Source organism: Quercus robur, chromosome 8 (assembly GCF_932294415.1).
Source record: "Quercus robur chromosome 8, dhQueRobu3.1, whole genome shotgun sequence".
Classification (NCBI taxonomy): Eukaryota; Viridiplantae; Streptophyta; class Magnoliopsida; order Fagales; family Fagaceae; genus Quercus; species Quercus robur.
Window position 1 is genome coordinate 51,272,791 of NC_065541.1, and position 144,179 is coordinate 51,416,969.

A 144,179-nucleotide genomic window follows, 5' to 3' on the forward strand; every position below is an offset into this window, starting at 1 on the left:
AATTACTTTAAGAATGTTTCTATAAATTTGGGAATGTATTGTATTTGACAAATTTACCCCCTTTCCGCGACAAATAGAAAGGTATTCTTCTAGGATCTCATTCATAATTTGTTTTTCTTTATTCCGGTGGTCCCTTACGATCCTTTCATCGAGTAAGTTTAGTGGGCAGTCTCCAGACTATCCACCCACTGCAAAATAAGAAAAGCTTAAATGAATTCCATTTTGAAATACTGAAAAAACATGCAAGAAAAAGCTAAATCTTAGAGAAAAAAATTGCAATTCTCCGGTTCTCCATAATCTAACAAAGCAATTTTGAGTCAACTAATGTTGTAAACTGATTGTTTAGCCATAAAATCCCAATCAAAATTTATATACGTTAGATTAACAAATTTTCCAAATTTACTAGCTAGTTATTACTTTATTATCCGAATTTAATTCTCCACAAGCCAATTATTATCCAAAGTTTCTTTTCAATTCGTTTCACCACTCTAGTAGGAATCATTTCTTGTTCCAAGAATAATTAAAAATCCCTGGTAAATGTTATCAAGAAGTAATTCATTAATATGAAGTTTTTGTCATTTAGAATTCCACAAATAAAGTCAACCAAGTACACTTCTAAACTAAAGCGAGTCATTCAGCTTCTAGCTAGATAGCACAGAATCAATTACAATAGATAAATCTTTACCAACATCAAAAACTAAATCCCCATCAAAACGTCCAAGTTTTATATACAAATAATTAATATTTATACATGGATCAAACACACTTCTGGGTGTGATTCGTTGTGTAAGTGTTTGTATGTGCATGTGTTTACACTTCACAAGCAAACCCCATATACACATACATACAATTATATATGTATATATATACTATATAGTATGTATAGACGCGCGCACATAAATATTCTGAGACTTACATCTAAAGGGTATCCACTTTGCAGGTCGATGCACATGAATAATGCAAATCCTCTTTCCACCACAGTTGTGTAAAGCCCATAATAGGATTGATAAGCACTCTTTCACATCTATTCCCACTACAACGTATATCACCATTTCTTCCTGTACATTTTTAGACCCCTTAAAACACAAGTTGATTAACTTAGTTATTTAGCCAAGTGATTACTTAGGTAAATTAATCAAATTTAGGTTAACACAAGTAAATTATATCATGTAAACAATGCGGAAAACAAAGAATACAACGATATGATAACCTAAGAAAATCAAACCGGTAAAAAATCTGGAGAGGATTTAACTTAGCTATCCTCAAGATAAAATAGATCTACTATGAAAAAATTGAAATTTTACAATAGTGACTTAGACTACTAATATCCTATTGCTACCTCGAGTAGAAATAGCGACTTAGACTACTAACATCCTATTGCTACCTCGAGTAGAAAACTTACTACTACGACCACATGACAGCTCCGAGTCCAATCCACGGACTACTTCTTTCTTAGATTTACATCAACCATAAGTACTCCCACTTGTGTTTTTCTTTTAGCTCTTTATGCAGCAACTGAAGCGATTACCAAGCTCTCGACATCAATCTTGATCTTGATAACCCTAAGTATGTATAAAGGCAAACACCTCTAGATCTCACAAGAGATTTATACACACAGCATATCAACAACTTTTGAAAGCTTTTGGGTACAAAACCCTAGATCTATAAAAGAGGCACAAGATGCACTCTAATCTATCTCTTAAAGGCCTTTAAAAAACGTGCTTAGGGTTTCTTTTATATACTAGAAGAAGTGGATTTGAAACCCTAATCCTTAATGGGCTTGAACTGCTATTTGGACTTAATTAAAATTCTGTAGATATGAATCTCGATCGATCGAGTCTGTCTCTCGATCAGTCGAACCAGAAAAATTTTGAATTCTTCTTTTTGCAGCTTGCTTGTTCTTGAATCTTGACTTGTATCACCTTGAGCATTGTCTAATAATACATATAGACTCTAAGATTTATACCTAGACAAGTTTGTGTTTACAATTTGCCAATTATTCTAAACTTTTAAAACCTAACACTTCCTCTAAATTCTCATGCCCACTTGCCGGAATTGCCTCAATGTTTCTATAGCTAGTAAGCTATTATATAAATCAACTGGTCACCAACAAGATCTAGAACTAGAAGCACTCCGAAAATTTAAACCATCAAAAACCTCATATATTTTCCCTTCCATTCAATTGGAAACTTATTCATCAGAATCTCAAGCTACCTGTTTCATCAGCTTTCTCTATATATAAAGTATAAACCTCATGCTACTATACTATACCAATCACCACCTTTCACTTTCTGAAGATAACGCAAGAATCAAAATTTTCAACCAAAAAAAAATAATAATAATAAAGGAGAAAATTATCTAGAAAGAATTGAAAAAGAGTCTTTGTTGGTTCTGTGAAGTTTCCTAAGGTCTGTATAATTACAAATATGATTAGGGGAACATGCGAAAGAGTCCGGACAAGCAATCCCTTAGGAAACATAGATAGACCAAGTCCTAACTAAGTAAGCCACATTTTCATTCATTTTCAACTATACTCATAAACATGCGAAAGAGTCCGGACAAATAATCCCTTAGGAAACATAGCTAGACCAAGTCCTCACTAAGTAAGCCACATTTTCATTCATTTTCAACTATACAAGTTTTATTTACTTATTTCTTCTCTCCCTCTCTTTTTAGTTTTTTCTTTCTTTCAACATTCCTTACGTCCCAAGTATTAATTAATCCTGTAGAAACTTGGGCCCATTTTTCATTGAACGAACTAGCGAAGGGCCACCTATTAAGACTTGTGGACAAACAAGTTGGGTCCGGTTCAGATAATTAAAATCATTCTATTATTCTAAAGAGTAACGTTAGTAATGTTAAAAATGTTTTATTTGTTTAATTAAAAAAATCATTTATTAAATTGTTGATGTAATAGTAATATCAATCACACTAATTGAGCATAGACAATGGAGATAATATTATACACCACAATAAAATATTATACCATGTAAAGTTTATATTATATATGAATCATAAAAATGATTTCTTACTAGTTATGTTAAAATGAATCTATTTAACAAACTAGTGCAGAGGATTTAAGCTAATTATATAAATACTAAAGGATTGTCTACACAGAGAAGATAATATATTTATATTACATGACCTTTATTATATAGCATGTGGAGTTTGTCTAACTATTCAGTAATAAGTTAAAGATCCTTTGTTGACCTTAAAATTATTTTAGTTTTTTTTTTGTCTCTTACTCTCTTAAAGCTAGCCATGTCTGTTTCAAAAAAGATGTTTCCTATTTCACGTACGGCATCCCAAAATAAGAAATTGCAATTTGTAATTGTGTGTTAGTCACGCAATGATGAAAGCAATTTGTTCTATAGCCATTCTGGTTGCTACTGCCTCATTTTTCAGGTCGTATTTGTTGGAAGAAATTATCCTTTCTAGTCAAAAGATAAATACCAGTCACAGAACCATAAAATGCAGACATGGTAGTTGAGATGCCAACTAATCATATTTTCTCTTTGGAGGGGCATTAATCAATTGTTTATGTTTGTTTGTTTAGACCCATTTATATTTAGATTGTTTAATCTAATTAATCAATCAAGTTGATACTTGGGTTTATTATGAGATCTAGGTTTAATTCAAACAAACATATCATAAAGTGCGGAAAAAATAAAGAAGAAAAGCGATATGATTACCCAGGAAAACCAATGAAACCAACAGTTTGAAGGTAAAAAATCTAGGGAGAATTTAACCTAATCTTTTCTCAATGCAACAAATTCACTATGATAGAATGAAATTTTTACAATAAATTTTCTTCCTAAAATCTAATGCTACCTCTTGTAGTATTTGAAAGTTCAAATAGTATATAAAACACCCTTAAACGTTTAGACCCCCAATTACAAAATAACTAATTCAAGTTTTATGAAAAACAACTAGTGTGCGAAAAATGAACAAAAGCTATAAACAAAATTGGTAAACAATCTAAGCCAATTAAAATCACAATCACAGCAGATAATAAAAGGCAAAGATAAAAGGGAAGGAAGATGCAAACATAGGGACAACACTCGATGTGTTATTGAAGAGGAAACCTAAGCCCTCGGCATAAAACCTCTCCGTCGCCCTCCAAGCAGTAAGTAATCCACTAGAAAATGTAGTTGGGATACATAAATAGTAATAGACCCTCCAATCCTAATTTACCCAGTGTACCTAAGCCCTCCAAGCTTCTTGCTCCAACGAGGTTGCGCCGAACCTATTTCTTTTCTAGCTTCCTGGATTCTGCTACTTGACCATAGCATCAACCAATGTAGATTGGTTCCTTCCTAACTGCTTCCCAGAACACCAAACAACCCTCTCACAGTAATGGATATGGTGAAAAAAAGTTTTGGTAAAAAGACCTCTCAAGGGTTTAACAATGGAGAGGAAGAGAGTTGAGGAATTTGAAGAGTCTCTTATGTGAAGATTGTGGATGAATCAATCTTGTATAACACTAAGGTTTCTCTCTCAAAATTCTCTCAAGAAGCTCTCATTCTTTTGTGGGTATAAGGGGTATTTATACTGGGGTGAGAATGGAATGTGAAGAGTCAGGTTTTTCAAAACAGGGGTGGCTCGCAGCTTGGCCTCACAGCTTGACTGAGTTGTGAGATCCAATCGCACAATAACAGAATGGCCAGTTGTCCTATTTTGTCCTGTAGTGCTCCAGTTAGCATGACGCTTCAACTTCTAGCATGCTTAGCACGTGTGTTGCTTCTGGCGACTTGAAGCCGCGAGTCACCCGCGAGATCCAGTCGCGAGTCTCTATTTTCTTGCACACTCTTGAGCATTTCAACACTCTATCTCACTCACTACCCTTACAACAATCCCACCTAAATACAGAGTTACTAAATGCTGAAATACAAGCAAATTTGGCACAGAATAAAGCCAACAAGATGGTTAATTAAATTCAACCTCACAATCTCCCCCTTTGGCTATTCTGTGACAAAACCCTAACACAGACTTTAGACTTAACATGTGAGTTGGGAACAGTTGAGCAAAACTCGCTCACACCTAACTCTAGAAACTATGAAACTCTTAAATCATATGAGCATGAAACTCCTGAAACACAACAATACACCAAGATCATTGTATGCAGAAAAACATGAAATGCATATGAAGCAAGCAATATGTGATTAAGCAAAGATGAAGTTAAAAAACAAACCATGGCTTGATCAACCAAGCAATCACTACAAGGTAGTGATCACAATGCTCATTCACACTTGAAATGAACACTTGAACAAACAAGCTAACAAGCTCAATGCAAGTCACTTGCATGCCCAACACTCAACCAATCCACAATACACTAATTATATGCATCTAGGAACAATCCTACAAGGGCACAAGAGTGACAGTACTTAATAAGAAAATGCATGACATTTAGTTAAAAGTACTGATTTAACAAAGTATAAAAGGCTGCATAAAGCATGGTACAGATCATAAAGCCTACAGATAAAGAACATAAACCCTAAAAGCTTACAAAAGCAACATCGGTACAAAGCACATTAAAAAAAAAATTGAAAAACAACTTAAAGTAAAGTATTGAAACTGCTTGCAGAAACACTCCCCCTTAGGTAATTTTCTCCCTCTCTGATCAAGCTATCACTCCCCCTTTCATTGCATTCCCCTTATGACATCATCTCCCCCTTTTTGTCATGGAATAGCTACATATCCTCTTCTAACTTTCTCTGAATCTAATCCAATTGAGTTTGAAGTGAGGTAAACTTTATATCCCATCGAGTGCTGTGATGGTGTAGAGTAGATGTGAGTCCGGACATCTTGGCACTTAACTCGTGGACAGATGATACAATGTGGTCAAGTTTTTCGTCAAGGGAGAGAGTGCTAAAATGCGAACCACTGTGAGATGTGGAAGTTTTCAGTTTGGCTCTCTTCCGACTATGACCAATGCTTGCATTGAATGTACGCATGTTGATTGGACTCAGTTTTGAGCAAAGAGATTCATCTGCTGTTGGATAAATTCCTTTGAGCTTCAAGATCCTTAAAATGAGACAACAAAAAGGAACACATATTCGAGACTCGGTTCGTAGAACCGTTTTGCGCAGAACATGAAAGATATGATTATAGATGTCAATCTCTACATCAGAGATTAGGTCATGAAGAAACAAGGCACGTCCAAGGTTCATATACCCAGTGCTAGATAAGGGGTACAAATTGTGAAACATCACAATTGTAAGCACTCTCAGTTTCGGAGGAAGAGAGGAAACGCTAACTGAGTTTCCATTGGATGAGAATTCCAAGTCTTGTCCAAGACCTTCCTTAAGGAGTTCCTTATCAGGACAAAGATCATCATAAACCGGTGAGTGTCTAAGCATTGGTTGGTTGATGTGAAGGATATCTGCCAAATATGCAGGAGAGACTGAAAAGCTCTTTCTCCTAACCCAGCACTTGAGTTCTTCTCCTTCCACAATCGCATTGGCATAAAATTCCTTTACCAAATTCTCATAAGCTTCATCCAAATCAGAGAGAAGGTAATTCCAATCCTTGTGAGCAAACCATTTTGGAATGTCAGTGTCATGAAGTGACGATTGGTCAACAGGTCTTTCCAGTAATGGTGTAGCATTTCAGAAATAATTCTCATGAGTCTGAAAGGCAGCATAGGATCTGAACTTGTTGGGATCGAACACTCTTGATGAAGAACGAGTCCCTTTTGTTTGAGGTGAGTAGTAATCGACATCAATGACAGGCTCCTTTCCTTTGGAATTACCTCCTTTCACAGCTGATTTCTTGAATGGAGACATTTCCAATCTGTATCATGTAATAGAGGAAAAGAAAGAACACAATCCAACAGACATTATTAGCAGTGGGTTAGTTTCAAACTATGGATAATGAAGAAAACCTAAGAGCTAGATGGAAATGACTAGAAATTAAAAATGAGGGACAATAATGACCCAATGTTGCCACAATATAGAGTGGATCAGATGATAACCACAAAAAATGAAAACACCAGACACTCAAAAAAAAAAAAACATGGTTAAGAGATATACAAATACCAAATAGAGCACAAAATCCATGAGGAAAAGACAATAACATTGAAAAATAAAGAGTAGAGGACAAAACCCATACCTTTCTTTGAAGATTGAGAGAATGGTAACAAAATGGTGGAAGATTTTGGAGATTACCACAGTGATGTTGAAATATTGAAAGTAAGACCAGAAAGTGAACAGACACAAAAAGCAAGACAAGCAAATTAAGACCCTTTTTGAGAATAGTGTTGAAAAAGAGCTCATTTTGCAAAACACGTGATTTTCGCAAATGAGGTAAGTCGCCAGATAGTCACCAGATCCACCCGCCAAAACACTTTAAGCCAAAAGTTTTGAAAAATTTCTAAGTGTTTTTCGCGACTGGAAGTCTCACTCGCGAGGGAGTCGCAAGCTGAGCCGCAAAAATCTCTGTGTACCCCTCGTGACTAGACCTTCCACTCGTGAACAAGTCGCCAAAACTGACCCGCGAGCACGTGACTGTGACATGCAACTTGACTTACCCGCAACTGAGTCGCCAAAACAGGGCAACACTGTTTTTGAATTTTTCAGTGATTGAAGAACAAAATACTTTCCAAAAACACCTAAAACACTCAAAAATATTTTTGTGCTTGAATCAACAAAGATTGAGCATGTGAAAACACATTTTATCAAGTACAATCACACAAATGAATATGACATTCATTGAACATAAACTTGTGTGTTGTGTGAGAGTATCAACAATGAGATAGTCCTTTGTCTAATGTGAAGCTTCAATGATCAATTCAACCAAGGTGTACACAATTAGCACCAGATCATGTGACCCATCTCAATTACAGAAGTATGCATATATGACCTCTCACAAGACTTGATTACATAATTTGGAGCTTTACATTTGACTCCACTTTCAATCATAACATTTGATCTTTTTGATCCTTTTGAGACAATCACCTCTCATTGTGAGAATGATATTTGATATTTCACCTTGATGAGATAGCCTTTGGCTTTTTGAATAATCATTCACTTTAATTTTTGGTCGCTTTCCCTTTTTCTTAGTCGAATACTAGTATGTGCGACAGGTTTTGGCAGCTCAATATCTCTTTTCATTTGGAGATTTACATTTGGTGAGCTATTTTTAGCAAAAACAAAAATAAAGAGTGAGAAGATATATAGGCACAAGTCTATGCATGTCTCAAGATCAACATAACCATTCACTAATCATTCATGACAAGTTTGAAGATCTATTTACAACAATCACATAGATTTCAAGATTTCTTCCACAATGATAAGAGTGCAAAGAAACAAACTACGCTCGTAAATGCACAAAGCCATTAGTACAAAGGTACAAGGCAAAAAAAGTTTTGAGACAAAATTCAACAATGTCGATCAAACTTTTTGATTTTCTACTTTTTATCTGATTTTTGGATTTTTGACACATAAGAAAGCAACAATATAAAAACAACAAAAATAAACAAACCAATTAACATCCAACAGAATCATGCTATACAAAAAGCCAACAAAGTAGTGTGTGCCCCAACAAACAAAATAACACATTGTAAATATGCAAAGCACACATCACATAAGAGATTCAAGGAATTGTACCAACACCAATGGTCTTACGGAGGGATTCAAACCGTGGACCATCGAGAGGCTTGGTGAAGATGTCCGCCTTTTGATTGTCGGTGTGTATATTCAAGACACACAACTCTTTCCTCTACCAAATCTCGAATGAAATGGTAACGTATCTCTATGTGTTTAGATTTTGAATGCTGGACAGGGTTCTTAGAAAGATTGATGGCACTAGTGTTGTCACAGAAGACACACATCGTCTCTTGAGGAATTCCATAGTCATGGAGTAATTTCTTCATCTAAAGAAGCTGGGTGCAGCAACTTCCAACGGCTATGTACTCTGCTTCAGCAGTAGAGAGAGACACGTAATTTTGTTTCTTGCTCATCCACGAGATAAGATTGTTACCAAGGTAGAAGCAGCCTCCTGAAGTACTCTTCCGATCATCCACACTACCAGCCCAGTCAGCATCTGAATACTTGACAAGACTAGCATTTGAGTCTTTTGAATACCACAGACCATAGTCTAAAGTTCCATTGAAATATCGAATAATTCGCTTAACCGCAATCAGGTGTGATTCCTTTGGAGCAACTTGATATCTGGCACAAACACCAACGCTGAATGCAATGTCCGGTCTACTAGCTGTAAGACAGAGTAAACTCCCAATGATACTCCTATATAAGGTAGGACTCACTTCCACTCCGGAAGAATCAACATTCAATTTAGTAGACGAGCTCATAGGAGTGGAGGCATGTTTTTTGGAGTCTAGTCCAAACTTCTTAACAATGTTTCTAGCATACTTTTCTTGAGAAACGAATATACCTTCCTTCTGTTGTTTAACTTGAAGGCCTAAGAAAAATGTGAGTTCCCCCATTATACTCATCTCAAATTCTTTCTTCATCTCCTCAGAGAATTCAATAGCTTGATCTTCAATGGTAGCCCCAAACACTATGTCATCAACATATACTTGTGCCACAAGGAGATAATTTTCATCATTTTTGACAAACAAAGTCCGGTCGGCATATCCCCTTTTGAATCCTCTATCTAGGAGGGAATGTGTAAGCTGATACCAAGCTTTAGGTGCTTGTTTTAAGCCATAAAGGGCTTTTTTCAATCTCAACACATGATCAGGAAAGTGAGGATCCTCAAAGCCTTTTGGTTGCTCAACAAACACTTCTTCATTCATGTATCCATTTAGAAATGCACATTTTACATTCATTTGATAGAGTTTGAAGTTCATAGTGTATGCAATGGACATGAGAATTCGAATAGACTCAAGTTTTGCCACAGGAGCGAAAGATTCATCAAAGTCTACTCCTTCTACTTGAGTGTATCCTTAAGCTACTAACTGAGGTTTATTCCGTATTACCTCTCCATCTTCATCGATTTTGTTTTTGAATATCCATTTTGTGCCTATGACATGAACATTTTCTGGCCTTGGAGCAAGTTCCCACACATCATTCCTCACAAACTGATTCAGCTCTTCATGCATTGACTCAACCCAATTCTCATCTTAAAGAGCTTCTTCTACCCTTTTTGGCTCAAATTGAGCAAGATAGCAATGATATGTTACATGATTGGCCAAAAGGATGTTTCCTTTTCTGAGGTGAAGACCTTCATCTAGAGACCCTATAATGTTGCTTCCGAATGGTTCTTAATCACTCTTGATGATGACTTCTTTGATGTGGAGACTTCATCACTCCGTGAGATAGGAGGATGGACTTCTGGAGGAGTGAGAGGACTTGATGTTCTAAACATCGATCTTGTTTCCATTCTTGGGTTCATGGGAGTTGATTCTTCTTCCAGTGTAGATCCTTCAACTTCTATATCAAGAGTTTCGACCTCAACATCGGGTTCTTTGGTGCTCGGCCCTTCTCCATCATCAATCATCTCTACCTTTGTTAAGGTATCATCAATCTTGACATTGATGGACTCCATCACTGTCTTAGTTCTCTTGTTAAAAACTCTATACGCCCGACTAGTAGTAGAGTACCCAAGGAAAATACCTTCATCACTTTTTGCATCGAATTTCCCAAGATTCTCCCGATCATTTAGGATATAACACTTACTTCCAAACACTCGGAAATACTTTACTCTAGGCTTCTTTCCATTCCAAATCTCATAAGCGGTCTTCTTTGTTCCTACTTGGAAGAATATTCTATTGCCAATGTGACATGAGGTGTTCACGGCTTCTCCCTAAAACTTTTGAGGTATTTGCTTGTTAAGTAACATGACTCTTGCCATTTCTTGAATCATCCGATTCTTTCTCTCTACCACTCCATTTTGTTGAGGAGTTTTGGGGGCTGAAAATTCCTTTTTGATTCCATTCTTTTCACAGAAAGACTCAAATCTTGCATTCTCAAATTCCTTCCCATGATCACTTCTTATCTTGGCAATAGGAACCCCTTTCTCGTTTTGTAGTTTCTTACAAAGAATTTCTAACCTTTCACATGCTTCTGATTTTTCTCTAAGAAATTCAACCTAAGTGTATCTTGAGTAATCATCCACAATGACCATGATGTACCTCTTTTCTCCTAGACTTTCAATTCTTGTAGGTCCTATTAGATCAACATGAATTAACTCTAAACACTTTATAGTAGCAATCACATTCACCTTGTGATGACTTGTCTTTGTTTGCTTTCCCATTTGGCATGCACCACAAATAGTCTTCTTCACCTTTCCAAACTTAGGAAGTGCTTGCTCACTCCCAAGTGCAGGAGATCGTAGCAATATAATTCTCGGAGTACCGAGGTCAAACCACAAGGAGCAGGGTAAATTCAAAGACAATATAATTAAATAACAATTTGGGTGAATAAGAAAAATACTTTTGCTTGGTGATTGTTAACAAGAATAATAATAATAATAACTTATTTAAATCAATAATGTAAATACTAGGGCATCGAGGTATTTCCCTATATTGATATGAAATTCTTTGTGATCTAAGAAAATATCTATTTCATAATTGATTATTCTTATACAATTAAAAACTTATGATTCGGTTGAATTAAGACAATTCAAGAACGCATGATAACCTCGATTAATAATGCGGTTAGAAAAGTTTTCAGAAAAAGCCATTCACTTTAAATCCTGATTTCTATTTGAAACTATTAGAAATTCATCTAAACAATAAGAAAAACATGATTTAACTTATTGAAAGCATGGAAGAACTAATACATCAAAAGAAATCTAATTAAACAATCAAATATGTCGTAGATAAGATCCTAAAAAGAATCACATTGAATATTCATACCATATAGAAGAAACATAACCCCTAGCCCTAGCAAAGAGTTTAGGCTGCCATGAGAGAAAGAAAAATACAAGATTTTCTCTCCAAAATTCGTTCTACCAACCTCCCTTCAAAACCCTAATGTCTAAGTGTCAAAAGAAAATAAAACATTTACTATTTTAATTTCCGTCCAGGTTTACAGCGGTAACTTGTGAGTTAATTTCAGCCATCAAAAATTGAGAATTTCGAAAAACTCAAAACTGGAAAGTTGTAGATATTTAAATCACGGTTCCAACCCATCTGGCCTTGTGTCAATTGGATTTTTGAGGAGAGAGATACGCCCAAAATACTAATCAGTGCTCAAATCAGATTTTTCCTTTTCAGATTCTGCTTCTTTGATTTCTTTCCTTATTTGAAGCTTCCAATCATGGTAGACGATTCAAACACTCCAGCTGCACCTCCTTAGACATTTAAGCATGGTCCTTTAGCTCCACTTTAATTTTAGTTTGGCCCCCATTCTCTCACAAATTCCTGTAAACTCATCTTTCTCACATAATTTCTTGAAAGTAGAAAATTACACACAATGAATAGCATTTTATTCAAGAAATTATGAAAAGATAAATAATGGGGACTAATGCAAATCATGGCTTAATTATACAAATTAAGCATAATAATAAGGAGATAACGCCTATATAAATATATAACAAGTATACATTTTGAGGCGTTATCAGGAAGTCTCTCAACTGCTTCAAGTTTAGACACTTTAGCTACTTGTTTGAAATTTGCATGCCCAAATCTGTGATGCCAAAGTTCCAACATGTCAACACGAGCACTTCTACACGAAATGGGTACCGTAGGAACTACTCCATAGCAGTTGTCTATAGTCTGATTTCCCTCCAAGACTTGAATCCCTTCTTCATTGATGATTAAGCATCTCTTCTTAGAGAATTGGACAAGGAAATCCTCATCACATATTTGAGTGATGCTCAAAAGATTTGCCTTCAACCCTTTGATGTATAAAACATCTTTCAATAGAGGTAATCCAGATATCTCGATAGTCCCTTTACCGAGAACTTGAGCATGACTTCCATCACCAAAAGTCACATAGTCACCAACCCTCTCTTTGAGTGTCTTAAACAGTGATTTATCCCCTGTCATGTGACGAGAACACCCGCTGTCAAGATACCACAAGCATGAATTAAATACCTTCAATGAGGTATGCACAAATAAGCTCACATGAGACAAACATTCTTGACCTTCAAACATAATTTTATCTTCAGTTTTCATGCTTTTGTTAGATTGACATTTCATTTTCAGATTATCAATCATCTCACACAACATTCTATTTTTTCTTTTGTACTTCTTAATCAAAGATTTAGATTCAGATACGCTATTGTGTAAGATGTGATTCTTATTTTCAAAATATTTCAGCATGTGAACAAATATCCTAGCATGTTTCTTTGTTTTTAACAACTCTAAGAGTTCATTGTTAGGACACCCTTCAAATATACTCATAGAGTCATTTTCACAAACACTTAAACTACAATTCAGCATGGCCTTTTCCATAGTAGCATCCATAACAAAGGGGTCTAGGATCGCACTTAGGTAATTAAACCACAACAAGTGCACCCGCTCTAATACCAATTGAAAGTTCAAATAGTGTATAAAACACCCTTGAATGTTTAGACCCCCAATTACAAAATAACCAATTCAAGTTTTATGACAAACAACTAGTGTGCGAAAAATGAACAAAAGCTATAAACAGAATTGGTAAACAATCTAAACCAATTAAAATCACAATCACAGCAGATAATAAAAGGCAAAGATAAAAGGGAAGGAAGATGCAAACACAAGGACAACACTCGATGTGTTATTGAAGAGGAAACCGAAACCCTTGGCGTAAAACCTCTCCGCCACCCTCCAAGCGGTAAGTAACCCACTAGAAAATGTAATTGGGATACATGAACAGTAATAGACCCTCCAAGCCTAATCTACCCAATGTACCTAAGCCCTCCAAGCTTCTTGCTCCAACGAGATTGCGCCGAACCTATTTCTTTTCTAACTTCCTGGATTCCGCTACTTGACCATAGCATCAACCAATGTAGATTGGTTCCTTCCTAACTGCTTCCCAGAACACCAAACAGCCCTCTCACAGTAATGGATATGGTGAGAAAAGGTTTTGGTAAAAAGACCTTTCCAGGGTTTAACAATGGAGAAGAAGAGAGTTGAGGAATTTGAAAAGTCTCTTATGTGAAGATTGTAGATGAATCAATCTTGTATAACACTAGGGTTTCTCTCTCAAAATTCTCTCAAGAAGCTCTCATTCTTTTGTGGGTATAAGGGGTATTTATACTGAGGTGAGAATGGAACATGAAGAGTCTGGTTTTTCAAAACAAGGGTGGCTTGCGGCTTGGCCTCACGGCTTGACTAAGTTGCGAGATCCAGCCGCGCGATAACAGAACAGCCAGTTGTCCTATTTTGTCCTGTAGTGCTCTAGCTAGCATGATGCTTCAACTTCTGGCATGCTTGGCACCTGTGCTGCTTTTGGCAGCTTGAAGCCGCGAGTCACCCGTGAGATCCAATTGCGAATCTCTGTTTTCTTGCACACTGTTGAGCATTTCAACACTCTATCTCACTCACTACCCTTACAACAATCCCACCTAAATACAGGGTTACTAAATGTTGAAATACAAGCAAATTTGGCATAGAATAAAGCCAACAAGATGGTTGATTAAATTCAACCTTACAGTATTTACTTACACAACCATGTGTAGTTCTGAATCCATGGACTCTTCTATTTGAATTTACTAAACGCAAACACTCACATTTGTGACTTTGAGATCTCACTCAAAAGTTGTAGATCACCGTCAGAAGTTGATCTTTATGTAGTAACTTGTCTCCACCAATTCTTGATTGTAGATCTAGCTTCCGATAGATGCTTATTAAGTTAGAAGGCTACAGAAACCTCACAAATCTCACAGGAGTAGCTTTTGAAACGTATTTAGGGTTTTCCTTTTATACTAAGTAGTGTTGGACTGAAACCCTAAACGTTTTCGCGAGTTTTGGGCCTGATTTAAAATCCATAGAATACGACTTTCAATCAGTCGAGCCTTTCTTTTGAACGGTCGAGCTTCACAGAATTTGAACTTTTCTTTCTACAACTTGAGTGTTCTTGAATCTTGACTTGAACAAACTTGAGCAATGTCTAACACCTAATCTAGACATGTCTTTGTTCTCGGTTTGTCAACATACATAAATTTAGAATCTAAACATTTTATCCTAAATATTTAGAACCTAGCAGTTTCCTCTTAGAGAGAAACCCAATCCTGATCTCGCAATTTCTTAATTAGTAGTAGGCCAATAGGAAACTCCCCACACACCTGGCCCCCAAAGAAAAAAATGTCCACTCTCACAAGGTTTTCAAGGCCCCGGAATATCTTGGGAATATTTCACTTTGCTAAAAAATGTAATATTTTTGAAAATTATATTTTATTAAAATTAAGAATAAAACATAACTTCTTTTTTTTTTTTTTGAGAATAAAACATAACCTAGTAAAGAAAATAAGTAAATATTTAATATGAATTGCAGCTCAATCTATTTAATGTTAGTATACAGTACTAGAAATAATATTTTTACATGAGAGTTGCACCTCAACTTGGTGAGTACGTAATTTTATCAATATTTTCATGTGCAATACAAAATTTTAATAAATTTTAAGTATACAATGAAAGGGATTCAATAAAAGAATTAAAATTTTATAACTATGACCAATATTTCATAAAAGAAATAAATTATCTTCAAATCCATTTAACCAACTTTGGGTGCACAACAAAGCTTCCACATTTTTAGACAAAAGGCAAGATCGGTTTTGAGTTAAAATTTTACTTACAATACTTAAAATTGATTCAAAAGTAATCGCTGTCATAAGAATGCTCAAGAGACAGTGTGCCATTAAAAAGAGTTATAAAAAAACGATTGTAATCCTCTTTCCATTAAGAGAAAACATTCAACCTTCAATATTATCTTCAAATAAAAATAAATTAAAAAGGTTTTTTTTTTTTGGGAAAGTACCTTCTTAAAAACCAAGAGGGAAGGCAGGTTGACCCGCTTTTCCTTTGGTTCAAATTTGAGTCAAGTTGGGTTAACAAGTCAAGTCTATTTTTAGTGCCCAACAAATTTTAATGCTCATTTCTTTAATTAGCTCATTTAATCTCTTTTGGTGTCAAAAGTTAACACAAGATTATGGGATACATTTGCATATAAACAAAATTAATACAGACTCAAGTACTAAATGTGAGCCTATGAAACATGGAAACAGCCTCACTTGCATCTATATACTAGAGACACTGACTCAAAAACTTTAACCTGTCTTTTATGAAATCACGAACAAATTCATTAAAAGCATCAGATACAGACAATTTAAAATTACACATTACTCATATTTTTAATAGATGTGAGTTACAAAATTCTAACTAAGTTAATCTTAGGTGGTCAAATTTCAAACCACAAGTAGGTAATTTAAATTTCGGCTAAACCAAAGATGGGTAAGTTGTAATTTAGCTTAAAAATAAAAAGAAAATAATCAAGTAATCAAACAATAGTATCATTTAAAACCACGGAACTAAACCATACAGCTAGCAGTGATCATTTGAATACAATGATCAATCAATCATGGGATTGATGGTCAGAACTTGTTAATCAGATTCTTAACCTTTTCAACTTCTTCTTTCTCTTTCACTAGCTCTTCCCCAATTTCTATTCTTTGTATCAACTCTTCATGGGCCTGTTGATTGGATTATTTGAAATTTGTGTAAGATTTGGACCTTTTAACGATTATATAGGTATATAATCCATAGTTGTCTGTTTCCACAACAAGATGACAAGTATTATTTCGTTGCATGCTTCAAGTAATCAAGTCTTCAACATACATGTACAACAAAGACACAAAGTTTGAAAGAAAGAATAAAAAATAGAAAAGAACTGACGATGTATTTTTTCTGCTTTCATTTTCCTCTCGGATAGATTAGCACAAACAAACCGAAATTAAAAGAACGTAATGACAAAGGTTCCGATGCTATTGCAACCATTTCAGAATGACAGAACGAAGAGAAGAATGGTTAGGAAAGAATGCTATTGCAGCCATTTCTGCGTAGTGTGTCACACTTACAGTCCAGCCATCTCCTCAAAGCCCCTGCTTGATGAGAAAAACCTGCTTGTACTACCATCTGTAGATATTTCCTCTTGCAGCCTGGATGAGAATGAGGATGAGGCCACACAGGAAGCCTTCATTGATTCAAGTTCCCTGCTGACGTATGATGCAAGGTCTGGCCGGTTCTTCCGGTTCCTGTCACAACACATCAAGGCCAAGTGAGCCAAGTTTTGAGCAATCTCAATTGGCCAGTCTCCAGCCAAAGGATCCAAGAGGGATGACAAAGTTCCAGCATCTAAGGCAACTTGCACGTCATTTTCCATCTTGAAAGGTGGTTTCCGGCCAGTCAACAATTGTAGTAATATGATTCCAAATGAGTAAACATCTGATTTCCTAGTAAGCTTTCCTGTTAAAATGAACTCGGGATCTATGAAATGCCAAGTGCCCTTTGGGTCAGTATTATGACAAGCTGTTGTATTGTTGCTTGAACTTATTTCATGGCATAACATACGGCAGATTCCAAAGTCACTAAGTTTACTCACAAAGTTGACATCAAGAAGGATATTAGAGGGTTTCAAATCACCATGTACTATGCTGTGAGGTTTTCTAGAATGAAGATAAACGAGGACAGAGCACAATTCTGTGGCGATGCGTATTCGAGCTTCCCATGATAATGGAGGACTGTTGTCCTTGCACTTGAGCCGATCTTCAAGGCTTCCATTGGGGAGATACTCATAGATGAGCATAAACTGTTCCGAGCAACATCCAATAAGTTTGATAAGATTGGGATGCCTCAACTTTCCCAACACTTGAACCTGAGAAGAAGAAGCCAAACTTTTGATCCAACTTATTCATTTTAGATAGTTAAAAAATTTTCCCCGAGCCTCGGGAATATATATAATCAAATTTTTTGATAGACATGCAATAAGTTTTTCCCTTACAAGTTTTATTAGAAAAGAGTTACAAACTACTACGTTATCACGCTATGCCTATTATACAAAGTTAATTACAAACACAAGCCGCATGAATTTGGGTGTGCAAAGTGCATGCATGACCAACAAGTACCGCAGTACTACAACTACTTAAGCTTGTAATTGGATGATATGAAATTTTGTAATACCTAAGCACCACGCTTCAATATTGTCTCATTCTATAGGCTACAATTCACAGATAATTCTATACTGTCACTGTAAGTATATATAGCAACATTTAATGATATTGCATGACAAAATCTAGTTACAGATAAATGCTCAAGTCCATTGTACTAAAAAAAAAAAAAAAAAAAAAAAACTATTGTTCCAAGTATTTATGCACTATGCAAAGATAAATCACATGCAAGCATGCCAGATACAATTAATAGTTAAATTTATCAAGATAAGTGAATGATTATAGGCACTCTCCAAACAAAAAAGAATCTACATAACTCCAAATGATTTAAGCAATGGATCAATATCTCAACATCATATACAGAAGTTGGATGCACCAAAAATGTGTGTTAATTAGACTGGAGCAAAAAGTGCAACAATTCAACAAACGCACCAAACTGGAAAACTACATCAATCTCGTCCTAATATTGACATTATAGCCAAAATCCAATTAAGTAATTAACTAAATAAATTATTTAAATTGATTTTCAAATGAACATACAAACCTCCATTAGGAATTCTGAGGGACCTTGCGAGCCATTAGACTGTAGCCTCTTTATAGCAACTTCGGTTTGAGGCAAGAGACCTTTATAAACGCTCCCATATCCTCCTTGTCCAATTCTGAGGGATTCATGAAAGCCTCGAGTAGCTTTATTAATCTCGGAGAACAAGAACTCAGGCATGTGTCTACAGTCTTGTACTTCTTGTCTTCTCAGCTCTTCAGCTTCTTTCAGTGCATTGTCAAGCTCAATCTGTAACTCATCTCTCTTTTTCTTTAACTCTTCATTTTGGCTCTTTAATAATGTTTTCTCTTCTTTGGAAATGCGGATTTCTTCTATCATTTGGTCTCTCTGATTCTTCACCTGTTCTAATTCTTCTCTCTCTCTCACTAGCGCTTCCTCAATTTTTATCCTTTGTTTCCCCTCTTCTTGGGCCTGTGATTGGATTATCGGAACCTTGAGTAAGATTTTGGACCTTTTAACATTTACATTGGTATCCTTTTCAAGCAGAGTTCATAATAGTATATACAAGGTGTGTGGGGCGTACTCTCTGTTGAACATTCTACTCTGTAGCAAGTAGAAATTCTTCTTTCACCAGTTGATATTTATCTAGCGTGATGCAGGGTGTATTTAACATATTTCGTAAGAAATTATGTTATGTCACATACATAATACTTATTATGTATTCAATAATATTTATTAGCTTAAATTATATTACATGTCATTATAAAGAAAGGATAATTAAGAATATGAACAACTTACTTAAGAAAGAATAATAAAAAATATGAACAACTTACTTGAGTAAATGGATAAATATTTAATTTTTCCTTAATTTAAACATATAAATATCTATTTTATTCCTCATTAAAAAAATATCTTCTACATTTCTTCATTCTGTATAATTAAATTTATTTTATGTTTTTGTTGCTATACTTAGATTCAGCTGTTGTAAAACTATTTAATTGAGAAATAATGTCTTTTTCCAAACCAATTGATTTTTATATAAAAATAGAGAAGTGTTATTTCTATAATATTTTCACAATAAATCATAAGTGGTAAGTTATTATTGGTTATAATTTAAACCTACTACTAAAATTATTTTTTGGCCCACTTATAACAACTTACCACTTTTAATTTGTTATATAAGTGCTATGAAAATATTATAAACATAACATTTCTCATAAAGATATCACAAAAATTCGGTTTACATATAATAATTAATGCACTACCTATAAATTATCAATACATGAGATTAAATGTATTTGCCCTATTAATACTATGTTTATATTATGCAACTTTAGTGTGTGTCTATATAAATATATCATGTGATGTCATGAGAAGGATTTAAAATGATGAATTATTAAGATTATTATAATTTAAAAACATGAACATTTTACTTTAAATAATTCACAAATATTTAATTATTTCAATAATTTTAGCATATATATACATATTTATATATATATATATATATATATATATATATATATATACATATTGTATGTTTATTTTTTTCCCCCCTTTGATGGTTCCTGTTTGAATTGTTACCAAAACAACTAAATATGGCAATGTCATATTCCAACTAAATTTTTTTTTTTTTTTCTCTTTGATAATAAGCATTCTTATATAATGATTTTTAGATATGAAACCCATTAGAAAGAATATACAAGAAATAAAAATCATAGACATAATAGGGGCCTTGAACGCCCTAAAAAAGCCATGAGGCTTAATTTGAAAAAATAAGTATTTAAATAATCAGTATATCATTTATGGATAATTAATACATAAATGTGACAATTAATTAAAAGTGATGATAGGGATAGTGCAAAATTCATTACATAACCATTAAAAACTTATGTGTTCCCCCTTACAATAAAGTAATTCTAACATTAATTTATTGCCACATTAGTTTGTTTGTTTTTTTTTTTTTTTTTTTTTTTTTGAGGAAGTGCCATATTAGTTTGTAAAAGTGATATAGTAATAAAATTTGTATTAATTAATACATTACATATTTAGATGTAAACATCTTCTAAAAAAAAGACATAGATGCAAACTTTCGATTTTGATTAAGTGGAGTCCTAAATAAAGAGTAGGTCACGGATGAAAATATTATAAAGAAAGCAAAATCCATTTCTATTTTTTGGAAATGTCTAAATTAATATTTAATAGTGTGAAAGAAAATCTCCGCAAATGGACTAGGTTCAAGAAGTTCTAAAAACTTTACCATATTCAGAGCCTCAAAATAATCTTTCTCTGCTTTCAGACGCAAGTGTGTCTCTTTTTCAGCGTTTGGCTTAGCTTTCTGAACTTCTCCAAAAAGAGTATTATCCAAACCCCTGTCCTGCTAAAATCCGTTAAACGTTTAAATTTCATTCGAAGCCTTTTCATAAGTTTCGACTCACAAATTAAAATGTCCACATGCTCCTTAACACACACACACACACATATACACAAGTGAAGCTTTTGCGCATACCACAACACTGCGTGATCCATTAGAAGAGCATTTTGGTATGGTACTCGCACTTGGATTAATCAATGTCGATGAAGATGCCAAAGAACTTTTTGGATAGAATACGTTTAATTCATTCCTATTCGCATTCTCACCAGTCCATGCATTTAGAGTTACATCTGACAATTCTCTAGAAGGGCTTATTGAGTAACTCGAGCCTGGAAGACTCCTTCTGGATGACCCATATGAACATGATTCATCACTCCTACTTCCTTCTACAACCAACCCGCACTTTGGGGACAAAAGCTCTTCTCTACCTTCTCTAAAAGGAATATCCATGATCCTCCCTCCATCGTTGATGTTATTGTGCCGCAAATTATCAACAGATAATGATCTCTGCAAGTTTAATGGTCCAGCTTCAATGTTTTTCCTGTTTGGACTTGAACTTACAGACCGTGTTCTCAAGGGTTTACCTTCTTCCCTAATTTGATATGGTCATTGCATCAGAAACAATAGGATTAATGCATAGTTGAGTTTATATGTTTTAGTGGTAACCATCATTAGCCACAGCTACTTAAACAACAAAAGACCATCAAGTGGCCATTGAAGAACATCGGCAATTTTAAATGTACAATGTTCCTGATTAGAAATTAATCAAGCACTTCGTAACCTTCAGTATCAATCACACGGTTTTAAAAGTCTCATAAAGCATACTAGGATTCCATGTGTGTGTATGTATATATATATATATATATATATATATCTATTTATTTATTTTCACTTTTATATATATAAGGTTGGGTTCATGTAATTCTAAACTATGTTACAACATTTAATATTTTTGTATTTGATGCAAATTTTAATAAATTTATTGTTGGATAAGATTTTATTCATTCTTACACTTCACATGCTTGCAAATTTTTAATATGATATGAGATTAATAGCTATATCATCAATTAACTTATTAAATTTTTACTTTATTTATTTATTTAAAATTGTGCATAAAAGATGAATTTATAGATTAAATAGTTAATAGCATCCAATTGATATAAAATTTGGTATACATTTTAAGAATATAAAAAATAAAATGTAATGTAATGGTAGAATTTTTGAAATATTAATCTAATAAAATATTATAAGATAACCTGGTATGGATGAGGAGGCTCTTGCAGATAAATTGTATGCGACAGGAAAGAGGTGCTTGAATGCACACATATGTAGCTTTCCTAGACCTGGGGTCCCTCATATTTCTGCATCATGGAGTTATCTTAAATTAATAATTGTGACGGTATTCTGAGCTTTCCAAGATCACATAGAAATTGTTGATGAAAAAACACAAAAACTTAGATCATCAGCTACATAACAAATTGTTGCTGACAAAGATAACAATCTGAAGCCGTAATTTAAACAAATCTGGAAGCAGATTGCAAAACACACCATTTGACAGTTGACACTATCAACAATAAAGCCATCTTTTGAAGGAGTTCAATTAACTAACTGAACCTATATATCAATCAGTACAGTCCCATTCGGCCTTGTTGAAAGAGAGACATATCAAAATTGCGTGGTAAGGTGTACCTATTCCTGATTTCATTCTTTATTTATTTATTAGTTTATATATTTTTCAGTCTAACTTATGATATAGCTGTGCTGCCAAGGTATATTTTTTCTTCAGTTCCTCCACTGCCCTCGTGGTCTAAAAATTGGCCTTCTCCTCATAATCTAGACATCATATTATAGTTAGGACCTATTAACCATGTATGCATTCTAAGGCAACCTTTTTTATTATTATTATTAAAAAGAACGATCGTACATAAAAAAAAGAAGTGAACACCAAAAGATGGAAAGATTCTTATGTGGTTTGTACTCTCTATAACGGTTGTCTGCCGCTGCTCCCATTACAAGATTCCTGATCCCATGTTGAGAAATGAGAGCTACAATTCCCTTCTTAATATTGTCTGTTTCAGTATGAACGCTATGTGCTTGTACCTAGATTTAAAAAACAGCAATGTCAATAAAAATCAGAAAACTCAGTAACTCAGCAGTCTGAAAAGAAACTTACACTGGACCCTTAAATTTATCGATACCAATCTTGGAAGTTATGAAAATCTGGTAACCTATGTTTTTATACGTGTACACAGAATAATCTGTTTTCAATCCTATGAGTTCTAAAAGCTCTAATACCACTAGAAAAATCAATTGATGCAATCCAAATTTGTTATGTCTTGGCGCTAGGATTTGCCAACACATCTATGAACTCTAACAATGTCCCCCTTAAGCAACTCGGTGACAAAACATCACAATACAACAGCTCAATTAAACATAAAGTAACCCTATAAACCATAGACAAAAACTAGGACTACTTATGAGACTTGAAACATAAACAAACACATTTTCATTATCAAAAAATACATATAAAAATGTAGCTTACATTAAAATTGAAGTCTATAACAGATTGCTATAAAAAAAATAAAAGCTTTAGTTACAATTCCAATTTAGCATCATGTAGCAAAAACACGCAAAAATCTATTTTACGCTCTTTTTTTCATTTCTTCTTGTCATGAAATGACAAAGAAACGAAGTCTTTGAACTTTAAAGAAAACAAATTTATGACTCACCTCGATATCGACCCTTTATAATTTTTCCCATATGAGAAATACATTTTTATTTCAAAAAACACATTTGGAAAAACATTTTTGGGGAAAAACTCACTGAAAGTTAATTAAAGCAATGGAATTTCATATATAATATTAATACTCTTACTTTCATTATATGCATTTTTGACACTGTAATCCTTGTGCGTATGTGTTTACATATATTGAAAGCTCAATTAGTGTGAAAACACTAATACTTGTTTAGACCCCCAATTTTAAATTACGGCTTATTTGCTTTTACTTTAAGTTAACTAAGTACGGAACAAAAGTAAAGCATGCGTTATAAACTGGTACCACTACTCTAAGCCATAAGCAACCACAATGAGTAATAAAAGTAAAGCTTAAAGAGTAGGGAAGATAGATGCAAACACAAGATAACACCAAGACATGTTATCGAAGAGGAAACCGAAGTACTTGGTGAAAAACCTGTCCGCGACCCTCCAAGTCGAAATCGATCTACTAGTGAATAAGTTGGAGTACACAAATATCAAAAAGACCCTCCAAACCTAATTTACCCAATGTACTTAAGCCCTCCAAGCTTCTTCTACCAACGGACTTCTCGGAGTCTTATCTTTACTAGCTTTCTAGATCCCACAATTCCGCCTAATTGCATCCGCCACTCAATGGCTTCTTCCAATACTTCCCAAATGCACCAAAACTTCACTCAACACTCAGAGAGTGATATAAGTGTTTGAGCTAAGAACCTCTCAAGGATGCATAGATGGAAAGGTAGGAGTAGAGGAAAACCAAGAGAATTTTTGTAGATGATTATGGGTATGACAATCTCTAACAATCAAAACCCACATAAATATAGGGAAATGATTGACTGAATTACAACCAAATTTGGCACGGAATTAAATCCAACAAAGGCTAGTTGGAAATTACAACTTTACAATATATATATATATATATATATTCAGGTGACCAAATAAAGTTATTTTGAATATACTTTAAAAACAAAAAACAAAAAAATTTGCGGCTCAAGTTTTTCTCTAAGAAACCTTAGACTAGTGAAACTACCTCGCATATCATCTAATAGGCCAGTTTTTTCCCTTTGGGTGAAATCTTGTTTTTTCCTAAACCAATACTCAACCTCTTCTATGGAGGACATCATAGGCAGATGGGTGAGGCTCTTTCTCAACACGAAAGAAAGCCAAACAATGGAGTTAGAGCCTGATAAAATCAATAATTACAGAACTCTAGTTGTAAGGTTTTTTATTAAGTGGCAGCCAAACATGGAAGCCATTACTCGAACATTACATAGCATGTGGAGAACTGGTGGCGCTTTTAAGATCAGGCGCATAGGGGACAATAAAGTGCCGATTTTATTTGACGATGAGGCAGATGTCAGCCATATACTCATGCAGTGGCCATGGCCTTTCAACAAATATCTTATTGGTTTATACAAACTTGGAGCAAAGGCAACTGTAGATGATGCTAAATTTGATCAGGCGTCGTTCTGGGTTCAAATTCATGGTTTGCAGTTGAGTAGAATAAAGAAGGAGAACGCTGAAGCAATTGTTAGCACACTAGGCTAGGTGGAGTGTGTGGAGGAATCCAAGATGGGGGATTGTCATGGGCGGTGTATGCGAGTACGAGTCAATCTAGATACCAGCCAACCTTTATGCCAAGGGCGGATGGTGAACAGTGGGGTTGCTAATCCTCAATGGGTGTCTTTCCAATATTACGCTTATCAATTTTCTGCTACTGGTGTGGTAGATTAAACCATAACGAAAAGGATTGTAAATTGTGGCTAAATAGCAAAGGAACTTTGCATAAGGAGGACTAGCAGTATGGTGCTTGGTTACAGGCTACTATAGTCAGGTTTTACAGGTCACCACCAATCCAACAGCATGGGGAACACCGAGGTAGCGAACAAAACGCTTCACCACTGGACAAACGAGGTTGACAATTACATTAATGGCCAAAATTGAGAACCACGGGGATGGAATTCCCTCCACTACCCACACAGATAAGAATATTTTACAAAACCCAGATTTGTTTAATGCTCATATCTAGGAAATTGACAATGATTTAGCTGAACTAACCTCTAAGTTACAGGTGGATGGCAGGATTAATATTGTTGATGTGAGTACGAAGCAAGTAGCCACGGTACCCACATTTTTTGAGCCAATAAAGAACTCAGGGAGTGGACAAAGTCTAGGGATCGATGGAGCCAAGTGGGAACATTGAATTTGTTTAAAGACCAACAAGGACCATCAGTAAAGAGTGGGAAAATTCTGACTCAAGAGATATTTCAAAAACCAACAACGACTGACAAAGGAAACCTTTTTTGATAAGCAAAAAGATGTTTGGTGGACATAGACAAGGTGCATGCCCATGCAAACAAACCTATAGAGAATACTCTTACAATTGGGGGTGCTAAGCAAGGATCTTGGAAAAGGAATCCACCACATCAAGGAATTACGGACATGGTAGAGATAACTGCAGACCCTTTGGGAACAAAAAAAAAAAGGTAAGGTGGCTTGTGAAGAGTTGACCTCCGTTAAGGAAAAAAGGCAAAAGTTAGAACATGACATAGTTGTGCTTGGAAAGGTGTTGGCAATGAATTTTGGATCGGTGATAACTGCTACGCAGAACTGTCGGGACCAATGAGTATTTTTAATTGAAACTGTCGGGGGCTTAAGAACTAACAAACACTTCAAGCTCTAAAGAAAGTCATAGGGGTCGAAGATTTCAAGTTTGTCTTCCTAATGGAAACGAAACTTCATAAAGATATTATGAATTGAGTTAAGCATGAGCTGGGGTATACATAGTGTATGACAATTTCTAGTGAAGGAAATAGAGGGGGCCTTGTGTTACAATGGAAACCTGGTACAAGGGTAGAGGTGCGCAAATACTCTCGTTGATGTATGGAGGTTAACAGGTTTCTACGGCCATTCGGACACAAGTAAAAGGGAGGAAACATGGGAGTTGTTGGAATCACTTAGCTTAATTAGTGATTTACTATGGCTATGCATAGGAGATTTTAATGAGATTACTAAAGCATCTAAAAAAGAGGGTGGAAACTTGAGGCCAATGTAGCAAATGTCTTGGTTTCAAGGTGTCAACAAATGTGGTTTTTCAAATTTAGGCTTCTATGGTCCACCGTTTATGTGGTTCAAGAATCATTTTGAGGAGGGTCACCTTAAGATACAATTGGACAGAGCTTTGGCTACTACTACATGGAGGCAAAAGTTCAGTGAAGCAGTAGTTCAATATCTCTCAACTTTTGCATCAAACCATTCCATGTTGTCTCTTTGTATAAATGGTAAGGCTCCACTAAAGTTCAAGCAAAAGATTTTTCTCTTTGAAATTTTGTGGGTTAAGGATCCAAGATGTGATGAGGTCATAAATGAGTCTTGGCAAGAGGGACTAAACAAGCTTGGAGGGTCTCAGTTTAAGAATTGCATTGATACTTGCAAAGAGCGGCTAAAAGTTTGGAACAAGGTGGAGTTAGGGCATGTAAGAAGGAGGATTGCCAATCTCCAAAATCGGTTACAAATGCTAGAATCATGCCAGACCAGCAGTAGCACCGAAGAGGAAATACAAGAGGTTAGGAGGAATCTTAACATTTGCCTTAATGTGGAGAATACGATGTGGGAGCAACGATCACGCAATACATGGCTAGTATGTGGGGACGGTAACACCGATTTTTTCCATGCAAAGGCCTCTATCCGATTTTAGAGAAATAGCATTCATGGGCTTTGTGGTTAAATAGGTGTATGGCAGGAGGATGATAAGGTCTTGGAGCAAATTATGGTGGCAAGGGGTTTGCGGCAAGGGAACCCCCTCTCTCCGTATCTGTTTTTAATTTGTGCAGAGTGTCTATCTACATCGATTAGAGAATCGGTTGAACAAGGTGCACTTAAAGGAATTGCAGCTTATGCTCGGGGACCTGCGATTTCTCACCTATTCTTTGTTGATGATAATCTCATTTTTTGTCGAGCAACAAAGGAAAATTGCTCTACTTTACTTACCATCCTAGAGAAATATGAGATAGCTTCTAGCTAACAATTAAATCATGAAAAAACATTCATTTACTTCAGTTGAAACACTAATCAAGAGATCCATGACGACGTTAAGCATGGATTGGAACTCAGATTATCCAACAAAATGAAAAATACATTGGTCTCCCTTCTTTGGTGGGGAAAAATAGGTGCAACACTTTTCACCAATTGATTGATAGGCTGAATAACAAATTATCTATGTGGAAAGAAAATTTGTTATCTATTGCAAGGAAGGAGATCCTTATCTAGACAGTGGCACAAGAGGTTCCAACCTATACCATGAGTGTCTTTAAGCTTCCTAATGCATTATGTGATGAGATGACAAGCTTAGTATGCAAGTTTTGGTGGGGGCAAGCAAATGAGAAAAACAAAATAACTTGGTTAAGTTGGGACAAGATGTGTAAGCTAAAGGAAGAAGGGGCTTTCAGCTTTACTCTTTTAGCCAAACAAGAGTGGCGCCTATTGACGGGTACAAACTCGTTGGTTCATAGGGTGTTTAAAGCTTGCTACTTTACCAATGGGGACTTTCTATCGGCTGAGCTAGGAAATCACCCCTCATTTGTATGGCGAAGTATTATGGTCGCACAATCTATCATTCGTGAAAGGCATAGGTGGCAGGTAGGTAACGGCTTGAGCCTATACATCTTAAAGGATAAGTGGTTGCCTTTACCATCCACGTTTTGACTCACTTCCAGACCAAATGAGGTACTATTTGATGCTAAAGTTTCGTTGTTGATTGACCCAAATACGAAGGCCTGAAGAATGGACATGATAAGACAATATTTCTCACCAGATGATGCATCAGCCATTTTAAGCATCCCTTTAAGCTCCTGCGGACCATCTGATGTGGGCTTACAACCCTAAGGGGCTGTCCACAGTAAAGAGTGCGTACAAAGGCTCTTGCTACAACTCTTGTTGGGGGATTCTGGGGAAGCGTCAAGCAACCAAAATAACAAACTCTTTTGGAGAACAATCTTGAGGCTTAATGTTCCAAAAAAGTTAAGTCCTTTCTGTGGAGAGCAAGTAAGAACATATTACTGACAAAAGTCAATTTGTGTAGTAGAATGTCATTAATGATCCAATCTGCGAAGCATGTAGGGAGGAAGCTAAAAGTAGTGGGAATATATTCTAGGATTGTGATAAGCCTCGTGAGGTTTGGCAACTTACTAGTATTTCTTTTGCTACACACGGTATGGTTTTTCCGGGTTTTGCCGACTTCCTATGGCGCTTGAAGTCTGGCCTATGTTTTGGTGATGAGTTGTTGGAACTAGTGGCTATGGTGGCGTGGAGTATGTGGTTTAGTCGAAATGAGGCAAGATAGGGTAAGGTACGACAACAAGCTTCAACAATTGTGCAAAAAGCTACACTACTACTAGAAGAATTTCACATGGCCAATCTTAAGATACCTCAAACCGAAGCCAAGAATGAAGTCCACTGGGCTCCACCTGAAGCACCTTGGTACAAGCTTAACGCGAACGAAGCTAATTTTGCTAACATTCAAGCTGCTGGTGTTGGGGTGTTGATTTGTGACAGTGCTTGTAGGGTAGAGGTGACCTTGAGCAAGAAGCTTTCAACCCCACTAGGTCCCCTAGAGACTGAGGCCAAGGCTTTGGAGGAGGATGTTCATTTTTCTTTGGATGTCGACATCCATGAAGTTATTTTGGAATGTGATTCCAAGATTGTTTCAAAGGCTGTGAACGGTTCAAGTGTTCCTCCGGTGTCAATCGGCAACATCATTGAATCGATTCGTCTAAGACTGAGGGAGTTTAGAAAGGTACAAGTGTCTCATGTTGAACGGAACGACAATCGCCTTGCCCATCTCTTATTGGCTCACCGTGCTAAGGGAATTGATGGATATGCAGTTTGGATAAAGGAAAATCATATTATGATTGAGTCAGTTTTGACCTAAGATGTAATGTTTTTATTGTTTTTATTTTCTTCTTACTAAAATTATGAGGTTTTTCATCATAATAATAAAATAAAAAAAATACATTATATATATATATATATATATTCAGGTAGACACTTTCAGGTACAATTACTTACGACTATGCGCTAGAGATAGCAATGATATAACATGTCATGCATGCAATTATACAATTATTTAATTCAACTTCAAGGGTAGAGAAAAATTATGAAATCAAATATTATTTAAATTATTGTTAACATTTTGAAATCAATCAAAACTCTTTAAACTTGAATGCATTTTATTTAAATAGATATCATTTTTCCATGCAAAATTATTTAAGACTATGCACTAGAGATAACAAGCATATAAAATTTCTTGTATGCAAAGTATTTTCTTGTGTTAAAAGTGTTCTATTAACTCAAATCAGCGTCAAAGGTAAAGAAAAGTTACGAAATCAAACATTATAGATTCTAATGTTTTCAAATCAATCAAAACTCTTTAAACTTGACGACATTTGCTTTTCACATTTTCTCTTTGCATAGATATCTTTTTTCCTTTTCTTATTCTTTTGCAAATGATTTTTCTTTGCTTTTGCCACCATACCTATCCATATTCACACATGCTACATAGAGTAGTGGCTTTCACACTATTAAAATAGGCAATTCATCCCTCTCTTTGTTTCAACATCATACAATTTTGCACTAATTTAGTAATAGTCCTCTCCACTATCTTTTCAAGCAAAATTTGTGTGAAAAATAAATAATATCATCAAAATTTAAAGCAACGCTTGACTTAAATGAATATTTATTTTGAAAATTAACTACAAGTAAGTTTAATTAGAAGTAAACAAGTGTGGACACGGCGTGATGAACATACAATACGTACATGACTTTTATACATTGACCCCATAAATTTGCATTTATCCTACAGTAGTTATATACTTAACTAATTATGTTGTATACATATTTTCCATGTTTTTGGACAATGCCGAGCATGTTTTAAGTATAAAAAGTAAAAATAAAGATATTTTTATTCATATAATATGCCTCTAAGACTTTCCAAATCAAAACATAAATAAAATACACAAAACAAAATATCTTTTTTATCTTTCTAAGAGTCCGTTTGGATAAGCTATTTGTAAAAGTGCGTTTTTGAAAAACTAGTAGTTTTAAAACGTGTGTTTTAAAAATGTAATTTTAGAGTGTTTGGCAAAATTTGTAAAAGTGTGATTTTCAATTGTTGTTTTAACTACAAATTACCATAAAGACCTATATACACCAACATTTTTAAATTCAATCTTATAAAATTAAAGTATTCCATTTATTAAATTCAATCTTATATATAAAACTAAAGTATTCAGTTCTCAAAAACAAAAATAAATAAATAAAGTATTCCATTTATTATAAAATAAAATTAAAAAAAAATAAAACTACACGTGGAGGGTGAAGACACCACTCCACATGAAGTACTTCACCTAACAAAGATTCCCTATCAACTGCACACCTTTCACTTTACCAATTTCATTTTACTCTTACTGTCCTACTTCTGCACTTATCCCTCCAGTAACACTAGCTGCTATCCTCACTGATCAAATACCCATCCTTTTGTTGTCCATGATACTTTCCATTTGAGTCTTGAAGAAAAGAAAGAAGATGAATATGAGTGCTCTAGCTTATTGAGGATTTAGTAGGCTATGGTGAGAGTGAGAGAAGGGCGAAACAAAATGGAAGGTGAAGCAAGGGTGAAGGTATGATGGAGGAAAAAATGAGAAATATTTATCTGGATTCTTTGTTCAAGTTTGATGGGGGTATTTGTGGTAAATTGTATTTTAAAAATGCGTTTTACAGCCCTTCAGAATGGTGTTTTCGAATTTGCTGGAAATAGTTTCATTTTGAAATCGCACGTTTTAAAATCACAAACGTTAGAACATGCATAGCCAAATAGGCTACAACTGGCGTTTTGAGTCCAAAACACCCATTTTTATTTTTAAAATGCAGGGCCAAACAGACCCTAACACACTTTCAATGTTTATGGACAATAAAAAAGAGTAAAAATAAAATTCACCCAAAAAAAAAAAAAAAAAAAAAACATAATAGTAAACAACAAAAATAAAGCTCAAACAATTAAAAGATTTGAGACATGGACAATATAAAATAATACTCATTTAGAATATATTTTTACATACATGAATCATTAATTGGCTTTGTAGGTGAAGAGTCAAGAGAAGTGAAAGTGTCTAACACTCCTCATGTGTGGGCCCAAACTTTCTTTTAATAGGTGAAACCTGGCCCAACACGTGGGATTTTAAATATATTTCTCTTCTAACAATTTACACACTTGGATTTTGAGGCTTGAATTTCGGCTATGGTTCTTTTGCCCTTTTGCCCTTGTCTACATAAACTTGGTCTATCCTCCTACCCACATTGTGACTTTTGAAAGGTGGAGGAATGAAGATTGTTTGTGATTTAGTATAGCAGGAAATTGTTAGGCAGCTAATGGGATAGAAGATCTTATTCCAATCCAATGTATCATAAGCCACTTTAGTCATAACTAGACTTTTAAAAACTGAGCTTTTGATCTAGTTTTTCACTTGAGAACCTCTTTAAATGAGATCTAGACTTATCAAGTTCACTTTATCAAGTTTAACCTGTAAAGTCTCCTTTTCATATTGAACCCCATTTAGTTTTTTTAGTAATTTGTTAGAAATTTTATTAAATTTAATACATTCAATGAAGAGCTTATTATAGTTTGTTGAAGTCTATCATCACAATCACTGACTACAACATTCTTGAGATGAGCTGCCCAAGTCTCGTGTATCCTCCATATTGGACTAATCCATTCCTAACTGAGGTTGTAAAGTCAAATACTTTCTATTAAGGTAAGGGGAACACCAAGGGACCGGGATTTATCTATAATAACAAGGGATCACACTCAGGAAAATATCACCAATTGTGTATTTAGATTCCAATACCAATCGAAAATCTGTTTGAGCCTTAAATCCTATTAGAATTAAGGTTAAGTGATTAAATTCACAATTTTCTAAAAATTTAAGCTTTTGGAAGAACTTGTAGTTTAACATGGTATCAAAGTAAGAGATCCCGAGTTTGATATCTGTCTTCACTCTATTTCCAATTTAAAATATTAAATTCTCACATGTTAGGCCTCTACTTATTAATGAAAAGTTTAGGCCCACACGTGAGGGGGAAAGTTGGAATTATGGTTAAATGATTAAATTTAAAATTTCCTAAAAACTTAAACTTTTGAGAGAATCAGTAATTTAACAATTCTATGTATTTAAAAAGCTCTGAAAAACTTTAAAACTTTTATAATTCAACCTTAATATATTTTGGCGTTAGGATTTGACAATACATCTATAAATCTACTGTATTATGTATAACAATTATAATGACTACTTTGTTATGTATAACCATTAAAAATTAAAAGTGGATGTTATTGATGCAGGTAGAAGGATGTTTGTTTTATACCCCATTTTCATGACATGTAGTAAGGTATTCTTCTAGGATCTTATTCATCCTTTGTCTTTCAGTGTCCCGATGACCCTTTAGACTCTTTTCATTCAATAGTTTTGCTGACCATTTTGCACCCACTGCAAAGCAAGAAAAAGATTAAATAAGTTTCACTTTAAAATATTGAGAAAACCTGAGAGGGGAAAAAATTATTGAAAGCAATGCAAAAAGAGTTTAAAGTGCAATTCTCCATAATAAACAATTTTTTTAAGTTGGCATTGCAAATCAATTGGGTGGTTCAATATAAGTCAATTTCACTCAGTAAATATTTGATGTGAGAATCAACACATTTTTTTCTCAACTCTATTTTAATCCACAATATAATATACGCATATAAAAATGGGAAGTTTTGAAAGGAATTCAGTTTTTAATGTAAAACTTTCTCTAATATCAGGGATATAATTTAATTTATTACCAGTTTACTTTATATATATACACACATATATGTGTGTGGGGGGTGGGGGGTGGGGGGGTGGTAAAAAAGACAGGTTCAAGAAGGAAAAAAATGGCCAGAATTTTTTTCGTGCAAAAATTTTATTTCAGCTGAAATTACCCAAAATTGATCAAAATGTCCATTATTGGCCGAAACAGGCCAGAATCTGATCAGAGGTCAAATAGAGGGTATTGAGGGTATTCTCGTTCCAGTTTGCATACCAATACAAGAAATTCCATTTAGTCCAACTAAAACGGAACAAAATTCATAACATTAATTTTAATCAATTTTTTTCCACTTAAAACTTAGGCATTGTTTTTGGGATGGAAGAGTTTGTTAGTTTGGGAGTTTACATCTTTCACAAGATATGCCACATGGCCTAATGGGAGGAAATTGAGGATTAGGCTTCTGTTTTTATATATAGTAATAGATGTATGAATATTCCTCCTGGATATAAATTTTTTTGAGAAACTCTTGGATATAAAACTTGATTCTTCTTCATGTTTATTTTTAAATAAATGTTAGGTCTAATGCTATACGCAGTTAATAGATTCGTAATGATTTACCTAAGCTTTCTATGCATACACACTACAAAACGCGGGGGTCTTGGGCCGCGTTTTTTAAGCTGTGGCTATAAAAAACGTGGCCCAAGATGGACTGAAGCCGCGTTTCATAAAAACGGGGCCATAGACGGGTTCTTAGGCCGCGTTTTTTAACCGTGGCCATAGACGGGATCTTAGGCCGCGTTTTTTTGAGCTAAAAACGCGGCCTAAGGACCTCCGTACTTTATTTTTTGGCAAAATTTTTTTTTCTTTTCCTTAACTGTGGCCGCATTTTAAAAATGGGGCCATAGACAGGTTCTTAGGCCGCGTTTTTTAAGCGTGGCCATAGACGGGCTCTTAGGCCGCGTTTATTTGAGCTAAAAACGCGGCCTAAGGACCTCCGTGTTTTATTTTTTGGCAAATTTTTTTTTCTTTTCCTTAACTGTGGCCGCATTTTAAAAATGGGGCCATAGACAGGTTCTTAGGCCGCGTTTTTTAAGCGTGGCCATAGACGGGCTCTTAGGCCGCGTTTATTTGAGCTAAAAACGCGGCCTAAGGACCTCCGTGTTTTATTTTTTGGCAAATTTTTTTTTCTTTTCCTTAACTGTGGCCGCATTTCAGAAGCGTGGCCATAGACGGGGTCTTAGGCCGCGTTTTTTTGAGCTAAAAACGCGACCTAAGGACCTCCGTACTTTATTTTTTGACAAACTTTTTTTTTTCTTTTCCTTAACTGGGGCCATTCAATAGTAATAGCACACCAAAAAGAAACCCAAAGCCACAAAACATTTCAACCCAGAGCCATTTTGGTCAAAAAAAAAAAAAAAAAAAACACAAACCACAAACACCGTCGCCGTTGAGCTCAGCCGTCGCCGATGAAGCTCAACGGCGACGCCGAGACTCCAACCCACGCCAACGCTCGGCCATAGAACCTACGGCGACGCTCAAGCGTCGCGATCAGCGTCGATCGCGACGCTTGAGCGCCGCCGTTGGCGATCGCCACGCTTGAGCGCCGCCGTTGGCCTACTGAGTTTCTAGAACCTTTTCTTCATTTGTTACTGTTGATTTTGCTCTGTTTGGCTGCTGGGTCAATGCAGGAATCAGTGAAGGAAAATGGGTTTCTTCTTTTTTAGCTAAAGTTTTGGTTTTGTTGAGTTTCTTGTGTTCTGTTTGTTTACTGGGGAAATAGAATGAATAGAAAGAAAATGATTTCTGGGGTTTATTTGGTTTTCAAAAGAATGAATTTCTTTGGTGCTGATCTATTTCTCTGGTTAGTATCTCTTGCCCTATCTTTTTCCTTTCCGCCACTTCAATAGAATTAGACAAGTTTTTTTTTTTGGGTCAGGAATTCTTAGTAAAATTATCTCTCTTTGCTTTATTTTTCTTTGACCCATGGCCGAAAATTATTTTCTTTTGTTTGATTGTGTTTTGATTAATTTTTTGTTTGAGCATATGGACTCTTTTTGGTTGTGTTTTTGTTATGGGGATTTTTGTATTTTTGAGCTTGTGCTTTTGTTTTCCTTGAATAGTTTGTTTTAAGTTTGGGTTGATTTCGTTGAAGGAGATGTTTTGTTTGTGTTCTTGTACTGTTTTCTTGTATTTTAGAACATGTTGTGGTTGATTAATTTTGAAATTTTCTGGGTTTTTGTTTGAATTTGAATTTGCTGGGTTTGTATTTTTGTTTTGAATTTCTTTATTTATTTAAAATTGAAATTTTAAAGTTTGAAAGTATTAATTTTAAAAATTTTAATTTTAATTTAAAAAAAAAACTTTTGATTACCGAAAATTAATTTTTGGTAATCAAAGTTTTTTTTTTTTTTTAAATTTAAGGGTATATAGCCGCGTTTTAAACGTGGCCTAAGGTTAAACCTTGGGCCGCGTTTAAAACGCAGCCCAAGTCCACAACCTTAGGCCGCGTTTAAAATGTGGCCCAAGACCACAACCTTAGGCCGCGTTTTAAACGCGGCTATAGGACCTGGTCTTGGGCCGCGGTTAAAAAGTGTGGCCATAGGACCGTGAGTCCTATAGTCACAGGTTTTAGGCCACACTAGAAAGCGTGGCCTAAAAAACGCGGCTATAGGCTATAGCCACGTTTTTTTGACATATAGCCACGTTTTAAAAACGCGGCCATAGAACCTTTTTTTTGTAGTGACACTTTTTCACCCCTTCCCACTTTTGTAATCTTCTATATATATATATATATATATATAAGTAACGATAATCGTAGTGAACCAAAAAAACAATCACAATCGAGGTGTACACAAGAAACGGTATAATCAACTTTTATAATCTTCTAACAAATATATGGTGACTGCATAGCACTTATAAATATATATATATATATATATATATATATATATATATATTTTATGTATATACATGTATTATACTTTTATGTATATGCATGGGTTTGTAAGTTGTAACTAGTGATTTTAATTATTTTGGAAAAAGAAAGGATTCGAACTAGGGTCATTAAACGAACTGAAAATATAACATATGAAAATAATTGGAATAGTTCAGGGTAATTTAGGAAAAACTGGTCAATCTAACTAATACGTAAACTTTGGCTGCGATTCTAGACTTGAGTGTAAACTATTTAATCCCTTTCGAGTAGTAAAACATACATATGCATGAGCATGATGCACTAAAACGAGTAACGGATTAGATTTTACCAAGTCACTCATTTTTTTTTTTATAAAATGACAAAGTATGGCTAAAAATTTGGTTGTAACCTAATTCTACAATTTCACTCAATATTTTTTTTATTGAATATAAATTTTGACAAATCCGCCATTAAATTACATTTTCTTCATATATCCTACATATTTGAAAATTTTTCAGAAAATCAAAGATCAATAGTTATGTCATCAATCAAATGTTTAAATTGCAAATTTTTATAGTCTAAAATTATACATAAAAAATAAGTTTATAAATCAAATAATAGATAGCATATGATTGATACAAAATTTGACATGTGTGTTAAGACTCAAGACTTAAAAACGTAAAGAACATGCAATTCAATGGTTAGATTTTTAAATTATGTAGCAATGTTAAATTTTTTTTTTTTAAAAAAAAAGAAGTTGTTGTCTTAGCTACGTTACAACCAAATTTGAAACCAAACTTTTTCATTAATAAAACTCAATCTACTCGTTTTAAAATCACTCTACAATTTTTTTAAATTATTTTAAAATGAATTAATAAGAAATATTTTAAGAACTAATGCAATAAAGTTATCTTAAAGGTCCATTTGGTTGGAGAGATGAAAAAGTGTAAGGATAGAAAATGAGAAGATGATAGAAAAATAGGATGATAGAAGAAATTTAAGTTTTCTCTCATGGTACTGTTTGGTTGGAAAAATGAAAAAGTGAAAAGATAAAATGTATATTTTGTATAAATTTATTCTTATGTCCCTATTATATAACATAAGAAATAATATTTTTAATCATTAAATAAAAATAATAATTTTCCATTATATTACTTAGATATTTTTGTTTTAAAAGTGAAAACCACCCTTTAATTAAAAAACACACAGTTAGTTAAGAAAAAAAAAATGTTAACAGGAAGAAAAGGAAGAAAAGAAGGGTGAGAGACATATCTGGTTGTGCCTAACTGCATACAAATTGCAAAAGAGAGAAAAAAGGAGAGGTCGGTGAGAGGTATTAATTGAGAATAACTTAGTAACGTCAATTGCTTCAAGCTTGGAAAAATCAATTTTTGGCAGGATAGGGGAGAAAATGTTTGAACCTACCAAAAATTCTTCTCACTTTTCTCTCCCTACCAAACAGCTCAAAATCTTATGTTCTTACCTATTTTATCTCCTTTGTTTTCTGTCATTCATATTTCACCTCCAACCATATTCAGAATCCAGAGAACACTGCATATATGCGTGGCGTGGGTGGGTGTTTGTGTGTACACTACATGATACAATATGGGGACTTACATAAGGGCAGCCGTTTAGCCGGCTGATGCACGTGAAGGATGCAAATCTTGTCTCCTCCACTGTGTTGTATAGCCCATAACAGTATTGATCTGCACTTCTTCACATCTTTTCCCACTGCAACGTATAATGTATCTCCAGTCACGCGTGCCATCGAATCCTCTGCTAAAGTATCATTCCTACATGCCATACTTCCCGGAACCCCAGTATTGTAGATTCCAGGCACAAGAGGACTCACAACTCACCGCAATACTAAATACTACTATTGACCCGAGAGTTGCGCGGGAGTTGATAAGTTTTTAAATACAGTACCATCTAGGCGACATTGTTGGATCTACCACTTCATTTTCATTTATTTACTTATTTATTGTTTTATAAATTTTTCTCTCTCTTATTTATTTATTTATTTATTTTAAATTCATTTCCATCATTCAGGTAGAATCTGGCCCGTATTTTTCATTGAGCGAAAGGTAGTCCCCTTCCCCGGAATGTCCAATGAAATTGTCACACAAGCTACTTCAATCACAAATCGCCAAAAAACTATAAATTTAAATATAAGATTAAGAGCAATCAACGTTAATTGAAACAAACAATATGTTTATATTATTAATCTTATGATATATATATAGCACCTTTCACTCACATGAGATTCCACTATTCTCTACCAAAGTACAGTCTGGCTCAAAAGTAAGATAGCTAGTCCGTTTCAGTAGAAAGGACAGCCAAACGAACCCGCTACTGGTCAATCTCAGAGATTCAACAGTTCAGCAAGACAGACCACCACGTTCCCAACCTCACCACCTCAGTCTAATCTTTTTAGAGCCTGTTTAGTTGTGGGATGGAAAAGTGAGAGAACAAGAGAATGGAAAAGATTTTAATTGTTTATTATTTGTGTTTGCTGAGATAGATGGAAAAGTGGAATGATAAAATACAAATATATATGTATATATATATTTTATTGGAAAGAAAAAATAGGAGAGAAAAATTATAATTTGTTTTAATCAATTCATTTTAATTTGTTATCGTTTTCCACAGCAACTAAAGGTTTATTATAAAAAGAAATGATATGTTCACAACATTTTTACAACAAATCCTAAGTAGCAGATTGTTAATAGTTGTTATTATTGAGGCAAAAAAGTAATCTTAATGTTAGGTTCTTGAACCAATAACAACCAACTAATTATGATTTGTTATGAAAATGTTATGAAAATTTTATAAAAATGTTGTGGACAACACCTCTCTAAATGGGCTAAAAATATTTTAGAAATGTAAAAATGTAGCAGAGCCTTTTTACATTTTTATCTAATAAATTTTTGCATCTTACCGATTCACCATTAGCACCGTATAACAATAGCTTCCCAATGCTCTGATCCTCTTCTGATATGTGCATTTGTATAATCTCGGCATCCAAAAATAAAAACCAAAGAGTTTGGCAAGGCAAAGAACGAGAAATAGGCAAAAGAGTCATTTCAGTTTCTTCTCCCTTTTGGGGATGCATTTTGATGGGTCCAGATAAAAAATACTGGATCACGTGATTTGTCTCTAATATTTTCATAATAATTTTACAATAAATTTTAAATAGTAAGTTATACTGGTTATTATTGGTATGCAAAATTGTAATTTCAATGATTAGCCTAAAATAAAAATCAATCATAGTCTATTACTTAGAATTTATTGAGAAAATATTATGGATATGGATCTTTTTTTTTTTCTGTATTTTCAAATCAAACGGTTAGAGAAAAATAACATTTTCTCTTCGGTTTTCTCCTCTATCTTTTCTATTCTCCCTACTTTTGCTAGAACCAAAAATGCTAGTGTTAATGATGGCAAAAAAACTTAATCCATGATTTGCTACAATTAAAACGAGAAAAATTCTAAGCATTTAACTATGACATGTTGGCCTAATGAGTAATAATGTTCAACGTGAAGTTTGATCTGGATAGAACTAATTCATAATACCTTGAACAGTAATTAAAATATTGATGGGATGAACTCGTCAAGTTTTGTGATAATGTGGAGTTTGGGTCTGAAAGATTAGGTTTGAAAATATTACAACTCTTAAAAAACTAGCTTGCTTGTTTTTGTCAAGTTTGATGTTTCTTATTTCACAACATCACAAAAACTAGACGTGGCAAACTGGCAGGTTAGGTCGAGTCGGGTCATTCAAGTTGCAGGTTGAAAATGGGTCATTTTAAGCAGAATTTTTTTCATGAATTTTCTTTTTTTTAAAGAAAAGAAAATGTATCTGTCATTTGAAAAGTCATGCAGCAAATTACTTGATGTAAAATGTATTATTTTGAATTCCTCACTCACATCAAGAATGAGCTCAGCAAAACAAATTGTTCAATAATTTTAAAATTATACAAATTTCAACATTACGAACCAAAACAAAGTACCACGAAAGATAATTAAAACAGACACACAAATTTCATTTATACACAATATCAACATCCCAAAACATAAAAAACAAAATTACAAATACCTTATTGGATAACTAATTTAACAAAGAATAAAAACATATAAGAAATTTACAATCTAGCTTGAAAACTAATTTTGTAATCTAATATTAATTGCGATTGGCACTCTATTTTAATTTGAGAATATACATTAAAGTTTGATTACATACTTATTTATACATGATCTCTTTTATGAATATCATATCATTGTTAAGCAACACATACCCTAGGAAATATCATATTTTATTTTGAAAAGTCGTTTATTTAACTTGGATATAAATTGTTAAAAAAATAGGCCTAAGCATCCATCATTTATGCTAATTTCATTGATATACTTTGACTTCACTTTTTTCACGCTTATGAAAGTTTTTCATACATGTCTATAATTTTAAATATACGTTTTTAGCTCTACTTTGTGTTATTTGATATTTAAAATTTTTTACTCATTACTGAATGCCTCAACCAATCATCTTTCAATTCATTTGCATGCAATTATGTAAAATTCTCAAATGTTTCCTTAAAGCCATTGTATCTAAATGATGTTATATAAATATATATATATATATATATATATATATATTTGAAATGTCATTATCCAAAAAATATTAAAATTTTGATTTTTTCTAAATTAATAATAATAATAATAATTTCCATTATATATTGTCCATTGAATTCGATTTGTGCACTGTAAAGCTCACAAAATACAATTAAACCAATGATGTCTTAATTTTATTTATTTATTTATTTTTACAAAAAAAAAATGTTCTTAAAACAAGTTGAGTCGAATTGACCCGCAAAAAATGGGTCAAGTCATGAGTTGACCATTTTTGCTTCAAAGAAAAAAAAAAAATTCAAGGTCAAATTGGATATTTTCAAGTTAGGTCAGCAAATTTTGGCTTGTTTTCCATGCCTAACAAAGATGCTAACAAACTTCACTTACTTAAAATATCTTCAAACCTATCACAATTAGACATGCACATACATTATAGGAGCACGTGATTAGCACATGTCCCATTTATAAAATACAAATGATAACAAAAACGACCTATAGTTCATCTAAGCAGGGATGGAGCCAAAACTTATAGTTAGGGAGGGCAGCTTTACTGCTGGTTGTGTGCAGTAACTTCAGCATTCGACTTTGTTGCTGCTTAGCTATTGAGGGTCTTTTTTTTTTCTTTTTCTTTTTTGTCTTTGATGTGTGCACTGTTGGGTAAGGAAAAAAAAATTATATTGTTTACAATTTTTTTAAAAGGCCGAGTTGTTTGTTTTGGGCAAAATTGTTTGATTATACTTAATCTGTTTTAGTTTTACTATTGGTAATTTTTGTTATTGGACTAATTTTTTTGGGGCTTGTGTATTTTGTTTTAGATTTTAGATCGATAAAATTTTTTTATGGTCTTTAAAATGAGAAAAATGCTAGAGCGACAAACTTTTTTACAAAGATGTGATGGTGTTATTAGTAAGCAAAAAAAAATGTAGTTGGTGGGTCCAAATGTGAACTAATAAGAATTTGTTATCTTAACAGTTTGTAAAAATTGTTGGGTTAAGATAACTTGACCCCGGTTAATTAATTCAATTACCCAAGTTAATTAATTAGGTTCAATTGCATGCAAATCGTGGAGGCACCAACAAATCACCAAAAATACTAAATGCAACGAAAAATAAATTTGACATGGTAATTTGTTGACAAATAGAGAAAACCTTGTAAGGCAAAAATCTCATTGGGTGATTTTAACGTCACCACTCCCAAGAGTCCACTAATAAATAATTAAACGATTACAAGTATAAGAAATCTTACCAACTGCCCTAACCTATCCTGAAATACCAACCTACAGTTGAACCTTCGCTCCAATACCCAATTGAATTTGATCTTGTAGTAGCCTTCTTTCTCTTGATGCACAAACCTCTAATTTGTGACTAACTCCTTTGCATTGATCCCAGTACGTGACTCACTCTAGCAACTTGAATGGTTGTTGTTGGCTGCAAAATTCTTCATTTCATCAACAATAAAGATCAAGAAGCACTTAGTTACAAAACCCAATGACATACAAATGTAGTAGCTTCTTACAGAGAAATTAAGCACTTGGTCACTATATCTGTATATGAAAGCTTTTAAAATAAACCTTATATATGTCTAGGGTAGTATGAAAAGAAACCCTACACATGCACATAAGCTTAGGACAAATTTCAAATCTGGAAATTCTAAAATTGTAATTCTCGATAGATCGAGCTTATGTCAAGCTTCGAATTAAGTCTCAATAGCAACTATCTGTCGAGAATTAATGAGCAATTTTTCTTCACTTGTTTCTTAGATCAATCTTCATGTCTTTAATATTTGACTTGAACAAAATGTTTCTTGAAGTACTAAACTCATCTTAAATCTACCCAATTACAAGTAAAGTGATTTTGTCAAATGATTAGTCAATTACAAAAAATATAACCCTAACAATCTCCCCCTTTAGTAATTCGTGACAAAACCACAAACAAAAATTATGAGAGAAGTCTAACACAACTATCCTATAACTTACAAAAGTGCATAAGTCTAACCCTACTACGAACACTTGAAATCTTTGCAAGAAGAAAGATCATGGCATGGTAGACTTGCAACCTATCTTAACTAAAACACTTAAACAAGATTCATCAAGGCATCAAGTGTGAAACATAGACAAGTTGTATAAAAGAAGAAACATGTGTATAAAGAGGGAAAAGAAACAACACATGTGAGTTAAGGAGAAAAACATACATCATCATATATATAGAAAGAAGAATACAATGTATATAAAAATGGTCACAAGACCACGATACATGAAGTGAGAAAAGATACATCAAAACCTCACTACATCCCTCAAAGCACTCTCCCCCTATCCATTATATCCTATGCTAGCTCTCCTCCTAACATAATGATTATTCTCATATACAACACTACTTCCCCTTTTGTCACGAGTGACAAAGAGTGCATCACTGAGAGGTCGTTATCTCATCATCATTAGAAGAACTAGAACCATCAACATCATCATCATCATCTCCACCACAAGAGGACTCTTCAGCAGGCTCAGATAAAGGTGAGGGCGCGAAACCACCAAGGCGAGACTAGAGGCGAGCGATGCGACCAATTCTGGTGTTCATCTGACACATTTCATCAAACAGATGGTTAAGACAACTACCAAAATCAGCACTCATGTGCTAAAGCTGATCCATGATGTTAGCGAGAGAGACATTAGCCCTAGAGGAGGAAAAAAGGGTAGATAAATAAGAGGGTTGAGGGGTGGGGCTACATCCGTCGTCTTCGCATAAGGTCGCTTCACAGCTAGTTGCGCTGCGCTCCTCCAGATAGACTTTTTGCTAATGACACCCATGACATAGAAGAGAGGAGAGGGAGGAATATAAGAAGACGAAAAAGCAGAACGACGATGTGAGATCGGGTTCCAAGAAAGGACTGACTTTTTAGGTGCTATAGACAAAAAACTAAATGAGAAGAGGGAAGAAAAAGAAAACATGAACATAGCAGAACATTCTGGAAAGAAGGAAAGAAAGAACTATGCATGGTAATGCATGAGCATATGACGTGCAAAAGTACATTGCATTATGGGCAAAAACCCAATCCAATCTAATAGTATTCACAAGATATAATTAGTTACACAATCCTAGAATGCATGAAACAATTTTGTAATGCTCATATAATGCAATGCATGAACATGTGCTAACAATTAAACAAGACCCATCCCAAAAATTTTAGCAAAAACACAAAATCCCCAATTTTTTCCCAAAACTAGAAAACTTAGGTCTAAACGCATGAAATGCATGAAGAATGTGAAAAAGAGAGGATTAAGAACACTTACCAAGAAATTGAAGCTTGGGTAAGGCCGAAATTTTGAAGGGAAGAGAGATATTGGTGAAAAATGAGTGTTTAGGTGGAGAGAGAAGAGAGAGGTATCGAGATGTTTGAGAGTGAGCAAAACCGAGTTGAACCTCAATTATATATAATAATAATAAAAAAACATAGCTCGATAGATCAAAGAGGTATCGAGAATTAATTCTCGATAGATTGAGAGGTATCGAGGAGGTGTTGACGGCAAAAAGGTCTTGATAGATTGAAAAGTTGTCGAGAAGCTATAGAGCTGACAGAAGGAAATTAGCTTGATAGATCGAGTTATCTGTCGAAAGGTGTTGAGAACAAACTCGGAAATCTCGATAGAAGAGGCATGTGTCAAGCTGTTGTCAAGATGCTGTCAAGAAGGTATTGAGTAGCTATCAAGAGGCCAAACCCAAGGTTTTTCAAGGAGGAAAAACAACACAAGATGTATGCAACAAGATAAACACTATAACAAACATCCAAGCAACATGCTAAGCACTTAAACACGCCATCAACTCTAGATTCATAGCATTCCTAGATCAAAACACTCCAAACAAGTCTAACCAATTTTATTTTCAAAAACAAGTTTAGACAATTTAGTAAGCATATATTACTACATGTATTCCTTGTGATGGCCAAATCACATTTGTGCGAGCCCAATGGCTACTTGATGGGCCGGGATTAGAATTGGACTCACAATTTACTTGCATTAGTGGGCTTAGTATTTCCTACTGAGGGTAGTTCCTGACCAAATGACCTAACGGCACCCTTAAACCTTAACAAATTCTCTCTTTCTTCTCTCAGTGTGGGTGGGGTCCAATGTGATCATTCCTGAGATGGAATATATCTCATTGGAAACGGTGGTAATGGCATTGGAACTAATTTCCATCTCCAAAAGATTGCTCAATAGCGATACTCCCTAAGGAAATACCAAGCCACTGGGGAGGTATGTTGTTCTGGGCATACGCACTCCTGAACAAATCATAAATGGCCAGACATGGGCTTGTCTATCACACACTCAAAAACGATATGGACCTACTATGGGGTTTGGACCCAGTTTTGGTTCTTGAGAATATTCGGGCCAATGCCATACTCCATACAACATTGTACCTACAAAGATATCAAGAGTAGCAAAGATTACATGTGTTATGTGTGAAAATTTTGCAAGAAAGTATAAGTGATTCATATTTTGAAGAGTAATGATATGAGAAGATCAATTACACCCACACACAATCATAACTGTTTGATAGGGACCACCACCTTCGAGGTACATCATATAACTCTCACATCTCCTAGAAACACGCTTGCAACCATATTAAAAGCATTTTGAATCTTTTTGCTTTTCATGTTCTTTGCATATTTTTCTTTTAAGCATATCATGCATGGGCATATAGGAGAGAGAAAAGAAAATACCCAATTACGTAAGTTAAACGTCTTGATTTTGCTGTGCAAATGCTATACCTTACCAAGCACGGCTTTTATAAATTGCACACAAATTTATGATTGATAAATTTTAGTGGTGAGATGTTTATTTATGTCTTTCTCTTAGAATTTTTAAATCCTTCCCATCAAAAAGAGTGATATGAATATGAATGATAAAAGATCAACCAACCATACCCATCACAAAAATGAGCCACAATGCTCACATTATTTAGTTGTGCATTGAGATGCTTATCTAAGTTACAAGTGATACAAAGTTAAGAAACTTTATTTCAAAGGCAATCTTAGGTACACAAATACCAATGTACACAAACACACAATGTTTTTTTTTTAATTAAAAAAAAAAAAAAAAAGCAAGCATATAAAAAGAAAGCATAAAAAACTAGACTAACTCAAAATATAAAATATAAAACAACAAACACACAAGCAACAGGGGAGAAAAGTGATAGAATCACTTGGAGTCATTTTCCTTCCAGATGGGAGACCTGGACGAGGAACCTTTCTTTTGCATGAACCTTTGTTCGGGTGGATAAGAAGGAGAATTGAATCCATTGAAGTTCGAAAGAAGCATGACAAGCTTAAGAAGTTCTCCAAGAGGAGCCAAAGAGATTTGGAGTTGATTTTGGCTACCAAAAGATGAACACACTATTGCTCTGTTGAGTGGCTAGCCACTTATAGCAATTTGGACATGTGTGCCCGAATGCTCCACAATGATGACAGAAGTATGGCTTCTTTGGTTGAGACATTTTGTTGGTAGAGCGATGGCTACTTTGCTTGGTTTCTTTCTTAACAATCTTGGGGGGGGAGGGGGGGTGTGGTGCTCCTAGAATAGATTTTCTCTTATCATTTTTAGGTTCATTATCCTCAGAGTTATCATTATTAGTAGGAGGGATAAAAATGACTTTATTATGAGCACGAGTAGAAGTATTATGAGAAGAGATAGAATGATCATACCCCAACCGGTTTTGTCAGAAGCTACTTTTTGGAAGTTAAGCATTTCATTCTGCTTGGCACTTGAAGCCCTTTCCAATTGAGCTTTGACTTGGAACAATTCTGCATCCAATTTCTTGGTCCTTTCAGCTAGAAAATTGTTCTCAAACCACAACACTCTAATGGTCTGATTAGCTTCATCAACCTTGGTGAAGAGTTCTTCTCATTCTAATTCCACCTCATTGAGCTTCTTTGTAGCAAGTCTATAAAGTTTTTCATGTTTCTTGGAAACTTTGTACAACTTTGAGTAGGCTGTATGGATGTCATCTAGTTCATCTATCTTCTCAAATTTGGGTTCCATCAACTCTTCTTCTTCATCAACAGACTCAACTGCTTCCTCAAGGGAATCAATAGTAGCAGTGAATGCACTTATTATCCCTTCTTGATTACTATCATCAGACTCAGCTTCTGGTTCCATATCACTCAAGGTGGCAGCTAGGGCTTTGCTCTTTCCAATGGATTTGAGAAAAGTAGGACATTCTTGTTTCATGTGTCTATACCCTTGACATCCATAGCATTTAAGCCCAGAAGGAACATTACTGTTTTGGCCACCATCTTTGGCTTCTCTCTTAGTTTTGTCTTGGGACTTGAATTGAGAGAATACAGATTGTTTGCGATCCTTGTCACTGCCCTTGGCATTCGCATTCTTGATGAACTTCTTAAATTGTCTAGTGATGCATGATTTTAACTTAGCATCCTCATCTTCAGATGATTCATCTTTTTCATCACTTTTGGCCTTCAATGCAATGATTTTGCTCTTGCTCACTTTGCCAACCCTTACTAAACCTAATTCATAGGTTTGCAGATTCCCAATCAGCTCTATCAAAGGAATAGTATCAATATCCTTTGATTCTTCAATGACAGTGATCTTAGCATGAAATCTCTCTAGAAGAGATTTGAGAATCTTTCTAACAATCTTGGGCTCTAGAATCTTATCTCCAAGATTGAATGCTGAATTCACTATGCCCTTGAGCTTGGCATAGAATTCATCAAATGACTCATCATCATCCACCATGATTTCCTCAAAATTGGTAGTGAGCCTCTGAAGTTTGGAGTTTCTAATTGCTTTTGTGCCCTTGTAGTTAGTCTAAAGAATAGTCTATACTTCCTTGGCAATTTCAGTTGAGGAGATCTTTTTGAATTCCTCATTAGTCATAGCACTAAACAAGGCATTCAATGCTCTACTATTAAAGTTTGCAGCCTTGATCTTGGTTTCATCCCACGTTGCAGGTGCATTTGTAGATTTAGTCCATCCTACTTTGACTGCCAGCCAAACTTTCTCATCTAGAAACTACAAAAAAGCTCTCATGCATACTTTCTAGTATGCATAGTTAGTCTCATCAAATAAAAGAGGAATAATCAAGGTTTTCCCACAATCCATAACAACAGGGGTTAATGGATCACACAGTAAAGATTAAAACCTAATCAGAGTGTGTCAGCTCTAATACCACTTGTTGGGTTAAGATAGCTTGACCCTAGTTAATTAATTAGGTTCAATGTAATTGCATGCAAATCGTGGAGGCACCAACAAATCATCAAAAATACTAAATGAAGCGGAAAATAAATTTGACACGATGATTTCTTGGCAAATGGGGAAAACCTCACAAGGCAAAAACTCTCATTAAGTGATTTTAAGGTCATCACTACTAAGAATCCATTAATCAACAATCAAGTGGTTACAAGTATAAGGAATCTTACCAACTACCCTGGCCTATCCTGAAATACCAACCTACAATTGAACCTTCGCTCCAATATCCAATTGGACTTGATCTTGTAGTAGTCTTCTTTCCCTTGATGCATAAACTTTCAATTTATGACTAACTACTTTGCTCGGATCCCAGTACGTGACTCACTCTAGCAACTTGAATGGTTGTTGTTGGCTGCAAAATTCTTCACTTCATCAACAATGAAGATCAAGAAGCACTTGTGTCGAGCCATCTATCGAGTTTCGAATTAAGTCTCGATAGAAGCTATCTGTCAAGCTATCTGTCAAGAATTGATGAACAGCTTTTCTTCACTTGTTTTCTTGGATCAATTTTCATGTCTTTAATACTTGACTTGAATATCATGTTTCTTGAAGTATTAAACCCATTTTAGATCTACCTAATTACAAGTAAAGTGCATTTTGTTAAAGAATTAGCCAATTACATAAAATATAACCCTAACAAAAATATTGTAATAAATTTATGACTATAACAATACTCTTAAAAGAATTAATGCTTATTGTTAAGGGTGAAAAGTATAATTTTATAAAAACAAAATTACTAAAATTAGTACCCATATATATAATTGATGAAGCAGAATTTCACCTTGTCAGTATGTTCCTTGTCAGTACGATGGATGACCTAGAGCTCGTCAATATGTATCTCATTAGTATGATGGACGACTTGGAGATCCTGTACCAAAGAGAGCACTAAGAAGTTAATGACACCGATTTAGGGCCTACCAAGGACCCTCCGATTCTTAAGTTAGCTTAAACTCTTTTAGAAATCTATAATTTGTAGAGTAATTTGTGTATGTGTTCAATATGCCTCACTTACTTGTCTCTGTTGGCTTTATATAGCTTTTGTGTGAGTAAATGCTCAGTCTATTGTCCTCTCTAACGTTGTACCACAACTGGAGGATTTATGGCCTAATAATGACCATTTATCCTCAGTACTTTAACGTTTGCAACAGCCATTAAATGCACATAATTGGACAGCAGTAACGACTCCATGCTCATTTATCATCTGGACATTAAATGTTGTCTAGAACTAATGTGCTTACACTCGTCCATACTTTTACTCATCATTAACATGGACGGTTTGCAATATGGAGGAGCATTTTATCGCTATCCATCAGTTATGGTTGAGCTAGAGGGTTAAATGGCTCATTTAATAGCCATTTAACTTCCCCATTCAATGTCCTGTAAAGACTGTGTAATGGTCAGCTTAAGATAATTGTAACAGTTGTGAGCTAGTGGCTAGAAATGTTGTACGTCTGTTACACTTGTGCCATTTAAGTAAAGAATTTATATCTAAATATTAATTTGTGCTTATAATCACCTGTAGTAATGACAATCATCCTTGGTAATGACGATCGTCTTTAGTAATGATGGTCGTCCTTAGTAATGATGGTCACTTTATAGACGACCATTTTACACTACTCGTCAATAATAATATTTTTTAAAAAAAAATTGGGTAGATGACTCCATCCATGCGTCTAAGGACAGAAGATATGCCACTGTCGTAATATCAAAACCCAGTGCAGAATCAACTCTTGCTCTCTTGCATTTCTTTGCTGTCATTTTGACAGTTTTTTAATGACTAGTGATACATTAGTTTATAAGCAATATATGAAAGTTCAAATAATGTATAAAACACCCTTAAACGATTAGACCCCCAATAACAAAATTACCAATTCAAGCTTTATGGCAAACAATAAGTGTACGGAAAATGAACACATGCTATAAACAGAATTAGTAAACAATCTAAGCCAATTAAAATCACATCCATAGCAGAAAATAAAAGGCAAAGATTAAGGGAAGAGAGATGCAAATACAAGGACAACACAACGATGTGTTATTGAAGAGGAAACCGAAACTCTCGGCGTAAAACCTCTCCGCCGCCCTGCAAGTGGTAAGTAATCCACTAGAAAATGTAGTTAAGATACATGAACAGCAATAGACCCTCCAAGCCTAATCTACCCAGTGTACCTAAGCCCTCCAAGCTTCTTGCTCCAACAAGGTTGCGCCAAACCTATTTCTTTTCTAACTTCCCGGATTCTGCTACTTGACCATAGCATCAACCAATGTGAAATTGGTTCCTTCCTAACTGCTTCCCAAAACACCAAACAGCCCTCTCACATAAATGGATATGGTGAGAAAAGGTTTTGGTAAAAAGCCTCTCAAGAATTTAACAATGGAGAGGAAGAGAGTTGAGGAATTTGAAGAGTCTCTTATGTGAAGATTGTGGATGAATCAATCTTGTTTTTCTCTAGGGTTTCTCTCTCAAAATTCTCTTTGCAAGCTCTCTTTATTTCGTGCGTATAAGGGGTATTTATACTAGGATGAGAATGGAATATGAAGAGTCAAGTTTTTTTTTTTAAAAAAAAACAGGACTGGCTCGCGGCTTGGCCTCGCGGCTTGACTAAGTCGCGAGTTCCAGCCGTGAGATAACCAAACGGCCAGTTGTCCTATTTTGTCCTGTAGTGCTCCAGTTAGCATGACGCTTCAACTTCTGGCATGCCTGGCACGTGTACAGCTTCTGGCGGGTTGCAGCCGCGAGTCACCCGCGAGATCCAGTCATGAGTCCCTGTTTTTCTTGCACACTCTTGAGCATTTCTTCACACTATCTCACTCACTACCCTTACAAGAATCCCACCTAAATACAGGGTTACTAATTGCTAAAATACAAGCAAATTTGACACGGATAAAGACAACAAGATGGTTGATTAAATTCAACCTTACAATCTCCCCCTTTGGCTATTCCGTGACAAAACTCTAAAATAAACTCTAAACTTAACATGTAAGTTGGGAACAGTTGAACATAACTCACTCACGCCTAACTCTAGAAACTGTGAAGCTCTTGAATCATATGAACATGAATCTCCTGAAACACGACAATACACCATGATCATTGTATGCAGAAAAGCATGAAATGCATATGAAGCAGGTATGATGTGATCAAGCAAAGATGGAGTTAAGAAACAAACCATGGCTTAATCAAACAAGCAATCACTACAAGGTAGTGACCACAATGCTCATTCACACTTAGAATGAACACTTGGACATACAAGCTAATAAGATCAATGCAAATTACTTGCATGCCCAACACTCAACCAATGCATAATACACTAAGTATATACATCTAGGAACAATCCTACAAGGGCACAAGAGTGACAGTACTTAAAAGGAAAATGCATGACATTTAGTTAGAAGTACTGAGTTAACAAAACATAAAGGCTGCATAAAGCATAGTACAAACCATAAAGCCTACAAACTAAGAAAACAAACCCTAAAAACTTACAAAAGCAACATGGATACAAAACACATTGTATACTGAAAAACATCATCAATATATCAAAAAGTATCAAAGTTTCAAAACCATCCATGAGTTATGAGTTTAAACCAAACACTAACCATAACCACAGTGTATCAAACCCATAATAACAACAATTATCCAAAATATAAACAAAGTAAACAAGATAAACACTGTTTTTTATTGCTTTTGACTGCTCCCCGTCAAATGTACTCCCCCTTAAGAGCTGCATGAATCTCAAAAAAAAAAAAAAAAAAAAAAAATCTCCCTCTTTTTGACCGAAATGGCCAAAGGGTCACTGCTCATAATATGTGGTGATACTGTCAAATTTTGCTGTGAGAACATTAAGCTGGTCTTGCATGGCTGCTATCCTCTCAGACTGCTCGGTCTGGACCTCTCTGAGTCCCTCAAGTCTTTCCAGGATGACCTAAAATGCATCTGGAGGTATATATGAAGAAGTTGATGCTCTAGTTCTCTTGCCTCTCCTTCTGAGTGTTGAAGTTGATGCCTAACCTGCTGCCTCTGCCTCAGTCTCCATTAGGACACCCACTTCTTCATCACCTTCATCTTCTTCCCCTGGAAGACGTACACTTATCCTCTTGAAAGTTTGCTTGTTAATTGCTGAAGGTGTAGACATGGGACTGATATCTCGAGGGATTGCAACACCCTTCTTGCTGAAAATCCTCATAAGTAGACTAGGGAAGATCAGCTTAGGCCTAGAAGTGGTTCTAATCTCATCCACAATAGTATCAAATATGTGGGAGCTGATATCAATGAATGTCTTTTCCTTGAACTCCATCAGAAAAATTGTTCTAGCATTGTTAATTGTAGTCAACTTCTTTATAGGATACAGGTTAAATATCATGATAATAGTGACACACCTCATGTCCACTGGAAAGGCTATGGTATTTAGGTATTTCCCCTCTCTTTGTCCACCAATCATCTGCTGTATAGTTTCTATAGAAAGCATCTTATCCTTATAGTTGATGAAATCATAATCTTCTAACCCCTCAAGACCTAGTACATCATCAATGTCATGTGCATCTAAGGTGAATACTGTTCCTCTAACCCAACAGCTCAACTCATCTTCCCTTATCATAGCATTGAAGTAAAACTCCCTAATCAAGGGTTCACACACAGCTGGTAAATCACTTAACAGCTTTTCTCATCCTCTCCCCTCAAAACAATTTGGGATAAAGGTGTCTCTCAAATCTTCCAAATCCACATACCTTTCTTGTATGATGCCTGCCCTTAAGAAAAAATTATTGTATCTCTCAAAATGTGAAACAGACCTAAACAGCTTTCTTAACAGGTGTTTTCTTCTTTGGGGATGAAGGAGCCATCTGTAGACAAACAGAAAAGGCCACAACAACAAAGCATAGTATATGTATACAAAAAAAATCAGTACTTTGTTAGTGTCATAAATAAATAAGTGTAGAGCAATAAGACCAAAGATGGCTTAGAGTTAGGTAAAGAGGAAATGGCTCAAATCAAAAACCAACAACTCAAAAGAGTGTACCCATTGGTAGAAACTCAAGAACAGACAACATTTTGCAGGAAAAGTTCTAATGTTGCAGAGTATAACATCACCCAAAGGGTAAACATATGTCAATGAGACATATCTTGATGAGTATGAAATGACTCAAAATACTCAAGACAGAAGCACACACAAGATATACTAACACAGAATCAAATCAATATAACCCAACAAACAAAACTCAATCATTTTGAATCAACTAAACAAAGTGAGTACAAATAAAAATGGGTAAAAGTCAGTCAACAAACCCTAAGCATATAGTAAGACAACTGATAATGAACAAATCTAGCAACCTAAACAAGTTCACATAAACCAAGAGCCTCAACAAGCCATACATGGACAAAACCCAACACCGAATCACCAACCCATCGCAAATTAGAATATCAACACATAGAATCAAGAGGGAAATGCTCAAAACAAGAAATATTGAGTGAGAAAGTGAGAACCAATACCTTTTTCTTGAGGATTTTGAGTTGAGATGATGCAAAAATGGAGTTTGTAGAGAGTGACATGGAGTGTTTGGGTTAGTTTCAGTTGAGAGAGAAAGTGAATAGTCATAAAAAGTTCAAGGGAAAACTGAAAAAGGTTTTAAAAACTGCCCTTATTGTGCAAAACACGCGTTTTTTACGACTGAAGTAAGTCGCCAGAAAGTCGCCAATTTCACCCGCCAAACACTACAAGCCAAAAGTTTTGAAAAAATTTGCTAAGTGTTTTTCGCGACTGGAAGTCTCACTCACAAGGGAGTCGCAAGCTGAGCCGCGAAAATCTCTGTGTACCCCTCGTGACTGGACCTTTCCACTCGCGAACAAGTCGCCAAAACTAACCCACAAGCTCATGATTGTGGCATGCAACTTGTCTATCCCGCGACTAAGTCACCAAAACAGGGCAACACTGTTTTTTGAAATTTTTAGTTTTTTGAAAAAACAAAATACTTTCCAAAAACAGCTAAAACACTCAAAAATCTTTTTTTGTTTGAATCAACAAAAATTGAGCACGTGAAAACACATTTTATCAAGTACAATCACACAAATGAATATGGCATTCATTGAACATAAATTTGTGTGTTGTGTGTGGATATCAACAATGAGATAGTCCTTATTCTAATATGAAGCTTCAATGATCAATTCAACCAAGGCATACACAATTAGCACTAGATCATGTGATCCATTTCAATTATAGAAGTATGCATATATGACCTTCCACAAGACTTGATTGCATAACTTGAAGCTTTACATTTGACTCCATTTTCAGTCATAACATTTGATCTTTTTGAAACAATCACATCTCATTATGAGAATGATGTCTGATATTTCACATTGATGGGATAGCCTTTGGCTTTTTGAAAAATCATACACTTTATTTTTGGTCACTTTCCCTTTTTTCTAGTCAAATACTAGTATGTGTGACAGGTTTTTGCAGCTCAATATCTCTTTACATTTGGTGAGCTCTTTTTAGCAAAAAAAATAAAGAGCGAGAAGATATATAAGCACAAGTCTATGCATGTCTTAAGATCAACATAACCATTCACTAATCATTCATGACAAGTTTAAAGATCTATTTACAACAGTCACATAGATTTCAAGATTTCTTCCACAATGATAAGAGTGCGAAGGAACAAGCTACGCTCGTAAATGCACAAAACCATTAGCACAAAGGTACAAGGCAAAACAAGTTTTGAGACAAAACTCAACAATGTCGATCAAATTTTTTGATTTACTACTTTTTATGTGATTTTTGGATTTTTGACACGTAAGAAGGAAAAGATTGATCAAAAGCAACATTAAAAAAAAAAAAATATATATATCGAATGAAACAATGCAAAAACAAACAAACAAACAAAGTCACAAAGCATAGGAAGTATTGATGCATGGACATGTTGTAATGCTTATGCATGAGTACCCTTTTTCACCCACACATCACTTGCGTTTGGGGTGATTTCCTTATAGGATTGGGTACGAGAGTTAGGGCTTTCAAACTTTCGTGTGAAGCTTTTCAAGCAGTTGATGAAAGCACCAATCATTTCATCACGTCCATCATTCCGGGATCACTACTTTGATCTCTTGATGGTTCACCAGCCCAATTTCTCCTGTCATTTCTAGGTCCTCGTGACCTTGGAGCAGTTGCACTATTCATTGCTCTCAGTTTTTGACAATTTGGTCGAGTATGCCCTTGAAGTCCGCAGTGATGACACACATAGTTCGATCTAGAACCTCTTTGTGGTCGTGGACGAGACTTGGCTCGGGATTTAGACCTGCCCACAGATTGATTACGGGGGTTGTTCAACATCTGTTGGTTCTCCACATTCCTCTTCTCCTCCATCTTGGGCTTCTCAACAGTAGGGCCAACTTCAAATAACTCTTTGGCCTTTATAAACTTCACTTCTTTGGTGATATTGCCAGATGAGCTACTCCCTCCGATATATCCCAACTCAGATTTTTCTGAAAAATGCTTTTAAGATGAAATAACATCATCTAACTTCTTGGTGGAGACCCTCTCTATCTGGGCATTTACTTGCACAGCCTCTTGCCCAAGAAATCTCACTTTTATGTAGGCTTCTGACAGCTCACCATTCAGTGTCTCTATCTCACATTTGGCCTCCTTATAGCGAATTAGGAGACTTTTATAGTCCTCCTCTACCTTCTTCATCTTTCTCACAACTACCTTAGCCATCCTTGTGTACTCACCCGACTTCTCCAGGAGTAAGTTATAATTCTCTTGAAGATTGGTTGTGCTTTCATCTTCTTCTGCATCTGATTCTTCAACAACTCCCAATGATTCTTCATCACTATGTTCTCCAAGCTCTTGTACAAGCAAATTCAACTCATCTGAAGACTCAACATGGGCAATAGTCATAAAAGTAGAGTAATTCCCTTCTTCGTCACAGCTTTCCTCAGAATCAGAGTTGGATGAATCCGAGTCACTCAGTGTCGTGGCATACACCTTGTCTTTCGATTTCAAATAATTCGGACATTCTTTCTTAAAGTGTCCATGCCCGTTGCATTCAAAACAAGTGACACCTTGTGTAGATTGGAATTCTTTTCCATCTTTCTTTTTGAATTCCCTTTTCTCCCTTCCTGAATTTTGGAATTTCCCTTTATCACCAAATTTGCCATTATTCTTAAATTTCAAGAATTTTTGGAAATTTTTCACAAGGTATGCAACATCTTTGTCAACCACATCCTCATCTGATGAGTCATGGACTTCCGACCTTTCATTAATGGTCTTAAGAGCAAGAGATTTGCTCTTCCGTTGAGTGGGCAGTGACATTTCATATGTCTGAAGGAAACCAATCAGCTCTTGGACTTTGATGTCATCAAGGTCCTTGCTCTCTTCAATCACTGTCACTTTGGCACGAAAGCTTTCTGGAAATGACCGAATGATCTTCCTTACTATTTTAAAATCCTCCGTTTTCTTCCCCAAATTAAACTTGTTGACAACCATCTCATTCAGCTTGCTATAGAAAGAGTCAAAGAACTCATCCTCACTCATTTTTAGCTCCTCAAATCGAGTGGTCAGCATCTATAGCTTGGTGTCTTTCACTTTCTTCGTGCCTTTGTAGGTGGTCTCCAATATCTCCCATGCTTTTTTGGCAACGGTAATGTGAGAAATCCTGTGAAACTCATCTGGAGACACACCACAGAAAATCGCGTTAAGTGCTTTACTGTTAGCATTAGATGCGGCGAGTGCTGCCTTATCCCATGTGGATTTGGCTGCCTCAGGCCTGGTTCAACCTATATTAACAGCATCTCAAACTGATTCATCAATGGAACATAAAAAAACTCTCATGCGAACCTTCCAAAATGCATAATTACTATTATCAAAATATGGAGGTGCATTTAGGGATTGAGACCGGTCCATCTCAAAATGGGGTCAATAATCACACTATGGTAATGAAACCAATGAAAGTGTACCCGCTCTGATACTAATTGAAAATTCAAATAGTGTATAAAACACCCTTGAACGATTAGACCCCCAATAACAAAATTACCAATTCAAGCTTTATGACAAACAATAAGTGTGCGGAAAATGAACACAAGCTATAAATAGAATTAGTAAATAATCTAAGCCAATTAAAATCACATCCACAGCAGAAAATAAAAGGCAAAGATTAAGGGAAGAGAGATGCAAACATAAGAACAACACAATGATGTGTTATCGAAGAGGAAACCGAAGCCTTCGGCGTAAAACCTCTCCGCCGCCCTCCAAGCGATAAGTAATCCACTAGAAAAAGTAGTTGGGATACATGAACAGCAATAGACCCTCCAAGCCTAATCTACCCAGTGTACCTAAGCCCTCCAAGCTTCTTGCTTCAACGAGGTTGCACCGAACCTATTTCTTTTCTAGTTTCCCGAATTTCGCTACTTAACCATAGCATCAACCAATGTAAAATTGGTTCCTTCCTAACTGCTTCCCAAAACACCAAACAGCCCTCTCACAGAAATGGATATGGTGAGAAAATGTTTTGGTAAAAAGCCTCTCAAGGATTTAACAATAGAGAGGAAGAGAGTTGAAGAATTTGAAGAGTCTCTTATATAAAGATTGTGGATGAATCAATCTTGTTTTTCTCTAGGGTTTCTCTCTCAAAATTCTCTCTGAAATCTCTCTTTCTTTCGTGGGTATAAGGGGTATTTATACTAGGGTGAGAATGGAATGTGAAGAGTCAGGTTTTTTTTTTTCAAAACAGGGCTGGCTCGTGGCTTGACTGAGTCGCGAGTTCCAACCGCGAGATAACCAAACGGCCAATTGTCCTATTTTGTCCTATAGTACTCCAGCTAGAATGACGCTTCAACTTCTGCCATGCCTGGCACGTGTGCAGTTTCTGGCAGGTTGTAGCCGCGAGTCACCCACGAGATTCAGTCACGAGTCCCTGTTTTTCTTGCACACTCTTGAGCATTTCTTCACACTATCTCACTCACTATCCTTACAAGAATCCCACCTAAATACAGGGTTACTAATGGCTAAAATACAAGCAAATTTGGCACGGAATTAAGCCAACAAGATGGTTGATTAAATTCAACCTTACAATATATATTTTTATACCCTTAGCATCGGTACTAAAAAGAAATTCTATTTGTGTGTTGTGCTCATGGTTCACTTTCCCCTACAAACATAACCAAAAAAAAAAAACTCTCTCTCAAGCAAAACTTATACTTTGATAAACCCTAAAGTGGTATTACTTGGAAACCGGTAGTAGTAGTACTGTAGTATAGGTTTTATCAAAAACCAAAAAGAATAGCTATAGGTGGTCTATCATACTCTCCTTTCTCTTTAAATAAAAATTTACCTTCTGAATTTACTTGTTGCTTTATATACACACACCAATTGTTAACAAAAAGTTGAGATTTGTGGAAGAAAAAAAAAAAGAACATCAAAGAAATGTATAACTAAGTATTATTAACTAAATTTATAATTAAAATATATTTAATTTCATTAAAATTTTCAATCATATTTTTCTAGTATTTGGTTGCTTCAACCAAGAGATAGTATTCCATTTAATTGTATTGTGTTCTTTTATTCAATGCATTGAGTAATCTAATAAATCTATCTTTATTTACGTAGGTTGAGACTACTAAATAATTTTAAGGTTAAGTAAAGTTGCATGGTACATTTTATAAATTAGTTGCTATTACTATACACATGAAGTATTATAATTCTATAGATAGAATTTCTTTTAATTAGTAATTTTGCATCTAACAAAACAAGACTAATAGATTTTAAGTAAACAAAATATTTTTTAATTGATATTTAACTATATAAAATGTCTCAATTTAATTATTTCCTTAGGCCCTTAGTTCCCAAAATACATTAAGTCGGCCCTAGATTTGGGCCGCAACTACCTCACTTTTCAAGTCATATTTGTTGGAAGAAAATAAGAAAGGCAAAAGCTAAAATAAGAAATAGTCATTGTTAGTTATAGGATAAAGTGCCAAGAGTCACATGCTCATAAAAAATGAACATGATTGCCATGTTTCCTATTCATACACAGGGCTGGACCTAGGATTTCAAGCTAAGAGGAGTCGAAGTATAAGAAAAAAAAATCTAAATAAGTATCCACATAGTACTAACAAACTATCAACCATATATTAAGATGCAATCATTTACCAATAAAGATAAAATAATACAAAATAATATTGTTTTTTAAGAGCATCAACTGTTGCTAAAAAAAATTTGTGGGAGCTAGTTAATCAGGAGGTACTATTAAGGCTGTACTAATTGGGCCTATGGCCCAATCCGAGGACATTATCTAATCCGAGGATGGCCAGATGAGGTTATAAGGGGAACGGTATGAAGAGAAAAGTAAAGATAGTATGAGATAAGTCTAACAAATGTCCAAGGAGAAAAGACTTCTCGAAAACAAGGGTCCGAGGTCAGTAAAAGTGTCATATCATCATGGACTTTCTTCAAAGTTACATCACAACTAAGAGTTGGACGTTGGACAAGGAGTAGGAAAAGGGGAGGGCAACAAATATCTTCAAAAAGTTGTTACCTCCACATTAAATGCCTCCCAACTAACTATCTGGCCGCATTAATGTGGAGGTGATACCTGAACAGTGGTCAAGCAACCTTACAGCTACTAGTTGATGGTTCTGACAGCTACTAGTTGATGGTTCTGGAAGGTGTTGGATGGAACAAAAAGGAGTTCCCAGAATCTAACCTACACGTGTATAGTAGGGATGATACCAAAATTGTAGTATATAGCATGAGAAGATGGCCTAAAGGGGGGGATCAGAAAAAATCAAGAAATTTTTGTAATAATACTGTGAACTCTTGTAGCTTTGTTCATCAACAAGACATTATAATATAAACTCCTCAGGCCACTCTGAGGACAGACTTTCTTATCTTACTTGTGTCTAATAGCCTTAAATTAGCAAATTTTATCGTTTTTCTTCTGGAGTAGATCTAGTTCTTTTATCCACGCTCTACAAATTTATTGTTTGAACTTTTTGGACTAAAACCCAATCCTATATTGGGTCCAATCCAAATTCAGTCCTAACAAAATTATTTTCACAAACCAAAACTTACTTTCACTACTTTAATATAGCATTTGAAATATCTCGTATAGTAGTGTTTTTGGTATTTGACGTTCTAAATACTAAATATTTATCATTTAGAACACTTAATACTAGTACTCTAATACTGGGTTAATTGAGATTTTTTATTTTTTATTTTAAAATTTTGTTTTTATTAAATTTTTGAGTTTGGTAGTTGCTAATTGGACTACGATAATTAAAAGGGGGGAGTCTAAGTTTTTGGAAGAGTCAAGCACAACTTCGGAAATAAAAAAATATATATATAATCATTAAAAAAAATTTTTTTTTTTTTCTTTGGGCTAAGGGGGCCCAATTTTTTTTTTTCCTTTATTTTCTTTGCTCTATCCCTGTTCATATATGAGTTAAACTTGTTGCATACAAACTTTATTATACATTTTTAAATAAAAATCCTAACTTCACCATTTCAATGCTTTTGGGTATGTGTAAAATAATTTGTGTAATAAACTACTGTTCATATTTTTTAATCTTTTAAGAGGCCAAAGTCGAGAATGCGTGATGATACAAATTGAGTTGACTTCATGGGGTCAGAAAAACCAGATGAGAAAAATAAATGTAAAAAAAAACGTTCTGTTGTTAATATTTAATACGGGCGGCATTTAAGCTGCCCACACTATCCTACAGTACTGTCAATATAGCCGCCCAGCCTCTCTCTCTCTCTCTATATATATATATAGTTGGAACATTTGTTTTGTTTTGTTGTTGTTTTTTATTTTTTTTTATTTTTTTTTTCAGAACCATATATCTTCTCAGAATACAAATGGGGGGACGAATGGATGACCACTTAAGAGAAATTTATGTACTTCTGTTCTATAGCTTTATTTGTTATTGCTATCTCGTTATTTGACAACAACATTTACCGCAAAGATGCTAAAAAATATAGTTTTTACTAACTCAAAATACTACTTTTTTTTATTTTAACACTTAGTTTTATAATATATCCAACATCAAATATTTTATTTTAGTATTCAATACATTAAAATAATATAAACAACATAATAAAATAATATTCCCAACACAATAAATAACCCCAATAAAATAAAGATGAGCGAGAATGAAATATTATACTTTTTTTTTTATAGCTTTGGAGCTACAGTAGAGTGTCAAAGATGACACTTTACTGTAGCTTGGTTTTAAATTTAGCTACCTTGATGTAGCTTTATCTTTTGTGTTTTTGTTGCTAAAATAAGTTTTAAGTCATTTTAACATCTTTAGTGTGAGTGCTTAAGTTGTGAGAATTCAAATGCTTGAAAGCTATTGTTAAGAAACATTAGTTGCAGTGTTAATTATTATACACCGTGTATTACACACATTTCAGTTCAAAAAATTCAAAAAATAACTTGTGTATGGTTTGTTCATCAACAATTATCCATATAAATATAAGCTTTATTAGTGACTCACAGTGCAAGCAACAGTATGATCGACAAACTGATCAAACGACAAACAGAGTGGTCATATCGACACTTTTAGCCAAGTTTGCACTATCCAGAAGAGGAACAACGTATAAGCGAGGACGAGCAGGGTACAAGTGAAGTTGGAAGGAATCTCGCTCTATGCTCACCCAATATCCACTCGAGCAAGACAATTACAAAATGCCAACTTTTGCATAATGTTGCAAAATAAAAACAAACAAACAAAAAGGCCAACAACAAGGAAATGGGAGATTTCTTGTCCCTAAGGATTAGTAACAAGTAACAACATGAATTTCAAAGCTTGTACCGACTACCGACCAATGTGATTTTCCAAAAACTTTTCAAATGCAACACTCCATATATTGTCTATATATATAGAGTTCATATTAAAAATTTTTACAATTTAAAACATTAGAGAAATCCACAGCATTCTCCAAGTTTGATATCTTGGAGGCAAATTTGTTTGTACCCTTTAGCAAACTAGCTCTTTGAGTGGAAGCAAATATCCTCTAAAAAAAAAAAACCGAATTCATTTATGCCTCTACACAATTGAAGTTTCTAGCGTTCTTTCATTGTTATCAGAAAGCTGAAAATAACAAGCATAAGAGGAATCATGATTCTGATCCAGGGCATAAGAAAGGAAGCAAGTCCAGCAAGTGTTAGTTTAGATTAGCCTCTTGTAATACGACATATAGTTTTTCCTTGTATGGTCTAAAACTACAGGTAGTTTAGTATAATGAGTTAGTTACATTATAATTTATAAGCCACGTGTATCTATCTCAGTGGCTGATTAGTTAGTTATTTAGGGGCACTAATTCAGCATAGTTTGGAGCTCATTAAGGGAATTAGTTAGAGGATTAATCTTTGCTAGATGTATATATATACTTGTAAGATCAGATTAATGCAATTACACGAGATATTTTCATCAAATCCTTTATAATTGGTAACCCCATAATCTTCAGCGCACTTGTGCAAGTAACACTATCAGTACATTCATCTATCGCTCCTTTTTGAAAGTTACACAACAAAAGAAAACCATCCGGACCAAGTACACTTTTATTTTGGATTGCAACTTGCAAGGAGTAGCTGACCATACAATAGAGGGTAATTCATGAATAAGTGTATAGTGATTAGTGAATAGTGACTAGTGAAGCCAATTAATGTGATGACATTTTGGAAAATAGGGGAAGGGTACAACAGGAGAACCCTGAATACAAATCCTTTGTACCACATTTTATGTTCCACTTTATATTCCACCAATCACAACTTGTCATGTGTTTTTTTTTTTTTTTTCCGTCTTAAACTTTGGTTATTTTATAAGGTAAACTAAACAAATACATGATAAGTTATGATTAGTAGAAGATAAAAAATAGTATGGGGGAATTGTATTCGATAGCACTAGTGTTTACGAAAATTTTCTTGCTTTTGTCTATCAGTCATAAATGAAATCTAACGCCATTTACGATGGTGTAGTGCATACATTTCTCTCTAAGTTATGCAGTCATAAATAAAATCTAACACCATGCCATTCTCCCGTGACTTCTGAGCTTCCTTGTATATAGTTGCAAAGGAAAAAGCCTTATAATGTTGCATTAAATGTAAATATTGTAAGTGAGTCACAATTAATATTTGATGCGAAGGGAGATATCTATACTTGGAGATATCTATGTCGACTAAACGACCAGGCTCAAAGTTCTGATCTATCAAGTAGTCTTTACTCTTAGGTCATTCTCGTTGAGTTGAGCTCTCGAGGCTAGGGAAGGTGTTAGGCATTCAAGACCACCCGGTTTGTGGGCTGGCCTCCATTATGTTTACTAAGCCATATTTAAATAAAGAAGTTATAAAAAGAGCCCTAATTTTTAACCTAAACATACATCATGTACTTAAATGAAATAACACACACATGTCAAAGATCACATCACAATATTGATAGGCCAAGAATGTATTGACCCCTTGTGATAAATTAACCACTTAATTAGTCAAGTGAATTAATTAAGTTAATTAGCATACAATACGCGTAGTAGCACAAACAAATCATCAACTAAGTTAATATGCAGATGAAAATAAAGTTGACATGGTAATCTATTTTTGAATGGGGAAAACCTACATGGCAAAAATTCCACCGGGTAATTTTAAGGTCACCACTCCCAAAAATCCACTATTATCATAACAAGCGGTTACAAGTAAAAAATCGCAGTATCTTATACCAACCTATAGTTGAACATTTACCCCAATACCCAATTGCACTTGTTTTGTAGTGACAATCTCTACTTTTTAATGCACGACTCTCAGTACGTGACTAACCAATCGATGCACGGATCCCAGTACGCAGCTTACACACCAACTTAAGAAAGATGTTGGCTACAAAGTTCTTTAGTTCATCACATGATAAAGATCACGAAACTCCTAGGTTACAAAACCCTACAGTGTACAAACACAGTAACCTCTTGAAGAAAAAGATGAACTAGGGCATATGTCTCTAGTTCACAACATGCTTGTGAAAAACCTTTGCATCAAGTTGCACTCACTTGCATCATCTGTGACGGCTCTTAAAATAATTCTTATATATGTTTAGGGTTGTGAGAAAAGAAAGTCTAAACATGTATACACGGATTGGTGTGAAATCAGAATTGAAAATCTGACTTTTTTAAATCTCGATAGATACCCTATCTATTGAGCAGCTGTCAAGCATCGGGCTTAAACAGCCTTATAAACCTCGATAGATACTAGCTGTCGAGTTTTAAAATCCAGCACTTCTTCACTTGATTCTTGGACAGACTAGCATGGCTTTAACACTTGAATTTGAAACCTTGTTCCTTGAAGTATTAAATACATCCTAGATCTATCTAATTACAAGTAAAGTGTGTTTTGTTAAAGGATTAGCCAATTATATTAATAACATATATTCCTAACATGATTCACATATGTCCTAACAATCTCCCCCTTTGGCAATATATGACAAAACCACAATAAGCAAATAAACATATGAGAGAAGTCATAAATCACTCAACTCATATTCACTTGTTGAATACAATAAAATCTATCCTAACACAAACTCTTGAAAAACTTTGCAAAAAGAGAGTTTATGACAAGAAGACTTTGACAACTTGTATTTTTGAAACATTTTAAACAAAATTCATCAAGGCATCTTAGTGTGAAACATAAATAAAAGATTTCATACAATAAATAAGAAGTATGTGCATTAAGAGAGAAAAGAAACAACAAAAGTAAAGATAGGTGAAAGAATTGTAATAGCAACCTTATCATATATATAGCATCATAAGTACAAGGTTTGCTATCACAAAGTAAGAACAATGTATTTATAAAGTAAGAAAAAAAAATACATTAGTCCTCACTACATCCCTCAAAAAGAAAAACACTCCCCCTAACAAAAATCTCCTATACTAACTCTCCCCCTATGTATATGACTACTCTCATACCCAAAACTACTCCCCCTTTTTTTCACGAACGACAAAGGGAAAGTAACTCAAGCAGTCATCTCATCATCACTGGAAGAGCTAGCACCATTGTCCTCATCAACATCATTACTACCAGAGCCATTATCATTCTCATCCTCTGAAGCCAGTGGAGATGGAGAAGAAGAAGCAGTAAAACCACCCATGACAGCCTGTCGTCGTGTGATACGACCAACACGGGTGCTAACCTGACACAACTCATCACTTAGAGTGTCAAGGCGAGCATCCATGCACATAAGTTGTGCCATGATGGCCTCGAAAGTCACTCCACTCACAAAAGAAGGAACAGAGGTGGATGGAGCGGAAGAAGCTAAAGGAGTCACCGTCTCAATCCATGGCCGCCTCAGTTAAAGCTAGGTCTCACTCCGTCTAACAGTAGCAGCGTCTATAACACACATAACCGTAAAATAAGGAGACTCGGGATAGGAGACAGAAAAATGGTGAAGAAGCCTCGTGATAGCTGAAGGAAAAATGAGCTTATCACAAGTCGTCGTATCCTTATAGACATCTATAAGGGAAAGGATGAAGTGAGAGGGAAAATCTATGGTAAGCCTCTCAAGAAAGGACAACAAAAATTGAGCACGAGGCTCTGTGATAGAGTTATAGTGAGACAAAGGATGAAGAACAAATGTCATCACCATGTTAAGAAACCTCGGACCTTTTGCAAAGTCCGAGCAAAGGGTGTTTTGACGGTCACCCCAAGAAGAAGGTGTCTCATAGAAAAAAAAAGAGCCGAGAGTTCGTCTTTGGACACAGTCCTCATACGATCGCAGCCAAGGTAGTTAGGATGCGCTACCCTAGGAACATGTAGCACCTCGGATAAAACATTCGGAGTGACTACGATGCGCATACCTTGAATGCGAGTGATAAAATAAGGTACTGGATAGTCGAATCTGTGCATGTTGGAGTAGAACTCCTGTATGATCACGAAAGGACAAGTGATCAGGATGCCACACAGTGATTCCTAACCCTTACTGTAGATGACAGTGGGAAAGTTAGTATCGAAAAAGTCCGATAGAATGACTTGGCGTTCCGAATGAATGTCGCATCGTGAAAAGTTCTCCGAGAAGTCCGACTTGGCCTTCTCATCATGGAATCTAACATGGGAGGGGGTAGAATCAGAGGAAGATTCCCCAGAACGAAGAGAGTTCTGGGACAAAGCAGATTTACGCTTAGGTGCCATGGAGCAAGCTAACACATAGAAAGAGAGAGAGACAAATAAAAAAGCACCAACACAGATCAATATAAGAATATAAAGAAATGAAGGTTCGTATGCATGAAAAATGCATGAGCATGTGATATTCAATAGTAAAAACATTATGGGCTCAGCCCAATCCAATCCTACCAGCACACATGAATTCAACATATATAGTACACATCTATAATGCATGAAAATAAAGTTAAAATGCAAATGTAATGCAATGCATGAACATTTAGGATCATTTGAACAAAACCCATCCCAAAAATTTTGCAAAAACTTCTTTAATTTTGAAAAACCCCAAAAGTTAGGTCACAAAAGATGAAATGCATGATAAATAAATGAATAAGAGACATATTAGAGGAAGAAAATGCTATTGAGACCAAAGAACACTTAGGGAAGAGGTTTGGAGTGAGAGAGAAGAGTTTGGGAAGGTGAGAAGACAGAAAGGATCAAAAGAGATCGAGAAAAATGAAGTAGAAATTGCGCTGACTCTTTATATAGAAATCCATAATTCTCGATAGATCGAGAGGTATCGAAAGGTGTCAAGATATAAAGTTCGACAAATACATCTATCGAGAAGCTATCCAAATGTGTCCACAACAAAAGGGGCTCGATGGATCGAGAAGCTATCGAGCATACAGAAACTTCCTCGATGGATCGAGAAGCTATCGAGACAAATTCTCAAAAAGCTCGATGGATCGAAAATACGATAGCAGCTATCGAGAAAAGAAGCTGAAGAACTCGGTAGATAGCCTAGCTATCGAGAGGTGTCCAACAACTGTCGAGATTGTTTAAAATAGTTTTTCAAATAAGAGAAAAACACAGAAATGAATGCAATCAAGCATGCAACATAACCAAAGATCCAAACAACATTTTAAGCTCTCAAAAACATCTCTCATCAAGAAAAATGTCAAGCATTTAGATCCAAAACACACACATACACATTAAACGAGTTTAACTAATTTTATATTTCAAAAACAAGTCTAGAAAGTTTAGTGAGTATACATTAACACATGTATTCCTTATGATAGCCAAATCACATTGTACCTGCACATGTATCAAGAGCAACAAAGAATATTGTGTGTTATATGTGAAAAACACCACAAGATTGCATGAGTGTCTACATGTTATGACGATTTGAGATATGAGAAAATCATTTTAACTCACACACAATCATGACTACTTGATGGGGACTATCATCTGCAAGGTACATCTTATAACTCTCACATCTCCTAGAAAACACGCTTACAATCATTTTGATTCTTTTTGCTTTTAACACAATCATAACTGCTTGATGGGGACTATCACCTACGAGGTACATCTTATAACTCCCACATCTCCTAGAAAACATGTTTGCAATCATTTCTTAGCCAAGAAGTTGTTCTCAAATCGTAGTGCTTCAATGGTCTGATTGGCTTCATCAAACTTTATGGAAAGCTCTTCTCGATCAAGTTCCACATCACTCAGCTTCTTGGGCCAGCCTATATAATTTCTCATGCTTCTCAGAAACTTTATACAACTTTTCATAGGTTGTATGGATAACATCTTGATCATCCATTTTCTCAAACTTAGAGTCCACCAAGTCCACTTCATCATCCACATCTTCAACAATTCCCTCAATAGGATTTACAGTGGCAGTGAAGGCATTTAGGATTCCATCATTTTTATTGTCTAAATCATCCTCAAGCTCGATGTCGCTCAAAGTAGCAGCAAGTATCTTACTTTTCCTAATGGTCTTGAGATATGTAGGGCACTCTTGTTTCATGTGACCGAAACCTTGACACCCAAAACACTTTGGTCCTAAGGGAACAATGTACTGATTGCCATCCCTAGCATCTGTCTTTCCTTTGTCTTAGTTCTTGAACTGAGACGAAACAAATTGCTTGCGGTCTTTGTCAAATCCTTTGGCATTAACATTCTTCATAAATTTTTTGAATTGCCTAATGATATAGGATTTCATCTTAGACTCTTCATCGTCTGAAGACTCATCAATGTCACTACTCTTAGCTTTCAAAGTCATGCTCTTACCCTTACTAGATTTCCTAATCCTTGTCAAACCCAACTCATAGGTCTGCAGATTGTTAACCAACTCTATCAAAGGAATTTTGTCAATATCCTTTGATTCCTCAATCGCAGTGATATTGGCATAAAATCTCTCGAGTAGAGATCTGAGCACTTTTCTAACAATCTTAGGTTCAGGAATGGTTTCTTCAAGATTAATGGTTAAGTTCACTATGTCCTTAAGCTTGGCATAGAACTCATCAAATGACTCATCCTCCTCCATCTCAATCTCTTCGAAACTTGTAGTAAGCCTCTGAAATTTCGAATCCTTAACAACCTTAGTTCCTTCATAGGTTGTCTGGAGGATGGTCTATGCTTCCTTAGTAGTTTCAGTAGAGGATATCTTTTTGAACTCCTCTTTTGTGACCGCATTGAATAACGCATTCAATGCCCTGCTGTTGAAGTTAGCTACCTTGATCTTAGCATCATCCCAATCAGCCGGCACTTCCTTAGGCTTGATCCAGCCTATCTCTACAACTTGCCACACTTTCTTATCTAATGACTACAAGAAAGCTCTCATGCATACTTTCCAGTATACATAGTTAGTGCCATCAAATAAAGGAGGTATAATAAGAGACTGTCCTCTATCCATGACAAATAGGGGTCAATGAATCACACAGCAAAGATTAAAACCTAATCAGAATGTGCCTACTCTGATACCACTTGATAGGCCAAGATTGTATTGACCCCTTGTGATAAATTAACCAATTAATTAGCCAAGTGAATTAATTAACATGCAATACGCGTGGTAGCACAAGCAAATCACCAACTAAGTTAATATACAGTGGAAAATAAAGTTGACATGGTGATTTGTTTTCAAATGGAGAAAACCTATACGGCAAAAACCCAACCGGGTGATTTTAAGATCACCATTCCCGAGAATCTACTATTATAACAACAAGCGGTTACAAGTAAAGGAATCACAGTACCTTATAGCAACCTACAGTTGAACTTGTTCTATAATGACAATCTCTCCTTTTTAACGCATAGTTCCTAGTAATGACTAACCAATCGATGCACAGATCTCAGTACGTGGCTTACATACCAACTTGAGAAAGATGTTGGCTACGAAGTTCTTCAGTTCATCACACCGATGAAGATCACGAAGTTCCTTGGTTACAAAACCCTACGGTGTACAAACACAGCAGCTTCTTGAAGAAAAAGATGAACTAGGGCATATGTCTCTGGATCACAATATGCTTGTAAAAAACATTTGCATCAAGTTGCACTCACTTGCATCATCTATGACGTCCCTTAAAATAATCCTTATATATGTTTAGGGTTGTGAGAAAAAAAATCATGAACATGTATACATAGATTGGTGTGAAATCAGAACTAAAAATTTGACTTTTTAAAATCTCGATAGATACCCTATATATCGAGCAGCTGTCAAGTATCAGGGTTAAACAGTCTTTTAAACCTCAATAGATACTAGCTGTTGAGCTTTAAAATCTAGCACTTCTTCACTTAATTCTTGAACAAACTTGCATGGCTTTAACACTTGAACTTGGAATCTTGTTCCTTGAAGTATTAAACACATCCTAGATCTACCCAATTACAAGTAAAGTGCATTTTATCAAAGGATTAGTCAATTCTATAATGACATATGTTCCTAACATGATTCACATATGTCCTAATAAATATAAAAGGAAACACAATCAAACAAATATATTAAAAAATGAAAGGATAACAAATAAACAAACACAAAATGAAAAATATCACAAACAACCCAAACATGGCAAAAAGACTCAAACAAACATGGAAAATAATTAAACACAATTGACTAACCTAAACAAAGTCAAACAAAATCAAAGAACATATGAAAAATGATTAAAACAATAAAAATAATATTTTTGTCAAATTTAAGTTCGAAGTGCGTATGCATACTCAACTATGCATACGCATGATCGAAACAATGCGCACGCATACTCAATGATACATACGCATCCTTTAGCACAGAAACGATAAATCACATTGTTATAGATTTAATAAAACAAAGATATAGCATGTGAAATCAAATAAGTGTGTTAGAAACCCTAAACACTAAACTAACATGAAGTAAATAAAACAAACACCAATAGAAGCAAATAAACATGAAACAAAATCAAATAAGTATACTAAACTAACATAAAATTAATAAACATGTTAAACTTTACATAAAACCAAAATAATAAAACAAAAACAACAAAAACAGATTATAATCAGCCCAAAATCATATTAACACATATCAAAAGAATTAAGATCAACAAACAAATCAAATAAAACAAATATAAAACTATGTTAAGAAACTCATGTAAATCCTATTAAACAAAGAAAGAATTCATGGGAAGAACACTCACCTTGCTTAAGATTATGAGTTTGCGATTATTTAACCAGCTCCTAAGTGCCTACAACACACAAATTAGATTGAGGGAATAAGAATAATTGAAAAACGCAACAATAGTTAGTAATTACAACTCAAGAACATAAGGTTTTAAGAAATCCAATTAGGAACAAGTTTCTGCCTTAGTTTTGTGTTAGAAAAAGGTTTTGAATTTCTATTGTGAACTCTTTAATTACCCTTGATTGACATATGTCAAGATCATCATTGGGGCCGGGGACCAAAATTTAATAACATGTACAAAATGAGGTGTCTACATTACACAAAATTAATTCCCTTACTTGTCATCATTCCATTTAGAAATATGCTAGAGATTCAAACTATTATAAACTTTTCTGTTCTACACAACAAGATGATAATGTCATTGCATCCCTCAACATACAACAAAGAAACAAAGTTTGAAATAATGAAGAAAAAACAAACTGACAATGTCTTCTTCTTTTTTTCTTGTTATTTTTTTATTTTTTATTTTTTTTGAAAAGATTGACACAAACAATTAGATTTGTAAAACCGAACTTAAAAGAAAGAAACGATAAAGATTCCAATGCTATTGCAGCCATTTTTGAATGATAGGACGAATAGAATGGTTGGGGAAGAATATTTACAGTGTGCAAACTTAGAATCATTCTGCGTGAAGTGTCATGCCTACTAGTCCAGCCGTCTCTTCAAAGCCTTGTACTACCAACATTGGTTCAAGTAAACTCTTGACATGATCTGACCCAAGGACTGGCCGATTCTTTCGGTACTTGTCACAACACTTCAAGGCCAATTGAGCAATGTTTTGAGCAATCTCAATTGGCCAGTCTCCAGCCAAAGGATCCAAGCGGGATGACAAATTTTCAGTATCTATGACAACTTGCATTTCCATTGCTATCGTGAGGTCTGGTCTCTGCCCAGTCAACAATTGTAGTAATATGAGTCCAAACGAGTAAACATCTGACTTCCTAGTAAGCTTTCCTGAAACAAGGAACTCAGGATCCATGTAAGGAACAGTGCCCATTGGTTGAGTAAGATGACATAGTGTTGTGTCGTTGCCTGAACTTCTTTCATGGCATAATATACGGCATATTCCAAAGTCACTAAGTTTACTCACAAAGTTTGCATCGAGAAGGATATTAGAGGGTTTCAAATCACCATGTACTATGCTGTGAGGTTTTCTAGAATGAAGATAAACGAGGACAGAGCACAACTCTATTGCGATGCGTATTCGAGTCTGCCATGGTAATGGAGGACTTTTGTTCTTGCAGTTGAGCCAATCTTCAAGGCTTCCATTGGGGAGATACTCGTAGATAAGCGTAAAAGTTTCCAAACAACATCCAATAAGTCTGACTAGATTGGGATGCCTCAGCTGACTCAACGCACGAACCTGATATACAACCAACTAATCAGAAAGAAAGCCAAAGTAGTCACCTTATGCGTATTATACAAGCACAAGCCATGAATTTAGACGTGCAAATTAAAGTGCACGATCCAACAAGTACCGTGGTACTATCATACAATAAATAACCACGTAAGGTTGTAATTGGATGATAAGAGATTTTGTAATATCCGAGCACCACTATTCAACTTTGTCACATTCTATAGGCTACAATCTACAGATAATTTTGTAACGTAATTATATATACCAACATAGTATAATACAGCATGACAGAATCTAGTTACAGATAAAATGCTTCAGTGAATTGTACTTAAAATAAAAAATAAAAATAAAAAGTATATATATATAAACCCTAATGATCTAGTATATATGCAGAGAAAAATTACATGCAAGCATGCCAGATACAGTAGTTAAAGCCTTAAAAGGGGGATAAGTCTACACTCTCAATAATTTAAAGGGCAACTATTATACAGGTAATAGTTTAAGGGAGTAAATATGTATTTTCATAGTTTAGAAGGGTAAATATAAAAAATTATAATTTAGAGAGTAAAGTGTAATTTTCCCACAAAATTGACATATTCTTTCATTTAAGATATCAATTAAGATCATAATATAGTAAACAGCTTCACAAAAGCACCAAACTAGAAAACCATACCAATCTTGCCCTAATATTGACATCATATATAGCCAAAAGCCAAATAAATCTTTAACTACATAAATTATTCGACTGATTCTCAAATGAACACACAAATTAACCTCCATTTCGAATTGTAAGGGGCCTTGGTTGCCATTAGATTGTAGCGTCTTTATAGCAACTTGGGCTTGACCCAGGAGACCTTTATAAACGTTCCCATATCCTCCTCGTCCAATTATAAGGGATTCATCAAAGCCTTGAGTAGCTTCTTCAATCTCGGAGAGAAAGAACTTAGGCACTTGTCTAGAGGCCTCTACTTGTTTTCTTCTAAGCCCTTCAGCTTCTTGCAATGCATTGTCACGCTCAATCTGCAACTCATCTCTCTTTTTTTCTAACTCTTCATTTTGGCTCTTTAATAATATATTTTCTTTATTGGCAATCCGAAGTTCTTCCATCATTTGGTCTTTCAGATTCTTCAACTTTTCAAGTTCTTCTCTCTCTTTCACTAGTGCTTCCTCAACTTCTTTCCTTTGTTTCACCTCTTCTTGGAACTGTTGATTGGGTTATCAAAACTTTGAGTAAGAATTTGAACCTTTTATCGTTTACAGTGGTATAATTTTCAAGCATATAGTTCATATGATAGTATAAGGTGTGCTACGTGTTGAGTATTCTACTCAGTACCAAGAAGAAATTTGTGATGCATCGTTTTAAAAATATTTAATAATAACTTATTTTATGTACCATGTATCCTACTTATTATGCACAATAATATTTATCAACTTCAAATATATTATATGTCATTAGAGAAAGAGAATAATCAACAATATGAACCACTGGATTGAGTGAATAACAAATATTTATTTATTTTTTTAATTTAAGTGCACTATTATCTTTTAAATTCCTCTTTAAAAGAATATATTTTAATTGCATGTAATCAAAATTGATTTCATCTTTTGTTGTATTTAGTTTGTCAAAACAACTAAATTTGAGCAAGAATATCATATTCCAAATTAATTATTTCTTATATAAATCTTATAAAAATATTTTAAATAATGTAATAAAATTTTTAAGATTTATATAATTAAAATTGTGAACCTTAGATTACTAAGAATAAAGTTCCTTCTTTTATGGATATAGATATTAGTTGTAATCCATGTACTGCACGGGAATTAAAGTTTAACATAATTAATATGATTTTTTTTTCTTTTTTTAATGTGGTATTTGTTAATTATAGTAGTTATTAATAGACATTTTTCATGTTCCTTTTGTATTGCCAACCCTTCCTCAAATTCTTTTTTTTTTCCCTCTCTTCTTAGGTCTGTTGATTGGATTATTAGAAATTGAGTCCGAATTTAGTATGTATGGGATATAAAACTCATGTTTTATACCATCCAAAAATTGTCATATCAGTTTTTTACTTAAAACTCAAAACATTCTATCATACATAATAACATTTCAATAAACTCTCAGCTAAGTAAGATTTTCAATGGGTATTAGAATTAATTGAGTGTGATTATGTTTATTCTTTAATATGTAATATGATAATATAACATGCTGAAATTGGAAAGATAAAACTTAGATTTTACACCGCATCCTTATTAAATTTAATCTCTTAAAAATTTGAGTAAAATTTTGGACATTTTTAATTTTACATTGCATACTTTTCAAGAATAGTACATAGTCAACTATTGTATCTATTTGACTTTGTTGTATATCTATTTAAACCTCTTTTTTTCTATTCACAAAAGTACTTAACCAACTGTCAGTTTTTTTAAAACCTTCTCCTCTCTCTCAAGTGTGTGTGTTAAAAATATTTAATATTCTCAAAAGAAAAAACAGTGAGTTAATCCCACATTGAAAAATGAGTATGAGTTAAAGAAGTTTAAAGTCAGTGTTTTGTATCAAAGAGTTAGGCCCTTTTAGATATACACCACTGTCAATTTCTTTAAGACCTTCTATTTTCTCTCCCCGTATATGTGTGTCAAAAATACTTAGTATTTTCAAAAAAAAAAAAAAAAATTAACAAATAAACAAATAAGCAATGAACAAAAAGTGCGATCAGCAAAATTTGGCATCTAAATGCACTTTAAAATCTTTACCATGCGTGTGGTCTCAAGCAATTCTCTTTGGGCTTGTCGACGCATCTGTGCCTCAGTTCCAGCCTCTTCTATCACTTGTAGTAGAAGTTTCTCATAAAGAGATACATCCTGTTAGGATTTATGGTGATTGATCACGTGAATAACTTTGAAGTGACTTCAGGAAAGGATAATATCTATTACATACAAAACACAACACTGCGAATGAATGCTTTGCACATACCACTGCACTGCGAGATCCAATAGATGAGTATATTGATGTTGTACTTGCACTTGAAGTCAATGTCGGACTTGGTTGCAATAATGAAGATGCAGAAGGGCTTGCTGAATTAGTTGAAGCTGAAGAAATTGGGCTTAAGTCTAACCCATTCGCATTCCACAAAGCCAGTGTTAAATCATCCACTTTTTGGGGAGGGAATGACGGGCAAGCAGAACCTGGACTAATGATTGATCCATCCCATTCATCAAAATTCCCAATCCCTTCTACCACTACATCCAACTTGTTCTTTGGAGATGAACACTCTTCTATACTTTCGTTGATAAGAAAATCCATCATTCTCTTTCCACCATTTTCCCTTTCATTACCCAGCGTAACAGAATTTGATCTCAAGCAATTTGATGGTACAGCTTTAGTGATGTCCCCATTATGTCCCAAATTTACAGAATTTGATATCGAGTGGTTTGATGCTTCAGATTCAGTGTTGTCACTATCATGCTCCCAAGTAATAGATCGTGGTATCAAGTGCTTTGCTTGTCCATTTTTAGTGTCCGAACTTGCTTTTTCCTCCCTATTTTGATACTTGCATTAGTGATAAGATTAAGCTATTATTAAGTACGATAAATGTCAAAGTTTGAAATATTGTAGAATGAAACATAAAGAATACGTAAGAAAGAAAGAACGGAAGCGATCAATGCCGTTCGGTCATATAGAACTCTACGTCCACACCACCAAAAGCCAAATGGCTAAATCTTGAATTCACTTAATTGATGACACATTACAGAAGTGCCCATATTTATAATGACATTTATAGAATTTAAAAATAAGTCAGCTATCAATTTATTATATGGATATTCTGATTTTTAATTTCATATTAGATTATCCAATCTTCTAATTTACTCAAAGCAATCAATTCCTTGATTTTTATCTTCAACTTGTGCAAAGTAAATCATAATTATAAGCCCAACAATCTCCCTCAAGTTGTGTATGAATTTTTTATGAAATGCACAACTTGTAGAAACTGAATCCAAAATGTCTTCCTAATTTTTTGTTTCTCTATTTCTTTTTTGGAGTAGAATAAAATTAACAGACAAAATTGAAACTTGGTATGAACCAATGTAGGTGCTCAACAGAACATAAAGATAACAACACTATTAAAATGGCAACTCTCAATCAATAACTGCAAAAATATTTCTTATGAAAATGTCACTATAATGTTGATGTGATGAAATCTATTGCTATGAAGCAATGTATTAAGTTTAGTTTATAAGCCTTACTAGTCATGATCATCAACTGACAGTTACTTTACCAAATATAATTAACAACCCCGTTAAGCAAACCTGGTATAAATAAGGCGACTGTTGCAGATAAATAGTATGCGACAGGAAAGGGGTGCTCGTTTGCACACATATTTAGCTTTCTTAGACCTGAGGCTCATCTTCCTGCATTATGAAGTGATGTTAATACTTTTAACGATATGCTGAGCTCTCCAATATCATATAGCAATCATTGATGTTAAATCATATAGAGGCATAGAATACTTAGATCATCAGGAACATGATAACTTAATTAAAACCAAAATCTCAACAAACAAGGAAGCAGATTGGGAAACACCCCATTCGACACCTAAAATGATAAAGCCATCTATGGAGGGAGTTCTATTAACTAACTGTACCTATCAATAAATGCAGAATTATAAAAAATAAAATAAAATAAAAAAGCATATCAAAATTTTATGGTATATTTATTCATGATTTGTTTCAATCTTTTTTTATCAAGGAAAAGATTTATGGACAAAATTTAGCTACAAAATTAGTTGTAGTCTAAAACTACAATCTTACTCAAACTACATATTTTGAAAATCTAACTATTAAATTACATGTTATTTACACTCTTAATACATGTATCAAATTTTGAGTCAATTGGATATTATTTACTATATGATCTATAACTTTATATTTTATGCATGATTTCAAACTACAAAAACTTACAACTTAAACAATTTATTGATGATATAGCTATTGTTTTTTACTTTTCTAGAAATGTTGCAAGTATGGAAAATATAAGAAGAATATATAATTCAATGGTGGATTTGTCAAAATTCACCTCCAATAAAAAGATATTGAGTAAGGTTGTAATCTTAGGCTACAACCAATTTGTAGCTAAACTTTGTCCAAGATTTATTTCATTCCTTAATTATTAGTTTAATTATTTTTTAGTTTAAGGCATTCTTTTCATTAGTTCCCCTTTTCACTTATGGTCTGAACATTGGGCTTCTTTGCATAATCCAAAACGCATGTTCTACGGTTAGGACCTATAAACATATATTCTAATTCCTATAGCAATACAAATTGCCAGTAGATACCCATAGTCTATTATACATAGAACAAGAATTGAACATGAAAAATTAATAGAAAGCGTTTTATGTGGTTTGTACTCTTTATAATGCTTGTCTAATGATCCTCCCATTACAAGCTCCTTAATCCCATCACGAGAAATGAATTCTATAATTCCCTTCCCGATATCGTCCATTTCAATCCAGACTCTTTGTGCTTGTACCTAAATTTAAAAAACAATTAATGTCATTCAGCAGCCAAAAAAAAAAAAAAAAGTCAACAAATTTGAAAACTCAGATATGAGGCACTAGGATTTGAACTACAGCTATGAGGCACTACAAAAATGTGGTTACCATTGATGTAGTAAAACTACCACTTGAACCCAAATATTGAAAGTTTGAACCACTAATACCCTAAATTTTGAATTTTCAATGCTTGTAACTTATATATGGATTAGCCAATAAAAGATGATTGTTATTGATGCATCTTTTGGGGGATTGATTTTATTAACTTCAAATCCATTTTGGTAGAAAGAAATGTTGCAAACAATGGAAAATTATTATGTATTCTTAAAATACAGTGATTTGGTGATGTCTCCTCATGCACTTTAGACTAATCATTTGGCAAATACTAACATAAAGTCCAAATCTTTGTCAACGGTCAGTTCATATGATATACCTTCCATAGTTTTTTTTTTTTTTTTTTTTAACTAAATCAAAAATCCTAATCTACCCTACATATAATGCTCTCTTTGGAGCTTGAACTTGTGATCCCCCACTAGGCTTAATAGGATGATGTGGTGCTCTCTTCTCATACACTCAACTAATCGTTTGTCTTTGGTTTCATTCCTGAAAACAGTAGGCCCCACTAGGTGAAAATGTGTTGGGGTGAAGTTTTTGTTTTCAGCTTTATAAAAAAATAAATAAAAAAAATCCAAATTTTGGTTATGAGAATAGACTAGGGCCCACACTAGTCTTGTTGTCTATATTAAAGTCAGATCTCTCTCTCGTACTCCTCACTCCTCACTATATGTTTGATCCTCTCACTCTCTCTTTCTCAATCCTCACTCTTTTATCTGTCCGTCCCTCCCTGTTTGAAAAGGTTTTTTTTTTAAACTCATTTGGAAAAAAAACCTTTTAAACTTTTTTTATATTTTTTTATTTGATATGAATTTTGAAAATCTAATCATTAGATTATATATTTTTATTATATCCTCCATGTCTATAAACTTTTAAAAAGATCAAAAATCAATAATTATATATGTCATCAATCTCAATAAATAAAAAATAAAAAATAAAACTATATCATAAATCAAATGTTTAAATTTCAAGTTTTTGTAGTCTAAAATTATGCTTAAAAAATATGTTTATTGATCGAATAGTAAATAACATATAATTTAAACAAAATTTGACTTGTGTGTTAAAGACAAAAAAAAAAAAAATACAACCAACAATTATATTTTTAAAATTCACATCCAATAGAAAGATATGTGAGGACTTTGAAAAGTTTCTCTCCAAATTCGTTTGGAGAGAAATCTTGACCCTCTCTTTTAGCCTCTCCGACTCCTCATTTTCACAATTTTGGGTGGTCAATCTAGGGATTTATGGGTTTATATTGTGGTGTGGACGTGTGGTACGTAGGATGTGTTCACAACAGTGGTGGGCTCTTGTCTTGTTCTATTCTCAACACCAATTTCACGATCGTTGGGTTTTGATTTTTCTACTTTTGTTTTTGATTCAAAGGTTCTCTTTAGTTTATGATTTTGAGTTTTGATCGTTGCCGGGAACTCACTTTTGTGACTTTGGAGTGTGGTGGAGAAGGAAAATTGTATTCGATAGGTTGAATTGGGATTTGGATTTTGGGTTGATCTGGGACAAGCAGAGAATTTTTGTGGATTGTTCTGATGGTTTGTTACATATATTCCAGTGGTGGTGATTTTGTGTTGAGGTGGTTGTGATATTTTTATGTTAAGAAATCGAGGGAGGAAATGAAAGGGTGCAAAGAGGAACAAAAAACAGCTGTATGTGAAAACGAGCTCAAACAAAAAAGGGTCCGGCTTGTGTCCAGTTTCACTGGACACGTTGGATTGTGGACACGTGTCCACATCTCAAAACTAGTTTCAGATTAAGCTTTCAAAATATCTTTTTCTAGATTTGTAAACAAATAACAAAACTTGGTGTCCCAACAAATGTGGCAAGTACTCTATGATCATTTTCTATATGTTTGGGAGTATATAAATTTTGAGATGAGTAATGTTACATGGTCACAAACACAATAATCAATAATTTTCGCAATACGTTTCACAAACAATTGAGTTGACAAGTTTTTATAATAACTATCTAAGTTCACCGCTTAACATTATATTTTTAACCACCATTGAAATCTTACCGCCTCAATAAGTATGAAATATTTAATGAAATTCCTTGTGTCTCTCAAGTATTATTTTGAAATATGCTATGTTTGTATATAAAAAAAAATTCTTAATTGTAAGGTAAATTTGTTAAGGAGATTTGACAGATTTACCCCCTCTCGGTGACAAATAGAAAGGTATTCTTCTAGGATCTCATTCATAATTTTCCCTTCTGCTTTCCGGTAATCCCGTACAATCCTTTCGTCCAATGAGCTTACTGGATGGTTTCCACCCACTGCAAAATAAGAAAAATAAATTGCACTTTGAAATAATTAAAACCATGCAAGATAAAACTAAATCTTAAAGACAAAAGTGAAATTCTCCAGATCTCCATAGTCATATTTCTTCATATTACCAGATCATGAGTTTAAAATTCCACTCAAAATTTGTACGGTAAATGTTAGATTGACCAATTTTTCCAAAGTTACTAAATTCTCCAAATTTATTTCGATCTCCACAACTGTGACCAATTTTTTTCCAAAGTTTCTTTTCAATTTGTTTCACGATTCTAGCAGGGATCCTTTACTGATCCAAGAATAATTTTTAAAAACCCTCGTAAATTTTAGAACTATAATAAATTAATTATCAAGAAGTAGATCATTAATATCAAGTTTTTCATTTGGATTTTCTCCAAAAAACAAAAAAAAAAAAAAAAATTGTCATTTGGAGTTCCACAAATATAGTAAACCAAATGGACTTCTAGACTTAAATACTAGAAAGTAATAAGGCTCTAAGCTAGCTTAGCACAAATGATCAATTTTTACCACATCAAAAACCGAATTCCCATCAAAACTTCCAAGCTTTATATAAACATAATATACATGATCAGTTTTCCAAAAAAATAATATACATGATCAGACACAGTTCTGTATGTGGATCTTTGTGCATAAATGTAAGAGCCCAAATAGCCACACACACATAATTTTTTCAAACTTACAACCGTTGGGGATCCACCGTGCAGGTCGATGAACATGAACGATACAAATCCTCTTTCCTCCAAAATTGCGTAAAGCCCATAACAAGATTGATTTGCAGTCTTTCACATCTGTTCCCACTGCAACGTATATCATTTCTTCGTTCACACTTGTAACCGGATCCTCTGAATTCTCATGCCCACTTGCCATAGTTGCCGATGTTCTAGAAAGCTAATATAATCAACCACTCACCAACCAAAACTTATTCATAAGAATACTTGCTTTCTCTAAATAGAACTCGTGCTAATATTCACCACTTCCTTTCACTTTTTGAAGAGAACTTCAAATTTTTCAACCAAAAAAAAAAAAAAAAAAAGGAGGAGGAATTATAAAGAAGAATTGAAAAAAGTCTTTTGATGGTTCTGTGAAGTTTCTGAGCTCTGTATAATTACACGTACGATATTCATATAATAATTAGAGTAGCGTAAGGCTCATTGCTTCTCCGGACTCTTTGTGTACGAAGCATGGGCCCAAGAGTTACGATAGCCACATATTCAAACTATACATGTTTTTTATAAATATATATATATATATATTAATTTCCTTCCCTCATTCCCTATCTCTTAACTTCTAAGTATTGATCCTCTAGAGGTCTAGAGACTTGGACCCTTTTCTCATTACTTCCATAATATTTTAATTTATAACAAATTTTAAGTAATAAGTTATTATTGGATCAAATTTGGATCTAATATTAAAATAATCTTTTTCCTTACTAGTAACAATTAGTAATATTTTATTATTTAGAATTTGTTATAAAAATATTGTAAACCTAGCATTACTCTTGAGCAAACTAACAAAACGTCACCTATGATAGCTTATGGATGCACAACATGAGTCCGTCTCAAATAAAATAATCATATTACTTTAAAGAGTAAAGAGTAATGTTAAGAACGTTATAAATTTTTTATTCATTTAATTAAAAAATCATTGATTTTTTTTTTTCTATAAATTGATTGATTTTGTTGTTGAGGTAATAGTGAAAACCAATCACATTAATAATTTTTTTTTTTTTTTGAGAAACCAATCACATTAATTGTACCCATACAGTAAGATAAATACTATATACCACAAAAAAGAATATATTATTCATGAGTCAAAAAAATTGTTACAAAATATATTAAATGAAAATATAAGAAACTCTATGCACGGGATTTTAATTAGCTAGTTATCTTCTTTTTTCTTTTTTTTCTTTTTTGAGGAGATTTTAGCTGGTTATCTTAATAGTAAAATATTTTCATAGAAAATATCTATTTACAGTATACTAGACTCATCACACGCACTTTGCGTGTGCAATAAGGTTCTTTTTTTTTTTTTTTTGGATTTAGTGAAATAACATTTAAAAGTGAGATAAAGACAATGTCCTAATTTTTAAGATCTTGATAAAAGTTTGAAATTACTGATCAATAAATATATGGATTAAAATATCTATAAAAAAAGGGGGGGGCAATTCATTAAGCCTAAAATTTAGGAAATTTTTAAAAAATAATAAATTACTCTTTTAACCAATTTGTGTTTTTAAATTTAAAATTATTCAACTAAAAGATATAGATATTTTAGAAAGTTTAAGAATTTATGTGAGAATATTTTAGTACGCAAAATGTTGAAACTCAACCAGGGAACCCTGTTATTAACAGTGTAGATAACTTCTATTACAAAGTATTTGGATTTTAAGCCATTACACATTCTTGGAATTTTTGGACTTTTATTCTGTTACTTATTCACATGTTTCTTTTTCTTTAAAAGCTAGCTAGGTTATGATATCTTCTCAACCTAAAAATTTTATTTTTAAAAAAAAAGATAGACTATGTGAAAATAGATATTTCCTTTTCACATCAAATCAATAGTCCATTTGGATTGAAGGGAAGGGAGAGAGAATAGAGTAGATTTGATCCAAAATTAGTTTATTTTCAGCCAACTGTACTCCACTCCCCTCCACTCTATCAAAGAATTGATGAAATGATGAATTTCAGTATTGAATTAATTAGGAAAAAGTGATTACAAGAGTTTATATACACTAAATGTACCAAGCTAACCGTCTAATTGCAAAACAGAAAAAAAATAAAATAAAATAACCACCTATACACGTGTCTACCTACAGTAATAACTAATCTTCACGCATGCTTCAACTTAAAGCTTTAAACTATCTGCTAAACTACAAGTCCTATATACAAGAAACACACTACAAGCTACTGTCGTTTGTGCTCTGTCTCTGTTCTAGCAATAGAGCTATGCTACTCTTATTGCTCACTGTTACCTTCAATCTGATACACTCCCCTTTCTTCTCCCTCTCATTCCAAACAAACCATAACAAGAAAACTTATAATTATAGCATTTTTGGCTGCTAGAGCATTCTCATCAGGTTTTCTATAAATATGTCATTTTGACACACCAAAAAGCCTACTTTATTATTTTAGCACATCATTTTACAATATACCCTACATCACATGTTTTATTCTTCAATTCCATACATTAAAATAATATATACAATACATTAAAATAATATATTAACTCAAAACTCAGCCAATATACAAAACACAAACAGTGGCAATGGCAATGGCAACGACCAACAACCACTGCCACAACCAGTGGCCACCAACCAACAACCACCTCATCCTCTATAGCCTAAAACACAACTCAAAACAAACGAAATAAATTCCAGCCAAATACCCACAACAAACCCACAGCCATAACCGCCATAAATTAGATTTAAAAATAAAAACAAACAGGTAAGAAAGGTAGAGAGATTTGGCAATGGTGACTTTCTTTGTTGGCAATGGTGGTTTTAGATTGGCGGTAGTGGCTTAGATCGGCTTTGCACCGTGGCTGAGATGAGCATCAAACAAGCGGTGACTGCAACTTCAAGCCATGGTTGAGATGGGTTCAAACCGAGGCAGCATGGCAACTTCAAACCAAGGTGGCAATGGCGGCTTCAGACCGATGGTGATGGAGTCTTCAAACCAGAGGCGACGGCGACGGCGATGGCAATGGCGATGGCGACGGCGACAGCGACGGCGATGGCGATGGCTTGATCGGTGAGGGAGGCAGAAAGGAGAGGAGGGAAGATCCACAATCCACAACGCCGCCATAACCAGCTGACCCATGATCCAAAAACCCTTAACACCAATCCATAGCTCTGCCGCTCAATAAAGAGAGAAGAAAGAAGTTTATTTGGGTTTGATTTGAGGTGCAAAGAGAGAGTGATGGGGCAAAAATGTATTGACCCCTTACAAATTAATTAATTATCCAAGTTAATTAATTAGATTCAATTACATGCAATGGTGTGGTAGCACAAACAAATCACCTACTAAACTAAATGCAGTGGAAATTAAATTTGGCATGGTGATTTGTTTATGAATGGGGAAAACCACCAAAACAAAAACCCCACCGGGTGATTTTAAGGTCACTACTCCCAAAAATCTACTATTATCAATCACAAGTGGTTACAAGTATAAAGAAACTTACCAAACCGTTTGGCCTATCCCAACATAATAACCTACAGTTAAACTCTTACCCCAATACCCAATTAGACTTGTATTATAACTGTAATCTTTCCGTTCAATGCACGAATCCCAATACGTGATTAACTAATGATGCACGGATTTCAGTACGTGACTAACTCCAGCAATTTGAAGAGGTTGTTGGCTGCAAAGTTTTTCAGTTCATCAACAATGAAGATTAGAAAACCCCTTGGTCACAAAACCCTTGGTGTAAAGGTACTGTAACTTCATCAGAGAGGACAAGGCACTAGGTCACTTTTTGCATGCTCGACGGCCTTTAAAATAACTCTTATATATGTCTAAGATTGTGAAAAAAGAAACCCTATACAAAATTTCAACATGGGCCGAAAATTAGATCTGGAAGTTCTGATCTCGTAAGTCTGATAGAAACAGCTTGTGTCAAGCTTTTGTTGAGTTTCGACTTTAAATTTCGATAGAAGTCTTTCTGTTGAGATTGCTGTCAAGTTTTAATTTAATGAACAGCTTTTTTTCACTTGTTTCTTTGTCAAATTTTCATGGCTTTAATACTTGACTTGAACAACATGTTTCTTGAACTCTTAAACCCATCTTAGATCTACCCAATTACAAGTAAAGTATATTTTGTCAAAGGATTAACCAATTACATAAAATATGTCCCTAATAGAGAGAAAAACGTTTGAGGTTGAGGGTGAGGGAGGGGCTGGGAATTTGATTTGAAGAAGAAAGAGGGAGAGAGAGAACACAAGTTGGGAGAGAGAGGCAAATTTGTGAGAAGAGAGAGAAAGAATCAAATAAAGAATTGAGAGGAAAGAGAAAAAGTCGAATAAAAAAAATTTGTTTGACATTTATGTCCATACCATTTCAAATTTAAAACAATACTGTTCACTTGTGCTAAGTGTTTTGGCATTTAAAATACCTGATGTGAAGTGTTTTCCGATGCTTGGTATGTCAGATGCCAATAGGCACGCCTAGTGAAAATGCTCTTATTACCTCATTTTTCTACAGGCATTTTGGCTGCTACTGGCCCTATTTTCCGGTCGTATTTGTTGAAAAATAAATACCTGTCACAGAAATTCAGCAAATTAAAATAAATAAATACCTGTCACAGAAGTCAGAATCATTAAATGCAGAAAATGTCGTATTTGCTTATGGGAAACCCCACACACATGCCCCCAACAACACAAAAAACGACAAAATGACAACAGGAACAAGAGAATAATTATTGAGCCTTGTGGATCTTTAGTCTTGCAGGAAATTGTTGAAAGATAAGTCTTAAGCGAAACCAAATACAATCGATTAATCGTGCTATTTTGAAATTCTGTTAGTCGCCTTGAACTTACTGCTAGTTTAAAGTTTAAACCTCTAATAGCTGAAACTTATTTTTTTTAGAGTGCAATAATCTTATGCATAGGGAATAAATTTTTCATTGTGAAGAGTATGGCTGTATATAAGAATGGCCACTATTTGTACATGGCTTTCTGTAATTTCCAAATGGTGTGTTATGTTAGAGCATCCACAGCAGTGGAGTTAAAAATTTAGCTTTTTAGCTCCACCAAAAGTTACTTTATCTATTTTACCTACATACATGCTGCAGCAGTGGATCTATTTTAGCTTTTAACACAATAAAATAATATAAACATCACAATAAAATAATATATCCATTACAATAAAATAATATATCCATTACAATAAAATAATATATCTTATACAATAAACAACAACCACAACCACCTTCAACCGCCACCGCCACCGCCGCCACCACCATCGCCGCCGCCGCCGCCGCCGCCGCCGACTTTTTTTCCACTGCCGTCGTCGCCGCCGCCGCCGCCACCGCCACCGACGACTCTTTTTCCACCGCCGCCGCCGCGTGATAGTAAATAATCGTCTAGTATTATATTTTTTTTTAACCCCAAATTATACTCATACATTTTTTTTTTAGTAAAACAATTTTTCAATTATCATGATAACGTATTATCGTCTCAATTATCCGGAAGCAACCTTGAAATAATGTGAACTATGAAATGAAGGAACTTTATAATGTAGTCCATAGATTTATAAGAAAACATAGAAAATAAAATACATATTATAGCAAGAACAATGTAGTCCATAGATTTGCTTACATACATAATTCAAACCAAATTACAATAAAACTCACACACTCGCACAAGTTCTTATGACTCATACTAAACCCACATACAAAAAAGAAAGTTCCTACGACTCGCCTTGCAATTGCCATAAATGTTTAATAAGGTCCGACTGGAGTTGAAAATTGATTTCTCGGTCTCTAATGCGTCCATGCCTCTCAATGTATGACAAAAATTCATCACTTTGTTCACGTAACATTTGCAGAGGAGGATTATCCACTCCATCATTTTGTTCATAATCCAAATCTACCACTTCATTATCATCCCGCTCATCTTCTCGCTCATCTTCAACAATCATATTATGGAGAATTATGCACGCTTTCATGATCTTTTTGAGTGTTTCAAGATGAAAAAATCGTGCAGGTCCACGGACAATTGCGAAACGTGCTTGAAGCACTCCAAATGCACGCTCAACATCCTTCCTATACCCCTCTTGGGCTGCTGCAAATAATTTATACTTATGTCCTTGTGGAGCTGGGATTGTTTTCACAAATGTTGCCCACTTTGGATATATACCATCAGCAAGGCAATATCCCATAGTGTAGTCATGACCATTAATTGAGTATTGTATTGTAGGAGCACGTCCTTCAGCCAATTCATTAAATACATGAGATCGCTCTAACACATTAATATCATTATTTGACCTAGGTAATCCAAAAAATGCATGCCATATCCAAAGATCATATGATGCTACTGCCTTCAAAATAATAGTAGGCTCACGAATATGACCACAATATTGACCTTTCCATGCAGATGGACAATTTTTCCACTTCCAATGCATGCAATCAATTGAACCTAACATACCTGGAAAACCTCGACGTTCGCCGTGAGCTAACAGTCTAGCAATGTCTTCATTGTTTGGCTTTCTCAAGTATTCTTCAGAGAAAACATCAATTACTGCAGTAACAAATTTTTTCAAACTTTCTAATGCAGTAGTTTCTCCAATCCGCACATATTCATCTATCAAATCACCCGATACTCCATACGCAAGCATTCTAAGTGCAGCAGTTATCTTTTGCAATGAAGATAAACCAAGTTTGTTAGCACTATTTCTTTTTTGGACAAAATAAGAGTCATGAGCTTCAACTTGAGATTGAATACGAAGAAAAAGAGAACGCTTCATTCGAAATCTCCTACGAAATAAAGTAGGTGGATATACTGGTGTGGGAGCAAAATAATCAAGAAAAAGCCTCTCATGGCCTACCAAATGATTACGTTTGATAGAACGACGACGACGCTTAGGTTGTGATGCTTCCATAACAAGTTCTTCGATTATCTCATCTTCATCTGAGTCATCAAGAAGGAACTTGTGAATCACAAAGTGATTCATGGATGCAACCTTCAAGACAATTGAAAATCAATTATTACTATAGATGCAAGATTAAAATTAAGTGACAAACCACATTAAAATAAATATAACTAATTCACGCACAAATCACAACACAAACACATACATCTAAAAATAAAAAACTTGAAAATACTATGGATGCTCATTGTTCATAGATTTATTCTAAGACCTGTCATCTCAAAACCAAGCATATGATACTAGGCACTCCATAGTGGCTGTAATACTCATAGTTGATCAAATAATAATTTCATTGAATTAAAGAATCATATCAATGCCTATCACAAGATCAAATAGAACTTAACAAAAGATAAAAAAGATTGCACTTCAAAGTCTTTGCTAGATTGCACTTCAAGTCATAACACAAATACATACATATAGTTTAAGATAATTCATCAAGTGACATAAGCCACTACAAAATACATAAACCACTACAAAATACATAAAAGTCTAAACTACATCCAAAATACAATTAAACTCATTAACTACATGATCTTCGTTTTGCCATGATTTCCTCTTGGAGTTGTTCATAAAAAGCTTTTTGTGCTCCGGTTAAGCCACTTGTATCTATCATCATGATTCTCTCTTCCTCTAACCTTTCTTCTCGCTCACATTTTTTCTTCTCAATAATCATTCTTTCCCTCTCAATCTTAAGTTTTTCTTCCCTACTTGCCTTTTCAATTGCAAGTTTTTCCCTCTCAAAAGACATTTTTTCCTCTTCCAACCGAGTTACATCCTCAATCAATTTCAATTTTTTGTTCAAATATTCCCCTACATCTTTTCCGGCGGCTTTGTTCTTTCGGATGGCCTTTTCGGCCTTCCTACCAATAGGTCTCTCCAAGTTAGAAGTGTCACCAAGTCCGGACCCACAATCCCCTTCACTAATAGATATTGGCTCTGAAGTTGGAGGCACATATGATCTCGATCTAGCATTATTAGGATCGGCAAACTTTGGTTGGTCCTTTAACATGAGCCAACAATGATCAAGAAGAAAGGGTTTCTTGTACTTCTCTAAATACAAAGCCTTCGCATTGATAATCTAAAAAAAAAATTAAAACAAATATAACATAATTAATATTATCAAACTATTGGTGAATGAACATTTTAACACTATTGTAATATAATTTATACCTTATCTTCTTCGGTTATACCACTTTGATGAAGTGCGTTAATTTGAGCCATACACCCAGCAAACTTATTTGTCTTTTCACTAATCGTACCCCAACGACTTAGTAAGGAGATAACAGTGCGTGTGGTACCGGATGTATTGTACTGCATAAAATATTCCCAAACTTTTTGACGAAAGGTATTTTGTGTTTGTTCATTACTGCTTATGGCATCAACACTAGTATTGAGCCATGCTGCCACTAAAAGTTTATCTTCCTCTACAGTAAAATTAGAGCCCCGTTTTCCTTTTGTAGAAGAGGTATTTTCAACTTGTGGTGGTGGTGGAGGTGGAGAATCAGAAACTGACGTAGGAGTATTTTGAGACGTTCCCAAAAATTGAGAGTCAATTTCTATATCCCCGTTCATGATACCCGTGATAAATGTTAGGTCTCTATGTAACTCTGTGTCCCTACGTGACTCCATAAAATTAGAAAATATATATATAAACTTCCCTGCACACAGAAAATTTCCAAACTAACATTTATATCGACACAACAAATTACATAGATAAATTACACAATAAACTTACATTTATATTACAGAGACATTTTTTTTTTTTGATAGGTTATATTACAGAGACATTTATATGAGCCATGAGTCAATTTTGGTTTTATGCAACACAGGAACGTGGTTTTGTGCACACAATTTACACTAACAACAAAACATAGCTTTCCCGCACAAATTCACACAACCAATTCCAAGGGCACAGAGACCACAAATTCACACTAAGAGACCACATAATCCACACAACCAATTCCTGCAAATAGAAAATTCCCAATACAGAGTGCACAGAATCCACTCAACAAAATAACACAAAATTTCCAAACACAAAATTTCCAATACAGAGACACATAATCCACACAACCAATTCCTGCATAATCCACACATAATCCACACATAATCCACACAAAATTTCCAACCACAAAATCACACTAAACCCAGAACAGAAAAAACAGAAAAAATTCATGTGCACAGAGACCAAATAACAGAAAAAATTCACTACAATAGAAAAGAGAGAGCACTGACCTGAAGTGGATCGGCTGGGACGGCGACGGCGACGGCGACGGCGTGGGCTGGGCTGGGACGGCGACGGCGTGGAGAGCTTGATGAGTGAGATGAGAGCTTGCGACGGCGACGGACGGCGACGGTGACGAGTGAGGGAGATGAGCTGGAGTGCGATGAGCGAGGGAGATGAGTGAGGGAGATGCGGCGACGGCGTGGGCTGGGTTGGGCTGGGACGGCGAGGGACGGCGTGGGCTGGGCTGGTCTGTGGCGGCGACGGTGATGAGTGAGGGAGATGAGTGAGGGAGATGCGGCTGGGACGGCGTGGCTGGGCTGGGCTGGGACGGCGAGGGACGGAGTCGGGCTGGGTGGTCTGTGGCGGCGACGGTGATGAGTGATCTGGGAGTTGAGAGTGAGGGAGAAGGAGTTGAGAGTGAGGGAGAAGGAGACGGTGAGATATAAAATAAAAGAATGAAAAAAAGTGAGTGGGAGTGATTATTTTAATCGGCTGATGATTAAAAATTTTTTTTTTTTTTTTAGATGAGTGCTACAGTGCACATCTATCTTTAGATGTGCACTGTAGCAAATCAGCCAAATTTTATGGCTTTAGCTCCACTGCTGTGGGCTTATTTTGCTATATTGGTGGAGCTAAAATAGCATTATAGCTTTTTAGCTCCACTGCTGCAAATGCTCTTAACATGGTGGAACCTATCATGATTCATATTTATCTACGATCATTGCAGAGGTCACCATTCACCAACTTATGGATTTATATAAACTGTGAGCTCTAGATGTTCACTTCCCACATAGTTTTGTATATATTTACATGTCTGTCTTGATTGCATATAAATACAAAGAGATGTGGTGTTCTCATTGTTGAATGATATCTGGATAGTTTGGAATGGAGACACGAGCTTGATTGAGTTTTTAGCTCTCTAGAACAGTTTTTTGGTTCTTTTCCATGGTATGATCTCTTTGTAAAATTCCTTTTTGCCAAACCTAATACATAAAATGGTTTTCTCATGTAATGATTTTGAGAGGCAAAGGCTTAAATTGTGCTTGCGTAAACAGAAATTTTGAGTCTCCTATTCTGTTTCCTCTTTTGTGGCTTGAAAATGAACTCTATGAACTAGTATGTATACTCGTCTTAGTTTAGTTTTTCAGTCCTTGCAGAGATTTGGTTCTCAAGAACCAGAAAACTCTGTAAAGAAGATTTCTTGCTTGCCTCAACCTAGTTGTACACAAGAAGAGAGTCAAATGCAAATCTCAAGATCTTCATCCAATCTAATGCGGAAATGGAATTCTGCTTCTGTTACAGATCATAGAAGTAAGTTCAAAATTTACTTTGTTTTCTTGAAATTGTTTAAGTATCTTTGTATGTGCTGTAAAAATATTACTAGAAAATGTGGTTTCCTTTCTTTACGGTTATGCAAAAGTAGGCATGTCAATTAAGATTTTGTTCTTGATTGCTTTCACGGATATTGAACTCTTTATTTGCCTGAGCAGGTCAGATTAGTGAAGAACTTGAACATCGAATTGGATTGATGGAAACTTCATTAAACAGGTTTGGAATGATCCTGGATTCTGTTCAGAGCGATGGCATGCAACTAAACAAAGGAATGAAAGAAGTTTCACTGGAGAGTGAGTAATCTAGTCCAACAATCAATACATTACAAAGTAGGATCTGAAGAGAAACTATATAACTCAATCTTTAGAAGTAATACTGTCATTTTCTATATAAGAGACTTGTGACATAAAAACCAGGAAATATTTACTACTTTCATGAAATTTCAGATGAATTAAGTTTACTTATTTGATGTTGATGTGTGGCTTTACTTATGGTTTGGTTGCATTTGATGATGAATTTGCTTGATTTGAATTATGTAAAGATCTTCATCTATTAGGTAGGACTTAGTTAGATTTGATGAACAGTGAACACAATAAATTGTTCAGTGCGAACAACTGTGCTTCCAAATCTATATTGTATGCAATCTAAATAATTGGGGAACATAATTAACAAAATAATTTTCTTATGTTTTCTCAAATTTGATTCAGTGGACAGCATACGGCGGAAACTGATTGTTCGAGATAACTTTCTGCAGTCAGTGGTAAAGCCTTCTGATGTGATGTTTGAGATATGGTTTCTTCTAACACGATTGAGATATGGTAAACCAGAACAAGGGACATGAAGATTTGAAAGCTAGCGTTGCTGGGGGATTTAAGTTGATATCTGATCGGCTTAGCAAAGATATATATCAAGAGTTCAAGACAAGTTACAGGAGATTTTCAAGGTGGTCTCAACCTTACCACAGCAGGTGGAAGCATCTATATTGAGATTACAAGATAAGCTCGGCAACACCCTCTTCAAAGAAGTGCAAGTATGTACGATGTCGTAATGGAAACTGCTGATATATGTGTGATTCAAGGCTTTAAGATAATTCATTTTGTGGTCCTTGTTTGACTGTAGTAAATGTTTTATTGAATTTTATTTCTTTGCCTGACACAAACAATGCTCAAATCTTCCCTAATCTCTTTCTTTTCAATTTTCTCAACTCAATATTTCTATTATAAATATTAAATAATGTAATGCCTCTCAGCTTATTGAATGCCTTTTTTCTTCATCAATTATTCTCAGGCAATGGCTTGCAGCCTGAAGACTCCTAACCAATAATCTATAGCAGCCTCTGTCCTCCTCCGAGAGGTGCTTTATTCTTATTGGATAATGACCCATGAGCTTCTTTAAGTAATCTGTGTAGTGAATGTGTGATCTCAAAAAACCTCTTACATTTATCAATCTGCAGGGTACTGACCAACGTGATACTTCACAGAGATATGCAAAGCCTCCTAGGGAGTATGTAAAACTCAGTTTTTTTTCTGTTGGATATAGTCCTGCTTAATTGGACAAGTTACATCCCCTATCCGATCCTCAGAAATAATGTGATCTCCCTAAATGTTTCAAGTATCAACTGAAACTTAAAGTCTAGCTTCTAGGATATATTCTTTACTTCTCTTTACCTGCCCCTGCCCTGGAGAGGGCTAGAAAGGATTTCTTTTTTATTCGTAAGTTACATGCACACACTCAATGTTGAACCCATGATCTCATCCTTCATCTTTCTTATAAAATAAGGAGTGTCATTTAAGCTAGAGCTCATTGGAAGAAATCTAGAAAGGATAGACTAACAATAGATTCATTTGAAATCATCCGTTGACTGAAATGGAGGGTCAAGAAATCTCTTGATCATTTCCAAAAGGGAAGAAAGAAAGATTTTATAAGCACATGCATGAAGATGGTGTTCAAATCAATAACTCCTGTTATTGTTTTTGTAGAGCTTTAAATTGTCTGGTGCTTGGTTGTAGTGTTCCTAGTTTAAAACTAGAGTCTTCTTCCGTCATTGTGATCAGGAATTTAGAATATTTACAGTGTGCAAGCTTAGAAATTAGGATCATCCTGCCTGACGTGTTATGCCTACTGTCCAGCCGTCTCCTCAAAGCCTCTGCTTGATGTAAAAAACCTTGTACTCGAGTCTGCCGCTAGAACTTGAAGATATTTCCTCTTATGGCCAGGGGATGAGGATGAGGCCACACATGAAGCTCTCAACGGTTCAAGTACCTTCCTGACCTCTGAGCTAAGGTCTGGTCGGTTCCTTTGGTACCTGTCACAACACCTCAAGGCCAAGTGAGCCAACTCTTCAGCAGTCTTAATTGGCCAGTCTCCAGCCAAAGGATCCAAGAGGGATGGCAACTTTCCAGCATCTAAGGCAACTTGCACGTCGTTTTCCATTTCGAAGTGTGGTCTCTGGCCCGTCAACAATTGTAGTAATATGACTCCAAATGAGTAAACGTCTGACTTCCTAGTAAGCTTTCTTGTTTCACAAAACTCGGGATCTATGTAATGGAAAGTGCCCTTTGGGTCTGTAAAATGACACAGTGTTGTATCGTTGCTTGATCTTCTTTCATGGCATAATATACGGCAGAGTCCAAAGTCACTAAGTTTACTCTTAAAGTTGGCATCAAGAAGGATATTAGAGGGTTTCAAATCACCATGTACTATGCTGTGAGGTTTTCTAGAATGAAGATAAACGAGGACGGAGCACAACTCTGTGACAATGTGTATTCGAGTTTGCCATGATAATGGAGTACTTTCGTTCTTGCAGTTGAGCCGATCTTCAAGGTTTCCATTGGGATGATACTCATAGACGAGGACAGAAGCTTCAGAACAATATCCAATAAGTCTGACTAGATTGGGATGCGTCAGCTGACTCAATGCACGAACCTGATATACAACCAACTAATCAGAAAGAAAGACAAACTTTTGATCCAACTTATTCTTTCTAGGTAGTGGAAAAAAATTTCGAGATAGAGAAGTGCGTTAGATATTACTAGCTTGTTTTGATTACAGAAAAGAGTTACAAACTACTAATTAAGTTGTCACCTTATGCATATTATACTAGCATAAAGTCATAAACCATGATTTTACGAGTGCAAAGCGCATGAAAAGCAAGTACCGCAGCACGTAGTATTAACTATAACTACGTAAGGTTGTAATTGGACTATAGGAAATTTTGTACTACCTGAGCATATTGTCTCATTCTATAGGCTACAGTCAACCGATAATTTTGTAACGTAATTATATACACCTACATAACATAATACTGTATGACAGAATGTAGTTACAGATAAAATGCTTAAGTGAATTGTACTTAAAAATGAAATATATATATCAGATCAGGAAAAATGAAATATATATATATATATATCTCCTAATGCTTTGGTATGCAAAGAGAAATTTACAGTAGTTAAATTTATCAACATAAATGAATGATTACAGATACTCTCCAAATAAACAGGCATCTACATAATTCCAAATTATTTAAGCAACTGATCATCTCATCATCATATATAGAAGATCGAGTTGGATGCACCAAAATTTTTTATCAATTTTTCAACAAATTTGACATATTCTTTTGGTTGAGATATCAATTAAGATCAGAATATAGTAAACAGCTTAACAACAAACAATAAAACTATACTAATCTCACCCTAATATTGAAATCATAGCCAAAGGTCAAATAAATCTTTACCTAAATAAATTATTAAACTGATTTTCAAATGAATACACAAACCTCCATTCCGAATTCTGAGGGGCCTTGCGAGCCATTAGATTTTAGACTCTTTATAGCAACTTGGTTTTGACGCAGGAGACCTTTATAAACGTTCCCATATCCTCCTCGTCCAATTATAAGGGAATCATCAAAGCCTTGAGTAGCTTCTTCAATCTCAGAGGGCAAGAACTCAAACATTTGAATAGAGGCCTCCGCTTGTTTACTTCTCAACCCTTCAGCTTCTTGCAGTGCATTGTCACGCTCAATCTGCAACTCATCTCTCTCTTTTTGTAACACTTCATTTTGGCTCTTTAATAATGCTTTTTCTTCTTTGGCAATCCGAAGTTCTTCCATCATTTGGTCTTTCAGATTCTTCAACTTTTCAAGTTCTTCTCTCTCTTTCACTAGTGCTTCCTCAACTTCTTTCCTTTGTTTCACCTCTTCTTGGAACTGTTGATTGGGTTATCAAAACTTTGAGTAAGATTTTGAACCTTTTAACATTTATAGTGGTATAATTTTCAATTATATAGTTCATATAATAGTATAAGGTGTGCAGTGTGTGCTGCGTGTTGAGTATTCTACTCAGGAACAAGAAATATTCTTAAGGCACTGTTTTTAAAATATTTTATAAGAAATTATTTTATGTATCATGTATCCTACTTATCATGCACAATAATATTTATCAACTTCAAATATATTATTTTCTCAAAAAAAAAAAAAAAACTTCAAATATATTATATGTCATTAGCTAGAAAGAATAATCAACCATATGAACCACTTACTTGAGTATATTGACAAATATTTAATTATTACATTAATTTAAATGCACTATTATCTTTTAAATTCCTATTTCAAAAATATATCTTAGATTCCTAATTGCATGTAATCAAAATTGCTTTTATCTTTTGTTGTACTTAGTTTTTATTATTGTGAAAACGATTAAGTTTGAGTAAGAATATCTTATTCCAAATTAATTGTTTCTTATAAATCTTATATAAAATAATATTTTAAATAATAATGTAATTAAATTGTTAAAGAACTATATAATTGAAATTATGAACTTAGATTATCAAGAATAAAGTTTCTGCTTTTATGTATATAGATATTAGTCGTAACTCATGTATTACACTAGAAAGTTTAACATAAGTTGTTCATACCCAATGGGCTTTTGATTATCCTACAATGGGCTTTTGAGTATCCTACAATGGGCAGCTCCTAAGTAGATTAACCCTAAATTGACTAAAGTGATTAACTTCTTTAATCGAACACCCAACTATTAATGCTCAGTTACTTTCCTAGTTCTCCCTCTCTGGTGTCTAACCCCTTTCTCTCAAGTGGTTTCCCTATTTATAGCCTTGCCTCAATGGGTTAGTAATGAATCTAATGATTTCCTCATTTCTCCACTCATGTGGGAGGGGCCCGATTAAATTATTACTAACGAAAAGGGGTCCCACATTGGAAATAGGAGCCTTGGAACTAGTAATAGACACCAGTGACTGTTTGGCAGCGATATTACCCAAGGCACTACCAAGGTTGTTAGGACCGAGCCCAAGTTGCACTGGGCTCATGGGCGGTATAACCACTGGACTGATCTGCTAAGCAAGGTAGTCCCCCCATTGTTTGGTACAAATTGTTTGGGCTTTTGACCTTGGACCAAGGGTCACAGGTCCATGACCGTACAATAGCCCCCCTTTGATTCTTTTCCCATTCTCAGGGATAAAATCAAAGATCCTTAATAAAGATTTCCATTTTACTTCTCGGGAATACCAACCGCTAGTTTCATTAATTACAGACAAGACAGTCCACATGTTTTGGGAAAATGGGTATGACAGGCTCTCCCATCCAACGGTTATGATTATCTGATGCTTCATGTACCGAGGCAATGCGTGTGACAGTTTCAAAAAGAGGTTGTAATTATTTCTCCCACTTGATTACACATTCAATGCTTGTTAACTTCTTTTGGCCTATAAAAATCATCTTCCATCTCTTTGTTTCACTTTCTACTTCTTCCATTTTTGAGTGCCCTAAGTTACCGAGCACAAACTCCTTCCCGAGCAAATCCCTCTTAACATTTCTACTGTAAGTCATTTGCTTTTTCCTCTTCTCTTAAGTTTTCCTTCTAATTGTTTGATACATTAGAATAGGCGTTTCTCATCTTCTTAAGACCGAGGTTACCTTAGCCAATTTTAGGGCTAGATTTAACATCCCTTTAGACGTAGATGTAGCTTACTGTCATGAGGGTAATATAGCACTAGAACGACGTCCCTATGTAGTATTCTTCCCATTAATGTCTATACTAGAGGGTGGGGTGAGGTTTCCCGTAGACTTGTTAATACTTAGAACCCTTAGGTTCTACAGTCTTTGTCCTAACCAACTTCCACCCAATTTTTACCAAGTGGTGAGCAGTGTTAGCCAGTTAAATAACTTGTACGAGTTACACCTCAACCAACACCACATTAATTTTATGTATAGTTTGTGCAGTAATGAGAGGTCGGGGTATTAACTTAAAGTTAGGGACACACTAGTACAGTTGATATCGTGTTTTCCTGATTCTAACAGAAACTCAGCTGGAGAATTTGTTCAGGTGAGCAGCAATTGGCTTACCAATGAGCTCACCTACCCGACCTCGCCCCGAGATAGTGGTCTGTACCACTCACATTTAATTTTAATTTCCTATTGTCACCATGATTTTGTTATTTATTTTAGAGTTAACCTTATTTCATTTGAAAATGCTAATGACTCTTTCTAATTGTGCAAATGCTAAAAGATTCAAACCAGACCGTAACGCCATCCATGTTCGGGATTTAAACTTCGTTCTTCGGTCTGAGATCTTTGTACACTTCGACGATCAGTTACGAGCCTTACACCTTATCCTTGGCTGTACTCTAGCATATACTAGTTTTCAGGACCAAAGGCAAGTGCTGACAGTTGGAAGTCCCCTACTGTCTTACCTAGACGTTCGGTTTGGCAGACGCGGTATTTTACGGCCGAGCAGAACACAACCTTATTGAGGAACCCCACAAAGAGGCTCAAGTCGCAGATCAGGTAGAGGTTGAGTCGGTTAGTTCATCAAAGGAATCCGATATCAAAGACCCGAAAGACAAAATGGTGGTGCGACGGACCATGACCGTTGATAGATTTTTGCCTAGTGGGTGGCCACCTATGCAGCAGCAAGTTCCTCCTCCAACGCCCTGTGGATGAAAGAGACCTCGAAATGCCAACGAACCCTCTGAGAGGCCGGAAGTTATGCCTCCAAGAACCCCTCCTGCACCAACTGTGGCTCCTTTGACTATCTGGGAACCCGGCACAAATAGTCTTCCAACCGTGGAGGTGGGTTCAAACATAGCTTCTTACTCAGCACCTCCTTCCGTTGGATGGCAAAGTACTTTCATGCTTGGTGATAGTCCTCTCCCGGTGATAACCAGCTTAAGGAATTGGTCTGCCGAGGAGGGTGGGAAGATTGCACGGAGTTTGGGGCAAGCTCTACAATTGCCGAACGACGTGCATTAACTCTCGAACAGTACTAATGAGGCGGTGGCTGCCAGACTTCAATGGCATACTATTGCAGTAAGGCTTAATCCTTATCTTTCCCTTTATTTCCTGCTAAAAACATATTATTATTATTATTATTATTTATTATCGCTATTCTTACGGTGTATCTCTTACATAGTTGTTTATTATTGCAGTGATAGGCGGCCCAACTAGCATACATGATGGAGGATTGGCTGAAGAACGCTACCAAGGAGGCTGACACAGAGAAGGAATTAAAGGAGGTTGTTGAAGCCACTGCAAGGGATAGGGATAGAGCCACAGAGGCAGTTGAGGAAAAGGCTAGAAAAGCCGAGAGAGCACGCATTCTTGCCAAGCAAAGGGTAGCTTATCTAGAGACTAAACTCAGGGAGATGGAGCTCAAATTGGCCGAGGTAGAAAGCATAATATCAGCCAAAGATAAGGAAGTAGTCGAGCTGAAATCGGCCCTAAAGGAGAGCGAGGACAAGTTCTACGACATGGGCTTTACCAATGCCGAGAAATCCCATGAGCCCGTTGTGATGCAGACACGGAGGTACGGGTTCAGCGAGGGGTGGATGGTGGTCGTGTTTGCCATGGATGTTCCTAAAGAATCACCATTCAGAAATCTCGATCAAATTCCTTACCCCAAACCTCCTCCTCCTCCAATTCAAAGTCTTGCTCATGCTGAGGACGAAGATAGTCAGAGCATAAAGGCTTTAGTAGAAGAGATTGATTCTCATGCCGAGCTAATTGACCTTGAGATCACCAGCAATTCGACTAGCGCACAAGGACAAACACAGCCCCAACTTCCAGAGCCCAACCTCCAGTCTACAATGGATGCTACCCCTAGTCAACCCGAACAACCGCAGGACCTGACCGTTTGAATTATGACAATTAGTTTATATCTGTCTTTTACCTTAATTTGTCCCTAGTCACTGGGGTGAGGTGACATAACATGATACTGGTGGTCATCATGGTTTTGGTGACAAACACTTTTAAATTTCAACTATTTAAGCCTTTTTTCCTTTTCTTAATTTGAATTGCCTAGTTAATTTTGTTCATTACCTTAGTGTATTATATGCCCTGCCTGAGCTTTCTTAAAAAATGTAGCGAGGTTTTCACCTGGTCGATGACAGTGGTCGAACTGAACTTCGGTTTTTGTTCTTTGAAAATTTGAAATAAAGTTTCCACATGGTTGTTGACAAGGGTCAAACCGAGCCTAGGTTCTAGTCCTTAGAAAATTGGTAGCAAGGTTTCCACCTAGTCGGTGACCAGGGTCGAACCAAGCCTAAGCTTCTGTCCATGGGAGATTCGTAACAAGGTTTCTACCTGGTCAATGATCGAGGTCGAACCAAGCCTAAGCTTCTGTCCTTAGGAAATTTGTAGCAAGGTTTCCACCTGGTCGGTGACCAAGGTCGAACCGAGCCTAGACTTTTGTCCTTAGGAAATTTATAACAAGGTTTTTACCTAGTCGGTGACTGGGGTCAAACCGAGCCTAGGTTCCAGTCCTTAGAAAATTGGTAGCAAGGTTTCCACCTGATCGGTGATAAAGGTCGAACCGAACCTAGGCTTCTATCCTTAGGTAATTTGAACCAACTTCATCTTCTGAAACTTGCTCACCATTTGCTTCACGAGCTTCAAGTGGTCAATCATCCGAGAATCTTTGGCTTCAAAGCTTCCTTCAACTTGACTAACTTCCAGTCGAGAGTCTAAATACACCTCCAAGTCGACCACTCTGAGGCTAAGTGCGGCCCTCAATCCTACAAGAAGAACCTCATACTCGGCCTCATTGTTTGATGCCCTAAACCCCAATCTGAATGAATACTCCACTTTCACTCCTTATGGTGATATCATAACAATACCAGCCCCCGCTCCCATTGCACTAGATGCACCGTCCATAAACACCCTTCAGGGTCGGGCCTCTACATTACACACAACCCCCTGGTCTCTTCGAGGAGTAAACTTTGCGACAAAGTCGGCTAGTATTTGGCCTCTGACCGAGCTTCAAGGCCGATACCGAATATCAAATGATCCTAGCCTAGTCCTTCACTTGGCTATCCGGCTTGTAAAGCTGGACCTCTTAAGCAAATATTGTAGTGGGTACTTAGTCAACACATACATCATATAAGCTTGAAAATAGTGAGGTAGCTTTCTAGTTGCATGCACTAATGCTAACGCCAACTTTTCCAAGGGCAAATACCTCGTCTCAATGTCGACCAAGGTTTTACTAATGTAGTAGATGGGCTTCTGAACTCCTTGATCTCTCAATAATACAATGCTTATTGCGTGTTCAAATACTGACAAATACATAAATAAGTCCTCACTAGCCTCCGAGGCAGACAATATCGGTGTGTTTACTTCAGGTCCTGAAAAGCCTCCTCACACTCCTCGATCCATTGAAAACCTTTCAACTTTTTCATTAATTGGTAAAATGGACGACACCGATCAGCAGACTTTGAAACAAATCAGTTTAATGCAGCTAACATCTCGGTCAATACCTGAACCTCCTTTGGATTACTCGGTGGCTTGAGACGCTCTATGGCACTTATTTGATCGGGATTCACCTCTATTCCTCAATGGGTGATCATGTACCTGAGAAATTTACCAGCTCCTACACCGAAGACACATTTATCGGCATTGAGACGTAACCTGTACCACTTGAGTATTTCAAATATTCCTATTAAGTCACCGACATGTCACTGATTTGCCTTGCTTTTAACCACCATTTCATCAATGTAGACTTCCACTATATTCTCAATCTTCTCCCTGAACATTCTGGTCAACATTCTTTGATAAGTGGCCCGGCCACATTCTTTAGCCTAAATGACATTACTATGTAATGGTAGTTAGCTTCAAGAGAGATGAATGACGTCTTCTCCTAGTCCTCAGCGGCCAAAGCATTTTAATGATAGCCCTGAAAAGTATCTAAAAAGCTCATCCTAAGGTGTCTACATGTGGCATCCACTAACTGATCAATCTTCGGCACTGGGAAGGGATCTTTCGAGCATGCTCAGTTAAGGTCGGTAAAATCCACACAAACCCTCCACTTAAAGTTCTTCTCCTTCACTACCATAGTATTAGATAGCCATTCTGGGAAAAAGACTTCTTTTATCGCCCCTGCTTCCTTCAACTTTGCAACCTCTTGCTTAACAGCTTCAACGTGTTGCTTAGCCGATCTCCTCGGCTTTTGCTTCTTTAGTGGGAATAACGGGTCCACATTGAGTTTGTGGGTTATAAATTCCGGATTCACTCCGGGTACTTCGTATAGACTCCATGCAAAAACATCCAGATTCTGAAATAGCAACAATAATAGGCTCACCCAATCCTCATGCGTCATACTTGTTCCTATTTGAAAACTCCTATTCTCATATGGAAGTATACTTACCCTAATCAAATCCTTGGCACCGTTAGCCCCCTGGCCCTCTTGGGGCTCCTATAATTGCTATAAAAGGACCTCTTCGGCAGATTCTTTTTGCTTTATCTCCCGGTTTACTGCTGCCACTAAACATTGTCTCGCTACCTGCTAATCTCCTCTTACTACTACAATACCATGATCGATATGAAACTTCACCTTAACATGTAAAGTGGATGGACCGCCCCCATCATGTGAATCCATGGCCTGCCGAGTAGGCCATATAGGGAGAAAATGAGCCGACTACAATAAAGTTTACCATCACCTCCTCTCCTTCCGTGTTCACGGGAAGTGAAATCTGCCCCTCAAGTACCACCATTCAGCCATCAAATCCCACCAGAGCTGTGTCATACTTGGACAAGTCCTCAGCCTTTAATCCTAGCCCTTTAAACAGGTCAGGATACATCACCTTGGCCCTACTTCCCTAGTCTACCAACACCCTTTTGACTATAAAAATTTTTTTTGAGTAGTAACCACAAGTGCATCATCATATGGTTAGGTTGTTCCTTCTAAATCATCGTCGAACACAATCGACTCTCGAGTAGGCTTCTGTAAGGTTGAATTTATTCAACCATCTAATTGGCTTTATTCCGTGCCAAATTTGCTTGTAATTCAGCATTTAGTAACCCTGTATTTAGGTGGGATTGTTGTAAGGGTAGTGAGTGAGATAGTGTGAAGATTGCTCAAGAGTGTGCAAGAAAACAGAGTGTCGCGGCTGGGACTCGCGACTGGACTCGCGGCTTCAACCCGCCAGAAGATGCACACGTGCCAAGCATGCTGGAAGATGAACAGTCATGCTAGCTGGAGCACTACAGGACAAAACAGGACAACTGGCCATACGGTTAACTCGCGACTGGAACTCGCGACTTAGTCAAGCCGCGAGGTCAAGCCGCGAGCCACCCCTGTTTTGGAAAAACCTGACGTTTCGCATTCCACTCCTCTTCAGTATAAATACCCTTTTAACCCACGATTGAAAGAGAGCTTCCAGAGAGAATTTTGAGAGAGAAACCCTAAAGAAAAAACAAGATTGTTTCACACACAATCCCTACCTTAGAATCTCATCAAAATCCCCCACTCTCTTCCTCTCCATGGTCAAAACCTTGAGAGGCATTATACCAAACCTGGTTCTCACTATTATCATCTCTGTGAGACAGTCGTTTGGAGTTCTGGGAAGCAGTTAGGAAGGAGCCAATCTTCATTGGTTGATGCTACGGTGTAGTAGCGGAATCCGGGAAGCTAGAAAAGAAAAAGGTTCGGCGCAACCTCGTTGGAGCAAGAAGCTTGGAGGGCTTAGGTGCACTGGGTAGATTAGGCTTGGAGGGTCTATTGCTGTCCTTGTATCCCAACTGTATTTTCTAGTGGATTGATTACCGCTTGGAGGGCGGCGGAGAGGTTTTTCGCCGAGGTCTTCGGTTTCCTCTTCGATAACACATCGGGTGTTATCTTTGTGTTTGCATCTTCCTTCCTCTCTATCTCTGCCTTTACATTATCTGCTGTGGTTTAATTTTGTTATGGCTTAGATAGTTGTTTAACCAATTTCATATTATAGCATATGTTAAGTTTCCGCACACTAGTTGTTTGACATATTGCTTGTGTTGGTTAAGTTAATTTTTGGGGGTCTAAACGTTCAAAAGTGTATTGGTACACGTTTTTGAACTTTCAATTGGTATCAGAGCGGGTACACTTGTTGTGGTTTAAATACCTAAGTGTGATCCTTGACCCCTTGTGTTTATTTGCCATGGATTGTGCTTTGTATGACTCTTTGCATGATTTGGTTGGTGATGAATGTAACATGCCACGTGTTTGTGAAAATACCTCTATGAGTGTTAATCCTCATAAGTGTGATGACATGTTATTTAAATCTATGGGTGTTGTTGACAAACTCTTGAAGAAAAATGCTAAGAAGTTTCAAAAGAATTTAAGCAAGTTGTTTTGTGAAAAGGATGATTTGATTGCTAAGCTCAATGAGTCCAACAAATTGGTTGAGAAATATAAAAAACTTGTTGAAGATTCTCTTGAAAAGCTAAAAGAGTTTGAATGTTTGAATATGGACTTGGATGCTAAACTTGTTTTGTCTAACAAACTTGTTGATGAGTTAAAATGTGAAAATGAATCTCTTAAGATGCATGCCAAGTGTTTGATTGCTGAACCCATTGATAAAATGGATGATAATATTTGTTGCAATCATGTTGTGGTACCCGATTTTGTGCCTAGTGTGTGTTCTACCTTAAAGGACAAATCGGTGTACATTCCTCCACATAAAAGAAATCAAAAGGTGGAGAGAAAGGCTGTTAAGTCAAAACCTTCGTTTAGGTCTCAACCTAAGGCTTTGGATGGATCTAAGTTTGTTCCAACTTGCCACCATTGTGGTGTGATTGGTCATATAAGACCTCAATGTCATAAGTTGAAGAGGGAACAAAACCATGTTGCTAGATCTATTCCCAAAAAGCCTAGTGGACCTAAACACATTGTTTGTCACCATTGTGGTGCCTTTGGTCATCTAAGACCTCATTGCTCTAAGTTTCAAGCTCTTAAGAGAATCAAAAGAAAAGAGAAACTTGAGTTTTTTGGAAGTTGTGCTAAAAAGAGTAAACTGGATTTGAGTGAAAATAACATGTTGTTAAAGAAAATGTTTAATGCTCTTAACTCCTTGACTATGTGCATCTCCGGTTCTCATTCTTCCAACCCTCGTCTTGCTTCTCTTGAGACACTCATTCCAAACAATCGTTCCGTTTGGATGAGGAAGGGTTCCTATGGTTGAGTTTTTGCTCTTTTGGTCCTTGATCTAATTCTTTCGATCTTTGTAGGACCCTTCATGCATTAAATGTCATATCTTCATGCATTTTGTGCATCTTGCATTTATTTGTATGCATTGTTTCGTTTTTTATCTTACTTTTATGTTTCTATTTTGTGTGAGTAAAAATCCAAAACCACATAAAAAGTGAAAAATTCAAAAAGTTTGATCGTATTTGTTTGAGCACATATCACATGTGAGTTTGGCCTTGTACTTTTGTACAAATGGCTTTGTGCATTTACGAGCTTAGCTTGTTATTTTTGCACCTATATCTTTGTGGGAAAAATCTTGACATCTTTGTGTGATTGTTGTAAATCGATCTTCAAGCTTGTCATGAATGATTAGTCAATAGTCATGTTGGTCTTGATACATGCGTAGACTTGTGCTTATGTCTCTTCCCACTCTTTTATTTTTATTGCTTAAAGAGCTCAATTAATGTAAATCTCAAAATGAAAAGAGATAATGAGCTGCAAAAGCCGTCGCACATACTAGTATTCGACTAGGAAAAAGGGAAAGCGACTTATATGAAAATGTATGATGCCCAAAAAGCCAAAGGCTTGTTCTTCAAAGTGAAATATCAAAAATTTCAGGCATCAATCTCAAAAATGAGATGTATTGCTCAAAATGAGTTGTATTGATTCAAAATGATCAAATGATATGAATTGTAAGAAGCCAAATGAAAAGCTTCAATTTTATGTAATCATTTTCTTGTGGGAGGTCATATATGTTCACTTCTATAATTGAGATAGACCACTTGACTTAGTACTAGTTGTGTATGACTTGATTGAATTGATCATTGAAGCTTCACTCTAGACTAAGGACTATTCCACATTTGATACACACACACAACACACATGCCTAATGTTCAATGAATGTCTTATTCATTTGTTAGATTGTACTTTGTCTAAATGTGATGTGTGTGTGCTCAATCTTATATGGATTAATCCAAAAAGATTTTTGATCATTTTATATGTTTTTGGAAGTGATTTTTATCACTTTTTGTGTTTATGTTTAGTGCTTACTTTGTTTTTCAATGTTTAAACATGTTCTGAATTGAAAAACAGGTGTCAGAGTTTTTCGCGGCTCAGCTGGCGACTCGCTAGTCGCGAAACCCCAGTCGCGAGTTCATCCAGAAGCTTTTGGCGGCTCACTCGCGGCTTGCTCGCGGCTCACTCGCGACTCGCGAAAATTTTCGCGACTGAAACTCGCGGCTCGCGGCTGAAACTCGCGGCTCGCGGCTTGCTCGCGACTGAACCTCGCGACTCGCCCAGTCGCGAAACGCCCAGAAACAGTTTTTTAAAGGGCTTTTTGTGGGAATCTTGTTTTAAACCTCTCCCATCCTCTCTAAAACCCCTCTTTCAATATTTTTACATCAAAACCCAACCAATTTGAATGGTTTTTCAATCCATTAACATCTCTAAGGTAATTATAAACTCTTTTCATTGATTTTGATCCTTAGATTATGTTTTGGAGAGTTTTGTGCTCTTGGTTGGGATTTTTATCATAGGGGTTGGGAAAACTTAATTTGTGTCAAATTTCTTCATGGGATTGGTTTCTTTTGTTGATTTGCATTGGATGTTGGCCCCTTGTGGCAGAAAGAACATGTATTAAGGGTAGATTTCATGATGTTCATGTATTATTTCACATTATTGTTCATAGTGTGCATGTTAGGTGTTTGATAAAATGCCTCTTAGATATTTTCTCGCTTGTTTGGACTCTGATGAGTACCAAACTTTGGGGTTTCTCATGTTTCCTCTTTAGGAACATGTTTGGTTCATTGGTTGTGTATTTAACACACCTTGCCCCACATGTGCTTTTTTCATGCATTGGTCATGCATTGCACTTAGCCACCTCTTGCACACACATTTGCTACCCTTGTCATGCATTGGTATAGACCTTGCTTCTTCATCCTAGTATGTCATGTCTGTCTTATGCTTTGTAGCATTTTACTTTGTCATGGGTTTGAACTTCATTTTCTCATTCATCTTGCACCCCTCATGCATCATTAGCATTGTTCGTACCTTCATCTCTTGCCCTCTTTTCTCCTTGACCCTTTGTCTATTCCTGACAAAAAGGGGGAGAGTATACTCTAGAGAGTATTCCGGAGTATTTTGTCATTTCTATATGACTCTTGTTATGACTCTTGTGCACATCCTTAGGGGGAGAAATTCTATTTCTCGTGCACATTTGTAGGGGAAGAGATATTCCATAGGGGAGATGCATATACCAAGGGGGAGAAGACATTGTGTTAACAATAAAACTTTATTGTGTTTGTTTTCTTGTATTGCATCGTGTTTGTGTTTTGGACATGCATATATCCCTATGCTATTGTGCTTCATTGAATGCATGTTCGAATGATCATTTGCTTTGCTATGTGATCATTGTAGTCATTTCTATATGACTGTTTTGGTGTTTGATCAAGTTGCTCATATGTTTTACATCATGTTTACTTGATCGCAATTTGCCTGTTACATTATACTTGTCCTTTTATTACTTGCTTTACCTTGAGGGACTAATGTGTTTTGTGCAAGTGTTTCAGGTTACAAGTATATATGTTCCAAGTGCATCACAGCTTCTCATCATTTTGAAGGGGAGAAACTTTAAGCACTTTTAGTTTATATTGTTTAAGTTTTTATTCAATATAATGTGCTTTGTACCCATGTGCTTTTGTAAGCTTTTAGGGTTTATGTTTTATGCATAGCTTGTAGGCCTTGTGGTATGTACCATGCTTAAGTGCAGCCTTTATGCTATGTGAAATCAGTATTTTAAATCTAAATGTTCTGCATTGTGGTTTATGTACTGTCACTCTTGTGCCCTTGTAGGATTGTTCCTAGATGCATTTGTCATGTGTGCTATGCATTGGTTGAGTGTTGAACATACAAGTGTCTTGCTTTGTGCTTGTTAGCTTGTATGTCCTTGTGTTCATTCCAAGTGTGAATGAACACTGTGATCACTACCTTGTGGTGTTCACTTGGTTGATCAAGCCATGGTTTGTTTATTAACTCCATCTTATGCTTGATCTCATATTGCCTGTTTCATATGCATTTATAATTTTCTGCTTACAATGATCATGGTGTATTGTTGTGTTTCAGGAGTTTATGTTCATATGATTCAAGTGCTTCACAGCTTCTAGAATTAGGTGTGAGTGAGTTTTGATCAACTGTTCCCAACTCACATGTTAAGTCTAGAGTCTGTTTTAGGGTTTTGTCACGGAATAGCCAAAGGGGGAGATTGTAAGGTTGAATTTATTCAACCATCTAATTGGCTTTATTCCGTGCCAAATTTGCTTGTAATTCAGCATTTAGTAACCCTGTATTTAGGTGGGATTGTTGTAAGGGTAGTGAGTGAGATAGTGTGAAGATTGCTCAAGAGTGTGCAAGAAAACAGAGTGTCGCGGCTGGGACTCGCGACTGGACTCGCGGCTTCAACCCGCCAGAAGATGCACACGTGCCAAGCATGCTGGAAGATGAACAGTCATGCTAGCTGGAGCACTACAGGACAAAACAGGACAACTGGCCATACGGTTAACTCGCGACTGGAACTCGCGACTTAGTCAAGCCGCGAGGTCAAGCCGCGAGCCACCCCTGTTTTGGAAAAACCTGACGTTTCGCATTCCACTCCTCTTCAGTATAAATACCCTTTTAACCCACGATTGAAAGAGAGCTTCCAGAGAGAATTTTGAGAGAGAAACCCTAAAGAAAAAACAAGATTGTTTCACACACAATCCCTACCTTAGAATCTCATCAAAATCCCCCACTCTCTTCCTCTCCATGGTCAAAACCTTGAGAGGCATTATACCAAACCTGGTTCTCACCATTATCATCTCTGTGAGACAGTCGTTTGGAGTTCTGGGAAGCAGTTAGGAAGGAGCCAATCTTCATTGGTTGATGCTACGGTGTAGTAGCGGAATCCGGGAAGCTAGAAAAGAAAAAGGTTCGGCGCAACCTCGTTGGAGCAAGAAGCTTGGAGGGCTTAGGTGCACTGGGTAGATTAGGCTTGGAGGGTCTATTGCTGTCCTTGTATCCCAACTGTATTTTCTAGTGTATTGATTACCGCTTGGAGGGCGGCGGAGAGGTTTTTCGCCGAGGTCTTCGGTTTCCTCTTCGATAACACATCGGGTGTTATCTTTGTGTTTGCATCTTCCTTCCTCTCTATCTCTGCCTTTACATTATCTGCTGTGGTTTAATTTTGTTATGGCTTAGATAGTTGTTTAACCAATTTCATATTATAGCATATGTTAAGTTTCCGCACACTAGTTGTTTGACATATTGCTTGTGTTGGTTAAGTTAATTTTTGGGGGTCTAAACGTTCAAAAGTGTATTGGTACACGTTTTTGAACTTTCAGCTTCATTTTCTTTCCAGGCTGAGGGTGTTCTCGATTACCCTCTGCAGACACTACGGTCAACACCCCCCTTCTTCGAGTCACCGTGGTTCCCATTGAAGCTGCATGGATAACTTCTATCACTCCCAACAGGGATGGAAGTGTGTTCCCCCGCGGCCTTGAGGTCTGCCCAATAGCACCACTCCTGAGTTCCACTACAAATTCTTTTAGATGCCCTAAATTCACTAGTTGCTCTAAATGATCCTTAAATATCCTGCACTGCTCAGTGGTGTGCCCCATTATCCCTGTGGTAAGTGTAATACAGGTTTTGACTCCTTCTTGTTGGGTCACCCCCCATTTTGCTCAGCCACCTTGATTTCCCCGGTACGGGCATTAGCCTTTTATAAGTGCTTTTCCTTTACTTTGCTCCCAATCATCTTCTAGCCTTTTATATACTTCAATACATCTCATAAGTTGCCGCATTTTCTCTGAAGGCCTCTTAGTTAATGACTCTCGTAACTTCAAATCTTCAAGCAGACCCAGCCTGAAAGTACTTACAACCACCTTCACATTACCTCCACCAATCTCATTATACAATTCCCAATACCTACTAGCATAGCTCTGAAGAGTTTTCCCGACTCCCATCTTCATAGAGAGTAACGCATCCATCGGCTGTGGTACCCAGTTCATGTTATAAACTGGACTCCAAACTCCTGAATTTGCTCTCCAAAATTATGAATTGATCCCTTCCTTAACCCATTAAACTACCTTAAAGCAGTACTCCTAAAGCTAGAAGGAAATACTTTACACATGAGAGCATCATTTTGATTGTATAAAGGCATCATTTGAATATAATGACTGACATGCTCAACGGGATCTGTCTTCCCATCATACGAGATAAACAGTGGTCTACTAAATCTCCTCAGCATTTGAGCACATTCAATCTTGTCTGAGAATGGTGACCGAGCCGCTCTGCGAAGTACATGACTTACGGCATCCATTGCAGCACTCTAGTGCCTACACCATTCAAGGGAAACCGAATCCCTGTTAGCGAAATCCTGTGATCTATCCCTACACAGATGGGAACCAGACTGGCGGGACGCTTCTCCATAACTAACCCCAGCACTTACTAACCCTTTAGGAGACTCATTGTGATTCCTTCTTTGGCGCCTACCCTGTACCTCCAATTCCAAATCCCTTACCAGTCTGCACAGGCGTTCTAATTTCTGATCCCTTCTGTCACGCTGCTCTTGCTCGGGGACTTCGGATGCTGACCGATATGTCTGCGACAATCCCTTTCTTGAGCCAGAGTGTTCCCCGTCCCATTTGTGCCTTCGGTCTACATTCCTCTTATGCTCCTTTCTCACTAGCTCGAACTCCAGGACGAGCCCCCTAACCCACTATCGGCATAACTTACTAAGCGATGGTCAGACATGTTTAGTCAAGTAAATCTCAATGGAACTACAACTGAGTAAGAGATTCTCACAGACGGCGTCAATTGTGCATACCCAATTCCCTGCTTTTGGGCCAACTCTGTAATTAGGCTCACAATTTACTTATTAAAGTGGGCTTTTGAGTATCCTACAATGGGCAGCTCCTAAGTAGATTATCCCTAGACTGATTAAAGTGATTAACTTCTTTAACCGAACACCCGACTATTAATGCTTGGTTACTTTCCTAGTTCTCTCTCTTTGGTGTCTAACCCCTTTCTCTCAGGTGGTTTCCCTATTTATAGCCTTGCCTCAGTGGGTTAGTAATGATTTACTCGTTTCTCCACTTATGTGGGAAGGGCTCGATTAAATTATTCCTGATGAAAGAAGGTCCCACATTGGAAACAGGAGCCTTGGAACTAGCAATAGACGTTGGTGACTACTCGGCAGTGATATTTTCCAAGGCACTACTTAAGTTGTTAGGGCCGAGCCCAAGTTGCACTGGGCTCATGGGTGATATAACCACCAAGCTGATTTACCAGGCAAGGTAGTCCCCCCCATTGTTCGGTACAAATTGTTTAGGCTCTTGACCTTGGACCAAGGGTCACAGGTTCATGACCGTACATAAGTAATATGATTTTTTTTTTTTTTTTTGGTTTAAATGTGAAATTTGACAATTATAGTAGTTATTAATAGACATTTTCAGGTTCTTTTGAATTGCCAATGTTTCCTCCAAAAAAAAAATTCCCTCTCTTCTTAGGTTTATTGATTGGATTATTGGAAATTTGTGTAATATTGTGGATCTTCTGAAGTTTACATCGGTATACTTTTCAAGCATAGTACATAGTCAATTATTATGTCTGTTTGAACTTGTTGTACAACTATTTAAAGTTTTAAACCTCTTTTTTTCTATTCCCTAAAGTACTTAAACCATTTTTAACAAATAGACAAATAAGCGATGAACAAAAGGTGCAATTAAAAAAAAAAATTGCATCTAAGCGCACTCTAAAATTTTTACCATGTGTATGGTCAGTCCTCCTTGGGCTTGCCGACGCTTCGGTGTAACAGGATCTAATCTCAAGTGGTTTGATGGTCCAGCTTCAGTGATGTCCCAATTGCGTACAGATTTTGACCTCCGGTAGTTTGATGCTCTAGGTTCAATGTTGTCCTTATCGGGCTCCCAAGTAACAGACCGTAATATCAAGTGCTTTGCCTCCCTATTTTGATACTTGCATTAGTCAGGGAAACCTCTACGTCCACACCACCAAAAGTTAAATGGCTACATCTTGCCTTTAATTTATTAATAACACATTACAAGAGAACTCATATTTATAATAACATTTATAAAATTTAAAAATAAGTCAACTACCAATTTATTATATGCATATTCTAATTTTGAATTTCATATTAATATTAATTGATTATTCAATCTCTTGATTTACTCTAACTAATCAATTCCTTGATTTTTGTCTTTAATTTGTGAGAAGTAAATCATACTTCTAAGTCCAGCACTCCCCCTCAAGTTGTGTATGAATCTTTATTGAAATGAAAAACTTGTAGAAACTGAATCCAAAAAAACTTGAAAATGTCTTCCGAAATTTTTAATTCTCTTTTTGTTTTTTTGGAGTTCAAGAAAATTTACCAACAAAATTGGAACTTGGTATGAACCAATGTAGGTGCTCAACGGCACATGAAGATAACAACACTAAAAACGGCAACTCCCCCTCAATGAGAAATCACAAGAAATTCTTCTTTGATAAATGTCATTATAGTGTTAATGTGATGAAATCCATTGCAATGATGCAAGGTATTAAGAGTAAGAATTGCATAGGTAAATACCAATATGCTTAAAGAAGAGGTAATTGTATAAGAAATCAGCAACAATAGGAATATTATGTGAGCGAAGAGGTTAAACTTGACACCATGTCGGAGTTTAAAATAGTATGGAACACAAAGAAAACATGAGAAAGAAAGAACAGAAGTGATCAATGTGGTTCAGTCACTTAGGCCTACTTCCATACCACCAAAGGCCCAATGGCTACATCTTGCATTCACTTGATTTTTTTTTTTTTTTTTTTTTATAGGATTGCATTCACTTTCTTTTTTTTTTTTTTTTTTTTTTTGAGAACAAGAAGATTGCATTCACTTGATTGACAATACATTACAAGACCCATATTTATAATGGGATTTATAGAATTTAAAAATAAGACAACTATCAATTTATTACATTGATATTATAATTTTGAATTTTGTATCAATATAATTGAGGGAAATTACATTTTACCACCCTAAATTACACCCCAATTACACTTTGCACCCTAAACTTTTCAAGTGCACGTTTTGCACCCTAAAGTATGATCATTGTTACACTTTCACCCCAACATCAAGTATGTTGTTAACTTGAATCGAAAAATATGGCACCATGTAAAAAGACTTAATTGCCTATCTTCTCAATTCTTTAAAAATAAAAATAAATTACACTTTACCCTCCTAAACTATACTCCTGATTACACTTTGTACCCTAAACTTTGAATTTCCATCTAAATTAACAGAAAACTTAATATCATGGTACAAAGTGTAACAATGGTCATAGTTTAGATTGCAAAATGTGCATTCAAAAAGTTTAGAGTGCAAAGTATAATCAAGGGTATAGTTTAGGGTGATAAAGTGTAATTTTCTCATATAATTGACTATCCAATCTCTTGATTTACTCTAAGCAATCAATTCTTTGATTTATGTCTTTAATTTGTGGAAAGTAAATCATACTTCCAACAAAAAATTACCACTTATTCCAAGAGCTTAAAACTATTATGAAATGGAAATTTCAATCATTTAACTATTTGAATTTCATATATCAATATAATTGATTGTCCAATCTCTTGATTTACTCTAAGTAATCAATTCTTTGAATTACCACTTATTCCAAAAGCTTAAAACTATTATGAAATGGAAATTTTAATCATTTAACTATTCTCTAAGTTCTCTTTAACATAATTGAGTTAAGTTTATTCGATCATCAACTGACAGTTACTTTACCAAATGTAATTAACAACCCTGTTAAGCAAACCTGGTATTGATACAGTGACTGCTACAAATAAATTGTATGCGGCAGGAAAGAGGTGCTTGTCTGCACACATACTTAGCTTTCTTAGACTTGAGGCCCATCTTCCTGCATCATTGAGTGATGTCAATACTTTTAAAGATATGCTGAGCTCTCCAAGATCATATAGCAACCATTGATGTTAAATTATAGAATACTTGAATTGAATCATCAAAAACGTGATGCTGAGCTCTCCAAGATCATATAGCAACCATTGATGTTAAATTATAGAATACTTGAATTGAATCATCACATACATGATAAATTAAAACTAAAAATCTCAATAAACAAGGAATCAAACCATCTTTTGAAAAAGTTCTATTAACTAACTGAATTTATCAATCAGGCCATTCCCATTGGTACAAGATATTCTAAAGCCACCCCCCCAAAAAAAAAAAAATAATAATAATAAATAAAAATAAAAGGCATATAAAAATTACATGGTATATCTATTAATGATTTATTTCATTCTTCAGTCTTCACTTATCAAGGAAGAGATATATTCCATTCTTTAATTATTAGATTAATTATTTTTTAGTCTAACTAATTCTAGATGTGTTACTAAGCTAGGCATTCTATTCATAGTTCCCCTTTTCCCTTATGTTTTGAACATTGAGCTTCTTTTTGCATAATAAAAACCGCATGGTCTGCAGTTAGGACATAATAATAACCATGTATATATTTTGATTTCTGAGGCAATAAAAATTGACAGTAGACATCCACAGTGTATTATACATAGAACAAGAATTGAACAGGAAAATTTAATGGAAAGCATTTTATGTGATTTTTACTCTTTATAATGCTTGTCTAATGCTCCTCCCATTACAAGATCCTTGATCCCATCATGAGAAATGAGTTCTATAATTCCCTTCCCGATATCGCCCATTTCAATCCATACGCTCTGTGCCTCTACCTAGATTTAAAAAACAATAATGTCATTCAGCAAAAAAAAAAAAAAAAAAAAAAAAAGTGTCAACAAATTTGAAAACTCAGTAATTGAAATTTCAAAAGGAATCATCAATGCCAATGGAATCTTGGATTTTTTTTTTTTTTTTAATTTTTTCTTTGAGATAGGTAGGGTTTGGAGTTCGAACTATATATACAAGGCACTACAAAAAATGTGGTTACCATTGAACCATATACTGAAAGTCTGAACAATTAATACCCTAAATTTCAAATTGTCAATGCTTGTAACCTATGAATGGATTAACCAATAAAAGAGGACAGTTATTGATGCACATTTTGGGGGTTGATTTTATTAACTTCAAATCCATTTTGGTAGACAGTACTAATGCTTTCACAACGGTTGAATATGGCTAGTTGTCGTAGGTTCCAGTTAGCTCAACTAGTAAAGTCTTTGATGATTGAATAAGAAATCTGGGGTTCAATCCCCGTCTACACCAAAAATTGATTGATGTCTTGGTCTGGTGACAAAGAGCTATCATCAGAAACAGACGCCATAGGTTGAAACTCTCTCAAAAAAAAAATTTGGCTAGTTGTCATTAATTTTCATATGGATCATTAATAACAGAAAATATAAAATACTCTAGAAGTACCATAAATGAATACTTCCTTCTCTCACATTCTCATTATTCATATAAGAGGAGAAAATATGAACTCTATGGGTATTCTATAATTTTCTAATAATTTGTTACCTAATAGTTGTGAAAAATTATTTGAGAAAAATTATTATTCTAGACTTGTTTGCCTCTTCTTTTTTAAGAAAAAAGTGAGTTATTCTAGACTTATTGTTTTGCAAATGGCAAATTCTAACATAAAGTCAAAATCTTCCTCATGAACCAACTCCAGGGGTGGCTCTACTTGCAAGCCAAGGTGGTCCTGTGGCTCCACTTGCAAGCCAGGGTGGTCACAAGACCACCCTGACTTGAAAAAAATGTATATGTACATTTGCCAAAAAAATGTTATATGCTAAACTAACTTATTGTAACTATTCTAATAAAATTTTGAACACCCTAATTTGAGAATTACAAAATTTTGAGTTCAACAAAAATAAGAGTAGTGCTACTACATTCATAACATTTTTACAATAATTTTACAACAAATCTAATGTAATGAGCTATTAATGGTTCTAATTTGGGCCAAATACTAATATTATTTTTTTACCCACCAATAACAACTTTTTTGCATAAGATTTATTGTAAAAATATTGTGAACGTAACATTACTCCAAACATAATTCTTAATCCTTTGTTTTTTTTAAAGCTTAAATAACAACAATAAATATTAGCTCAAATAACAACAAATATAAACCAGACAAAAACAAGACAAGACAAGACCAAACAACAACAAGTGAAAAAATTATTCAACAAAAAGCCTATTATAAAACAAAAAGATAAAATTTGTAGCTCATTCAACTTATTCAATAAAAGTAATTTCTAATTTTATTTTTCTTTTGAAAATGGTACAAATAAAAATATTGTGATAATTTAAATTTCTTAGTAACCACCCTAAAAAAAAATTTTAGAGCCACCACTGACCAGCTCTATGATATACCATCTATAGTGAAGAGTATAGGACATATGGCACCAGTCAAATGTCTCTTCTCCATGTTTGAGACTTGAAGTCTCAATAATCAACATCAATTTCACGATCGTTGCTGGGTTTTGATTTTTCTGCTCTTCTTTATGATTCAAAAGTTCTCTTCTGTTTATGATTCTGGGCTTTGATCGTTGCTGGGAGCTCACTTTTGTGACATTGGTATGTAGTGAGAAGGGAAATTGTATTTGATAGCTGGAGTTGGGATTTGAGGTTAATTTGGGTTGATTCTGAGACAACCAGTGGATTTTTGTGGAGATTTGTTTATATTTCGGTGATGGTGATTTTGTGCTACCCGGCTGTGATTTTTTTATGTTAAGAAATTGAGGGGGGAAATGAAATAGTGCAAACAAAAAACCAGAGTCACAAACCATTTTCAAGAAACCATTTTCTAGACTTTAAAACAAAAAACAAAACTTTGTAACCCATAAATGTGGAAATATATATAAATTTTGAGATAAGTACTGCTAATTTTCACAATATTTTTCATAAATAATTGAGTTGACAAGTTTTTATTAAATAATTCTTATCTAAGTTCACCTCCAACAATACTTTTTAAACTACTATTAACAACTTAAAATCTTAACAATTATGAAATATTTTGTAAAATTCTTTGTATCTTTCAAGGATCATTATTTTGAGATATGCTATGGATATCAACTTTTTGTGTATGTGTGTAAGGAAGATTTGTTAAGAATATTTGATAAATTTACCCCCTTTCGGCGACAAATAGAAAGGTATTCTTTTAGGGTCTCATTCATATTTTGGCTTTCTGTTTTCCGGTACTCCATTACAATCTTTTCGTTCACTAATTCTGCTGGGCAGCCTCCACCTACTGCAAGATAAGAAAAGCTTAAATAATTTCATTTTGAAATACTGAAAACCATGCACCAAAAAAAAAAAAAAAAAAAAAAGCCAAATCGTATAGACAAACGTGCAATTCTCCAGTTCTCCATAGTCATTTTTCTTCATATTAATTACCAGATAATGGGTTTAAAATCTCAATCAAAATTTTTATATGTTTGATTGACCAATTTTTCCGAAGTCACTAAATTCTACGAATTTATTTCTCCACAACTGTGGCCAATTATTTTCTGAAGTTTCTTTTCAATTCGTTTCAAGATTCTAGCAGAAATCCTTTATTGTTCCAAGGAAAAAAACAAAACAAAAAAAATACACCAAACCCTGGTAAATTTTATAACTGCAAAAATCAAGAGAGGTAAATCATTAATATCAAGTTTGTAATTTGAAGTTCCACAAATAAAGTCAACCAATAACACTTCCAAACTAAACTATTCAGCAAAAAAAGTCTTCTTCTCAACTAAAAGGCCATAAAGCTCTAAGCTAGCTAGTAGGAGTAGCTAGCTAGTACGAATGATTAATTACAATAGATCAATTTTTACCGCATCAAAAACTGAATTCCCATCAAAACTTCCAAGTTTTAATTATATAAATATAATATACATGATCAGACACACTCCTGTATGTGGATCTTTGTGTAAATTTTGTGACTTACAATTACTGGGGATCCGTTGTGCAGGTCGATGCACATGAATGATGCAAATCTTCTTTCCTCCATTGTTGTGTAAAGCCCATAACAGGGTTGATTTGCATTCCTTCACATCTATTCCCACCGCAACGTATATCGTTTCTTCGATCACACTCGTAACAGGATCCACTAAATTCTCATGCCTGCTTGCCATACTATATATATATATATATATATATAATCAACTGCTCATTAACAATAACTTATTCATCAGAATCTCACGATAAAACTCATACTAATATTCACCACCTTTCACTTTTTGAAGAGAACTTAAGAAACAAAATTTTCAACCAAAAAAACAAAAAAATAAAATAAAAAATAGGAGGAGAAAATTATTAAGAAAAATTGAAAAAGTTCTTTTGATGGATTTGTGAAGTTTCTAAAGTGTGCAATGACATATATGATTAGAGGAGCAAAAGGGAATATTGCTTGTTTGCATGTGTTTTTGTAAGAAGCATGAGCCCAGCGACATCATAGGTGGGAGTTTAATTATAAACGTAAAATTTATTTTTGAATAAAGGCAAACCTTAACAAGTACTGTGCAATTACATTTATATATATATATATATATATAAATGATTAGAGGAGTAAAAGGGAATATTGCTTGTTTGCGTGTGTTTTTGTAAGAAGCATGAGCCCAGTTACATCATAGGTGGAAGTTTATAAACGTAAAATTTATTTTTAAATAAAGGCAAACCTTAACAACCACCTTGCAATTACATAAATGATTAGAGCAGCAAAAGGGAATATTGCTCGTTTGCATGTGTTTGTGTCAGTAGCATGAGCCCAAGAATTACGTCATAGGTGGGAGTTTTTAAACGTAAAATTTATTTTTAAATAAAAGCAAATGTTAACAAGCAACCGTAGGTGCTTGTTAAGGTAAAATAATGTGAATTTTATTTAATAAAAAAATTAAATAAATAGGAGAAATAGTATAAAGACAAAATATCTAACACAAAGTCGGCCACATTTTCAACTACCCATGTTGTATAATTTTTGTTTTTGTCTTTTTGTTTGTTTTTTATTTTTTGCTTCACCCATTCCTTACGTCCCAAGTGTTGATCCAGTAGTGAAGGGTCAACTATTATGACCTGTGAACACACCGAAGATGGGTCCAACTCAAATAGAATGATCATATTACTCTAAAGAACAAAGAGTAAAATTAAGAATATTATAAATTTTTTATTTGTTTAATTAAAAAAATTATTTATTCTATTACTGATGTAATAGTGTGTAATACTGATCACGTCAATTACCAATACAATAATTGAAATAAATATTATATACCACATGATAAAATATTATGCATAAGTCATTAAAAAAAATTCTTACAAAATATATTAAGGAAAATTATATTTTTACATTGCACAAAGTGTATAATATTGTAGTTAAAAGGATTATACACTTTCTTTCCAAAGTGGCTACATTATGTTACATTTTACTATTTGTAGTTTAGCTACAAAACTAATTGTAGGCTTAAGCTACAACTTTACTCAATAAAATAAACATTACTACATATTTTGAAAATCCAACTATTGACTTACATATTCTTTACACTCTTAATACATATGTCAAATTTTGTGTCAATCGGATATTATTTACTATATGATCTATAAGCTTATATTTTATGCATAATTTTAAACTACCAAAACTTGTCATAAACAATTTATTGATAACATAACTATTGATCTTTAATATCATATAAATTTTGCAAGAATGAAAAATATAAGAAGAAGATGTAATTTAATGATGGATTTGTCAAAATTCACCTCCAATAAAAAGATATTGAGTAAGATTGTAGTCTTAGCCTTTATGTAAACCCATCACTCCTTCATGCAGGATTTTAGAATGATCTTTATATTTATTTATTGTAGTTAAAAGGATTGTACTCTTTCTTTCCAAAGTGGCAAATAGTAATCACATTCTGTTACATTAATTGTACTATTATGTAAACCCATCACTCCTTCATACGGGATTTTAGAGTTATCTTTTATTTATTTACTTGATAGAGTTTCAATCTTTAGCATCTGTTTTTTATGATTGTGCTTTTTATCATCAAATTAAAACACCAATCGAGTTTTAGTTTACAGGGCCGGCTGAACTATAGATGCAATTAATGCAATCTCCTAAGGCCTCCAAATAAAAGAAGGCTCCCACTTATAAAAAAAAAAAATTATATATATAATATATTTATCTATATATTTTAACTACCAAAAAAAAAATTGATCCTTTTATTGTTCAATAGAATGCATTAAAAAGTTTCATTGTATCCAAAAATACAAAAGATTAAAAAAAAAAAAAAAGTTAAAATTCAGCTAAAAATATTAAATGTGAGGAGACAAATTCATTAACTCATTCTTAAAATATGCTAAAATCAAAATTAATACCAGACAAATTTATTAATAATACACTGTAAATGTCTTGAAATATACTAATATAGAGATTATAAATTTCTAAAATAAAAGAAAAAATCTCTCATCTCTTTGCCTCTCCATCTATATTCCTACCTTTCTTTTCTTCATCTTGATTCTTGAATCCTTGATCCTTTTCCCATAAGCTTTCTTTTATTCAGTCATTCTTTGCATCAAATTCACTGCCTTCACAGCAAATTCAAGATTGAAGAGTGGCAGTGTGGGCATAGCAGAGGTAACCCTTTCTCCCTCTCTATCTTTCCAAAATTTTCATGTAAATTTAAAATTGAAGAGTGTTCGCTTTTTATTCAATTTCAATATGTCAAATTATATTTTTTTAATCTGCTTAACAAGACAACACACTGGCTTACTAGCATTGCACAGTGCACACAGCCTAGCACACACTAACCCACCCACACTCAATGTATAGCAAGGGAGTCAATCTCGTACCGAAGACTGTACCGGTTTAGCCAATGGAAAAAAATATTTCGGTATCGGTCAGTACCGATGTACCGTTTCGGGATTACCATTATTTTATAAAGAATTCAAATTTAGTAATGATGGAGTGTAAAACTCATATTAGTAAAAGTCAAAGTGCACACAATTTATTAAAAGTATTTATAAATTATAAAACATCTCATTTAAATATATTAAAAAAAACTCATTTAAATATCTTTGATCCTTAAGTTTTAGTTAAAATGCTATCTTTTAAAATTCATTATACATTGATATTATTTTTAATTATTATTGATAATAATACAAAGTTTTTTTTTAGATGACACATGGTAGTAGATTTTCTTATTTATTTTTTTATTATTATTATTATTATTATTATTATTATTATTATTATTATAAATTCATTAGATATTGATATATTTGGTGTACCATAGTTGAAGTTAAAAATAAAATACATAAATTAAAAATAAATAAAATACTTAATAAAAGGAAGTTAAGTTTAAATTCATCTTCACGCAACTGGATGTTAGACACGCAAAGCAATAAAATAATATAAAATAATTTTATTCAAATAAATTAATAATAAAAGGGTTGAAGTTGGAACTTGGAATTTATTAGTAGTAAAAGTTGGGTAAAGCTATCAAGCACATACACAAAAAGGACAAAACAAAAGAAACTAAAAAGCCAAATTAAAACAAAACAAAAGCCAAGAAAGAGGCCAAAATTGGCAATTAACCCCAATTGCCCAACTATATAGTCAGTAGGGTTTGTTTCAAAACTATATTTATAACTAACATCTCGAGTTTCAAAACCTCGATTTAGGGCTTATAAATCGAGTCTCAGAGACTCAGTTTCCCTGTTCTGATCATGTTCTGATTTGGCATTTTTTCACGTGGCGTCCACCTAGAAATCGAGTCTCTAATATTCAAGTTATATCTCGACACTTAGAGCCTCAATTTATGTCCACGTGGACTCCACCTGGATATTGAGCCTTAGAGACTTGGTTTTCTAAAAGGGAAATTGAGTCTCAAAGACTCGATTTGTAAAATGTGGTGCACAAGCATCCACGTGGTTAAGGCAGCTGCTTGTCCTTAGCTCTGTACATAATTGTGAGTCTCTCTCTCCATTTTCTCCTCAAAAAAAACCAGCAGCACACTCTCTCTTCCTCTCTCACTCTCTCTCACTCTCATACAAAAATCACCTCCATTACAAAACTTCAAATCAAACTCACCCCCCATACACATCCTCATGTCAGGTAAGATATATATATATATGTATTGTTAGCTTTTTTTATGGATGTATCATGACTATTTTTATTTATTTTTTTTGGTTTGATATTTTTCTTTATATTTTTGTTAGAATTATTTGAAGGTTTGTAATGGGGTTAGTTGTGTGTTTAGTTTTTTTTTTTTTTTTTTTTGAGTATGAAATGATAATGATTGAGTGTGTTTGTATGTGATAGGGTGAGTATACGCAAATGTAGGGTTTGTATATGCATATGATGTAATAAGTTAGTGTATATATTTGCTAGGTTTTTATAAAAAGTAAAAAATATTTAAGATATATTTGTATTATTAGGCTTTTATCATGACTATTTTTGTTATTGTTTGGTTTAATATTTTTCTTTATTTTTTTGTTAGAATGATTTGAAATTTTGTAATGAGGGTGAGTTTTGTCTTTAGTTTTTTTATTTGTTTGAGTATGAAATGATAATGATTAAGTGTGTTTGTATGTGATGTGGGGTGAGTATATGCAAATGTGGGGTGTGTTTGTATATGCTTATGATGTAAGAAGTTGTAATTTTTGTACTTTGAGTAGATAAAAAGGTTTTGTAATTGGTGTTAAATGAAAGAGATAAAATATGCCACTAACATATTACACTTGACTCTAATAGGTTCACAATCTCTTAAGAATATTTATATAAACATATACTATGGTGGACCCCTTTCAAATCTTGAAGAGATTGACGGATTCCCATTTAAAGGGCCGGGTATCCAATGCTATTATATCATGATACATCATAGGTTGAAGACGTTGAATGATTTGAAGATGAAAATGATGGAAGAATTGAATTTGAACCCTACTTGTTATGACATAAAAATTATTTACCGTTGCCCACAAGAAGTCCTCATGAACGGATAAATTACGGGTATATGGCGATCAAAGAAGACAAATATGTAAAGATCATGTTTAATAGAATCCATAAAATGTCCCAAGTAAATGTTGCTGAGTTGTACGTAAGTTCGGAGCCGCTTGCAAAAGTTGATACCGAGAAAGTACAACAAACAACTACATCTTTACAATTTACAGCTCTAGATGATAGATGTACCACAATGGGAGGCTATACAATAGGAGGTTATACACTCCCATCTCAAGATCATGCTGCCCATACTGGTGAAACACTCCAACCTCAAGAGACACATTTATTGGAGGAAGACGAAAACGAAGATCATGCTGCAAATAATGGTGAAAATCTTGATGAGTACGAAGAGAGGATTGAGCAAGGCAATTTTGACAAGGATGTAGATTACCATGAACTTGTTCCCAATTTTGAAAAGGAAAATATGGAGTACCATGATGAAGGTGATGCAGACGATGATATTGGTGTCCAACATGTTACAAATACGACCACTACCTACACACCTCCTGTCGAGTCATTCTACGCAAATATTTGGAAAAATATGGTTGATCATTCATGTCTTCAGATACCATTTGTTTCTACTTAGGAAGATGGGATGCATTTTAGTAAAGGGTTGACTTTTGCAAATAAAGAGGCGGTGAAGCGTGCATTGATAATATATGCAGCAAAGGATAATAGAAATTTTACAATCCGGAGGTCGACCAAAACTAAATTGTGCGCTGCATGCATTGACACCAACTGCAAGTGATGCGTTGGGGCATTCATGAAGGCTAAACTTAATGGTCTATTGATAGTCACGTCTTATGTGGGTCCACACAATTGTATACTTTTTGGCCTGCGAAGAGAAAGTAAAATGATGAATTTTAATTTTGTTGCATCAGAAATTGTGGGAAAATTGTGACAGGATCACACCACTCATATTGATCAACTCTGAGACATCATACATACCAAGTATAATCATGAGCTTTCTTACTATAAGATATGGGATACAAAACAAGAGGCAATTGCTAAGATATTTAGGGATTGAACAGTCTTACCAAAGGTTGCGAAAGTTGTTGTTGGCATACTTGGATCAAGATCTGGGTACCCAGTACAACTATCACACCATACCTAGGAACGTACCTAGTACTACATTACTGCGCTATGTATTTTGGGCATTCGCTCCATGCATTGTTGCATCCAAATATTGCAGGCCAGTGATCAATATTGATGGGACTCATTTGTATGATAAATATCGAGGGGTGTTGATGATTGCAAGGGCAACCGATACAAACAACAAGGTTTTGCCTCTCGCCTTTGCTGTTGTGAACAAGGAGTCAGGGCCTAGTCAGGGGTGGTTTTTAGAGTGTCTCAAGATTTCGATAGGGCATGTGATACCTGACGAGGGCATTTGCATTATTTCTAGCCGACATAAAGGTATCAAATGCGCCATTGCAAAGTGGCCTAGAGGTGATGACGGAAGCTTACGGGTATTTCATCGATATTGCCTTTAACATGTTGCTAGCAACTTCAACAAACACTTTAATGACTCGATTCTAAAGGCATTGGCCTTGAAAGTTGGATATGCGACTCAAGAAGCTAAATTTGAGTCCATAATGCAAATCATTAAGGATGTTGAGATTAATGCACTTAGGAGGACAGACCTAAATGATGAAAAACCTGAACGCTATGTGTCATACACATATCTAATGAGTGAGGATCTAGACAAATGGACCCAATCACATGATGGTGGAAGACATTACAGGGCAATGATAACCAATATCTCTAAGTGCTTTAATGGGGTACTTAAAGGTGCTCGCGGTTTGCCCATTACTGCAATGGTTGAGTTCACTTGGTGCAAACTTGTTGCATATTTCCATGATCAACATAAAGAAATTACTTCTAATCTCTCTCAAGGTAAGGTGTGGAGTGATTATGCCATGAAAATCTATACCAAAAATGTGCACAAAGCTTCAGGACACACTATGAGAGCATTTAATCATGAAGCTGGTCTATATCAAGTGCTTACCCCATACAACGACCATAGAGGTGGAGGGGGAAACCACAGTCATGAAATAAACATATTCGCCAAAACATGTGGTTGTGGAAAGTGGCAAAATATTAAGATCCCTTGTTCACGTGCAATTAAAGTTTGTCAGAGTCTGCGACTTGATGCGACCAGCTATATTGACCCATGTTACAATTTGGACAACGTCATTCACACATATTCACATCAATTTGTGGTGCCAAAATCAAAGTCATTGTGGAGGGACGTAAGCGGGCAATGGTGGGTGCCTAATCCAAATCTGTTGTGGGCCAAAGGTCGTCCTATGAAGTCAAAAATAAGAAATGAAATGGATGGGATACGATGAGAACAAGGAAGCCAGAGAGAAGATTCGCACTTTAGAGAGATTCAACCGAGGCAGAGATGCGAAGTGTGTCATGAAAAAGGGCATAACCACAGAAGATGTCCCAATTCCCATTAGGCTTTGACAAACAGTAGTGTTACAAACTAGGCAAGTGCTGTTTTTATATAATATGCTCAGAATTTCATTTGCTTTTTGTTCTTCGCACAAGGAACTAACGACCATATTTAAATGTTTGTCAAGCAAGCAGATACTCGATTTTGGAATGGCATTGTACGTGGAAGTTGTGGTTATCTTCAGTATGGACAACTGCTAGGCGACTATGTAGACTTTGTTGTATCAATATGGACAAGTGCTAGGTGACTATGTAGACTATGTTGTATCAACTCAATTATTATTTTGTTTATTGCTGAATATTGTTGTAATTGAATTATTCTCTATCAATTGTACTTGTTACATTAGTTGCATTATGCAACTTTTTATTACAACTGACCTCAAAATATGTGCTGATTTCATCTGCATCTTCTTTAGTTGGTTCCTTCATCTTTATATATATTCTTCAGTTCTGATCAGAACCTCAGAGATGCAGCACCATCAAGCTCTATCCATCGACCAGTAGCAATCCACCAACAATCTCCATCAAAGCAATGGGATCTAATCATTAAGGTTGCTGCTGCAAAGGATCAAAGAAAACAAAGAAAAACTTTTGCCTATAATGCCAACAATATGGAAGGAGTTTGTGTCTTTTCTGGTGTAGCTAGTACTTTGGCAAGTTCAACCACAGGGGCCTTGTTTGAAGCAATGATAGCTGCGGCTACTATAGCTAGAGATCATGGCTTTCATCATATTTCGTTTTTAACTAATAGCAGGAATGCAACTCAGGTTTTTAAGAAGGAAAAGACAACAGATTGGCTAGATATAACCAAAGTGGCTGATCTGAATTTTCTTATCCTTCATGGTCTGTTTTGTTATGTTTTTCGTGTGCCTCATATAGTGGTTAAATCTGTCTGGTCTGTAGCTAAGAGGGCAACTATAATGCCCATTAACAGTAACTGGTTTAATCCAGTTTTTTGCATTTGATGTACTCTCCTTTGACTAATATCAAAAAAAAATATATATATATATATATATATTTATTATGCTCGTATCTAGTTGTTTACTACTGCCCATGTGATATGTTCTGAATCTGATTTACTGCTGCAGGTGGGGGAATAAAAAAAATCCCAGTGGAAATCGAGTATTTTAAACTCGATTTCCATTTAGGTGGTATAATGGTAAATAACTGCCAGTATAAATCAAGTTTCAAAGGCTCGATTTATAATGGATTTATTTACCAAAATGCCACTGCAATGTAAATCAAGTTTCAAAGACTTGATTTCCATTGTGAATTTTTCCAATGGCATTTGGTTGTAAATAATTTTGAACTCTTTGGCTTGGCGTACTCGCTACTAGTGAATTCGAATACTGAATGGAAATCGAGTGTCTAATGTTCGATTTACACTATTTTTGCTTTTTTTTTAAATAATAGAACTTGCGTATTATATACTAGATTTATATTGTTTATCTTTTTTTGTTGATAATGGAACTTGAGTTCCACTGGAAAATTTTTTTTACAATTTCTGAACTCAATTTGAAACTAACAAAACTATAAAATTTAACTTGTACCTATCGATCTTAAACTTCAATGTTTAATTTGAAACTTCTGGAACTAAATAGTTTAGTTTAAAAAATTTTAAATTGTAAGATTTATTTTGAAACCAAACCACCTTAAATCATAGGATTTAAAATATAATTTATTTAAAAAAACCAACCAAACTACCTAGACAGTTGGGACATGCATTTATTACCTGGCAGATCACATAAGCTTAGAAACTAGAATAACAATTACGAATAGCGGCACATATTGTACATAAAGAAACACTGAGACCCCAACACATGAGAAAAGACACATAAGGAGAGATGTGAAAGTGTGCAAAGACAATTGGACCCCATGTTGAACAAAAAGGAGAATAGTGAGCATCATCATGCTAGAAATCATTAATAAAAGTCCACACAAGTTGAAAGCATTTAGGGCCCAAACACTATTTATCTAATGGCATTACTCTCAAGCCTTGAAAAAATGTTATACTCCTACAAGCTCACCTTACTACACTTTTATGTCTTTTGTTGCAACATAATTAAATTTACAAAATTTTATAAATAAAAAAAAAAGGAGTCAACAACTATAAGACTACACTGGTTCCACTCCTCTCATCACTTTCCCCTCACATCTCAAAAAGCCAAAGCCGCTTGAAATGCTCTATTGTCAATCAACCTTAGTAGCCATATTCTAATAAAAAAACAAAACAGAAAACAAAGGCATGTACACTGGTTCCACTCCTCTCCTCACTTTCCCCTCACATCTCACAAAGCCAAAGCCGCTTGAAATGCTCTATTGTCAATCAAACTTAGTAGCCATATCCTGATAAATAAAAAATAAAAATAAAAATAGAAAAACAAAGGCATGTAGTTTAGTTTAGTATCTATTTTTGAACAACATAAGAAAAGGGCAGAGTTATAATTTTTAGCACTACAAACCTGAGTTGTCCATGGGGTTGCCAGTAGGCATTGGTTCCAGCTCCTTGATTTCAACAACTACACAATCTGACATGAAGAATGTTTTTGCTACTAAGAATGCATGCTCAAGGCAACATCTAACCATCTGAAGTAAGAGAATGCAAATGTTTCAGTAAATAGCTTCAATTTAAACATGTAGTTTTTCTTTTTTTGATAAACTTTTAAATAAATAAGGATAGGGTCACACCAATTCCTCACCTTAATCTTTTAAATTTCCCTAAAATTTAGCATTTTATTTTCTTTCAAAATCAGATATGTTAGTGCCTAAATATAAGGATATGGAAGGAGAAATTATAGTAGTAGTTTTATTGTAGGAGTCTTTTTTTTCCAAAATATGGAAGAGATTTTAAAATTAAAAAAAAAAAAAAAAAAAAAAAAAGAGGAAAACGTGAGATACACATGAGCCTATGTTTAGTACCAACATAACCAAAAACACAAATTTGCCATCAGAATTCAATACCCCACTGCCTAAAAAACCAATTAAGCTTTATAAATCAATAAATAAATGATCTCAGGCAATTATGGAATATAACAAATTCTCAATATTGTAAAGCTTACCAAAAGATAGTAATGCCATTTCATGAACCGATAGTATATCCACCGGAGAGGAACAAAAATTACATAGAATAAGCAATACACATAGGGAATATCTTGGGGTCCTGACATAGAATTATCAACAAAAAGAGAATCACATAAGCAATTGGTGTATTTAAAGCTTTCTATGAATCAAAACAATTCTACTCACTCACTCCCAATAGATAGCAAAATGCGCCAAAAGCAAGCACCCCCAAAAGATGTGTCACCTACACATCAAAACACAAATCACAGTAATATACTAAGATCCGATCCATATATTAATACATCCAAATACTTTGAATTTTTGAAAAAGAGAAAACAATAAAAACGATTTTATTTTTCATTAAAAAAAAACATATTATTTACTTCAAAAAGTAAATTAATGATTAAATTAAGAGAGGAGAATATACTTAGGGTCCGTTTGGATTGAGCTTATTGTTGCTGAAACTGAAAACTGAAAACACTGTAGCAAAATAATTTTTAAATGTGTGAAAAGTACCGTGGGATCCATTTTTAATATTTTTTAATGCGTGAACAGTGTTGCTACAGTATATGAACAGTACTGCTACAGTGCAAAACAGTAATTTTTGTCCACCAAAGTCAACATATGCGGGCAAAAGAAAAAAAAAAAAAAAAAAAAAAAAAAAAAAAAAAAAAAAAAACAAACAAAGAAAACGCAAAACCAAAAACGTGGACGCAGGAAAACGGGGAATCCAAACGCCCTCTTAGTTTAATGCTTTGGTAGTGCGATTTTTTTAAATAGTACATGGAAAATGTACTATTTAAATAATGGAGTGCATGATCAAGCAATATTGAACATGCAGGCTATTGATGAGTATTATGTGCGATGAAATAATTTTTCATCACACCCCTAGGCTTTTTTTTTTTTTTTTTTTGTGATTGGAAAATGTAGTAATCCAAAATTATAATAAATGCTCTAAATTAACTCTTACACGTAAGCAATGTATTAGTATGTCCCACGTAATTAAGGGTATTTTTTTTATGGATAATTAAGGGCACTTTAGTAAAGAAGAGATTAAAAAAGTTTTAACGTAAAACAACAATATTTTTCTTTTCAAACTTCGGCGCCTCTTTGCATATTTGTTTGATATTATATTTATATCCGGTAAAGTAAGAAATTAAATGTACATTCAAATCCTTTAAATCATCACCTCCACAACTCTCAACTTCTAAACTCACTAAGCCACTTCTTCTCTCTCTTACACTTATACACAGACACATAAAGTTACAAACAGACACATTATTTTCTCATTCAAATTAACCAAAATGGCATGGTTTTTTTTTAAAGTGTGTGAAATGAATACGAAAAATTTAATCTAATTTTAACTATAAATAAATGATTTTGTGAAATAAATTAAACATTTTCTAAATTATATTTTCATCATATTGATCTAACAAATCATAACCTAAATTTAAATATATTCTCAAAACTTCTACCTAAAATAATAATTTAATAATTTTAAGAAGTGAAACTTATTTCTCCTATTTTACTAAAAATTTATTACAATTACACATATTATTACAATTCTTACATGTGATTAATTTGTTCAAAATTAGTTCACTTTAATGAGGTTTTAAAACACCCTATTTGTGACAAGGAAAAATCTATTGATTATTGTGTATGTATGCGCAATGACCACTATAAATTTAATTTAATTTTATGTAGAAATGAGTTCGCAAAATACATCGATGGTGAATACCGATGGCATAGAACGTCGTCGAGAACGATGGAGATATTATGCTCACTTGAGAAGACAACGAGAAGACAATGAAAGCAGAAATATTCGATTGGCAAGACGTCGTGCTAATTACTCAATACAAAGACAACAAACTTTGGGTGGTGATCACATTTTAGTGGGAGGCCAAACAAATTTAAATGAAGAAGATGTTGTACATTCTAATTCAACATCAACAAACCCATCACTAATACCACCTAATCACGAGGATGGATGAAGTCATCGACTTACCCATATCCGTAACTTGGCACGCAATATGCCAGTTGAGCATAGGGCTATGCAAGAAGTCAGTGGTGAGATTATAGTTTAAGTTCTTTAAACATTCTTCATTGATTGGAATCTTATTATTTTGACAAAATCCATAGTTTCTAGCATGTTAGTTGTATGTCAATGTATACAAAGATACTAAGTCAATGTTTATAATATTAAATTTAGGTCTCCCTCCAATCTATCCAACTATAATGGCGAATGACTTTGAGGCTGGACCAAGTCATATAAATTCTAATGTTAATACTGGTAAGTCTTATATAATATATTGATAAAGCTTTAACCATATTTTCTTATATATAATTACACCAATTGAGCATTTTATATAAATACATTGCAGTTACAGAAAGAATTGAAGGAGTTGAAAATATAGTTGAGCAAAACCAAGGGGATGCCTATAGAAAACAAGGTTCATTACTCAATATCACCATTTTTATCCTCAATTTCATGTTTATATCCTTCTATAAAGCTTTCATCATTATTTTTTATATATAATAACACCAATTGAGCATTTTCTATAATTACATTGCAAATGTAGAAAGAAATGAAGAAGTTGAAAATATAAATGATCAAAATCACGGGGATGGCTACAGAGAACAAAATTTGTTACTCAATGTCACCATTTTAATTTCAATTTACATGTTTATCATTATCAATTTTATTATTTGTTAACAAGCTACATATTTGAAACATTATTAATATTTTGCTTATTTCACAACATAATATTTGGTACAATTTTAATATTTTCTTTCACAACTATCATAACACTCTTTATCACTAATTTTTTCCTCAAAATAAAAATTAGGTGTTGACAACACGTTTGATGGTATTGCACATGTAATAAATTGTATGCGAGGCAGATACAATTGTGCAAAGGATTTTAAAGAAGGTATAGAGCCCATTAGGTACCAACTACCACAACCAAAGGCATGTTGCTTTTGTAATGCCCATTTGCTCCATCAAGAGACATCCTCAATATGTTGCAAGGATGGAAAAATATCCTTACCCAACATACCAATTTGTCCTGAATTTAGGGAGCTCATTTGTGAGCAAACACCACGGGGCAGACATTTCAGGCAATATATATGGTTTTACAACATGTTTGCACTTACCTCAATGGGTGTGCACGTGGATGAAAGCATGGCCTCGAATAGTCGAGGAATATATACATTTCGTGCCCAAGATGCCATCTATCATAGAATTGGTAGTCTTTTACCACATACACCTCTAAGTGTACGGCATCTACAATTGTATATCTACGACACCGATCTTGAAATACAACGCAGAATATCTCAATCTGTAGAAGCTCATGAAGATATTGTGCAACTTATTCAAAGGATCTTAGACATGCATAACCCATTTGTGGATTAATTTCGTCAACTATCTTGAAGTCCAAATTTACATCAATGTAAACTCCTGATTAAAGAACAACCTTTAAACCAACCTCAATATTGTCTTCCCAGTGCTTCCCAAATGGCAGCTATTATTGTAGAAGGAGAAGAAGCTGGTCATTTAAGTGGTAGAGAAATTTTGGTTCAAACATTTGGTGATAATTTGATCAATGCTCAAGATATAGCAGGATATTATGATCCATTGCAGTACCCAATACTTTTCCTATTTTGGAACATATGGATAGGATATCAACACACGTGACACTAATAGAAATAAAGTGTCATGTCGTGATTATTATGCATACATCTTTCAGGTAACAATTTTATTATTTTCAAATTTTTTTACTTCAAAATGCCACTTACACTATAAAATAATTGAACCTACATCTATTTTTACTAATGTCCAAGATTCGCGACGATGCTCTATCAATGATTTGGTATGGAGGACGCCTTTCACAACAGTATGTTGTTGATAATTATGTAAAAATTGAAACACACAAGCTTAAGTGGTTTGAGCACAATCAAGATTCTATTAGGGCAGATCTGTACCAAGGCCTGCAAGATGCTTTCCATGAAAGAGAGAGTGATACTAGTAATGTAAACTTTACACTTGAAATTTACATTATTTTATTAATGGCAAATTGGTATCAATATTTATTAATGACCCAACTTTTTCATCTTATATTTAGGAAATGTTGGACATAGAACCATTCTACCTTCATCATTTGTGGGAAACCCGCGCGATATGATCCAACGATTTCAAGATGCAATGTCATTGGTTCAAAAGTTTGGGAAACCAGATTTATTCATCACAATGACGTGTAATCCAGGATAGGAAGAAATCCAAAATGAGCTTTTACTCGTACAAACTGCACAAGATCGTCCAGACTTGCTTGCAAGAGTTTTCAAATCAAAATTTGAAGAATTGAAAGATGATATTGTGGTTAAAGGGGTTCTCGGAAGAGTTATTGTATATGTGCAAGTCTTTGAGTTCCAAAAAAAGGGTTTACCACATGCACACATGCTTATAATTCTCAATGAAGATGATAAATTGCATAATTCAGAGGATTACGATCGAGTTGTTAAAGCAGAAATACCATGTAAGGAGGAACAACCTCAGTTACATAAAGTTGTACTGAAACATATGATACATGGTCCTTGCGGAGTACAAAATCCAAGATCACCATGTATGAAAAATGGGTGATGTTAAAAAGGATACCCAAAGCCTTTCTCGCCAGAAACCTACCAAGGCAATGACTCATATCCTGTTTACAAACGATATGATACTAATAATCCCGTGCCATTAAATGATCATTGTAGGATTATGGTAGACAACACTTGGGTTGTTGCATATAATCATTGGTTAGTGCTGAAATATAATTGTTATATTAATGTTGAAATATGTTGAATATCAAGAGTGTAAAGTACTTATACAAATATGTGTATAAAGGCCCAGATCGTGTCTCTATGGAAGTTAGACCAGGCTCAAATTATAATGATGTCCAACAGTACATTGATGCAAGATGGGTATGTGCTCCAAAGGCATGTTGGAAGATATTTTCTTTCCCTATGTATCGAATGTACCCTACCGTTTTTCGTTTGCAAATTCATCTTCTAGATAGACAACAAGTACATTTTAGACCACATGAACCAATTGCTAATGTTTTGGGTGAAGTAAAAAGACAATGCTCACTGAATTTTTTTATATGAATATGATTGATCATGATGCATGAAATTATCTATATATAGAGAGTTCCCTGAGCATTATTGTTGGGATTCCAAAAACAAAACATGGACACAAAGAAGATCTCATAAAAAAGTAGTGGGCAGGATATATACTGTTTCACCATTTGATGGAGAGAAGTTCAATCTGCGTGTTCTTCTTAATTATGTCAAGGGGCCAACAGGATTTGACGATTTATTGACTATGAATGGGATAACCTATCCAACTTTTAAGCAAGCAGCTGAACAAAGGGGTTTACTAGAGAATGATAACAGCATACGACAGTGTCTGCTTGAGGCAAGAGACATTCGAATGCCGTCAGCTTTAAGAAGATTGTTTGCAACAATATTAGTATTTTGTTTACCAATTTGAGTAAGAGAATTGTGGAATGAGTTCTATCCATATATGGTAGAAGATTACCCATCAAAATCTATTACAACAAAGACACATCGTACAAATAAACTTCTCAATGATTTAGAGGCATTACACTTGCAACATGGAAAGCATATTACAGAGTATGATTTGCCGATTTCAACTGGAAAATGTGACAATGATTCAACTGTACCAAGACTCATACAAGATGAGCTAACTATTCCTAATGTAGATGAAGAATTCACTTTAATTGAGAAGTTGAATAACGACCAGAGAGTTGCATATGAGACAATCATGGCAGTTATTGACCGTAAGAAAAGCATGATATTCTTCGTCGATGGGCCAGGGGGAACTGGGAAAACATTTTTGTATCGCACAATATTGGCAACCTTGAGAAAAGCCGATCACATTGCAATTGCCACAGCTACATTTGGCATAGTAGCAACATTACTCCCTGGTGGAAGAACAGCGCATTCCAGGTTTAAGATTCCTTTAACTCCAGATGTTTCATCTACTTGCTTAATAAGTAAACAATCAAACTTAGTTGAACTTATTAGACGTGCCGCCATAATAATTTGGGATGAAGCCCCAATGGTAAATCGACGTGCACTCGAATCTTTAGATAGAACATTTAGAAATATTATGGAAGTAAATTTACCTTTTGGTGGGAAGGTGCTAATTTTGGGTGGAGATTTTCGTCAAGTACTTCAGGTTGTTCCAAAGGGTATAAAGGCAGAAATGATTGATGCATACATAGTCAAGTCCCCATTATGGAAAGATGTCAAAGTGTTACATTTGAAGCAGAATATGAGGTCTAGCAATGATGAAGAGTTTGCTTAGTATATACAACACATTGGTGATGGGAACGAACCATATATAATGGATGATTTGATTAAACTACCCCCTTCAATGGCAATGCAATGGGAGGGTCAGCATTCTATATACAACTTGATTGATCAAGTTTTTCCAAATTTGCAAGAACATGTCAATGATGCAAGATATATGGTTGATAAGGCTTTGCTAACACCTATAAATGATGATGTTGAACAACTTAATACAAAGATAATTTCTCAATTTCCAGGAGATGAGTTTACATTACATTCTTTTGATGAGGTTGAAGGAGATACACAACATCTATATCAACAAGAATTCCTAAATTCTATATCTCCAGGGGGTTTACCACCACATATATTAAGGCTAAAAAAGGGTGCTCCAATTATGTTGTTACGCAATATAGATCCAAAAGTCGGATTATGTAATGGTACAAGATTGATATGCCGTGGATGTTTTAACAACGTAATTGACGCTGAAATTTTGACTGGACAATATGTGGGTACACGCATTTTTTTGCCAAGAATCCCTTTGAAGACAACAGAAAATGTACACCTGCCATTTGTAATGATCAGAGAACAATTTCATGTACGTTTGGGCTTTGCACTTACAATAAACAAAGCGCAAGGTCAAACAATTCCAACTGTTGGAATTTATCTTCCTGATCATGTTTTTAGTCATGGCCAATTATATGTGGTGTTGTCAAGGGGAGTCTCCTAATCCACCATAAAACTATTGGTGCAAAAAGGAAGAACACCTGAGGAGGAAGGTGTTCACACAAGAAATATTGTGTATAAAGATGTTTTGTTCCCTTCATCATAGGTATTAATTAACAATTGAAAAAAACTATCTTACCTATAGATTTATTTTAATAATTTACAAATTTTAATGGTTATGCTATCTTCGTTTTAATATTTCATTCTTTGAAGTTTTTTATATACACAATTAATTGGTAATAGGAAGGATACCCAACTCAAATGTGAGGATTGAGTCCACTATGCTAAATAATGGAGTGCATGCTGTTCCTACTGCTCATTGGGAGAAGTGGAAGGATGATCAGTCAATATCGAACATGGAGGCCGTTGATAACAAGGTATATTTCTTTTTAATGATATCTTTAATCAGCATCTCTTTCTATTGTTTTATCAAAATTAATATTAAAAATGTCATGCTGCGTATGGGTTAGGTTCGAAAATTGCAAATTTATTCACCTAGTTAGGGATTCACTGTTCGAGTTGACAAGAAAGAGCTTTGGAGAGAAGTGAAACGAGTTTTAGAGTCACAAGAATTGGAAAGGTGTGTTATGCTATTTTTTTAAAATAGGAAAATAACTAATTGATAATTTTAATATACAAACATTTTTTTTCTTCATTTTGAAGTTCCAAGAACAAAGACAAACAACAAATCACTGTCAAGAGCAATGAGGTTTCCAACATCCATAAGAATAAAGACAAAGGAAAAATGAAGGACGATGTGATCTCTAACACTTATGCCAACAGAGACAAACGGAGAATGAAAATCAAGGACAATGTGGTTTCCAACATTAAAGAGCAAAAAAAGATATGAAGAAAAAAAACTAAGGATGATGCAATCTTCAACACCAAAACCAGTAAAGACAAACAGAAAATGAGAGTCAAGGACGATGCAATAATAAAGTAGGTACAAATCATTACCATGTCTACTTAAAAAAAAAAAACCTTAATTACATAGTTTTTAAATTTTTTTTTTAATTTTGGTAATTAAATGATATTTTTCAAGTCCCAAGCTGAAGTAGACTGAAAGTTCAAAAACGTGTACAAAAACACTTTTGAACGTTTAGACCCCCAAAAACCAACTAAACCAACCCAAGCAATATGTCAAACAACTAGTGTGCGGAAACTTAACATATGCTATAATATGGAATTGATTAAACAACTATCTAAGCCATAACAAAATAAACCACAGCAGATAATGTAAAGGCAGAGATAGAGAGGAAGGAAGATGCAAACACAGAGATAACACCCGGATGTGTTATCGAAGAGGAAACCGAAGACCTCGGCGAAAAACCTCTCCGCCGCCCTCCAAGCGGTAATCAATCCACTAGAAAATACAGTTGGGATACAAGGACAGCAATAGACCCTCCAAGCCTAATCTACCCAATGCACCTAAGCCCTCCAAGCTTCTTGCTCCAACGAGGTTGCGCCGAACCTTTTTCTTTTCTAGCTTTCCGGATTCCGCTACTACACCGTAGCATCAACCAATGAATATTGGCTCCTTCCTAACTGCTTCCCAGAACTCCAAACGACTGTCTCACAGAGATGATAATGGTGAGAACCAGGTTTGGTATAAAGCCTCTCAAGGATTTGACAATGGAGAGGAAGAGAGTGAGGGATTTTGATGAGACTCTAAAGTAGAGATTGTGGGTGAAACAATCTGGTTTTTCTTTAGGGTTTCTCTCTCAAAATTCTCTCTGGAAGCTCTCTTTCAATCGTGGGTTAAAAGGGTATTTATACTGGAGTGAAGAGGAATGTGAAACGTCAGGTTTTTCCAAAACAGGGGTGGCTCGCGGCTTGACCTCGCGGCTTGACTAAGTCGCGAGTTCCAGTCACGAGTTAACCGTATGGCCAGTTGTCCTGTTTTGTCCTGTAGTGCTCCAGCTAGCATGACTGTTCATCTTCCAGCATGCTTGGCACGTGTGCATCTTCTGGCGGGTTGAAGCCGCGAGTCCACCCGCGAGTCCCAGCCGCGACACTCTGTTTTCTTGCACACTCTTGAGCAATCTTCACACTATCTCACTCACTACCCTTACAACAATCCCACCTAAATACAGGGTTACTAAATGCTGAATTACAAGCAAATTTGGCACGGAATAAAGCCAATTAGATGGTTGAATAAATTCAACCTTACAATCTCCCCCTTTGGCTATTCCGTGACAAAACCCTAAAACAGACTCTAGACTTAACATGTGAGTTGGGAACAGTTGATCAAAACTCACTCACACCTAACTCTAGAAGCTGTGAAGCACTTGAATCATATGAACATAAACTCCTGAAACACAACAATACACCTTGATCATTGTAAGCAGAAAATTATAAATGCATATGAAACAGGTAATATGAGATCAAGCAAAAATGGAGTTAATAAACAAACCATGGCTTGATCAACCAAGTGAATCACCACAAGATAGTGATCACAGTGCTCATTCACACTTGGAATGAACACAAGGACATACAAGTTAACAAGCACAAGGCAAGACACTTGTATGCTCAACACTCAACCAATGCATAGCACACAAGGCATATGCATCTAGGAACAATCCTACAAGGGCACAAGAGTGACAGTACAACAATCACAATGCAGAACATTTAGATTAAAGTACTGATTTCAACATAGCATAAAGGCTGCACTTAAGCATGGTACATACCATAAAGCCTACAAATTATGCATAAAGCAATAACCCTGAAAGCTTACAAAAGCATATGGGTACAAACCAACAAAAACCTGAATAACAGTTTACAAAACATAATATATCAACTTAAAGAGAAGAAGGAAATAAAAAAATAAAGACACTCCCCCTTAGATAGTGACACTCCCCCTTAGGGTAATATCCTCCCCCTCTGATTATGCCTATCACTCCCCCTTTTTGTCATGGAATAGGCTAGTCATCCTCTTCTAGTTTTCTCTGAATTTGATCCAACTGAGTCTGAAGAGAAGTAAACTTCATATCCCATCGGTTGCTTTGATGGTGTAGAGAAGCAGTGAGTCCAGACATCTTTGTATTCAACACGTGGACAGAGGAAACAATGCGATCAAGTTTCTCATCGAGGGAGAGATTGCTGAACGGAGAGTCACTGTGAAATGCAGAAGTTTCTGGTTTGGCTCTCTTCCGACTATGTCCAACACTTGCATTGTATGTACGCATGTTGATCGGACTCGGTTTGGGGATAGGAGACTCATCAGTCGTTGGATAAATCCCCTTGAGCTTCAAGATCCGTGAAATGAGACTGCAGAAAGGAATGCAGATCCGAGACTCACTGCGAAGAACCGTTTTGCGCAGAACATGAAAGATGTGAGCACAAATGTCGATTTCTTCATCAGAGATTAGATCATGAAGAAACAAAGCACGTCCGAGATTCATATACCCAGTACTTGATAAAGGGTACAAATTGTGAAACATCACAATTGTAAGCACTCGCAGTTTCGGAGAAAGGGAGGAAACACTGATGGATTTGCCATTGGGTGAGAACTCCAAGTCTTGACCAAGACTTTGTTTGAGAAGCTCCTCATCAGGACATAGATCATCATAGACCGGTGAATGACGAAAAATGGGTCTGTTGATGTGAAGAATTTCCGCCAGGTATGTAAGAGAGACAGAAAAACTCTTTTGCCGAACCCAGCACTTAAGTTCATCTCCTTCCACAAGTGCGTTAGCATAAAATTCTTTAACCAACTCTTCATACACGATATCCGGATCAGAGAGAAGGTAATTCCATTCCTTGTGAGCAAAACAAATCGGAATGTCAGTGTTGTGAAGTGATGGCAGATCCACAGCTCTCTCGAGTAACGGTGTGGCATGAAGAAAAAAATTCTCATATGACTGATAGGCTGAAAAGGATCTGAACTTATTGGGATCGAATCGCTGTGATGAAGAGCGAGTCACTTTCGGGAGAGGTGTGTCTTCATCAACATCAATTACGGGTTCCTTCCCTTTGGAAGAGCCTCCTTTCACAGCAGCCTTTTTGAATGGAGACATGACCAGTCTGTATTATAAACAAGGAAAATGACAGAACACAATCCAACAGACTATATCAGCAGTGGGTTAGTGAAAATGTAAGAACAATGATGAAACCCTAACAGCTGGATGAGTATGGTCCATGAGGGACAACAAAGGCCCAAATTAGAACTACACAGCATAGAGAGATCAAATGTAACCACATAATCAACTGAAAAGGACCAAAACCAACACCACATCAACAAGGTACCACACAAGATCAAAATGAAACATGATAGCAATAGCAGATCAGACAAAAATTAGCTAACCCTAGCTAAGCACAAGATGAAGAACACAATCAACAAAATAAATTAGCTCAAAACCAGAAGCATAGGCTACCATGGGCTAAGAAAGGACAATAATGACATCACAAAACCCATCACTAAACCCATCACAAAACCACAAGCAGAAGTGAATAATCCAGAGGGAAAACCAATATATTAGGAAAATGAGAGTGCAAGACAGAGAACCATACCTGTTAGTCGACGATTTTTAGCTGAGAAGAAGCAAACAATGGAGATCGACAATGGAGGTACGGTGTGAAAAGGGAAAGTGCAGAAGTAAGAGACAATGAATAGTCACAAAAAGATCGAGGGAAAACTGAAAATTTTAAAAACTGCCCCTGTATGTCCAAAACACGCGATTTTCGCGACTGGATTAAGTCGCCACATAGTCGCCAGATCAAGCCGCCAAATCACTCAAGAACAAAATTTTGCAAAATTTTTCTAAGTGTTTTTCGCAACTGGAAGGTCTACCCGCGAGTGAGTCGCGAGCTGAACCGCGAAAATCTCTGAGTGAATCTCGCGACTGGACCTTCCACTCGCGAACAAGTCGCCAAAACTGACCAGCGAAGATGCGACTGAGGCTCGCGACTTGACATACCCGCGACTGAGCCGCCAAAACAGGGCAAAAACTGGATTTTTGAAATTTTCAGATTTTTCAACAAAATACTTTCCAAAAACACCTAAAACACTCTAAAATCTTTTTGTGCTTGAATTAACAAAGATTGAGCATGTGAAAACACATTTTATCAAGTACAATCACACAAATGAATATGGCATTCAATGAACATAAACTTGTGTGTTGTGTGTGGATATCAACAATGAGATAGTCCTTTGTCTAATGTGAAGCTTCAATGATCTATTCAACCAAGGCATACACAATTAGCACTAGATCATGTGACCAATCTCAATTATAAAAATGTGAATATATGACCTCCCACATAACTTGATAACATAACTTGGAGCTTTTCATTTGACTCCACTTTCTGCCATAACATTTTATCTTTTGAGGCAATCATCTCTCATTGTGAGAGTGATATATAACATTTCTCTTTTGAAGAACAGGCCTTTGGCCTTTTTGAAAGAAATTTCACTTTTAATATAAGGTCGCTTACCCTTTTTCCTAGTCAAATACTAGAATGTGCGACAGGCTTTTGCAGCTCAATATCTCTTTTCATTTGGAGATTTACATTTGGTGAGCTCTTTTTAGCAAAACAAAAATAAAGAGTGGGAAGAGATATAGACACAAGTCTATGCATGTTTCAGGATCAACATAACCATTCACTAATCATTCATGACAAGTTTGAAGATCTATTTACAACAATCACATAGATTTCAAGATTTTTCCCATAGTGATATGAGTGCATGAAAACAAGCAATGCTCGAAAATGCACAAAGCCATTAGCATAAAGGTACAAGGCAAAACGAGTTTTAAGACAAAACTCAACAAAGTCAATCAAGCGTTTTGATTTTCAAATTCTTTATGTAATTTTTGGATTTTTGACTCAAGAAACAAAAAGAATGAATCAAACACAAACAGAACCAACAGTAAACACAAAAGAACAAACAAACAAGAGACAAGTTGCAAAAAGAAAAGTGTGCTCCAACACAGACAGATATAGAAGAAAATGAAGCACACAAGACACAAGAGAGTCAAGGAATTGTACCGACACCAATGGTCTTACGGAGTGATTCAAACCGTGGACCATCGAGAGGCTTGGTGAAGATATCCGCCTTTTGATTGTCGGTGTGTATGAATTCAAGACACACAACTCTTTCCTCTACCAAATCCCGAATGAAATGGTAACGTATCTCTATGTGTTTGGATTTTGAATGCTGAACAGGATTTTTGGAGAGATTGATGGCACTGGTGTTGTCACAGAAGACACACATCGTTTCTTGAGGAATTCCATAGTCATGAAGTAATTTCTTCATCCAAAGAAGCTGAGTGCAGCAACTTCCAGCAGCGATGTACTCTGCTTCTGCAGTAGATAGAGACACTGAATTCTGCTTCTTGCTCATCCACGAAACAAGATTGTTACCAAGATAAAAACAGCCGCCTGAAGTGCTTTTCCGATCGTCTACACTGCCAGTCCAGTCAGCATCCGAATACCTAGCAAGACACGCATTTGAGTCTTTTGAATACCACAGACCATAGTTTGCAGTACCATTCACATATCGAATGATTCGTTTAGCAGCAGTCAGATGAGATTCCTTCGGATTAGCTTGGTACCTTGCACAAACGCCCACACTGAAAGCAATGTCCGGTCTACTTGCTGTAAGGTAGAGCAAACTTCCAATGATGCTCCTATACAATGTAGGACTTACTTCAACTCCTGATGAATCCACATTCAGTTTAGTGGAAGAGCTCATGGGAGTGAAGGCATGTTTTTTGGAGTCTAGACCAAACTTCTTGACAATATTTCTGGCATACTTCTCTTGAGATACAAATATACCCTTCTTCTGTTGTTTGACTTGAAGACCCAAAAAGAATGTGAGCTCTCCCACCATGCTCATCTCAAACTCCTTCTTCATCTCCTCAGAAAATTCAGTAGCACGATCTTCGATAGTTGCTCCAAACACTATGTCATCAACATAAACTTGTGCCACAAGGAGATAATCTTCATCAGTTTTGACAAATAGAGTTCGATCGGCGTACCCTCTCTTGAAACCTCTATCTAGAAGATACTGTGTAAGACGATCGTACCAGGCTCTAGGCGCTTGTTTTAAACCATATAGTGCTTTCTTCAATCGTAATACATGATCTGGAAAATGAGGATCCTCAAATCCTTTTGGTTGCTCAACAAAAACCTCTTCATTTAGATATCCATTCAGAAAAGCACACTTAACATCCATTTGATAAAGTTTGAACTTCAAAGTACACGCAATGGACATGAGGATTCGAATGGATTCGAGTCTTGCCACCGGAGCAAAAGATTCATCAAAATCCACCCCTTCTACTTGTGTGTATCCTTGAGCCACCAACCGAGACTTGTTTCGAATTATCTCTCCATCTTCATCAGTTTTATTTTTAAAAATCCACTTTGTGCCTATAACATGAACGTTCTCAGGCCGTGGAGCAAGTTCCCACACGTCATTCCTCACAAACTGATTCAGTTCTTCATGCATTGACTCAACCCAATTCTCATCTTGAAGAGCCTCTTCAACCCTTTTTGGCTCAAACTGTGCAAGATAACAGTGATATGTTACATGATTGGCAAGCAGAATATTTCCCTTCCTGAGGCGAAGACCGTCATCAAGTGATCCTATGATATTACTTTCAGGATGATTCTTAATAATTCTTGAGGAAGGCCTTTTTGAAGTGGAAACTTCATCACTGCGAGAGATAGGAGGATGAACTTCTGGAGGAGTAAGAGGACTTGAAGTTCTAGACATCGATCTCGTTTCCCTTCTTGGGTTGATGGGAGTCGATTCTACTTCTGGTATAGGTTCTTCACCTTCTATATCCAAAGCTTCTACCTCAACATCAGGCTCTTCTGTGCTCGGCCCTTCGACATCATTAATCATTTCCACCTTAGGTAAGGCATCATCAATCTTGACATTTATGGATTCCATCACAGTCTTTGTTCTCTTGTTAAACACTCTGTACGCTCGACTTGTAGTAGAGTAGCCAAGAAAAATACCCTCATCACTTCTTGCATCAAACTTCCCAAGATTCTCTCGATCATTTAAGATATAACATTTACTTCCAAAAACCCGGAAATACTTCACTTTAGGCTTCTTCCCATTCCATATCTCATATGCAGTCTTCTTTGTACCAACTCGAAAGAAAATCCTATTTCCAATGTGACACGAGGTGTTGACAGCTTCTCCCCAAAATTTTTGAGGTATTTGCTTGTGAAGCAACATGACTCTGGCCATTTCCTGAATCACACGATTTTTTCTCTCAACCACTCCATTTTGTTGTGGAGTTTTGGGAGCTGAAAACTCTCTTTTAATACCAGTCTTCTCACAGAAGGACTCGAATCTTGCATTCTCAAATTCTCTCCCATGATCACTTCTAATTTTGGCTATTGGAATCCCCTTTTCATTTTGTAGTTTCTTGCACAGAATCTCCAGCTTCTCACAAGCTTCTGATTTTTCTCTAAGGAACTCAACCCAAGTGTATCTTGAGTAGTCATCCACAATGACCATAATGTATCTTTTTCCCCCTAGGCTTTCAGTTCTGGTGGGCCCCATCAGATCAACATGAAGTAACTCCAAACAACGAGAGGTGGCTATCACATTTACCTTGTGATGACTTGCCTTAGTTTGCTTCCCCATTTGACATGCTCCACAAATGGTCTCCTTTACTTTTCCAAACTTAGGAAGTCCCTCGACAGCTTCAAGTTTGGAGACTTTTGCTACTTGTTTGAAGTTGGCATGCC

General features: G+C 35.3%; 7 protein-coding genes across 9 annotated transcripts; 2 read left to right on the forward strand and 5 right to left on the reverse strand.

The window, feature by feature from the left end:
* Nucleotides 1-16,661: 16,661 nt before the first annotated feature.
* Nucleotides 16,662-38,292, reverse strand: LOC126696450 (U-box domain-containing protein 33-like). Its single transcript, XM_050393192.1, has 8 exons — nucleotides 38,054-38,292; nucleotides 33,100-33,221; nucleotides 22,909-23,030; nucleotides 22,187-22,291; nucleotides 21,066-21,522; nucleotides 20,817-20,933; nucleotides 18,599-19,027; nucleotides 16,662-17,762 (listed from the first exon to the last, which is right to left on the reverse strand). Exons 1-8 carry the CDS (start codon nucleotides 38,238-38,240, stop codon nucleotides 16,962-16,964), a joined length of 2,340 nt encoding a protein of 779 aa, XP_050249149.1. The 5' UTR covers nucleotides 38,241-38,292; the 3' UTR covers nucleotides 16,662-16,961.
* Nucleotides 38,293-65,039: 26,747 nt separating this feature from the next.
* On the reverse strand, nucleotides 65,040-81,364 carry LOC126696908 (U-box domain-containing protein 33-like). Of its 2 annotated transcripts, XM_050393661.1 has the most exons (9): nucleotides 80,932-81,364; nucleotides 80,108-80,229; nucleotides 77,686-77,807; nucleotides 76,589-76,690; nucleotides 75,255-75,819; nucleotides 75,035-75,142; nucleotides 73,058-73,486; nucleotides 71,529-72,289; nucleotides 65,040-70,930 (listed from the first exon to the last, which is right to left on the reverse strand). In XM_050393661.1, the coding sequence occupies exons 1-8, from the start codon at nucleotides 81,116-81,118 to the stop codon at nucleotides 71,546-71,548; spliced, it is 2,379 nt and encodes a 792-aa protein (XP_050249618.1). In that variant the 5' UTR covers nucleotides 81,119-81,364; the 3' UTR covers nucleotides 65,040-70,930; nucleotides 71,529-71,545. The 2 variants fall into 2 exon arrangements, with proteins under 2 accessions (XP_050249618.1, XP_050249619.1); XM_050393662.1 differs by lacking the exons at nucleotides 77,686-77,807; nucleotides 80,932-81,364.
* A 4,940-nt stretch (nucleotides 81,365-86,304) lies between these two features.
* Nucleotides 86,305-87,918, reverse strand: LOC126696451 (uncharacterized). Its single transcript, XM_050393193.1, has 2 exons — nucleotides 87,393-87,918; nucleotides 86,305-87,206 (listed from the first exon to the last, which is right to left on the reverse strand). The coding sequence occupies exons 1-2, from the start codon at nucleotides 87,916-87,918 to the stop codon at nucleotides 86,656-86,658; spliced, it is 1,077 nt and encodes a 358-aa protein (XP_050249150.1). The 3' UTR covers nucleotides 86,305-86,655.
* Nucleotides 87,919-88,414: 496 nt separating this feature from the next.
* Nucleotides 88,415-90,753, reverse strand: LOC126696452 (glutathione S-transferase T3-like). Its single transcript, XM_050393194.1, has 2 exons — nucleotides 89,065-90,753; nucleotides 88,415-88,972 (listed from the first exon to the last, which is right to left on the reverse strand). Exons 1-2 carry the CDS (start codon nucleotides 89,521-89,523, stop codon nucleotides 88,415-88,417), a joined length of 1,017 nt encoding a protein of 338 aa, XP_050249151.1. The 5' UTR covers nucleotides 89,524-90,753.
* A 48-nt stretch (nucleotides 90,754-90,801) lies between these two features.
* On the forward strand, nucleotides 90,802-93,245 carry LOC126696911 (putative recombination initiation defects 3). Of its 2 annotated transcripts, XR_007646114.1 has the most exons (4): nucleotides 90,802-91,429; nucleotides 91,609-91,743; nucleotides 92,158-92,480; nucleotides 92,738-93,245. XR_007646114.1 is itself a non-coding variant. In XM_050393666.1 (3 exons), the coding sequence occupies exons 1-3, from the start codon at nucleotides 91,237-91,239 to the stop codon at nucleotides 92,289-92,291; spliced, it is 462 nt and encodes a 153-aa protein (XP_050249623.1). In that variant the 5' UTR covers nucleotides 90,802-91,236; the 3' UTR covers nucleotides 92,292-92,708. The 2 variants fall into 2 exon arrangements, 1 of the variants encoding a protein (XP_050249623.1); XM_050393666.1 differs by lacking the exon at nucleotides 92,738-93,245 and having other exon boundaries at nucleotides 92,158-92,708.
* Nucleotides 93,246-93,343: 98 nt separating this feature from the next.
* On the reverse strand, nucleotides 93,344-118,408 carry LOC126696909 (U-box domain-containing protein 33-like). The gene is made up of 7 exons (XM_050393663.1): nucleotides 117,843-118,408; nucleotides 117,040-117,161; nucleotides 114,563-114,684; nucleotides 113,739-113,840; nucleotides 111,690-111,888; nucleotides 95,226-95,654; nucleotides 93,344-94,375 (listed from the first exon to the last, which is right to left on the reverse strand). Exons 1-7 carry the CDS (start codon nucleotides 118,027-118,029, stop codon nucleotides 93,569-93,571), a joined length of 1,968 nt encoding a protein of 655 aa, XP_050249620.1. The 5' UTR covers nucleotides 118,030-118,408; the 3' UTR covers nucleotides 93,344-93,568.
* A 15,554-nt stretch (nucleotides 118,409-133,962) lies between these two features.
* On the forward strand, nucleotides 133,963-134,769 carry LOC126696453 (ATP-dependent DNA helicase RRM3-like). The gene has a single exon (XM_050393195.1). The coding sequence runs from the start codon at nucleotides 133,963-133,965 to the stop codon at nucleotides 134,767-134,769; it is 807 nt and encodes a 268-aa protein (XP_050249152.1).
* The last annotated feature ends 9,410 nt before the right edge of the window (nucleotides 134,770-144,179 follow it).

Coding starts and splice junctions, on each gene's coding strand:
- LOC126696453 (XM_050393195.1), top strand. CDS start 133,963: ATGGTAGAAGATTACCCATCAAAATCTATTACAACAAAGACACATCGT.
- LOC126696911 (XM_050393666.1), top strand. CDS start 91,237: ATGTATACTCGTCTTAGTTTAGTTTTTCAGTCCTTGCAGAGATTTGGT. Junction 91,430..91,608: donor TTCTGTTACAGATCATAGAA/GTAAGTTCAAAA, acceptor TTGCCTGAGCAG/GTCAGATTAGTGAAGAACTT. Junction 91,744..92,157: donor GAAAGAAGTTTCACTGGAGA/GTGAGTAATCTA, acceptor AATTTGATTCAG/TGGACAGCATACGGCGGAAA.
- LOC126696451 (XM_050393193.1), bottom strand. CDS start 87,918: ATGAATCACTTTGTGATTCACAAGTTCCTTCTTGATGACTCAGATGAA. Junction 87,207..87,392: donor CGAACGTCGAGGTTTTCCAG/GTATGTTAGGTT, acceptor TTAATGTGTTAG/AGCGATCTCATGTATTTAAT.
- LOC126696908 (XM_050393661.1), bottom strand. CDS start 81,118: ATGGCAAGTGGGCATGAGAATTCAGAGGATCCGGTTACAAGTGTGAAC. Junction 80,230..80,931: donor ACGGTGGATCCCCAACGGTT/GTAAGTTTGAAA, acceptor CTTATTTTGCAG/TGGGTGGAAACCATCCAGTA. Junction 76,691..77,685: donor TTAGACAAGCATTATAAAGA/GTACAAACCACA, acceptor TTCATAATGCAG/GAAGATGAGCCTCAGGTCTA.
- LOC126696909 (XM_050393663.1), bottom strand. CDS start 118,029: ATGGCAAGCAGGCATGAGAATTTAGTGGATCCTGTTACGAGTGTGATC. Junction 114,685..117,039: donor CTATTTGTCGCCGAAAGGGG/GTAAATTTATCA, acceptor TTTTAAATCTAG/GTAGAGGCACAGAGCGTATG. Junction 94,376..95,225: donor CCTCAGAATTCGGAATGGAG/GTTTGTGTATTC, acceptor GTTGTATATCAG/GTTCGTGCATTGAGTCAGCT.
- LOC126696452 (XM_050393194.1), bottom strand. CDS start 89,523: ATGGAGTCACGTAGGGACACAGAGTTACATAGAGACCTAACATTTATC. Junction 88,973..89,064: donor GTATAACCGAAGAAGATAAG/GTATAAATTATA, acceptor TTTTTTTTTTAG/ATTATCAATGCGAAGGCTTT.
- LOC126696450 (XM_050393192.1), bottom strand. CDS start 38,240: ATGGCATGTAGGAATGATACTTTAGCAGAGGATTCGATGGCACGCGTG. Junction 33,222..38,053: donor GGCTAAACGGCTGCCCTTAT/GTAAGTCCCCAT, acceptor CTTGCTTTGCAG/TGGGTGCAAAATGGTCAGCA. Junction 20,934..21,065: donor ATGGATCACGCAGTGTTGTG/GTATGCGCAAAA, acceptor GGATTTTAGCAG/GACAGGGGTTTGGATAATAC.